The sequence below is a fragment of the Uloborus diversus genome, chromosome 4, assembly GCF_026930045.1.
Source record: "Uloborus diversus isolate 005 chromosome 4, Udiv.v.3.1, whole genome shotgun sequence".
Lineage (NCBI taxonomy): Eukaryota > Metazoa > Arthropoda > Arachnida > Araneae > Uloboridae > Uloborus > Uloborus diversus.
Window position 1 is genome coordinate 75139327 of NC_072734.1, and position 144179 is coordinate 75283505.

Sequence of the window (144179 nt, forward strand, 5' to 3'; positions counted from 1 at the left end):
AAAAATATAATTTCTTTGAAAACATTCTCTTGACATTCAGTTACGATATGCTTAAAATACACTCCTGTTTGTGAAAATTGCAACACCATGAAGGAAGCATCATAGTTGAATGAAATTTAATACACAGCTGAGTGGTAATCGTACAAATAAATGATTACATTTTCAAACCAAAAAAACAATAAAAATAGAAAGAAATTAGTATTTTGTGTGGACACCACGCACCGCAATAAGAGCTGCTACACGACTCTGCATGGAGTGAAACAAAGTTTGAATATCTGCCTGCAGAGGAGTATTCCATATTGTTTGTATGCGCAATCAAAGTTCGTCGGTCGAAGCAGCAGGATGAGGATCACGAGCGAGACGCCACCCAACGAAATCCCACACATGTTCAATCGGTGACATATCCGGGGAATATGCAGGCCAAGGAAGAAGTTGTATCTTCTGCGAATCAAGATAGGATTTGACAGTCCTGTCGACATGTGGACGGCCATTATCCTGCTGGAATACAGCCCCTGGCAATCCTTGCAGGAAAGGAATAGCTTGGGGCTGTAAAACTTCATTTATGTATTGGGTACTGTTCAAATTGCCCGTAATTCGTAGCAATTGTGATCGTCCATGACATGCAATGGCAGCCCAGACCATAACTCCGGATGTTCATCCATTGTGGCGTTCGATAATGTACTCCGGATTGTGCCTTTCACCGGTATAGCGCCTGACACAAATTCGGCCACCATGGTGCCACAAATTAAAGCGGGATTTGTCAGAAAAGAAGAACTGCAGTCAATCAGCACGCCAGCTCCTATGCACATTGGCCCATTGTAGCCGCAGGCGGCGATGGTTTTGCGTAAGAGGAATCCTGTATAAAGGAATCCTTACGCGCAGCCCACGCCGCAGCAGACGTCTTCGAATTGATGAAGCACACAATGAAACACTTGTAGCTGTTGACCACTGTGCTGCCAAATGTCTAGAAGAAGCTGTGCGGTCTGTCAGCGCCATACGCACCAGGTGTCTGTCATCGCGATCTGACGTCCACTCCCGGATTTCCGAGCTGTCCGACCCTCGTCCGTCCACTGCTTCCAAACGCGCATGATTGTGCTGCTGTTACGCTGCACACGAGCGGCTACCAGAGGCGTAGCTAGACCCGATTTTCGGGGGGGGGGGTCTTCTTTTATGTGTATATATATATATATATATATATATATATATAGATATAGATATATGTGTGTGTGTATGTAAATTTTTTTAGTATTAAAAAAAATAAGAGGGAGGTGAATCTTACATACTTTGGAATGGGGTGCCCCAATTCCGATACTTGTGTCAAACAAAACAAAAGCAAAGAATTTTTTATTTTTTTAATGTTGTGGAAAATTCAACTTGTTTTTTTTTCCTCCATTTAATTTAAAGTGAAATTTTCTAGCAACGTCTTTTCAAAACCATTCTATCCAAATCAGGGGGAAATCAAATATCTGATGAACGTGTTCCGTTCATTTCAGTGTGACTGCTTAATTTAGAGGCTAACACTATCTACAAAAGCTGGCATCCCTGAAAGCTAATCGATACTTCCATTTCCGCCTGTAAACTGGATGTTTGACTTTCAATCTCATCGGTGGTCAGACTATAAAGACTATTTTTACTAACTTGGTTTGCACTAAAAGTATGAAATAAAGTAAAAAAATACTTCTTCATTTATAACCCGCAAAAAATGAAATTGCTTTTCATATCGTTATATTTATATGTTGCTTTTTATGTATTTACATTTATGCTAATTCTAAAGCAGTTAATAAAATTTGAATAAAAAAAGTTAGGGAAGAAATATAGGCGGTAGAATGTTATTCGCTCAAATGCATATCATCTGTTCTCCTCTCAAGTCTTTATTTTTAATTTTATTAGCTGCTTTAGAATTTACATAAATATCTATTTGAGAGAGCAACAGCAATTTTCGGGTATTATAAACAGAAGTCTTTTTTATTTTCTACTTTTTAATCCGAACCAAGTTAATAGATATAATCAAAATTCATCTCGTTTTTAAACATTTTATTCATGTAATGCTATGCAGTTTTTCTTTTGAATTAAAATAAAATTACCTTCAGAAGGGTCTGATGGGACTAATGCTGCTTTACAGACTGTATTTCGTTTTCTTCAGACGACGTTAACTTTATCTTTTTAGAGCAATCCTTTTCGTCATTTTCATTTTTTTCTTTGAGTTGAAAAAAGCTTGTTATCCTGTCTTGCTCGCATCATTATGCAACAACTTTCACTTAGAATGTACTATTTTAAACAGACTGTACGTTTCCAAAAGAATACGTAGTAAATACTGGCTGAAAAATCAATGTGATTGCAATGGATACTCTGGTTAGCAAAGGTCGTTTTGACTATGACCTATGACACACACGAGACCAGACCAACAAAAACCTCTATCGTCTCGAATTCCGGTTATGCTATCATTTTCGGATTCGAAGGCCAATGATCTTTAAAGCAGCAAACAAAAACATTTTTTTCAACTCAGAAACAGAGGAATTGTCTTCAAGAGCTGAGGAGGCAATGGAAAAAAGGGAGAAATGTGTTCCACGAATAGGCTTTCCAGGAAGATTAACCAAAGGACAGTCGTTTCGCGCACTTTCTTGGGTACTACACTGTAAAAAAAATTCGGAAACGTTTCTGAGTATATCGTGCAGCTGCGGTTCATGAAATTTTCAAAAACGTTTCTGAGTATTTCGGAATTCTCTTTCTGTAATGTCCGGAAACGTGTCTGAGTATTTCGGAATCCTCTTTCTGTAATGTCCAGAAACGTGTCTGAGTATTTCGGAATCCTCTTTCTATAATTTCCAGAAATGTTTCTGTGTATTTTGGAATCCTCTTTCTGTAATTTTCAGAAACGTTTCTGAGTATTTCGGAATCCTCTTTCCGTAATTTCCAGAAATGTTTCTGAGTATTCTGTGCAGCTGTGGTTCATGAAAGTTTCGAAAACGTTTCCGAGTATTTCGGAATTCTCCAAACAATTTTCAAAAACGTTTCTGAGAATTTCGGAATCCTTTTTCCGTGATTTTTTCTAAAAAATAATTCTTTTTCAATAGTATTGCATGCCATATCAGTTTCAATTCTTTCATATCTAAGAGCAATGAAACAAGCAATTTTAGAATCATTCGTGGATTTTTTTTTTCTGAATTTCTAATGACAAATAGCATGGTTAACAGCATAACATATGCACAGTTATAAATTTTTGAAAATTTATGAAATAATATAGTAGTTTCATTCATAATCACAAAATCGTCGGGGGAGGGAAGGGGAGTACTTTCTCAGAAGTGGGATTGTTTGTTAAACAATATTAAACTTCAGTTTTTCTCTCAATATTTTCAAGACAAATTTATCAACATATTGCATTTTTAATGCAGAACTTAAAAACATATCTTGTATCAAACTTGATAGCTTTTATTTTCGGATAAAATTTGACAGAACTTACCTTCCCTTCGCGTCAAGTCTATTTCTCTGACGAAAAAAGTGTACCGAAAAGTGCCAACAGAGAAATTGGTGAATTTAAATATGACACCAAGTCCTCCTGTTGGAACCATTCGGGGTGATTCTTCTGTTCTTGCCCTTTTCCAGTTCATCACAAATATAAATACTTTATCAAAATATGTTACTGATTTTATTTTTACAATGTGCGCAAAATGCATTACATATTTTATTTGTTAAAACATTGAATTCTATTGCATGATTACTCCATTTCATATATACGAGATCCCCCCCCCCCACACCATAAGAGTGATGGTGAACCCATACAATGCTATAAAGCGCCCCCCCCCTTAAAGAAAGCAATCCCTGAAAATGTCAATGGCAGTCTGCGTGGTGAACGCCCCTCGTCTTCTCCCCATATGTACATTGTATATTTAATTAATAACATAGTATTTAAAAAAGGATCACTTTTAAAACAATGACATGAAATAATATTTCTTTTTATTTCGGCTTGTAAATGCAGCTGTTCCATTTTTGCCTCTGGCTCATTCCTCCTGACTGTCCTATATTAAACTAGTATATCCACGAAGGAAATGTTATTTACCGAACAAACTAATGTCAAGGAATTTTTTATTGTCAACCACATTTAACAAAATGAATAAGCACATGAATTAATTGCATAAGTAAGTAGCTTACTAATAGATAACTGGGCCATTTTCTAATGGTATAAATATTTTTAAATAAATGAATAAATTATAATAAAAAAAGATAAATAATACTGGCACATTTTTTGTGAAGCATATTACAATATTAGAAAGCATTTGCATTACCATATTTTTAATGAATTAAACAATTGATTTTTTTTTTTTTTGAACCAATGTATGTATATCCAAGTATTTCAAAATAACTTTCCTGTGATTGCTTTTCAAATATAAATCTTATTTCTTTTGCGTAATTAATCAGTTTCAGTTGGTTACAACAAATAGTACACTGCGCTCACAGGTATGTAGGATAACTTTAAATTAATTCGATAAACCCAAAAACAGTTACAATTGGAGCCTCATCAAATGCAAATCAACAAAAATATAAATGTATATAACAACATTTTTTAAAATATTCATTAATACTTACAAGTGAACATGAGCGGAATAAAATCTAAGTACCTCCATTACAACTGGATAAGTAATCCAAAGGGTTTCGTTTCATTAAGTATAAAAACGGGTGTTGAAACTATTCACGCTTGAACACACAATATAAATGTAATCACGGTTGCACCGGAAATTGTAAAGAAGCAAATCGTTATTAACTAACTTAATAGCTGCGTACATCTTCTAAAAAATCAAGAGCAGCCCAAAATGCAAAGGCGTAAAATTAGTTTCGACACAATTTACTACTCTCTAGACATGAAATAACAAGATCCAATGCTAAACAGTTGCTGACTGCAGCAACCATAGATAAGAAAAAAAGAAGTTCTCGTTATTTCCGACTCATTGGCGCCTGTGTTGGAAGGATGAAATAGGTTTCGAAGCGTTGCGTCATCACTTCCGCTTCTAGATATCTTGAAATAACAAAAAGCTTTCTGAATATTGAGGAGTTCGCTATTGGATGAAGGATTCCTACTATTTCGGAAACGTTTCCGATATATCTAGAAACGTTTCCGAAATTTGTTACAGTGTAAGAGTAAAGGGGTGAAATTCACAGGTTTGACATGTTAAGATGAACATTTCAAGTTCATGGTTAAAAGTCATTCAAGTTAAGAGCCATTTCGCTCTATTATCTGGATTAGTATTGTTCTTTGGTTGCTCTCTTTCTTAAAATTGTGATTCCTTAGAAAACCAAAATGATAGGAGTGAAAAGAAAGTATAAGTTTTTTTCAAGTGATGAAAAAAGGAAAATCGTAGAATACTGACCAAGTTAGATTTTCTGCAATTGCTAACCTCAAGAGAATAAATAATAAATCCAAAAAAAAAAAAAAAAATTCTAATTTGAATTCCGAAACTTTGAATTCAAATTATGTTTTTTGCAATCACGAGTTGCGACAAGACCCTACTGATTAGAGTTATTGTTTCTAGAAACGGCTCCCCCCCCCCAAGCATGTCCCTCCTCCTGGGTGGTTACGTGTGTATAGTTGTGTGTATAGGCTTACGTATGTGCACGTAGGCGTGTGTATGTGTGTAAAGGCGTGCGCACGTAGGGGAGTGTGTATGAACATGCGTGCGTAGGACATGGACGCCACCGCCCAGCAAAAGTGGATTCCGGTGGACAGTGCTGAGGACCAGCCGCGCCGCCGCCGGTGAACGGTGGTGCTGCAGCCCTGGTCCAAGCTGAAAAAGGAACCGTAACGTCAAGGACAGTGAAATGAAAGCAATAAGCAATCGTGATTGCTCAAAAAAAAAAAAAAAAAAAAAAAAAATCAGGGACCAAAAAGCAATAAAAGACTTTATCTTGGAAAAGATATGCTTAAAGTTTCTTTTACTGTCAAAATGATTCCTTGAACTCGCAATAAAGCACTTAACAATGTAATAATAGAATAAATACCTAACAAAACTAATAAAGAGGAATTTTAATCAAGAGCCCATATTGTCTTTAGTATCGATTTCAAATTTTCACCATCATATTTCAAATTTCTATAAAAAGTTTCTTAAAGCCCCCGTATTTCAAAACCTCTTTATCTCGATTTTTTTTCTTTAATGCGAAATTCGAAATATACAGATTCAACTGTATGCAATATTCTCACTGCGCGGCTCATAAAATTAAACATATTTAACAATTTGCAGAATCTATGACAAAGAAAGGCTGGATGGATTTAATAAATTGGAGGAGTGGACAGGGAGTGGATTTAACAAATCAATCTCATTTCTAAAGCGAAGTGTCAAATTTCACTCAATTATCAAAAAACTGTCGCAGCAGAGGGAGGCATCTTTATGCTTGAGGGTCACACATGGAGCATTGGCATTGGGGGGGAGGGGGGAGCGAAGTGAATTTTTGACCTTCGTTACTCAGAAAAAAGTCGTTTTGATTTTTTTCTTTCTTCTTTTTTTTCTTTCTCTTCCCTCTTTTTCTCTTTTTTTTTTTGAGACTAACGTTTCGGGGGGGGGGAAGGGGTTGTCCCCAAAACCCCCCTTTAGCTACGTCCCTGGCGGCTACTGCACAATAAGACAATCCAGCTTTACGAAGGTCGACGATTCTGCCCCGTTCAATCTGCGAAATTTGCTCTAATTTCGCTTTCTTTCGTCGAAGAGGCATAGTAAAGATTCAGTTAACGTTTACTATAGCATATAACCACCGATAATCATACACGCCTCGCTACAGCCGTCTATTTATATTCGATTCGATCCGACGTTCAGAGGGCGCTGCTCAGCATACCCGTGCGCTACCGGTCTGCAATTCTAATCATTTGCATATCATGCCCTACTTTACATTTCCTGCAATTTTCAGCTCACCCTCGTAAGTCCTTCGTGGTGTTGCAATTTTCACAAACAGGAGTGTATATTAGCATTTTGAAAACTTTAATTTATTACAGCTTTCCAAAAACTTACGGGTGGGTGAAAAATACTAACAGAAATGTGAGGATAATTTGGTGCATGCATTAGAAGTGACTGGTATCCGGTGGTCAGGTGGATAGTGTTTTCTAAACAATAAATTAATGGCTAAATAAGGATAGAAAATCGACGTCGTTAAAAAGAATTTCGGACAAACCAGGCATTACTGTATTGATTTTCTAATAATCTGTAAAGTACAATTTACTTCTATTGAAGAAGTTCTGTTTTACACAGGGGCGCCTTGATGAGAGGTCACTGTGATTCCAGGGGCGGAATGGCCCGCAGGCCGACTTCGTTTCTTTTTTATCCCTCCTAAACACTGAGCGCCGTCTGGTTTTTTAGCTCTTCACGCCCGAATTCTTCTTTTTTTTCTTTTGCGCTCTCAAGCAAGGACGTCTTGGTTATTTTTTTTCCTGCTATCGAACCCTCCCCCTTTTTTTAAAATTATATTTAATTTTACTTTTTTTGCCTCTTCGAACGTGTGCGCCTCCGTTTTTCCATTTTTAAAAATATTTTGCGACATCAAACCTGTGCGCCTTTTTTTGTTTTTTTTTTTTTCTTTTTTTTTTGTTTTTTTTTTTTTTTTTTTTTTTGTTCCCTCGATTCTCAATGCGTCCGCACACCTGTGCGATTTCGGGTTATTATTTTTTTTCCCCTTTCTTGTACCCTAAAAGTGCGTGTTTTTTTTCCTCCGCTCTCAAACCTGAGCTCTTTTGGTTTTTCTTTTGTGTCGTCGAACAAACTTGACTTGTTTGTTTTTTTCTATTTTATTTTACATTTCATTTGCGTCCTCGAACGTGTGCTCCTTTTTTTTTGCCCTCAAACCTGTGCGCCTTTGTTTCCCCTCCCCCCTCGCCTTTTGGGAGACAAGGTTGGGGCCCTCTTGGAGGATCCAGTCCGCCCCCAGTAATGTCCAAAATTTTCCTATTTTGACAAATTTTGCTGACGATTCGACAAATTCATTTACAAGTTTTGAAATAATGCGATTTCTTTCAAGTTCAGGGCGCCCCCTGGTTATATTTCTTTACTGGTTAAACAGACGTGTAGGAATAGAAACATTCCACACAACTACATTTAGGGATGCACCGGATAGTGATTTTTCCAGATACCAGATATCGGATATCCAATGCCCCCTTACCTGTCGGATTCGGATATCCGGGCCGGATATCCGGCATTTCGATTGCATTGCATGTTCGCATATTTTTCTACAACGCCGTTTCAAAACAATAAATCAAACTTGTTCCACATATCATTTCTTTAAAAACATGTTAAGTACATTCAAATGTACGTTTTTAGAGCCTCTATGTTTTAATTTAAGAATTGTGCTATATATAAAATGAAACATTAAAATATTGTTTTATTTCGACAGATTTTTTCGAAAGAGATAAACTTTCGGCAAAAATTAATTCTGTATGTAATGTACACATGGTTTAAACTTTTAATTATTCATAGTTGCAAATCTTAAAGGTCGTATAATGAGTCGTATTTGTTATTAGATTTGCATGACGTGTAGAAATTTTTTTAAACTTCATCATAAAGTAATACATTTTCTTATTTCCAATTTAGAAATAACAAAAAATAAAACTTTGCTTTGAAATCATTTTTATTACAGATAATACACGTGTAAAATTTTTCTAACATACAAGTTAAAAAAGAAAATATTAAAACAGGGCCAGTTTGACTCAAAAAATAAATAAATAAACTTAAATAATCAACTTAAAATTTTACTTTAATTCCAGAAATAAAGGTACATTTTCTCTAAAGATGCAAATTAGCATCTTAAATACAGGGGTGCCCCCCCTAAGAGCAAGGGCCCACCCCCTAAAAACCATAAATCCCCCCCCCCAAAAAAAGAGAAAAATACCCCTAAAACACCCCCTAGGGGGGGCAACCCAGTTAACAAATTAATAAACTTATGCTAAAATAATCAACTGAAAATTTTACTTTAATTCCAGAAAACAAAGATTCACTCTCTCTAAAGATGCAAATTAGCATCTTAAATACAGGGGTGCCCCCCTAAAAGCAAGGGCCCACCCCCTAAAAACCATAAAATACCCCCCCCCCAAATAGAAAGCCCCCCAAAAGTTAGAAAAATACCCCTAAAACATCCCCCCCCCTAGGTGATCACCCCAGTTAACAAATTAATAAACTTATGCTAAAATAATAAACTGAAAATTTTACTTTAATTCCAGAAAACAAAGATTCACTCTCTCTAAAGATGCAAATTAGCATCTTAAATACAGGGGTGCCCCCCTAAAAGCAAGGGCCCACCCCCTAAAAACCATAAATAACCCCCCCCCCAAATAGAAAGCCCCCAAAAGTTAGAAAAATACCCCTAAAACATCCCCCCCCCTAGGTGATCACCCCAGTTAACAAATTAATAAACTTATGCTAAAATAATAAACTGAAAATTTTACTTTAATTCCAGAAAACAAATATTCACTCTCTTAAAAGATGCAAATTATCATCTTAAATACAGTATTAAGAGTCAAAGGCGTTCACTTTTTAAAAACAAATTAATAAATTTACGCTTAAATAATCAACTTAAAATTTCCCTTTAATTCCAGAAAATAATGATTCACATTATTAAAAAATGCAAATTAATATCTTAAATATATTATTAAAAGTCGTTCTCAACATGTTAACAATTTTTTTTAAACATAAATAAAATTATGCTTAAATAATCAACTGAAAATTTCACTTTAATTTCAGAAAATAAAGATTCACATTCGTAAATGATGCAAATTAACATTTTAAACAAACTATTAAGAGTCGTGTTAAACACGTTCACGCTTTTTAAAATAAATTAATAAACCAATTCTTAAATAATCAACTTGAAATTTTACTAAATTTCAAAAAATAAAGTTACACATTCTTAATGATGCAAATTAACATGTTATATATAATATTAAAAAATATGCTAAACATGTTCAATCTTTCTTAAATGAATTTATAGATTTATATTTGAACAATAAACTTAAAGTTTACTTTAATTCTAGAAAAAATTAAAAAAATACACATTCTTAAAAAATACAAACTAAATTCTTAAATATATTATTAAAAATTATACTATACAATTAAAAAATTAGAAAGAAGAAAATGAAGCAATAACGTATAGTTGTTATTTCTCACTTCTATATTCACCGTCTATTTTAAATGCTAAATATCAGTTGAAAATCTTAGTTAAAATAATTATTCTGGGAAAAGCAATTATTACTTTATTTCAACATTCTAAAATTTCCAATTTTTGCAAAAGTAAATTCAAAATTAAACCCTCATTTCGTACCGGATAACCCCACATCAACCCCGGATATCTCTCACATTTTTACCGGATAACTGCTCGGATATCCTGCAAAAAACTGTCGGATATCCGGATCCGGAGCGGCTTGCCGGATCGGATACCTCATAGTTCCGGATAGTTAAAAAATCAGCGGGATTGGCCGGATACCGGATAGTTACCGGATATCCGGTGCATCCCTACTACATATGCGACGTTTGTCGTACTAAAATGTTGTATCCAAACTTTGAACGCAATTAGCAAACCATGTCTGGCATCACCGTCCTACCAATGGTATTAACAATAAAACGTTTATGTAAATTAGTTTATTGCACACTGTTATTAAAGCTTTGTAGTTATATTTCGTTGATTTTTTTTTTTTTTTTTTTGCGTAAATTTGACTAGCTGTTTTCCCTTACATGAGTTGCATTTCCCTATTTTTCTCTTCCCGTCATATGTGATTATTCTGTAGCTGCTGCTAAATTTACTTTAGCTACCAGTTTGTTGGCACCCTCAGCTTCAATTAGAGAAAGCCTGCGCTCGGTTATTGTCGATTCAAGATTGATGAATGCTCAACAAGGATGAAACTTCAGGGGTGCCCACTCCCCTTAAGAGCAAGGGCGCACCCCTCTAAATATCGCAAAGACCCCCAAAAGCCAGCCTCCCCCCCCTAAAAAAATAAGAAAATACCCCCTTAAAACACCCTCCTAAAAATTTCAATTTAACAGTCTGCGCCATGACCCCCCCCCCCAGGTGGGCACCCCTGTGCCTTGGAACCCTATAGTACCACACCCTGGGGTGATGTCATGAGATGCTTTCGTTTACGAAAAAAAGTCACTCCTACCATTGATCCACAATACCATGACAGCCAAACGGTAAGATTGTAACATGCTTCAGTCACATATATTGGCACTCATGGCAAGATTCCCAGGAGCAAATTTTTACAGGACAATGCTCGGTCACACACAACAAGTGTGACGGGGGGCTTCCTCTTCCTCATTATCTGTTGCTCGAATGCCTGGTTTGTCTTAAATCGAACATATTTAGTATTGCATGAGACAATACGTTAGGCGGCCTTCGAGTTTTGCAGTAGGTACGATGACGTAGGACGTCGTACGAGAACGAGACTGTTATGCCCCAATCCTCCCCTGTATTGCCTCATGCGTTCACGCTAGCGGTAGTGCAACACATTACTAAAACCTCCATTCATTTTGGATTTTTCCAGCAATAAAGGATAATTTTTCTTTCATTTTGTAATGACTTGCTTAAGTAACAATCTAAACATATGTAAAAATTCGTTTCCTTTTGATAACTCCTTCTTGGTGCGTCGAATATTTTGTTATGGAGTGTGCAATTCAATTTACTTTTTCGTGAAAAAAGTTCTCTGACACATAAACTAAAATATCATTGCGTCGTATTAATAAGCGAAATTTCATTCGATTAAATTTTATCTTCATAACAATTTTATAGCCCAGAGCATGAAATAAGAAATTTTTCCATATTTCAGTGTGATGAAGTAATGCATAAGAAAATTGCTTAGTAATACGAAAATTGCTTCATCTCTTTAGCACTTTATCTGTTCAGTAGGAGTAACTTCTTGTTACAAATCAGCTGTCAATTTTGATATGGGATCTAAAACAAAACACAATAGCTCCAATTTGATAAAACAGTTTCGTTATCAGTTACAGATTAACCTTCCAAGGACAAAACGAACGCTATTTTTTACAGTAAAAACAATTTTTCTCCTCTGCCACTTTCTATAGGAAATGTGCCCGGGCGTGTGTTTCGAAATTACATTCGAAAATGAACGTTGAGTTTTTGAAACAAGTGAGGCCAGAACTATGGGTCGCTTTAGGCGCTTTAATCGTTACGTATGTGATTTCCTCCATTGTGAGAAATTGGAAGAAGAATTTCCCACCAGGTCCCATTGGATTACCGATAGTAGGTTACATGCCATTTTTAACGAAGAAACCTCATGAAAAACTGACGCAACTGTCAAAAAAATATGGAGATGTTTACAGGTATAGGATCCTACGCTCAATTTTTTAATTTCAAGTATCCGAATCAATTGGAACCGAACCCCAATCGGATAATCAAAAATTCGGATAAATGGATTCTTATGAAGAAGGTGTCCATGTTAATCATGAATGTATGTCTTTTACTATACTAATAATAGAGCTCAAAGTTTGTCTGGATATCTGGATCTCTCTCTGTGACGCGCATGGCGCCTAAAACGTTCGGTCGATTTTCCTGAAATTTGGTACAAAATTAGTTTGTAGCATTAGGGTGTGTACCTCGAAGCGGTTTTTCGAAAATTCGATTTTGTTCTCTTTCTATTCCAATTTTAAGAACATTTTACTGAGCAAATTATCATAACGTGGACGAGTAAATTACCAAATTGTCATAACGTGAAACCGTAACATGGGCGAACAAATGAACATAGCAAATTGGCGAGAAAGTCATCATCCATTATTTGTAAATATATAAGCGAACCAAATGATTTTTTAATTTTCTACTACGGGCTCTGCACGGGCAAAGCCGTGCGGGTACCGCTAGTTGAAAATAAGAAGAAAGAAAAACGGTTTAAAAATTTTTTTTGTAAATTACTCAACTAGAAGGGTAACGTTTCTCATGCTAAGCGTACTTACAAGAGCTGTACAAAAGGACATTATGTACTTTGTACTATGGTACTGTAAATGAAAGCCATTGCTTGCTGAACATCTCGGTCAAAGTAAACTGTTTGACTAGCTTCGCAAAGGAAGGATAATAGCGCGTTTTGACCCAATCATTATTTTGCAAATCGCAGAGCGCGTTTTAGTTTTGAAGTTTTCTTTTTGAAATTCTGAAAGCTATTCGGATTATCAGCGATTCGGATAGTTGGAGTTCGGATAATTGGAGTTCTACTCCATATATATTTTTTTCATTTTTGTTTGTACTTTTACGTATGTGCTTCACTGCACGTAAACCAGTCTAAAGAACTTTAAAGTGAGATAGAAAAATTACTTATTAACATGGGGCTCCTCAAATTCATATACAAGAACCAGCGACGACACTATATAAGTATACAGGGTGTTACGTTTTAACCAGCAAGACCTTTATTTTCGCAACCGTTCGTCCCAGATGTATACCTCCAATTGCAAAAATGTTCAAAATATTGAAAGTTTAAAGCAAAAATAAAAATGAGTCAAAAAATACAAAATTTAACTTTTTATACGGACTCTAGGCCCCCTAGCTAATAGTTAGAGAAATAATCTCCTTTGAAAAACAATTCCAACACAAAAAGTTTGAAAATAGTACGACCAATATTCACCGAGATGTGAAACGCAGCGTTTTGTGACTTTTACACCACTTCTCACTCGCCGTCAATAACGCCTTTTGGGGGAAAATATAGCAGTTAACATGTGTTCATAAAATTATACTTGTGCATAGAGTGTGGTTTTGTCCTGTGTTTTCGCGTATCACTGCATAACATTTGCATTTGTTTTCGAATAGAAATGAAATATAGTATAAATACCTTGTTTTTCTTACTTTGACGATCTGTCATTTTTCTGAAAGGGCGGTAAGTTCCAATCTCATTTTTGTATGGTCACTTAAAACTTTAAACTGGTATATCTTTCTGAGTTTTGGTCGACAAATGTCCAGTTTTTTATGTTAGCAACAATGGAGATTATTTCCCTAAATATAAGTTAAGGGACCTGGGGCCCGTATAAAAAGTTTGTATTTTTTGACTCATTTTAATTTTTGCTTCAAGCTTTCACTATCTTTACTCTGCATCTGATTTTGAACATTTTTGCAATTGGAAGTACAGTGAAACCTCTCCGAGCAGCCACCTGTCTTAAGCGACCACCCCTCTAAACGGCTCCTTTTTTGCGGCACGGATTTTTTAGCCCATAGACTTTATATTAAAAACACCCCTAGCAACGGACGCCCAACCCTTCTGAACGGTCACCGAGTGGATAAGTCTATTCCATTTTTCAGGAAAATCTATTCACTTTCTGTTTCTAATCTGCAGCTTTTCAGTTCAAAGAGGAGAATTCTTATTGGCCTTTAACGAATTCCGATAATTTTGGAGTAAAAATGTCAATTATGTTTATTTTATTAGTTGGTCAGTGTGTGCGTGTAATCTGGGTTCCAAACAACACTGTCGGAGATCACTTTATAAATCTCGAACTACGGTTCAGCAATATGAACGCGGAAAATCGGCAAGAGAATTAATAGAGTGCGATTTTGAATTCTTTCCAGCACGAAACAGCAATGGAGAGCTTTGATAATTACACTGCCGACTGAGAGAAACATTTTCTGGTTAACGGAGTCAACGAAAATAAGCGTTTTTTAATCAAATCTAATTTAGTTTGGAGTTGATTTAAATTAACTAATCAGTTCGCTGTGTGTAATACATTTTTATGCCTTTCAAGCACTAATTAGGCCTTTGACAATCAATTTGTGTTTTGTGAGCATGAGCAAACTAAACTTTCAACTGAAGTGATGTTGGGGATAATAAATAAAGTCATCGGAAAATCAAATGCAATGACAAATAAATTGGTTAGAGCTATTTATTTATCATTTTGAATTGCGACAAGCAACATTTTGAATTCGATTTTAAAAACCATTGTTGGAGAACTGCATTCTGTGTATTAGACTTGCTTATAATGTGTATTATAGAATAATATTGCAACTGCCTCTCTCAACGTCCGAAATTTTGCAGAACGGAGGGGTGGCCGCTCAGAGAGGTTTCACTGTATACACAGGACTAATCTTGTTCTATCTAAACTCTCTGCATTTCGAGTGCTCAAAACCGTGGTTCCGATATCCCTTGCTATATTCCAGTCTTCAGGATAAACTCAATTACTCCATTCCTTTAAATCTGACAGCCACGGCCAGGGCCGCGCCGCGCCGTACCCATATGCAAGGTCGTTCCGGGCATGACGGCGCCGGAGCCAAAAAGGCGCCGAGCTCTACCGATCAAAAATGCTTCAAATGAAGGGAAAATAAACTCTAATTAAAAAGTAAAATGGAATTATATCCAATGGAGGCAGTGAAATTATGCTGCTCATTGAAACAATTAACCCATCTCGCTGAGAATCTAAAACGCAGAATTATTGACTGTGTCCAAACATGCTATTCAAAAGTGCTATCTTTTACACTGAAAACAAGTGACTTTAATTAATGCATACATTATCATTTTCCTTTTTAATGTGGAGCCGTGAATGCTATTTTGGTACGTCTATAGTACACAAGGTTGAGCATAGGAAGAGCTAGAAATTTGTTTATCCCCATTTTGGTTCTTGCAGTGAATATCTTGTATTATAATTTTTGCAAACATAGTCTTTTTGTGGTTTTTAATTCGGTGTAGTTCCACTGTTTCATGTTATCATACATTAAAAAAAATACGGTAAACACATTTGCATGTGACGGAGAAAGCACTGGTTTCTCCTTGCGCTAGTGTACAGACATTTTGGTCTGAGACACCTGTCTTCTCGGTGTGCGCGCTGCCTAATATTTACATATTGGTGACAATAATTTAGGTTAATTTTTTAATTCCGAAAAATAACGAGTTGATCATAATTACTCGTTCTCCTCCCTTCTTTTTATCTCTTTAACTATTTGTGCATTAAAGAATAATAATAAAAAAAAAAACTTTGGAGAGACTATGTATTTGTTTTGGATCGTTTTGAAATGGTTCCGGATTTTAGAATTTTTGATTTTACAGGAAATGTGATTTTAGTTTCAGATTTTAAGGGAAAATATCCTCTACTTCAATTTAGAAATCTATTCAGTACTCTGTTGTCGTGTTTTGACAGGCCTAACTCTTTGAATAATTGTCTATCAAATAGGGAGACATTTATAGCGGTGTTATATAACTTTGATATTTAAAATATTTTCTTTTCCCAAAACGTATTAGCATATCAAAGACAGGGTTCATCGAACTGGGCCCAGCCTGAAAAAACCTTCCTGGTTTTTTTCGGACAGGCATACTTGAAAAAACCCACTATCTCGGTAAAGTGGATTTTTCACTATTTTCTATATTTTGAAACATTTTCTTCAGAAACAAACTAAATATTGATCAATATGAAGTTTAGAAATAGACATCTTGCTTTCTAGACAGTGTATTAAGTATTAGAAATTTAAGCTGCATACAAGCGAGCAATAATTATTTCGATCACATTCCAATATTTTTTTTAACTGTTGGGGTAAAATGCTTAGATTAACTGTAACTGGCTATCTATTTTTTTACGGCATCTTAATGCAAGGTTTCCAAGAGAAAAAGTCGGATTCCAAAGGTTAATTTCAATCGCCCCTGCCTTACATCTGCCCATACTCAAAATAACTTCGGGATATGAGGCAAAAACGTACACTGTGTTCCAAAATTGAAAATTTATAGATTATTTTTCTTTAATTAAATTAAATGCCAAACCAATGTTTTTCCATATTACATTTGTCTACACAACCTGACCCCAGGAGTTAACTATATTTTGCTTGAACGCCACTGCATAAAGGCGCTCAAAAGACATTTGCACGACGGCGCTGATCAGGCTTGGCGCGGCCCTGGCCACGGCATTGATCCACCAAAAAAGGAATTATCATAATTTTCGATAAAACAACCATTGTGGAAGGAGGTCTTTTACAGAACGTTCTTCCGTTCTGCCTTCCTGCTAGATAGGATTTCAGTCCCTGACATCAACAAGTTTCACGCCATGACCAAGTAAAAAAAAAAAAAAAAATTAAAGGAGAAAACGTTAGGAGCGGAATTTTATTTTGATAGATAATGAAATTGGAAATAAATATCAGACAACTGACTGATTTTTATTATCAAGTAAGTTTAAAACAAAAATTTGAAATCATCTAAATTCTTCTTAAAAAATATAGCCCATTAACTTGATCAAAACATTGCGCTAGCCAACCAGTAAAACGTTTCAAAAAATGTAGCATTTATGTAGTTTAAATAGTATTCAAATCGGCTAATTTTATGAAAGTAGAAAATACAAAACGCTTGAAAAATCTTTGCATTTTGATTAATGAAATTTTGTAATTTAGAGAATAAATACTGGTTTCAGAGGAATATAATAGCAACGAAAATTTGCTAGCTTGATTTCCGTAGTCCCCTTCGAAGGGAAAGTGTTTAACATAGTACTCAAGCTCAGATCTCGAGCAGTTTATTTTATTTATTTATTTTATTTTATTTATTTATTTATTTATTTATTTATTTGTTCATTTATTTATTTATTTATTCATTTATTTATTTATTTAATGTAGTTTACTTCTTTTTGTCTTTTGACGCGAAGCAGGAAATATTTCAGCATAAAACGAAAGCTTGAATTTATAATGAAAACGGAAGTGACGTCTTACATTGGTCAGCTATCGCCAAAATGTCGCGAAATATGAAGCGAAAAACAAAGTACCAAATCCAGGTCTGACGATATTTGGCGAGGTTCCTCCAGAACTCTAAATTAGTGCGGAGACTTATCTATAAAAGTCTCTTTTCTGCATTGATTCTCGGGACTGCAGAAAAGAGGTTATTTCACTATTCACAAAATTTTTTCTATTCAACTAAAATTATATTTTATGAACAAATCGTAATTAAATTACGAAATATTTACATTTAAATTATTCACACTGGCATTATACTACGTATATTTTGTAACTATTTTAAGGTAGTATTGGCAACTATTCGATAAATGTTTTCTTTTCTTTTGTTGGTAAAGTTTGACCACGGAGAGATGGTGAGTGACTTTGAAGCAAACATCATCTGTATTATTTGTAATAGGCGGAATCAGCCAGAAAGCGCCGAGTAGTAAGATGTGCGTACTGGCTGGACCTATCTATGTATTACAAAAAATAACAAACAATCTATTACAAATGATGTTTTCGCTTCAAGGACATCCGCCATCTCTCCGTGGTCAAACTATAGTATGTGATATGAATTGCTTTATTTATGCTTCGACCAATAGCGTTCCAGATCAGAATTGACGTAAATAATAATTAAGCATGCATAAAAAATAGAAGAGTTTTGGAACTATAACTTCTTTTTGAGCCTATATGAGTACGGGAACTCATGTTTCTCCCCTCCCCCGTTTTATTGCTTACTGTTGTTCTTAGTCCGAAGACAGAACAATGCTCGTGTGTATATGTGTGTGTGTACATATTAAAGCTAATATTTTCTCCTTCTCTTAACAGTATTCGATTAGGCTCAGAATTGGTAGTTGTGTTGAATGGAACGAAGGCTATAAGGGAAGGTTTTTCGAAATCGGAATTGCTGGCAAGACCTCCCACATCTCCATTTGCATTGTTCGGTAGTTCTGATAATGAAAGTAAGCTATTTTGTTTATACCTCTGTATTTCCAAAGAGTAATTAATTCAGTGTATATGTTACATTATGTTACGCTCAGTATGTTTGACTAAACATTTAAATACTGGTTAGTCAAAATTAAATGTCATTTGTATCTAACTCTGTCAGCAGGAATGGTTAAACATATCCGTTGATAGTTGGACATGTCCAACTACTTACGAATTACTCTTGAAATTTCAAGTGTGCTAAATTTCCTTTTAAAACAAGCAAGTTTTGGTCCTGACCGCTTCCGCCTTTCGGGAAACCAGGTAGCAGAAACAGCGCGACGCTGCGACGTACGTTGGTTCTTGAGACAGTCTGCAGACTATTTCTTAGTTTGAACGACAGAAAAACAAATGCTAAAAAAAACACAGTGTCAAAGATTTCAGCAATTGTTGTTTTGTCCCTTATTTTCTGGGATTGAATCCGCGTGTAGTCTGTAGAGTGTAGGTTAAGTTTACAGTCTTATTTTTATGTGTTTTTCGGTGCTGATTTAGATTTTACAATTAACTAAATGTTAGTTTATCTTGCAGACTATTTTTGATGTTTTTAATCTGCGTCGCAGACTGTTGAAAGAAGTTCGGCGACTAGGTGGGAAACTTTCAGTTGCGTAGGAAAGCCAAGTTTTAAACCCCCCAGTTAGATGCATATTGCATAGGTTCTCGACTAACGAAAGTTTAGCAAGTCTATCTGACGTTTATTGCAAAACAATTTTGCGAGATTCCAAACCTGATCTTATTACCGAAATTTAATAACACCTTAGAGAAATTTTATTTTATTAATTAGAATAACTTTTTACAAAATACATTGTTTCCTTAGGTCCCTTCTTCCTCAGTGGCGTACATATATGGCAGGAACAAAGGAAATTTGTTGTTCAATCTATGAAAGATTTAGGATTAGGAAAGTCCAAAATCGAAGGAAAGATTCAGGTAAGTTCAACTTAACTTTTTGATGATAAAGATAAAATTTACAAATTCAATTATAAACTGGAATTTTACATTTCGTACAAGTTGAGTTGGCTCATGATACATTTCGTTTCTTTCTTAGTTGACTTGTTGCAAATGTTTTATGAAATATGTCGAGAAATTCATTTCTATTTTTTTTTACTTCCTTTTACAAAAAAGGAAGTATTGTATTTGCGAAAAAAATTTCCCTCAAAAAACGACCTTAATTTCCATTTTGCTCACCCTCGAATGAATGTTGATTTTTTTTTCGACTCGATCACACGTGGATAAGTGCCTAAGAACGTATGGACACGCGAAATACCCATTGTGACGATTCCCGAGTTAGTTACAACGAGTTTTCTCGTGACGTCCGTTTCTACGTATGTATGTATGTGCGTATGTATGTCGCACAACTCAAGAACGGTATGTCCTAGAAAGTTGAAATTGGTACGTAGACTCCTAGTGAGGTCTAGCTGTGCACCTTCCGCCCTTTTGGTTGCATTCGGGTGTTTTTAAGGGGTCTTTTACCCCTTTTTTTGGGTGGGGGGGGGAATCATTGTTAATTTCTATGTAAACTCAAGTGGTGTCACAATTTGGCAGACATTTGGCGATATATCGCCAGTCTTTTGGTCGCCAAATTTTGTCACCAACTTAGAGACAAATTTGGCGATTTTTTTTTGTTTTAAATTTGGTTTGAATTTGGCCACTGTTGGTGATATTTAGAAAGTAAACTATTGAATCATATTAAAATTACCAATAATGGGAAAATGACATTAAACTGAAGTAAAAGAAAGTCATGTGAGGCACACTCTCGTTTTAATGGATATTACCAGGAGTGGGGAATATCATGATTTACTTGCCACAGGCGACCGATTTTCCTGATAAGACGAGCAGGGGTGCCTATTACCCCCCCCCCCCCCCCCAAGAACAAGGGCCCACCCTTTCAAATAAAACGAACGAGCTCCCGCAAAAAAAGAGAGAGAAATACCCCTGAAAACACCCTTCGCCTAATAATTTCAATGTCACAGTCTGCGGCATGACACCCCCCCTCACCCCAGTCGGCACACCTGAAGGCGAGTGCATATTTAGTTAATCAGTCTCTTTTTTCTACATACGATTCGCATAGACACCTAAATCGTACCCATTATGTTCAGCTGCACAAAACAAAAATACCGTATTTGTTCCATGTGGATCAGTTACAGAAAACAGAACATGAATTAGTTAAAAAACAACTGAACCAGAACAATTCTAAACACTAAAGACTTTTTCTATTTGACCCAGCTAAGCCTAATAATAAGTGGTATTTTGTAGATGACACCATGTTTTACTGTAACTTTGTTCATAGTTTTAAACTAGCATGGTTGCGGCACTGTTTGTTTTGGTTTCTTTTTACATAAAAATATAACCGAATCCAACAATAAAAACATGTTTCCCATGATTCTGAATTTCAATCTATTTCTTGTTACAAATCATGAAGTTAAATTGATCTGAAGTAATATTATATGTCGATAAGCAATTGCAGAAGAATTTTTCATAAATATTGAAAATTTCATTAAATTTTTTTTTTTTTTTTTGCGTTGCTTAAAAATGTTGCCATACGTCAGAGGCTATGCGTCATTGATGAATGCATAAAATCGCACCTCTTTACAAAACCAGAGTATTTCATTAGGAGTTGCTGAACATTTACGATTAATTTGTGTGCCTTTTGTCTTTAAAGTACGTTAATATTTGTTTTCATTGCTTTTGAACCTCGACTTGTAAACTAGCTTGTTAAAAACAATGATGGTCCCTTTTGGGAACTTATCTTCTGTTTATAATGCCATCGTATTGTGCTCCGCCATCAGTCTCGTCTAGTGTTCAGAGGAGTCTGACTGCGATGGGGTGGTCCCGGGTTCGAATCTCGGCACCGGGCATGAATGTACCTTCTCTCTTCTGTTCTTGTCCTTCCTTTGTGCTATGAATGATTGCTTACCCTATAAATGGGTCCTTATGGCACGTGTGTACTGAGAAAGACAGACTTCACTCCAAATTGCGGTGCAGTTGAAAAAGTGAAGCAGCGCCCCCCCCCCCCCCCCAATTGCCAGAAAACAACATCATCATCATCGCATTTTACTATTTAATAATCCGAGCACTCTGGACTCATTTATTTTGTCAAAAATTGGGTACAGTCGAGTCTCGACTTACGTTTGGGACGCGTTCCAAAACCCCTCGCGTAAGTCGAAATTTCGCGTTGTGGAAACGGGTTGGTATATAAACTGTTTTATGAACATACTTCATTATTTTCATAATGAAGTGCATTCATTAAGACCCTTAAAACTGTTTTGAATGAGTTTTCAACTATATATTACCATTTCTTACATAAAGAATTGAATTTTTATTTTTAAAAAAGCAGTATATAATTCAACATGAAATACTGTTGCGACGCACAAAATCAGTGATCAACGGGAGAGAGAGACATAACATAAAACAGTACAGTTCATAGTAAAAATATAACACCATATAGTACCGTGCAGTAGATACAGTAATTGTATCTGTACCAGTAACTTAAGTAGTATGTTGTGGCTATCACGAAACTTTCTTCTATATTTTTCTTTCTTTCTCTGATCCCTCCCATGCTTGACGAGGAAGCAATATTCCCAACGAAAACAAAATTACACATGCAAAAACTTGACGATCATCCCAATGTCTGAATTAATGCAAAAGCAAAGAGCGAAAATTGAAAGTTATTTTAAAAGCTTTGCTTGAATTAATTACAAATATTTTATTTGTTAACAAACAGAAGATGGCAACAGTTCAAAATTTCAAATCATTGAGATAATATTTCCGATCATTTAACCATACAATTAAAATCACGAGAAATACGCAGACGACAACCTATTACGATTTATCTTTCTTATTCTTGCATTAATAAAGCTATTTTTATTCGCAAAAAAAAAAAAAAAATCAACACCTCTTTTAGCGATTGGCGTCAAAATTGAACCAAAGCCTGTTTACATATGGATTCACATATATTCCAAATTTCAACCAGAACGTAGCATTACTTCTTGAGATAGGGCACTCACAATCAAAAAAAAGAACAGGCGATTGCGATACCCCCCTTTTTAGCTGTGGACACCAAAATAAAATCAGCTCTTATACCCACTAAGGGCTACTTGCCGATAAATTTTTCTTTCATTCCGTTCATTATTTCTTGAGATACAGCAGCCACAATTGACGAAAAAAAAACGTTCTATAGTTCACCCCCGTTTGAGTTATTGACACCAAAATTGAATCACCACCTGTTCCTGTTATTGGCAACATATGGACCAAATTTTGTTTGATTCAGCCAGTTACTTTTTGAGGAATAGCAAGCACGCGTAACTCAAAAAACATCCCATTGCTCCACCCCTTTGGAGGAATTCGCGAAAAACCAATGGGCACAAGTTCACATAGGGGCACATATGTGTACCAAATTTCGTTCGATTTCATGCGGTAGTTTTTGCTGTAGAGCAACCACAAAAAACTGGTCACACACATACACACACACACATACACACACATACACACACACACACACACACACACACACACACACACACACACAGACATTTTCCAAAAATAGTCGAAATGGACTCAGCACACCTCAAAACGTTCGAATCCGTCATTCGAAATTCGAAAATTTGCACGAATCCAATACTTTCTTCTATATATTAGATATAGAAGAAAGTAAAAATGGAGATGATGATAATTTATGATGCGCGATCTCAGATAGTTATCAGTCTTCCCTTGACAGCGCACGCCGCATGCACATCAGGGAATGTTTGTGTTCCGAAAATTTAAGGTTGCTGTTTCCGAAAATTATGAGCTGACAACACATTGTAAAACTAATAAATAATTAGAAAAAACTTTTAAAATGGCTTTTTCAATGATTTTTGTAAGCATATTTGAAGAGTTTTTACGGAGGTCTGAGCTTCCTCATTGTTCCCGAAAATTTTACTTGACTCCACTCAGCCCTGATGCACATCAATCAACTCGTCAGAAGATGAAAGAATTAATCTGCTCTCTACCGAGGTTATTCTGCCGAAAATTTTCGTATTGTTGTCGAGGAATTCGCGAAAACTGTAAACTTCGTTGCTCGTGAAAAACTCGCGTTATAGCCATTTCGCGTAAGTCGAATCGCGTTGTAGCGCGATTTGACTGTATTCCAATCAGAATTTTAAAGTAAAGTGATCATTTTAACAAGAATATGACCCCTTACAAAAAATTTCCTCCTAAAATTTCAAGAAAGACTTGAATTGCTGTCGATCGCACCTTACTTGTTTTACAAGAGCTCAAGATAGCTAAATATAGTTAAAAGTTTTTTCTCCTGCACCGTGCAATGAACATTACTCTTTACTTGGCGATTTTTACTCACTTCAGAACTTTCCTGGCAGCATGTTCATGTCCTTAAGCCGCTATATTAGAGAGACTGCAAACTTCGCGTGTTGAGCACCCAGGTAAATTCCATCATTTACTATTGAATTTCATTATATAAAACTTTTTTTTCTTTGCTTTAGGATGAAATTCATTATTTTCTCGAAGTACTGAGAAACACCAAAGGGCAGCCGATAGATTTGAAAGAGCCCCTCACCCCTAGTATGTCGAACAACATTGCTTCCTTGGTTTTTGGAGCACGAAACGAGTACAAGGATCCTGAGAGAATCCAGTTTGATGAAGCTTTGGACGAAACTGCTCGTTCAGCTGGTCAGACGGCATCTCACATTTTCTTCCCGTGGATACGATATATCCCTTTCATTTTGAAGTTGCTTGATTTAGATAAAGCTGTGAAAGCTGGTCTAAAGATAGAGGAAGTTTACAGGTATAACTATGCTTTTCAAAAGAATCAATGCATTTCGTTGATATCCCCTCTCATCATATTGAGAGGAAAAGGAGAAGAGAGAGCGCATGAGTACAGAAATAAGTAAACTTATTAGTTCTGAGTATGATGTTCCACACTAACTCCGTATCAGAACACTACCTTCAAACTTCAAGTCCTGGGTCGGAGCTTAAGTTGCGATACGTCCGCCATCTTGGGACGAAATGCCGCTTTCTTCCCATGTCTGCTATAACTAAGTAGCGTGTTTTGCTTCTTGATTGTAGATTAACATTAAAACCACAATCAAGATGCAAAATAGGCTACTTCAACATAGCAGAGAGAAGAAAAAAGCAACGTTTAGCCCCAAGATAGCGGACAAAAGTGTTACTTTGTTCTACGATTCAGGGCTTTAGTCAGAACTGGGACGGCAGTGTTTGAAAATGCATATTGTAACTGTAACACTTATTTGCAATTTTTAACAAGAATATTGTTTCGTATCGATTACGGCAGTTAGGAGGTGGTTGCAGCAACCTTTCTGCGCAAGTTTTATGCCACTGGCCATACTTAATTAAATTTACAAAGTCTCGTGCTTATTCATTGGTTGGCCTTAGTTCTCTCATTAAAATTTACTTTCATCTACTGACAATGATTTGTTGTAGAGTCGCTATATAAATATAGATAAGGCCCCTATATATAAGAGCCGACGCAGCTTACGATCAGCCATTTTGGATCGGAGTGCGTGTTTGATTGGTTGTCTTTTCTGACAAGTTATCGCGTTTGTTGAGTTTTTACAGGGAACAATTATTAGCGGCATGTGAATTATTTAGTAATTAAAATACTATTTTTGGTTAATTTGGCGAAACACGAAACTTTTCTCTGATAACCCTAGCTCCGTAACAATGAAAAATCCGATCCAAAACGGCTAAACTTAAGCTGATGCGCCGGGCTATCTATATAGCGGATCTAGATATAGGTAGAGCTATGTAGATAGGCCGACGCATCAGCTTAAGTTTAGCCATTTTGGATCGGATTTTTCATTGTTGCTCGGCTAGGGTTGCCACAACAAAGTTTCGGATTTCGCCAAATTGCCAAAAATAATATTTTATTTAGTAGGTAGTTCACGTGCCGCTAATAATCGTACGCAGTGAACAAACACCAAACGCGATAACTCGCTAGAAAAGACAACCACTCAAACACGCGCTCCGATCCAAAATGGCTAATCTTAAGCTAGTGCGTCAACTCGTAAGGTAATGCACTAGTAGTGGCCACAGATAAGCACACATTATGTCTTTTTTAAACTGTGAGTGTACAATATTAATTCCAATTTTTTAGCTCAATGAACGTATTATAGCCCAACTATTCCTGAATCGTCCCATTTTCTAAAAATGCCAGAATTTAAATTTTTTTCAATTTTTTATCTATTTTTCCCAAACTTCAAATTTGATCCAATAGTGGCCACTCCGAAATCTGAGATTTCCAGTAGTGGTCACATGCATGAGTCAGTAGTGGCCAGCTGACATTCTTTCCTTAGAATTCACAAAACTCACTTTAAATTCAAATAACTGATGGATAAATTTGATTTAATATGATAGTTACATTAAGTACCAATATATTAATCACATTTTTATTGTACATTTCTTTCTTCAAAGTACATAAGTACTTAAAATAAAATAAAAAAGTTTTTAGTAGAAAATTTGTATTTGTATTTTTTGTACGCTAATGTAAAAAATAAAGTAAAAGAAAATGAATGTACTTATATAAGTATTCTACATACGAACTTTGGTAAGTATGAACTGAATAATTACTATCACTACGAAATCTTTACTAATAAAAAAACTGAAAGTCTGTCTGTATATCTGGATCTCTGTCTTTCTGGATGTCTTTGACACGCATAGCGCCTAGACCGTTTGGCCGATTTGCATGAAATTTGGCACAAAGTTAGTTTGTAGCATGGGAGTGTGCACCTCGAAGCGATTTTTCGAAAATTCGATTTTGTTCGTTTTCTATTTCAATTTTAAGGACATTTTCCCGAGCAAAATTTTAAGATGGACGAGTAAATTACGAAGTTATTATAACGTGGAACCGTAACATGGGCAAGCCAATTGGGGAGAAAATCACCATACATTATTTGTAAATACATAGGCGAACCAAAAGACCTTTTAATTTTTCTACTACAGGCAAAGCCGTGCGGGTACCACTAGTTCATAAGAAAATAGTAAGTACACAATTCAATGTAATTCTAGGACAATTTGTTTCCTACTTGTATTTGGTTCCAAGGTATATCAATGGATATAGGAAATTGGAAGCATAAGTTTTCAAAACTACTCTAAAGGCAGGGTGTCCATGCACCTAGAAAGTCATGGATTTCGGCTATGATCAAAAATGGTGATGGAAAGTCATGATTTTCGGCAAAAAGTGCTCAAAAGTCATGGAAATTGACAATTGGTCATGAACTTTGAGTTCAAGAACATGCATATTTATCGAGTTCTGCACATTAGCTTAAACTAACGCATCTTGGCCATTTTTTACGCTATTACGTTTTTCACACATTTCTAAATCCGATTGCATCCGCTTCTTCAATACTCGCTCATTTTTCTTTTCCTTGTGATTTTACCTTTTGGACATTTATAATTATGTATTTAGAATTATTTTTAACCCTCCTTATATGTCTTATTGTGTAGCTGAGGACTTTTAGACTTCTAATTTTGCCGATCGCATTCGATGCAAAAATTTTAAATAATCCGTGTTGATTCAAGAGACTCATAAAAATTATCATTAATTCTCAGCTATGTCTTAAGTTAATGAAGATTTTAGAAAATAAATTTGGTCTGAAGAATTAATTAAGAATTAACGTTTTGTATATCGATAAAATATAGAAATCAGGGAATTTTCAAAGGTAAAATTTTTAAAAAGTCCGTAAATGTTACATATTTCACAACTTCGAAAATTTTACAACATTTGTAACCTATCATAAAACTTAAAGCGGTAAATATCTGGTTTTGTCTGGTAAATTATTTTTAAGTACTTTAATATATTATTTTTTTCTGATTATTTATGCTATTTATTGTAAACATAATTTTAGTAGCTACTAAATTATCGTTAGTCACAGATAATTTAGAAAACTGCTAGTAGTACCATGCTCCTATTTTTTATTCGGGAAGCTTTGAATTTTTATCCGGTAAGCTAATAATTTCCCCCTTCCCAAAAATTTGAATTTTGGGTGTCCTGACTATTAGCAGTCATAAATAAATATGAATCAATAGATTATAAATTGTAAAACACATACTGACATGATTTAGACTACCAAACAGAAAAATTGGTCCATAAACAAGTGTTATAACTGGAAATTTTATATATCATGGCTTTTTCTAATTTTACTGTGTGTGACTTACTTCTAATAAGTGATTAACACCTTTAAAAAAATCTGTATTTTCAAGAAATAATTGCTTAAATCTAAGAAATTAAAAATTATCTGCTTTGCTTAGAAAAGGGATAACTTCGATTAAGCATTATGTACTTCCCCCTTCATTTTTTTGCCTGCTCAGCAAGCAGGTTGCAATCTCTCTCTCGGTTCTAGTAGAATGTTTCTCCTCTTTTTGTACTGCGCGCCAAATTCCTTTTTTTTTTTTTAACAACAAGTTATTTAATAACTCCCCCCCCCTCCCTGTGATATGCGCCCCTAGGTCAGGGCGTATGGGCCTAGGGGATGGCCTGTTGAGTAATCCAAGCCTGTCCATAGAACAGGTAAATGCACTAGTAGGCGCCACAGTGAAGCATATTCTGTGACTTTTTTAAACTGTGGGCCTACACTATCAATTACCATATTTGAAACTCAATGAGCCTATTATAGCCCTTCTCTTCCTTAATCGTCCCATTTTTTTAAAATGCCAGAATGTCAATTTGTTCAATTTTTTTCAAACCTCAAATTTGATCCATCAGTGGCCATTATATAATGTATATGAGTCAGTAGTGGCTATATTGCTGTTTAGAAGTGGCCACCCGGTGGCCACTACTAGATCACACAATAATATTATGTCAGAAATGAAGCAGGTTTTGATGTAAAGAGATTACAACATATTAAAAGTAAAATTGAGTTGATTTATGAAAAACCTTCCTGATTCAGTAGTGGCCACTCGGTGGCCACTTTTGAATTTCCCAACTTTTTTGGTACCAGTAGTGGCCAGGTAAACTGTCAGCCAAAAAAGCAACTATTTCAAGTTGAAAACGCTCCAAACATGATCTTTCACATTTCATAACATGGTTACATCTCTAAAAATATTATTTTTGAGCATTGTTCTATTCATAATACGACACAATGTTTATATACCTCGTCACGGAGAAGCGTTAGAAGACAGCTGAAAAAACATCGACAATCCAGGCGACCGTGTTAAATAGTTGATAACAATTTTCCATGATGCTCTACCTACTCCTCCCTGAACTGCCCACTACGCTATAGCCTGAGGTCTACCTCCTGCAAGTTTGAATCCACTGGGACCCTTAAAATATAAACCTTAAAGTGGCCACTACTGGTGCATTTACCTTATATATAGGGGCCTTAATTTGTTGATTGCATTATGACGTAAACTGGAGCAGGAAGGCTGTCGTTGTTGACTTGAAATTGCATTAGCAGAAATTCTTTTGTAGCTTCCACGGCTAGTGTGAAACTTGTATCATTTTTTGCTTTGGTTGCTTTCTTAAATTTCTTAAAAGTATCCGTCCAAAGCTCCAGGGTTCTTTCCGAAATACTAATTACTGACCGATTCGAACTTTCAGAAAGAAGATAAAGGAACACTTGGAAACCTTGGATCCCAAACACCCCAGGGATTATATTGACAGCTATCTCATAGAAATGGAAGCAAGGAAAAAGAAAGACCCTAACACAAGCTTTACTTGTAAGTAGTTGTTATTGGTAAAGTTATTGGTAAGATTGTTAGTGAACTGACCTCAATTAGTAGATGATCCCACAGGGTTGTCAAGAGTGAATTCTCGTGTTCACTTGACAGATAGTTCAAACTTCATGAACCATTCTTTTTACTTCCTTTTTCAAAAAAGTAAGTATTGTATTCGCCAAATAATTTTCTCAAAAATTAGTCTTAATTTCTATTTTGCTCGCCCCCGAATGAATACTGAGTTTTTTTTTTCAATCCGACCCCACGTGGATATATGCCTAAGAACGTATGAACACCTGAAATAGTTAAAGTTGTATTATTGTTTAAATGTATTTCTTTATAATTGTTTAGCAACAATAAGTACTTTTTGAAGTTTTACAATGGCGATCATCTAGTTGATTGGACTAAAGTTTCGCTTATAATATCTTCGTCTCTTCATATTTATAATTCCCAGTTCATTCTGCTAAGTAGATACATACCTTAACATGTTATTTAAAGTCATCAGGCTATGTAAAATTTATCAGGTTATGGGCGACAGCAAGCTCATTGCGTTTTTTAAAAAATAAAAGCGAAGATTAAGTTAAATACGAGAAATAGTTCAAAGATGGATTTATCAAGAACTGTTAAGTCGTTATCTGAAGAAGTAGATTTTCCAATGTGGAAACGGAAGGTAAGAGATGTATTAGATTATCACGAAGGGGCATTGGATGTAATTGATGGTAAGTTAAAGAAACCAGATGAATTACCTAGTACAGCAGATGCTACAGAATTCAAAGAAGTATGAAAGATGCTCTCTAATATATACATCAGAGCCAACAGTTATACCAAGAGTATAATCGCAAGTACAGTTACAGATTCCGTTTATCAAAAGATTATGGACAAAGCGACAGCTTTTGAAGCTTGGAAGCTTTGAAAACGTTGTTTGAAGCTTCATCAAAGGATCAGCTGTTCAAGATATGCAATGAACTTTTTAAGTTTGGTTGGACTTCTGTAGATGACATTATAACCTATGTTGCAAAATTAAGCAGTTTGTGGAATGAGTTGAACAGCGGGCTCATAGCGAAAGGGGAAAATGAACTCCCAGAAATGTTGCTTGTATGGAAAATTCTACATATTTTGGCAAGTAGCTTCAAATCTTTCAAATCAAGTTGGATGCTTCTTGCAAAAGATGAAGAAAAGCCTTTTGAAGATTTGGCTGCTCAGCAAAGTATGTTTGAGCGAAATTTCGCCGAAAACAATGAAAGAAGTGAAAAAGCTGCAGAAGCTCTTGTTGTCGCTAAGTCTAAAAATAAAGCAAATGAGAAGACGTTTCAAGCCAAGAACAAGTTAAACAACAATAGTGTTTGCAATTATTGCAAAGCAGTTGGACATTGGGTCAAGTCATGTTCCAAATGGATTGTCCCAATGTAACTAACACATTTATTTATTTTATCAATTTTGAGAAATTTCCTTCTTCAGGCACACATGCAATAGAAGCGGCAGAAAAAGAAATGTTGACAGCTTTAGGGAAAGGAAGCATTCTAGTCAAAGCTTCAGTTGGAAGAAATTCAGAAGTAATTGAGTTGAAAGATGCCTGGTATGTTCCTGGAATTAGCAAAAACTTGTTTTCAGTGTTAGCTGCTCAGGATAGAAATCAGAATAGTGAATTTACACTTCTACTCCTAGTGAATGCTGGTTGAAGATCAACAATGAAGTGAAGCTGTAGGGCACTCGAAGTGTATGTGGAACTCTATACAGGGCAGCTTTAGAGCCTATACTTCCAAACAAAGAAATAGAAGTTCAAGTTGCTGATACGTACAGCGACAAAAGTTCTTTATTGCAATTGTATCACAGTAGATGGGGGAATCAAGACAAGCGTCACGTAAGGAATATGCTCAAAAATGAATTCAATATTAAAGTGAATTTTGATAAAGAGCCATGTGAGCCTTGTATGCATGGTAAAGCACATCGTTTAAAGTTTGGCATTAAACTAAAGGCTACAAGAGTTGGAGAACTCGTGTCGACTGACGTCTGTGGACAATTCGAAGAGTCATACAGAAAGTATAAGTATTTTGTTGAGTTCAAATATCATTATTCCAAGTACCGATATGTTTTATTTTTGAAAAATAAGTCGGATATCGCGTTTTCTCTAAAATCTTTCATAGCTCATGCAAAAAATTTGGGATATTCAATTAGAGAAATCCTTAGTGACAATGGTGGTGAATTCGATAACCGAGAAGGTCGTGAATTTCTTCAGATAAAAGGAATTATTCAGAGACTCACTGCACCATACATCCCAGAGAAGATGGAACGAGCGAAAGAGAAAACAGAACAATCGTAGAAATGACCGGAACATTAAAGTATTCCAACACACACAGAAAGAAAAGTAATCCTGTCAAAAGATGAGATTTTTCATGAGAAAATGAAAGAGTGTGAAAACAATATTACAGTTTTACAGGAAAATTTAGATTCAATTGATTCAACTAAGAAAGGATTTTTCGAAATCTCAATTAGTTCGGAAGAAATTAATTAAAATCTCTTAATTTCTGCGAAATTAAAACCTGTCATTGAATTCAAATCCCTTATTTTCGAAGGCTTTCCTCCACTCAAATCATTATTCAGTACTTCATCTCAACTTTTGGTCGATAGCGAACTATAAATTTGATATTGTTTTTGTTTCTCACGTGGTTCTTCGAGGCTTTTCTCAAGTCAAATCATAATGTTTCTGTTTATTGCGTTCATTTTTTCAAAACTAGAAACGAAGTTTTTAAGAACAGGCGGACTATCCTTTTGAAGTTAGAAGAGTGCAGTTTCCTGTTAAAGTTTGCTTTGCAATAACCATTAATAAGTCACAAGGACAGACATTAAAAGTAGCAGGGACCGATTTAAGAGAAGACTTTTTTTTCACACGGCCAATGTTATGTAGCTTTCTCCAAAGTCAGTTCATCAAGCAGCTTAATAATTTTAGCACCAGAAAAAAAAAAAAAAAAAAAAAAAAAAAAACTAAAAATGTTGTATACAAAGAAGTTCTTTCTTAAACATAGGTATATGAATAAAATGTGGATGGCCTGTGTTTGCAAAGATAATCAATACTTTAAAAGGATCGTAAATAACAGTTAAAGATCGGTTAAGGACAAAGGCATATATGTAAGGAGTCCAGGGGCCCCGGGATCCTCCCCAAATTAGAAAAAGTTATAGGTAATAAGTAATTATTATAGGAGATTTTCGGAACTAGGTGCACCAAGCACTATTAACCCCTGCTAATTCCATTACTCGATTAATGCCGGGTACGGGAATGCTAGTATTAAATAAACGGCATAAGATAATTTTAATCATGAATTTATTCGAAAATATTTGAGTGTACGATGACTTTTGTGGCGTGTTATTTCTCTGTCTCTTCGTTTTTTGACCCATTTCAAAAAGAAGATCCGTCAATATTTTGAAAAAACTACTGGGTTGTATTTAGTATACATAGGAATGATGTGAAAAAATATTGGACTTCATATTTGAATTCAGTTTCGCGTTATTTTGGTTTTACTGAAAAATTTCAAAGTGTACGAATACTTTTGGGAACCACTGTATATATATATATATATATACATATATATATATCAACGCACAGCCGAAACCGCTGAAGCTTCAGACTTGAAATTTGGCAGGCATGTCCGCATGATTACAAAAGTAACCACTAAGAAAGGATTTTTCGAAATCTCAATTAGTTCGGGAGAAATTAATTAAAACCCCTTAATTTCTGCGAAATTAAAAACCTGTCATTGAAATTCAAATCCCTTATTTTCGAAGGCTTTCCTCCGTTCAAATCATTATTCAGTACTTCATCTCAACTTTTGGTCGATAGCGAACTATAAATTTGATATTGTTTTTGTTTCTCACGTGATTCTTCGAGGCTTTTCTCAAGTCAAATTATAATGTTTCTGTCTTTTGCTTTTATTTTTTCAAAACTAGAAACGAAGTTTTTAAGAACATCATCACAGGCGGACTATCCTTTTGAATTTAGAAGAGTGTAGTTTACTGTTAAAGTTTGCTTTGCAATAACCATTAATAAGTCACAAGGACAGACATTAAAAGTAGCAGGGATCGATTTAAGAGAATACTTTTTTTTCATACGACCAATGTTATGTAGCTTGCTCCAAAGTCAGTTCATCAAGCAGTTTAATAATTTTAGCACCAGAAAAAAAACTAAAAATGTTGTATACAAAGAAGTTCTAGCTTAAACATAGTTATAGCAATAAAATGTGGATGACATGTTTTTGCAAACATTATCAATACTTTAAAAGGATCGTTAATAACAGTTAAAGATCGGTTAAGGACAAAGGCATATATGTAAGGAGTCCAGGGGTCTCGGAATCTTCCCAAAATTTGAAAAAGTTATAGGTAATGAGTAATTATTATAGGGGATTTTCGAAACTAGATGCACCAAGTACTGTTAACCCCTGCTAATTCAATTACCCGAGCAATGCCGGGTACGGGAATGCTAGTCTGATATAAACTGTGAGTACACATTTTATTTATCTTGTTCTGAGTGAATTTGAATAAATATCAGTTTTTCAATTCGATGAAAAAAAAAACGAACTTAACAACATTGACTGGGCACTTTTCCTTAACCTAATTCCACATAAATGATTTAAATAACTTTTGTTACTACAGTATCCTACTGAAATAGACAGTATGCAAATAAATTTTATTGAAAATATTTATCGCAGAACAGATTGAGAAATCCAGAAAGAACGTTAAGAATTTGAACAATAAAAAATGAAAGTTCGCCAAAAATCTGTTTATAGGGTTATGGTTTTAAAATTGTGTGAAAGAATAATGTATCTTGACAAGATTTCGCATATCAGGTAAATCATTTCCATGACGAATGAATTAAATGCATAATTTCTTTTGATATCCAATCATATAGTCATAGAAATAAATTATCTAGTGTTAAGCGTTACTCTTACAGTCTGTCACGTATGTGCACTATGTGACAAAAATGTCAACAAATGCCGGAAATGTCACGAAACTGAACTTAATATGTACTAATGTATAGAAAAAACGGTACAAAATGAAAATGCCGTTCGAAGCGAACCAAAAATTTATGAATTCCGAATTCAACAGCGTGAAAATGGCTGCTTCAGAACAACTTACTGTGTGTTCTGCATAATTTTTTACTTTCGTAGTACTTTTTGATATCTAATCTCTTTCTACATGGGTCAGAATAACCAAAAGACTTTGAAAAATCTTTTCAAATGAATAAAGAACAAAAAATCATACATGCGAACAAAAATATCTATCATTTCCTAAGTTTAGAAGCAATTTATATGTTACAGCGTGCGTTTGTTTTAGTTTTTTCATCGGCCATTAGACAGTGGCTGCAGCGCCCCCTATAGTTTGTTGGAGTTGCGAATTAGATTTTGAATTGTTTCAGCACATAATGTAAATATTTATTTGATTTGTTGATATTATTATTTTGAATTTCAACTCCTTAACATTAATTGTTTACCAGAAGGTTTTTAGAATGAAGGTCTTTCTTCCTGTTTTAACTATCTACGTAAATAACTATTCGACAGTTATTAACATTACCAATTTATGTATAAATTTTGCACACATTTCTGGTAAATCGAGACAATTCGTGAAAATTAAAAGCATCCTTCTTTTTTTTTTCGTAAAGTCTGCCCATCTCTGTTCAATTCAAATGAATATGTATTCTGAAAAAATATCGTCTGCTTTCGAAAAACAATATTATTAAAACCATTCGCAACTCCAACGAACTATAGGGGGCACTGAAGTCACTGTCTAATGGCGGAATTGAAAACTAAAACAAACGCACATGGTAACGAAGAAAATGCTAAAAGTGTTGTGATTTTTGTTCGTACGTATGATTTTTTCGCTTTATTCTTTTTAAATTAATTTTCAAAGTCTTGTTGATATTCTGACCCACGTAGAAAGAAATGAGAATTCAAGAAGCATTACTAAACGTCAAACATTAATGTAAAGTACGTAGTTCATAGTTCTAAGCAACCATTTTCACGATGTTGAATTCGATATTTATAAATTCTTGATAAAACTAAATAATAATTGTGGCCTGACAAGAATAACAATTAATGCTAGAAAATTTAATATGACATTACAAATTATTACCAAAAGAAGATGATACTTCTTTGCTTTGCGTTGGCTAGCACTTGTTTTCCATTTGTAGCTGAGTTATTTCTCTTGAATTCCCGAATCGGTTAATTTAAAAATTTTCTGTTTCGATTTTTCTAATTTCTGAGTTAGGATTTAATTGTGTCATGTTATGCAAATCATCAACAAAATTCTCACGGATATATGGTGGTAGTTTTCTTTTCAGTTGATTGACAATTATTTCTTTTTACTTATCGAATTCTGTAATCTTACTACCATTTTATTCCACTCATGATAAAAATTGAAAATGGTTTAACTAAAAACGCGAAATCTCGCCAAAGCTACTTTGCTCGCACAATACCAAAACCATAACCCTAAACAAATTTGGCGATACCTTTCAGCTGAGAATAAAAGGAATAAAGTAAATTCTTTCTCGGTTAAACATTTTTCATTTTGTTCTATGATAATATATTCAAGAAAATATTTTGCATACTGTCCATTCCAACTAAATGCTGCTGTAAAATATGGTAAGTTTAATTAATTTAAGATTAAAAAAAACCCCATATTCTTACAAATTCATACAAAACAATAAAATTTTTTACCTTGTATAACGTTATCTAAGTTTGTTAATCCATTATTTTCGCTTTTACCAATTATTAAGGAAATAATGAAAACTAACATTATTTTGAGAAGCTCGAGAATACTACTAAGTGACGAATTAATTTCTGTAGCTGAAAGGAAACTAAGACACATCGATTGCGTTAATAAATACTCAGAACAAACTGCCTGTGTTTACGTCAACAGACACACGTGGAACGCTTCATTTGCAGTTTTGTAAATCACCGCAAGGTAGCGTATTCGAGCGTTGGAGTTCCGAATAGACTAATAATGAGAGTAGACCGAGCTATGGCAACCCTTTTGCTGCTCATAAACCAAACCATGTGACTGGTGGATATCCTAGCAACAGCGGGCGTTGAACGTAGCAGACGATCAACGCCAGCGCGAAATAAAATAAATAGAATTGATGGAACACGGAAGAATGATCTTTTATGGAGTCCGATTTGTAAATTTGTTATTCTAAGTTGTAAATATTTTGTTAATATAGTGAGTGTTTCGTTTAGATCAGAGGTTCCCAACCGGTGGTTCGCGAACCCCCAGGGGTTCGCGAGGTGCAGGAAGGGGGTTCGCGAAAATTTCGGTGCAATGGCGGATTTTTCCTAGTTTGGTAAAAAATTATAAAATATTCAATTTGCACACATAGTTACTAATTTTTTTTTTTAATTTGAAAACGCGCCAGACTCTTGTATTAATCTCAAAAAAAAAAAAAAAAAAAATCTTTCAGCGGTTTTATAATCTTGGTTAAAAAGAAATTTTCTCATTTTTTTTTTTCGATAGACAACAAAAAGAGATATCCTTCCTTCTTTATTGCGAGGCGCCATGCAGAAACGTTGTATTAAGCTGTGGCGGGGATCACGATGACCTTAAAAAGGCGCCATCGCGTGGAGTCAATCAAACAATATACATAATATACATATGTCGAAAAAAATAAAGAATTCTCAAACAATGCATCATAGGCGTATTATTTTTAATCTGGTTGAAATATAACTCGGGAATTTCCGTCGAATTCAGTCATCGAATACAGCAAAAGGCTCCAAACTTAAAATTTATTACTGGATTTTACCCATCTGTTCGTTTTCAAAAATATATAACATCAGCATGCTCATAGTTCTGGGGAAATAGTTGTTAACAGACGTATTTAGAGATACTTTAGAGATGCTTGAAAACAAGTGATTTTGTTTGCAATTGGTTTTGCTACGTGAACTTGCTACTCTGTGAAGTTATAATCGTGTTGGTAATTTTTATGATTTAATAACTTTCTGCTGTTATGGATCGATGGTTGAAAACTGGTAGTTTGATTGAGCGACAAATGGACAAGCAGTCAATTGATCAACCCTCAACATCAGCAGTAACTTTCGAATCAACACAGGATATTGAAATAGAATGAACTGCCGCATCCCCCGACTAAACAAAAAAGTGAACTAGGGGAGAAAAAAGGAAAAAAGCGAAAATATGACAGTGACTATTTACAAATGGGCTTTTATTTTACTGGAGAAGAGTCTGAACTTAGACCGCTTTGTCTTCTCTGCAACGAAGTTCTAGCTAACAGCAGTTTGAAACCGTCACTTCTGAGAAGACACCTCGAAACAAAGCATCCGACACACAAGGACAAACCTATCGAATATTTTAAAAGAAAATTGGAATATAATAAAAAGTGTAGCGTCTCTACGTTCCTGTTAGAATCCAACGAAGATAGTAAACTGGCCCTTGAAGCTTCATATCGAGTCAGTTATAGAATTGCAAGATCTGGACAGCCACATACAATTGCAGAAAATTTAATTGGACCTTGTGCTAAAGATATTGCTAAGTGTATGCTGGGAGAAAAGTCAGCAAAAAAAATTGACCTGGTTCCGCTATCAAACAACACAGTATCACGCAGAATTACTGATTTGGCAAGTAATGTGGAGAAAGAACTTGTGAATAGAATAAAAGAGAATAATTTTGCGATCCAGCTTGATGAGTCGACTGATGTAGCAAACGCTGCAATATTACTTGTCTATGTTAGGTATATTTTTAACGATACAATTAAAGAAGATGTACTATTTGCAAAACCTTTGAAAACCAACACAACTGGAGAAGCAATTTTCGAACTGGTCAGCAGTTACTTTGAAGAAAATGGAATAGATTGGTCTTTGTGTGAGGGTGTGTGCACGGATGGTGCAAAATCAATGACAGAAAAATTTGTTGGCTTTGTGGTGCGAGTAAAGAAGATCAACGAGAAAATTGAATGGACTCATTGCTGCATTTATAGACAAGCATAAGCTTGTAAGCGTATTCCCGCAGAATTATCCGCTACTTTGAATGATGCGGTAAAAATTGTAAATTTCATAAAATCACGTGCTACAAACTGCCGTCTATTTCACGCGCTTTGTGAGGAATTGAGAAGCCTTCATGTTACTTTACTTCTTCACACAGAAGTTAGATGGCTTTCCCGTGGCAAAATTTTGACACGCTTATTTGAATGGAAGTCAGAAGTCCAAGCATTTTTTGTTGATCATCCATTTCACTTGTCCACTTGCATATTCGATCCTCTTTGGATGCAAAGGCTTGCATATTTAGCTGACATCTTTTCAAAATTAAATGAATTAAATCTATCCTTGCAAGGAGCAGTTGTTAATATTTTCGTTGTATATGATAAAATTGAAGCTATGGTAAAAAAATTGAATTTCCGGATCCAATGCCTGGAAATGGGTGAGTTTTCTTGTTTCACTTCTCTTAGTAGTTTTTTATCAGAAAACTCAATGAAACTTGATGAAAGCGTTAAAAGAAATGTATGTGAACATCTGCAACATCTTTAACTATCTTTTGACGAGTATTTTCCTAATAGGCGTAACGTCCCTCTCTCAAACAACTGGATACGCAATCCTTTTGAAGGAAATCCATGCTTAGAGAACACCCTGACATTTCCTGAAAAGGAAATGCTCATCGAGTTATCCTGTGATAATCCATTGAAAGCTACCTTTAAAGAGCTCTCGTTAATTGACTTCTGGCTCACTGTAAGAAATGACTATACCGTTTTGTCCAAAAAAGCAATTCGAATTTTATTACCATTTTGTATAACATATCTGTGCGAGAAAGGATTTTCCTCCTATACTTATCTCAAAGATAAATACCGAAGCAGATTGAATGCAGAGCCTGATTTAAGACTCAAACTGTCAGACATTGAACCAAACTTTCAGTTTCTTTGTTCCGTCAAACAGCCACAAATATCGCATTAAGGATTTTTTCCCCAATTTAAAGTATGCTTAAAAAAATAGTTGGTTTATAAAACTTCTTGTTTATAATTTTTCTTGTAGATGTAGTTTTAACTTTTTATTAATGTTTGCACTTAATGATATTTTACAATTATATTTTTGTTTATTGCAATCAAATGCTGCAAAAAATGGAAAGCAAACATGCTGTTTTTTTATTGTTTCTTACATGTTACTAATTTCAACATCAGGGGGTTCGCGAACTTTTTTGCCTGTTCCAAGGGGTTCGCAAAGAGAAAAAGGTTGTGAACCGCTGGTTTAGATAGTATTGTGCATTTTCTTTAGTCAATTTCAATAACTTTCTAAGCAATAAAAGATGCAAGCGACCAAGAAGAATCAGCAAACGGTAAGATTTTTACCTACAGTTTCAATTTAAGATACCGATTAGTACATTTTTGCGTTAACGCAAAACGTTTACGCCATTTCGTTCACGCCAACGCTGACAGCTCCAAATGAAATAAAAGTTACCGAAAACTGATCAAAAACTATTACTAATGTCAAAATAATGCATAACTAAAAGCAAAACAGTTCAATCTCTGCACCCGGAAGTTTTTTTTAATGAAAACACATTGTCTTAAAATACATGTCGAGTGCCAAACTATAGATAATGCTGCCATCTAGCAACCATGCTGCCAAAGTCTTCGCCAAGCCCTTCCACTAGTCACATGATACATCTATGAACCAATTTTCTTTATCAGCAAGAATGAGAAAGCTCGGTCTACTCTTATTATTAGTCTATGGAGTAGACCGAGCTTTCTCATTCTTGCTGATAAAGAAAATTGGTTCATAGATGTATCATGTGACTAGTGGAAGGGCTTGGCGAAGACTTTGGCAGCATGGTTGCTAGATGGCAGCATTATCTATAGTTTGGCACTCGACATGTATTTTAAGACAATGTGTTTTCATTAAAAAAAACTTCCGGGTGCAGAGATTGAACTGTTTTGCTTTTAGTTATACATTATTTTGACATTAGTAATAGTTTTTGATCAGTTTTCGGTAACTTTTATTTCATTTGGAGCTGTCAGCGTTAGCGTGAACGAAATGGCGTAAACGTTTTGCGTTAACGCAAAAATGTACTAATCGGTATCTTAAATTGAAACTGTAGGTAAAAATCTTACCGTTTGCTGATTCTTCTTGGTCGCTTGCATCTTTTATTGCTTAGAAAGTTATTGAAATTGACTAAAGAAAATGCACAATACTATCTAAACGAAACACTCACTATATTAACAAAATATTTACAACTTAGAATAACAAATTTACAAATCGGACTCCATAAAAGATCATTCTTCCGTGTTCCATCAATTCTATTTATTTTATTTCGCGCTGGCGTTGATCGTCTGCTACGTTTAACGCCCGCTGTTGCTAGGATATCCACCAGTCACATGGTTTGGTTTATGAGCAGCAAAAGGGTTGCCATAGCTCGGTCTACTCTCATTATTAGTCTATGGTCTACTCTTATTATTAGTCTATGATTAAAACAGAAGATTAAAGTCAAGCCAAGTAAGAAGAAAACAAAGTAGAATAATTCAACCGCCCTATTTTTTAATTTATCGTCTGCGTAAATTTATTTTTATGATACTTTGGAAACAATTAAGAGTTGTTATTTTTTCTGAGAATATTAGATCGACCAAGTGTGTTGTGAGTAAGCGAAAGTTTTCAGCCTGAATTATTGTGATAAGTTTTTATGTTCTGCATCGGTGTAGTTAAATTGAGCGCGTGTGTGTGTGCTTTTTGAAAAATAGTATTGAAACTTTCTCCATGATTGTTATAAGAAGATTAACAGAGTTTTTAGCAATGTTGAAATATCAGTTCTAAAAGGTATCGTTACTGATTATTGTTACTAGCAAAGGCAAAGCTGCTAACATTTTGCCAGTTTTAAACAAATAACGGATACCAGACCTGTCATTCAAACTCCCCCTCCTCACTTCTTCTCGGATTTTAAAATATGATGTAACTGCATTTTTCATGTATTTTGATTTTTACTTTCTTCTATATCTGATATATAGAAGAAAGTATTGGATTCGTGCAAATTTTCGAATTTCGAATTTTGACGGATTCGAACGTTTTGAGGTGTGCTGAGTCCATTTCGACCATTTTTGGAAAATGTCTGTCTGTGTGTGTGTGTGTGTGTGTGTATGTGTGTCACGTCTGTGTGTGACCAGTTTTTTGTGGCCGCTCTACAGCAAAAACTACCGCATGAAATCGAACGAAATTTAGTACACATATGTGCCCCTATGTGAACTTGTGCCCATTAATTAGTTTTTGGCGCGAATTCCTCCAAGGGGGTGGAGCAATGGGACGTTTTTCGAGTTACGCTTGCTTGCTATTCCTCAGGAAGTAACTGGTGGAATCAAACAAAATTTGGTCCATATGTTGGTATTAACAGGAACAGGTGCTGATTCAATTTTGGTGTCAATAACTCAAACAGGGGTTGAGCTATAGAACGTTTTTTGTCGTCAATTGTGACTGCTGTATCTCAAGAAATAATGAACGGAATGAAAGAAAAATTTATCGGCAAGTAGCCCTTACCAGGAAACATCACGATCAAGGAAATTCAAAAAAATTCCAAATTGGTGGCATTCGAAAGAGCATTGGAAAACATGTTTATGGCTCTGAAACTACGTGCCCTCGTGACCACGTTATCGAAATATGATGTCTTAAAAATTGCCAAAATTTTTAGTAAAGTCGCCAAATTTAGCGAGTTTTGTTCAGAAATGGAAGGTACGGCGCGAATTCAACATCTGCATCTGACAAGACCTTTCACTTTCATATTTGGTCACCACCAAAGCGCGTGAGAAATATCGCATTAATTCTTTACTCGGGGTGACTACCATGGCGCGGGGTTTCGTGGCACAGATTGCGGCATTAAAATTTTTAGGGGCTTGTGTTCCAGGATATTAACGTGCAACTGTATAGGGGAAAACGCCACAGCCCGAAATATTTGTTTTATTTTATTGTAAAAACAATGGAATTTTTTGTTATTCTTAAGACTGTCTGTTAAAAAACTGATGTTTAAAACTTTTATGCTTCTGCGGGTGAAATATTTCCACTGAAAGAGTTTATTCGGTGATGAAACCGTTTTGAAAAAAAATATGATAACCGTAGAGAAACGGTAAATACACTTTAAAGTCTTTTTTTTTTTTTTTGAAAAGTCGTAAATCTAAGTCTTTAACAGTACCTAAATACGAAGAAAACGACATTTTTAAAGATTTCAAACCATGTTCTCAAATTAAAAAAAAAAACGATTTCTGTCAGTTATTTCCAGTGTGTTTTTCGTTATGTGTATCGTTTTCAAGTTATGTGTAAACCCTCTAACAAGTCAAATAAAAAAAAAAAACTGTATTGATTTTTATTTTGCTCGTATTTGAATTCCCTTTTAACGTGAAACATAATTGGTAAAAGTGACTTCAGTATTTTTAAAAATGACTAAATAACATGCAATATGATGTGCATTTACGTTATAGCGACTTTCAGTTGCAGTGACAGACTTTTTCGAACTACAGGGGTTGTTGTAATGAACGTCGACTATAAAATTTTTGATAAGAATCTGTTATGAAGTAATTTCCGACATCGTTAGTTTTGCTGTGCAAATTTTTGACATTTACTATCCGTTGTTTTCTTTTTTTTAGTTATTATTTTTTTCGATTTTAAATTAAACATTTTCGCTAGCAGTGGTCAGACAATAAAACTTCATGAATGATAATAACTTTTGAAAAAATAAATAAGAGCTGGGATACTACAATCCATGATCATGTTCTTTCAACATCAAAAACTATCCATTTTATTTTCAATATATAAACTTTAATAAGCATGTTTTTTTTACTTATTCATATTAATTCTCGTACATAATTATTAATTACTTACAACACATTTCATTACAAGAGTACAAACTTAAATTAGTTAAGTAAAACACACTTGAAATGCACTTAAATTCTGAAATGCATTATTATCACGATTACAAAGTTAAATCCTACGTTCAATTTCGTTATAAAGTTGTAGCTCCTCTGGATAAAGCTCACTAGTTTCCATTTCACAGGCTTCATAGTTACTTTTTAATTTTACCCAAACAAGTAAAGGGTTAATTCGAAACATCATTTACGCGCTTTGCATATGACCAGAAATGGAAATGAGAGTCTTGCTAGACGCAGGCGATGAAATCACGTGGTATTTTCCATTTCTTGCCAAGTCTTTAAATTTGGCGAATTTTCGTAAGATTTCGACAGACTTTGACCCCCCATATCTCAAAAACAAAAGGACGAGGGCACGCAATATTTGGGTCAAATTTTTTTCTAAAGATACTCTTTCGAATGCGACCATTTTTAACTTTTTTCATGATTACTGAACTCGTGATGTTTCCTGGTTTACCTTAGTGGGTATAAGAACTGATTTTATTTTTGTGTCAACAGCTAAAAAGGGGGTAGCGCAATCACCCGTTCTTTTTTTCCATTTTGAGTGCCCTATCTCAAGAAGTAATGCTACGTTCTGGTTGAAATTTCGAATATATGTGAATCCATATGTAAACAGGTTTTGGTTCAATTTTGACGCCGATCGCTCCAAGAGGTGTTGATTTTTTTTTTTTTTTTTTTTTTTTTTTGCGAATAAAAATATTTTTATTAATGCAACAATTCGGAACTCCAGCGCTCGAATACGCTACCTTGCGGTGATTTACAAAACTGCCGAATGAACTAAAACATTGCCACGTTTTAGTTCCATGTGTGTCTGTTGACGTAAACACAGGCAGTTTGTTCTGAGTATTTATTAACGCAATCGATGTGTCTTAGTTTGCTTTCAGCTACAGAAATTAATTCGTCCCCTAAGAGTATTCTCGAGCTTCTCAAAATAATGTTAGTTTTCCTTATTTCTTTCAAAAAAGTATTAAATGGTGGACGCGTAAACAAGAAAACTCTGGATTAACAAAATTGGATAACGTTATACCAGGTAAAATTTTTTATTGTATGAATTTGTAAGAATATGAGCTTTTTTTAATCTTAAATTAATTTAACTAATCATATTTTACAGCAGCATTTAGTTGGAATGGACAGTATGCAAAATATTTTCTTGGATTTATTATCGTAGAACAAAATGAAAAATGTTTAACCTAGAAAGAATTTACTTTATTCCTTTTGTTCTCAGCTGAAAGGTTTCGCCAAATTTGTTTAGGGTTATAATTTTGGTATTGTGCGAGCAAAGTAGCCTTGGCGAGATTTCGCGTTTTTAGTTAAACCATTTTTAATTTTTATCATGAGTGGAATAAAATGGTAGTAAGATTACAGAATTCGATAAGTGAAAAGAAATAATGGTCAATCAACTAAAAAGAAAACTACCACCATATATCCGTGAGAATTTTGTTGATGATTTGCATAACATGACACAATTAAATCGTAACTCAGAAATTAGAAAAATCGAAACAGAAAATTTTTAAATGAACCGATTAGGGAATTCGAGAGAAATAACTCAGCTACAAATGGAAAAAAAATAAGCGCTAGCCAAGCAAGGCAAAGAAGTATCATCTTCTTTCGATAATAATTTGTAATGTCATATTGAATTTTCTAGCATTAATTGTTGTTCTTGTCAGGCCACAATTATTATTTAGTTTTATCAAGAATTGATAAATATCGAATTCAACATCATGGAAATAGCTGCTTGGAACTACGAACTACGTAGTTTGCATTAATCTTTGACGTTTAGTAATGCTTCTTGAATTCTCATTTCTTTCTACGTGGGCCAGAATATCCACAAGACTTTGAAAATTAATTTAAAAAGAATAAAGCGAAAAAAATCATACGTACGAACAAAAATCACAACACTTTTAGCATTTTCTTCGTTACCATGTGCGTTTGTTTTAGTTTTCAATTCCGCCATTAGACAGTGACTTCAGTGCCCCCTATAGTTCGTTGGAGTTGCGAATAAGAAAGATAAATCGTAATAGATTGTCGTCTGCGCATTTCTCGTAATTTTAATTGTATGGAAATGATCGGAAACATAGACTAATAATAAGAGTAGACCGAGCTTTCTCATTCTTGTTGATGAAGAAAATTGGTTCATAGATGTATCATGTGACTAGTGGAAGGGCTTGGCGAAGACTTTGGCAGCATGGTTGCTAGATGGCAGCATTATCTATAGTTTGGACCTCGACATGTATTTTAAGACAATGTGTTTTCATTAAAAAAAACTTCCAAGTGCAGAGATTGAACTGTTTTTCTTTTAGTTATGCATTATTTTGACATTAATAATAGTTTTTGATCAGTTTTCGGTAACTTTTATTTCATTTGGAGCTGTCAGCGTTGGCGTGAACGAAATGGCGTAAACGTTTTGCGTTAACGCAAAAATGTACTAATCGGTATCTTAAATTGAAACTGTAGGTAAAAATCTTACCGTTTGCTGATTCTTCTTGGTCGCTTGCATCTTTTATTGCTTAGAGAGTTATTGAAATTGACTAAAGAAAATGCACAATACTATCTAAACGAAAAACTCACTATATTAACAAAATATTTACAACTTAGAATAACTAATTTACAAATCGGACTCCATAAAAGATCATTCTTCCGTGTTCCATAAATTCTATTTATTTTATTTCGCGCTGGCGTTGATCGTCTGCTACGATTAACGCCCGTTGTTGCTAGGACATCCACCAGTCACATGGTTTGGTTTATGAGCAGCAAATGGGTTGCCATAGCTCGGTCTACTCTTATTATTAGTCTATGATCGGAAATATTATCTCAATGATTTAAAATTTTTAACTGTTGCCATCTTATGTTTGTTAACAAATAAAATATTTATAATTAATTCAAGCAAGGCTTTTAAAATAACTTTCAATTTTCGCTCTTTGCTTTGCTTTTGCAATAGTTCAGACATTGGGATGGTCGTCAAGTTTTTGCATGTGTAATTTTGTTTTTGTTGGGAATATTGCTTCCTCGTCAAGCATGGGGAGGGATCAGAAAAAAAAAAAGAAAAATATAGAAGAAAGTTTCGTGATGGCCACAACATACTAGTTATTCCTTGTAATGACGGTCATGTACAAATATATGTTTAAAGAGTTCGCTCATTGATCGAAAATTTATGGATTCTTGTGTCTTGTAATCAATGTTTTGAAATTATTTCATACGCAGGCACACTAGTATTTAAATTAAAGCATAAAAGTAACAAATATTTATTTTCAAATCTAAAACTTGTTCTAAACGCATCTGCTGTTCACAGGAGCTTGGCGAGAAGCTACTCGCCAACAAAGCAAATATACACAAATTACTCAAGAGCCGTTAAAATAATTACTAGTTAAGTAAAAAGTGTTTTTATGGAACTAAAATGTTATTTGCACTCATGATATACAATGTTTTATTACATTTATAGGTAAAATCAGTACAAAAATTTAAAAATTATAGCCAACTGTGGGAAATGTACTCGTTGAATGCACATATATGTTATTTTTTTCTTTATTTAGAAGTAAAAAACATTTGTACATACATACCTAAGAAAAGTTACTGGATTTCCTGGTATGGCTTTTTCTTCACTGTTTATAATGCTACAATACTGCACTATTGCTATAAATCTAATTTTTCCCTTCTACAGTTAAATGTTTGTATCATTCATGGCTTCAGCTAATGAAAACTTCTTCAGCGGTTACGGTCAACTAGAAATTGCTCCCCAGGTCACATGGTATGGTTGCCGTTTCGCGATAGTAGGGTTGCACTCTCTCCATCTATTCCTTCTCAATGCTCCAGACTCACCAGGCGACTACGTTAGCGCATAGGCGATTTTTTTTAAATTTTAATGAAACTATTTGTTGCTATTTGTATTTTGTGGAATTAATATCCCTACTTTAATATCGACAATAGAGAGTATTGTTCTTTCTTTCTTTCTTCTTTTTTTTTAATTTGTTTTTATGCTATCGGACCTGTACTGATGAAGATTTTTGGAATTAATCATGATGGAGATTTTCAGAGGGAGATGTTATTTGAAAACGCTGATATTACCATTCTAATAGAGAGTTTAGGAAATGTTTCTCTTTCCGAAATGAGAAGTTTTTTGTACTATTGTCCTCATTTAAATGGAAGCTTTAAAAAAAAAAAAAAAAACTGTTGTGCTTACTCTGATTTTAATGGTATTTTTACTCTGAACTTTTTTGGTATTTTAATCAGGACTGTTTACGTTGTTAAGAAACAGTTGATTTCCTTCACGTGGGGGATTTTAAAGGTTTGATGTTCTCACGCTAAAGGGACATCATTAGAATCAGGATTTGTAGTGACTGTTGACCCTATTTTGGAACGATTTCTCCGGTAAGAAGTTATACAATAATTTAGATAGCAGGTGTAGTGCTCGACACCATTTGAAGGGGATGGGGATTATAAGGGAAATGGTTGACTTTATTTAAGAATTGTTGACCTCACTCGAATTGGAATTTTTGAAAATTATCAAAACTAACTTCTTTACAACTATTTAACGTTTTCCTGATTTATGTTGTGTTATTTTTTTGGTGTCTTCCCAGTTTCGCTGACATTTCATTTACCTCCCCCCCCTTGATTTTCAGTTTTCATCATATCTTTTGATATATTAAAGGGGGCAAGCCATTTTAAATATCGGCGAAACTGGAGAGAAACCATTTTTTGGTAACTATTTGACCTCTCCCTGTGTCGACCATTAACTTGAATCGATTGAAAAAACTACATCAACGTGAGCGAAGCCGCGCGTAAAAGCTAATGATTTAATAAATACGTCAGTGGTTTAATAAATAAATGAATAATTAAACGAAGGAAGTATTTCATTTTTCCCTCGTGTACTTGACCAATTTCATTGAACGTTTGAAATCAAAACATCTCCAATATTAACTAAATAAGTACTGCCTTGAGCATCAAGATTTCCACTAATACTTAAAATGTTAATTTCCAAACTTTTATTATTTTATAATACACCAAAACATATTTTTGATAAACCACAGAATATTAAAATGCGTGTGTAATGTTGAAAATAACTTGAATTATATTTTCCCTTGATCTTTAGAGCTTTTTTTTTTTTTTGACTGGAATCAACTATTATTTGTTTAAGAACATAGTTAAAATATTGCTAGATAAGTGGCGCTGCAAAAGGAAAATACCTCACTTTTTCACCTAACCCCACATCCCCTACGAGGAAATTACGCATGATCTTTTTCTTATTTATCTCTATTACCTTGATTTTCAAGTCACTATGTCAAGACAACTTAATAACTTGATTTTTGGGAGAGCAATTTTTCATGCCTTTCAAAAAAAGACTATTGAAATTCTGATTTTTAATTTGAACTTATATATATGTTGCTGTAAAGTTCCAAAATCTGGTAAACGTTGACATTAGCCGGTCAGTATCAACATTCACATTCCAAACACATAAGCAAAAGTCCGAATAGTTTCAGAGAAATCACTGGTAAAAGTTGATATTCTCTAACTTCGTTCTGTCATGTTAACATACCCTCAAACAAATGCATAAGAACTTTCAAGGGTGTTCATTACAGATTTAAAAAATAAATAAATAAATAAACACCGCCAGCGTTCCAAAACGACAACGTACTTTTTAACGAATCACACATAATCAAAATTTTCTGTTCTCACCAAAAAAAAAAAAAAAAAAAAATCGAAAAACAATGAGTACTCGCGACACTTGCAATAAAAAAAAATGTAATGAGAACGAAAACAGCGACAGAGCAATTAAGCTCTTTTTTCCTGCTTTGCTCTATTTCATTGCACGAAAATGAAGCTCGGTTGAATTTTAGCAGAATATTGGATGTAGTATCGTATGTCTCTTGATGATGTAGAACTTGAAACAATCAAGAGTAGAGCGAGTCATATAGTTATTAGGTATTTTTTTCTAAAAGAAGTCACGGATTAAATCTAAGCAGAGAATAGGGATGTTTCCGAAAATTTAAAAGTACTATTGCTTCTGAAAGAACATGATTAAAAACATGAGATTGAACCATTTTTTAAATAATTTGACAAAGTTTAATATTTTTTAACACTTATTTTGAACGATGCAATTTTATTGTTTACGCTTCTGCACATGACATCACAAATGATGAAATGTCCTTCACTGATGCCTTTAGCAGAGCGCAATATTAAATTCGCATCTTTACTCACGTGTACTGGCAACGCTATGGTTGATAGCAAGCGTAGAGCGCAATATTTCATTCACTTCTTGATTAGTATAACGAGGAAACGCCGTAGACGGACGCGCCAAGTACGTCATTTGTGACGTCATAAAGACCACGCCTTATTTTCAAAATCGAACAAAAAGTAAGCGATATGAAAATGAAAGTTTTTTCGCACTCCATGTTATTATTATTATTATTTTTTTTTTTTTTTTGCTCATTGTATCAATTTTAGTGACTAAAAGTAGTACTTTTGACTGAAGGAAACAACCCCACTGGACGCATTGTCTCAAATTACCTATGGAACCTTATTTTTCAATTTCATGATTTATGAAGTAGAAGTGTTTCTATTTGAAACTTTCTTCGAAACACATTTTTAATCCGAAAAAATATAAGGTATAATTCAGTGACATCAGTGGCGTATGTAGGATTTTCTCCAGAAAAGGGGGAAGAAGTTAATGTTTTCTAAACATATGCAAATCCAGAGCCAACATGCGATGCTACTCTTTCTAAAAGAAAAAAAAAACGGAAGCATAAAGTTTTCAAGGGTATAATACAATTTAGTACAAAGTAAAAATAATAATTTTGCATAATATACGTTTAAAGAACATTCAAAACTGAAAAAGCGTTTTAACCCCACCCTCCCCCTAGTAATGTACGCTCCTCGCGTACGTCATTCAGTGGTAAGTTAAAATCATAGTTACATGTAAGAGAAATAAATACATTTATGCTAAATAGTAAAGTAAAAAATAACAACGTCAAAAAGTACAAATGGCAGAGTACTGCGGACACGTGCTTCGGCGTTCCTTGTAACGTCGAAACACGTGTCTGCAGTAATCTGCAATTTGTACTTTTTAACGCTATTATTTCTTACTTCGCATAATTATCTGTATCAGGTATATATAATTAGGATCAATGAAGGAATTTTTAAACTTTTCTTTTTTGTTTTAATTTAATGTTTATTTGCATCGCAATTACTAAGTTTCGACTAAATTTCAAATGGATGTTTTCAATGCACTTAAAGTCAGTATTTTCATTAAATTTATTTGTGTTACGGCTACTATAAATTTTTTATAGATGACTTCTTCAGTATCACTTACTGTATTGAAAGTTCTCTTCACATCAAAGTAAATCTCCTTTTTATTTTATTTTAATTTCAACCTTGAAAGAGAAAAATTTCCTTTCGATTTCCAGTGTTAACAATGTTTGTTCAGCTATTAAAAAGAAAATCTGTTTATTTTAAACGTGTTTCAATTAGCAATATTTGAAATGATACAATTTTCTTTTTTTAAATTAAAAGAGGAAATAACTTAAAAATTGTTCGAAAAGAGCCAAAAAGAATACTTATGCTGCAAAACGTAGACAAATTTGAATTCTTTAACGAAGTTTTGACTTCTGATTCACGCTATAACTACTAAAAGACTTTCTGTTTGAAAAAAAAAATATATTACTTAAGATTTTTAAAAAAATAAGAAAACCATGAAAAAAGAATAAATTAGCAAACGCACTTTTTTTTTAAAGGCAAGATCAAACCAAAAGGTTTTATATTTCTACGCTTTCTTAAATGTGTCCGAAATTGAAATTTTATTACTTCATTCCTAGATAAAACCCTTATCGGCAGTACGGGAGATCTCTTCGGGGCTGGAAGCGAAACAGTGCGGACTTCGGTAGGATGGTGCATGTACATACTGGCGGCTTATCCTGAGGTGCAGAGGAAAGTGCAGAAAGAAATTATCGACGTCATAGGTTCGGAAAGAAGTCCCGAATTCCCAGACCAGAAGGACATGCCTTTCACACATTCAGTTTTGCTGGAAGTCTCTCGATGGCAGACTACAGTGCCACTAAATATCTTAAGATAGTAAGTGTTCTCAGATTTCTAGCTTCCAACAAGAACTTTTATACATCTGGTATATTGTTGAATTTTTACTTTCAATTAGTTCCGCATTATATGTAGCTAAAATAGCGATACGTTCGCCATCATGGGGCTAAAAGTCGCTTTCTTTCTCTGTCTGCTAGGATGAAGTAGGTTGTTTTACTTCTTGATTGTAGATTAATATAAAGTGAATAAGAAACCACAATTAAGAAGCAAAACACGCAACTTCACCATAACAGACAACAATTTCAATAAAAGGAGTTAAACGGACCGTTGTAATTGTATGGGCGAAATCATAGTCGTGTATTTTTTGTTATACGGGCTCCTCGAATCTCCCTCAATGTTTCAAAGATAAAGAGCTCTGTCGATTGGATGCCGAGTTTCTCTAGCTACCAGTCACAGAATAGGAATACTTCCTTTGTGGTTCCAACAAGTTCCGCAGTGGCGTAATTGGTATAGAACTGTTCACTTATCAGCCGTCCGTCACGTTCGCACCGATTTTTTCTCCCCGAAACAGGTTTTCTTTGCTGGTTACCATGACAGCAAGCCATCTTTTACGGGACCAGTTTCGATCAGAAGAACCTTGATATCTGACGGCCGTCAAAAGTAGGACAGCATTTCATTGGTTTCCGCCAAGCAGCGCGCTCTTCTCTCAGGAGACGCTCTTCTTTCAGCCGCGAAATTGATGTAAGGCGACCGTATGTGAATGCTACTCTGTTTTTGTCGGCAGTCCGTCACATCAAAAAACGGGATGAACGGGACGGCCGGACGATAAATGAGCTGCCCTTTAAGGGTCGGGTTTCTGGGCTCGACGTCAGTCGGTTGAAGGTCCTCCGAGTTCAGCAATGGTTACTGGGACATGCAAAACGCATTTGTGGTCACAAAATAAGCCAAGTTCCCATTCAAAATCAATGCTTCTTGGGGTGCTGAATCAGGGTTTGCTCGGCTCCTGTACTGAATCAAAAACATGGTTATCTTCAGGTCACATCCAACCGATTAAACCACGTGTAGTGGTAGGTACGGGGGAGCCTGTAAGGGAGTGCGGTTTCAACAGAGTTTCATTTAGCATTTTCAGTTATCAGTTAGGATCAATGATATGGCTGTAGGAGGTAATCAATCCAGCAGAAATTATATGACGACTTCGCCATTCCCATTATGACCTCACTATTGGACTTAGAACCAGCAGTAAATAATTGGGTGCCGTACAGCCTGTTGTCGCGCTTGTGTGTTTAAAATCCAACGAAAGCAAATCAAAAATCCATTATTATTGGTGCTAAAAGTTAAGCTCGTATAATGAGCCACGGTAACTTGTGCTTTGCCGACAGAGTGGTGATGATGTAGTGGTTAGATGCTGGTCTCTTACGCCCAAAGACGCAAGTTCGAACCTGGGTCCAGTTGGTGGATTTTTAAGAAGCAGAAAATTGACAGTGAACATGTCGTATTATTATGCAACATGTAAAAAGATCCCTCGAGTACTCATTTGGATTGGAGTGCTCTCGGCAGAATTAAATTCTTCTTGCAGTTTCGCATCGAAGAGAGCCTTGGTGTCTCCATCTAGTGAAAAAACTGAGAGCCAAATTTCTAATGGTAAAAGCATCCCCTAATATGGTTCCACGTGAAGGAACAGATACTATATCGAGGGATCGAAAAGGGTAGGGCCTTTAGCGCAACCTCATTAGAAAGAAGACTTGGGTTTTAACAGAAAATAATTTCAGTTATAAATTGCTTAGACATAAGCAATGAGAAGAAACTGAACCAAAATTAAAAAACTTATTTCATGTTCTATACGTTTTTCAACAAGTTTCACAACAAATTAATTATTTGCTTCTTCTTGCTTTTCAACAGCACAGTGGCAGATACGACTGTTTGTGGGTATGACATTCCGAAAGACACCATTGTGTTGGGTAATTTCTATTCGGCTCACCGCGATCCCAACAACTGGGAAGATCCCGACACGTTCAAACCAGACAGGTTTTTGGCTCCAGATAAGAAATCTGTTGTGAAATCTCCAAATCTGATTCCGTTCTCCGTGGGTGAGTAATGTTTTGTATGATATACATAAATAGATAGTCAGACAGAAAAATGAACAGATATCTAAACACATTGACAGACAAACATACATCATTAACGTAGGGTGTACCACGAGCCAATTTCTCCATTTACGAGGAGACGGTATGAACTTGTTTTTCTAGAAAAAAAATTGAAACATGATTCCCATATATATCGATTGCGCTGAGTGCTGAATCTAATGGTGGGGGTCTAGTTTTTCGCAACTTTTACATTTTCGATGTTGTACGTGAGTAAAGTATAATATGTAATGGTATATTTCAATGCTATAAGTATCGCTGATTAGCTATGCAACGCTTATGAATGAGTCTTTCCGGTAGACATTGGTAATTTTGTTAAATAGTGAATTTGTTTCCAATTCCTAATCAAACTTGTAGTCCGTGTATCACGAAGTCCCTATTTAGTTCTAATATTTAAAAGGTGCATGAAAATTTTCAAAATCCTGCTCGATACATCTAGACTTACGCAGTTGAAATATACCACTATATGCTATATTTCAATCGCGTAAATTTCGAAAAGTAGAAAGTTGCGAAAAATTAAACCACCCATCATCATACTACTCACCCTCGACTTGAATTAGAACCATGTTTCGATTTTTTTTTTCTTTTTCTTCTGGAAAAATGAGATCTAACCGTACCCTCGTTAAAGTACTAAAAAACTGCCCTAAGAAGTGTCCGTCTACGCAACTGAAGCTGTATCTTTAAAAAACAATAATAATTTAAAGTATACGAGGCACGTTTTTAGCGTAAGTACCGTTTTGAAATAAAAATAGAATAAGTACAGATAGAGCAAAGGAATTTATTGGACAAAAATCTACCACACTTACGCTATTTTTCGACATTGCTCTTGGATTTTCCAAGCATTTGTCAAAGCGTGGTACAGGTTTTTGCATACCCTATTCCTAGAAAGTTGCCGCCCGTGAATACAACCGTGAGGACTCTTACAGGGCTTTGGCTGGGAAGTTTTTGAACATCCTCCGGAATTGCCCGACCTCGCTCGCAGCAACTTTCATTTGTTTTGGCATCCAAAGTCTTTCCTTGGCGGTCGATGGCACAACATCAATGATGATCTCAGAGAATATGTTACCCTTTAGTTGGCTACACAGGCGGCAACTTTCTACGAATAGGTATACAAAAACCTGTACCATGCTATGACAAATGTTTGGAAAATTATGGAAGCAATGTCGAAAAATAGCGTAAGTGTGGTAAATTTTTTGTGTAATGAATGTCTTTGCTCTATCTGTACCTGTTCTTTTTTTTATTTCAAAGTGGTACTTACTTTAAAAACATTCCTCGTATTTTAAATAAAACAGCAATACCATGTAAGATATAGATATGAAAGTATCTCTGATACAAGAAAAAAACAAACATCAATCAGTCATGCTACAGCGAGTTTGTAAAAAAATGTACCTGGAAATAGGCGGTGAACACTTGGAACATCTTTAAATCTTTTTATATAAACGCATGCAAATTTGATATTTTTTTAGTGTTTTTTCCCTACCCCAGATACAGGGTTGCCAACCTTGGAGAAACAATTTGAGGAGCATCTGTGGTGATTTTGAGGAACAATTTAAAATTTTGCGGAGCAGTTCGGTATTTTGTATAAAAGTCCATAAAAATAACTATAACCTCTTACCTAAAACTGCTTTAGAGTTTTAATAATCATTTTAAGTACTAGTATAAAAATAATTATTTTTAAATTAATAAAACAACTTTAATCACTATTTCAATCTTTGAGTATAAGCATATTTAAGTTACCATATTTACATGTCTGTTGTGATAAAATAGCAAAATTTAACTTGTAAACGCTCGGCCGGAAATGCGGAGCAAAAGAATTTCTTTGTGGATCCGCGGAGTTCCGCCATTTTTGCGAAAAGTTGGTAACCCTGCAGATATAACGTTATGATTTTCTCTAGAAGTTTTCTCAAAACCTCTCAGTCGCGAGGAATTTGGCGGAGAAGAGATTTTGTCATTGAAAAGAGATAAAATGGAGGGAATGAAGACTTTTATTCGTGAAGCAAAGACCCCAAGTCAAGTGATAGATTTTAAAGCAAAGCATTGGATGAAATCAGGTTTCTTTCACTAGTTTCAAGCAAAATGGGTTAACCATTCGTCGTTGTTGAGTAACGTGACTTGGGGTCTTTCCTCAGCTTTTGCTCAGCAGTCTCGAGGGAACACATTGCATAGTATATATAATTTCTATTATCAGTAATTTTGGATTTTCTTCCAGGCAAAAGAGTCTGCCCCGGAGAAATGATGGCGACTATGGAAATATTCCTCTATGTCACGTCTATTCTTCAAAAATTCGATGTAGCTTTCCCTGATGGATACAAACCAAATTTCGAAGGAGAGCTGGGGGTTACCTACGCATTGAAGCCACATAAACTAAGATTCATTGCCAAGAACTGAATCAGACGAAGCTTTTAGTATATGTATTGTCTCTGAAAATAAAGAGTTTAACTCTGTTTAACGTAATGGTTTTTTGAACTTAAAGGAGGCACTCAGAAGCAAAAAAGAAAAAGTGACAATATCACAAGTTAAGAGGAAATAGTGCAAATGATATGAGCAACACCCTCAGAGATAGAGATGTTAGTTGTAGAATTAATTGGAATGACTACTATCCAGCATGATTTTGAAACAAAGGTACTTTTGTACGTTAATTGGCGCATTTTTTTTTATTTTAGGCGACTTTAAGTTTATTTTTTGCTATTGCAAACTACAAATTTTGTTGGCAATGTTCAAAAACTTCGATTTCTAAGTTCTAAAGCTGCCATATACACTGGTGTGCAAAACTTAAGGACGAAGTCGAAAAATTAGCATATCAGCTGAACGAAGAGGCAGAGCGGGCAGAAAGACCAATCATGAGATTAAGTAAGGTGATGTACGGTAGCACATGCGCAGATATGCAGGCAGACGTAATGGGGGAGTGTCTGAGTAGTATAAAGCATGTTGTCGGTGTAAGATCAATATTTCTGGCAAAGAGATTGCACGCCGTATAGCAGTTAAAATCACACCGAGTTGCTGCCTTAGCGAGAAATGGCGAATAATAAATCTGTTAGACGACATCCGGATGCTTTTACCCAAGGTCGAATCATTGGGAAATTGGAGGAAGGCCGCTGACAAGTGTGGCTGCAGAGTTCAGAATTACTCACAGCATCGTTTCACGACTTTGGAGACAATTTCAAACTACAGGAACAGCTATCCAGGGGTTCAGTAGTGGTCGTCCACGAGGAACCACACCCGCAGATGACCGGTATATTGTATTACAGGCCAGAAGAAACAGGCGGCAGACAGCGGGAGAAATCGCTAGACACACGATACAGGCGACTGGACGACCGATATCGCGTTTTACCGTGGCCAGAAGACTGCACGGTGGTGGTCTGTTTGCACGACGCCCTATACGGTGTGTACCTCTAACGTCTGCTCATCGGAGAAGGCGTTCTCTATGGTGCCGGGAACACCGGAATTGGAGAGACAATGAATGGGGACGAGTAATCTTCACAGACGAGAGCAGATTCAGTCTGAGTAGCGATTCTCATCGCATACTCATCTGGAGAGAGCGGGGAAGCCGCAATCATCTCTCGAACATCATTGAAAGGGACAGGTATGGAGGTCGCGGTGTTCTCGTTTGGGGGGGGCATCATGTTTGGTAGTCGTACAGACCTTCACATCTTCGACGCAGGTTCAATCAACGGGACCTGTTATTGTAACGAGATTCTTCTTCCATATGTGCGTCTTTTTAGAGGCGCTATGGGTCCGCAGTTCCTTTTCATGGACGACAATGCACCATGTCATCGCACAGTAGCTGCCGAACAGCTCTTAGAGAGTGAACGTATGGATTGACCGGCACGATCTCCGAATCTCAATCCAATCGAGCATGTATGGGATTTTCTAGGCAGGCACTTAGTAGCTCGTACCTTACCACCAGTAACGATTCGGGAGCTTCGATTGGCGCTGCAAGACGAATGGCAGCAATGCCTCAACAACTCGTTGACACCCTCATTCTCAGCATGGGCAGACGCTGTGAAACCTACCTAGCAGTCGGGGGAGATCATACCCCCTACTAAAGACCGGATGTTTCTTGCTGGACACCCATCACAGGGATGTTTCGGCCTTCAGTCGTATTGCGCTCCATGCTACTTTTTCAATACAGCTTCTGTTTATCCCTCTGATTTCTCTTTTAGTAAGTGTTGCTTACATTACACGTCCTTACGTATTGGGGATCTTAGGGTATTAAATGTGTTGATTTGGAAAGCTTTGTACAAAGTTATATTGAAAAAACCGTCTCGTCCTTAATTTTTGCACACCAGTGTAATCGTTGATATCGACAATAGCTTTAAGCAATTTCTCTATTGTCGCCAAGATAGAAAGTAAACAAGTTGCCAAACCAAGTGACATACCTTTAACGGAAAAGTACCAAAGCAAATCTACCCCCCATTGCGTCTCTCTCTCTCTCTCTGCCATATGATTCGAAATCTGCTCCCGTTTTGTTAGAAATCGGATTTTGGTCCCTTCTAATCCTTTGTTAAAGGAAACATTAGTGGTTTCTAACAGCAATTAGGCGACTGAATGAAAAAAAATGGCGATTAAAAAATGATCTCTCAATCGTAACGTCAAAAATAACTTATCCCTTCAGAACTCCCGTCAAAGAGAGTAACATGAGAACTTGCGCGGGAGAACTGTTCTCTCACCCTCCTACTACCCCCAAATTCAACTACTAGAATATGTAATAGATATTGGTATTCATTTCATTCATTTTCTCATTTTTGGCTATGTACTTGGTTTCATTTTTGATTTAGCTTTTCGATGAGGATCATTTATTAAATGGAGAAAACCTCTCATATACAATGAATGCTCCACCAGAAATCGCGCAACACTTACACTTCAGCTGCTTCGACCAGCACTGCCCCCCCCCCCCTCCCCGCGACATCCAGGCAAACACAAATCATTGCGAAATAACTCGGGCAGCAAAAGAAGGTTACAAGAAAAAGATAAAGAGACCAGCAAGCTACCTGTATGATGGCGTAGAGTAGCAGTGTGTTTTTTCAAATTGTCGATCTCTGCCTTTTATTTTCATGACACCCAAATTCCATAAAACGCCAATTAAATTCCGTTTCATTTGCTCAAAAACTGGAAGTATCCTTAGAAATATCAACATTAAGTTGCAACTAATTTTAAAAATTTTTATGTTTTTTTTAAAAATCAAATACATGCATACTAGCTACTTCTGGAGTATAGACAACAGCTTTGAAATTATTGGAAAATTACAATGTACACCCAAATCTGTTCATACTTTTGACTTCGAAAATTTGTTTTGTAACATTCCTATAAATGATTTATAAAAAACTCTATCAAAACTTTTTGATACTTTTCATATTGCTGAGGAGTTTGGAATTGATAAGAATTTTTTCGACAGTATCTGCCATTTCTGTTTTTTCAACAATTTCGTTACTTTCAATGATTCTATTTTTAAACAGGTTCATGGAATTGGAATGGGCACAAATTACTCTAGCACGGCTGCAAATCTATATCTATTTTTCTACGAATTCAAATACATGGTTCAATATAACAAAAAATGCAATATTTTTAGGTATATCGACGACATTCTGATCCCTCAATAGTAACTTAGAAGATAAGTTCAATCTAATTTACCCACAAAGCTTACAATTAAGCAGAGCCAATAATGACATACATTCCGCTAATTTTTTGAACATTTCTTTCAAAATTGATAAATCTGGGCTTATCACCGATATCTACGATAAAAGAGATTACTTCAATTTTTTCACTAATAGTATGCCACATTGGTATAGCAATCTACATAAAAAAGTTTTTATAAATATAATAATTGGACAATTAAGCAGATTTTTTAGGATTTGTAATAACAATGTTCATTTCAACAAACAATATTTTAAATTTGCTGCAAATTTATACTACTACAATTTTTATCCTGCCAATTTTACCTTCTTTACTTTAATTTATTCAAGAAATCTTTTATAAAAAATCGAAAACTATAGTATCTGCCCAAATAACTGCGAATGGCCCGATTCCTTTCTCCTTATATAGATAAACCAATTTCGAAAATTTTCCAGGGGAATTGACCCGATTCCTCCCTTTCCTCCTTTCTATGTTGTCAGTATAGAAGCCGAAAGATGTGCCTTTTCGGACTTAAAATTATTAGTATCCTTCTTTGAAGGCCCATAAAAAAATTTGTCAGTGTTAGCTTTATTTTCCGTTTCACAATTTTCTTTTTTTTAGAACCTTAAAACTTGATTTAGAAACTTAAAGGAAAATAGGAACTAGCGGAAGTTTAATGTCTTTGCTCGACTCGGAAGAATCGAGGTCCGGATATGGTTAATTTAACTTTTTTAATTTACAGAGGTGGGCCAAAATATCCCTTTGCCGACTGGACCAAAGTCAGCCAGTCCGCCCCTGTATATATATATATATATATATATATATATATATATATATATATATATATATATATATATATATATATATATATATATATATATATATATATATATATATATATATATATATATATATATATATATATATATATATATATATATATAGATAGATAGATAGATAGATAGATATAGATATAGATAGATATGCAGTTACTGTCTTTCTCCTGCGTACGGCAGTATTTATTTCAACCAATATGAGCAATGTGGAATTTCAGTAAAAAAAAGGCCACTATTTAAAGAAAAGGGCTACTAATAGAATTGTTACTACCCGCCACTGGTGAATAAGAATGGGGTCGTTTCAAAAATTTTAAAAGTAATTTTTACTCAAAGAGCATGCTTAAAAACCTAGGATCTCACCATTTTTTAAATAATTTGACAAAGTTTAATATTTTTAAAAAAATATTTTAATAGATTAAATTTTATTTTTTACGCTTCTTCACATGATATCACAAATCATGTTATGCCATTCACTGATGCCATTAACGCAGAGCGTAATATTTAATTCACATCTATACTCTCATGTGTAGGCAACGATAGAGTTGATAGCAAGCATAGAGCGCAATATTTAATTCGCTTCTGAATTATAACGTGGAAACGCGTAGACAGCAAGCGTCAGCATTCAGAGCGACAGTGGAATACGGACCAAAGTACATCGCTTGTGACGTCATAAAGACCATGACTTGATTGAAAAATCGAACATTTAAAAAGATTAAACGTTTTGTAAATAAATGATTTTCCTCGCTACACTTTTTTTTTTGGCTCGTTCTATCAATTTCAGTTACTAAAAATAGTACTTTTGACTGATGGAAGCAACTCCATTTCCCCTTTACATTTTGCATCTCACAGCGTCAAAACATGAGCCGGTAATGCTTCCTTTAATATTTGGTGAAACGATATTAATGAAAAAAATACAAAAATATATCTTAGAAATTGAATCTGTGGATATAATTTTCACAGAAAAACATTCTAAGCATTATATGCATTAATCAAAGTTCTTGGAATTCTCGTGACGCCAGCTAAAGTTATCGTAGTCATTTTCATTGAATTAAATAAGTTAAGGAATGTAAGATTCGGTAGGTTTGCAATATTTCCCAAAAACTCATTAAAAATATTATAATAAGTAGTTTACTTTTTTTCTCAGATGGACAGTTTTATAAACCGTTTCGTAGTTCTAGAGCTTGAATACCACATCTTGCAGTAATATAAGAAATTAGTCAAATAGTTAAAACATTTCAGTTTTGCGCAGATCCCATTGAATAGGTTATACTCTACGTTTGCAGTTTTACCGCTTTTAGCAACTATTAGCCAGGAGACTGCAGCACCTCCTCCAAAACGACATATGCTTCAATACAGCAACCGGTTAACCCAGTTCCACTGGTGACTATCAAAGCACAATCTAATCATTGAGTTACAATACTTAGTGTTAGCGCTTAATAGTTATAATAGAGGTACCGCTTAGGTTAGCTGATCGTATATGAAAACATTCTATGGACAATCACCGCACTCACAACTGACGTCTTTAAACGTGATAAAATCGGTTTCACTATTCGAACATACCCTTAGTTAACAGATATCCTGCTAAATAACGCACAGATAAATATTTCTTTCAAATAAGTCATGTGAATATGACATAGAAGTATTCCTTAAATCAACTAAACTTATATTCTTTGCATTATGCCTTCATTTTCGTGGCATTGAGCTTCTATTACAGAGAAAGATCGATTTTTTTCCATACAAAGCACGAATCATTGCAAAGAAAATACCACATCAAGTACTAAATAGAATGGATCTTTAAAGAAAGTACTTTAACCAATTCTTAACATTTTATATGGTTTAATGTAAACAAAAGTCACAAACTATTCTTGTTACTTTGTCACAATTTTCCGTGAGAAAAACTAGTTTTAAAGATCGATAAAAAGTTGTCTGCATAAAAATATTATTTTCCCTTGTCTGCTACAGAGATACGACATCAATGAAAAATTATTGAAGTTCAAAAATAAAAACTTGGATGCCAAATAACGTCACTAAAATTGATAAAATAAGAAAAAAAAAAAAAAAAACATGGAGCGAGAAAAACTTTCATTTTTCCAACGCTTAGTTTTTAATTACTTTTGTACTAATCTGTTCGATTTAAAAAATAAGGCGTGGTCTTAATGATGTCACAAATGATCTACTTTGGCGCATCTGTCTACCGCGTTTCCACGTTATGATAATCAAAAAGCGAATTAAATATTACGCTCTACGCTTGCTATCAACCATATCGTTACCAGTATACGTGAGTAACGATGCGAATTAAAAATTGCGGTCTGTGAATGGCAACAAAGAATGGTATTTCATCATCTGTGATGTAATTGGCAGAAGCGTACACAGTAAAAGCGCACCGATTAAAACAGTTTTTAAAAAATATTAAAATTATTAAAATTATTTAAAAATTGGTCATCCTATGTTTTTAAGCATGCTCTTTCGGAAAAAAAAAATACTTTTAAAATTCTGGAAACGACCCCATTACATTTGGAGATACAGGTCATTTTCCCAAGCATATTTTCTTTATTTCGTAAAACATTTTTGTAATCGACAGATACAGCGAGAACATTTTTAGAATTACCAATTTAAACTCACATAAAAATTCTGCAGTAAACATATTCTTTGATAAATTGATATTGTAACGTAGAACTTTGAGGCTATAAATTTCAACGCTAAATATGTTACATTTTTGTCTTTTAATTCGTTTTTATCAACTTTACCAATAAAGTCTGCAAAAAGAGGGGTGTGAATTTTTTAGTTTAATAATTGAACAATTTTTTCTGCATTTTTATTTCCAATACAAATAAAAATTTCCCCTCTAAATATTGGTGCTGTTCTTCTTGCACTCTTCCTACATGCAGTATTTTACGCAATATAGTAATTTATCAAAAGCTAGCGATGCTACAGAACAAAAAGGGGTGGTTTTTAAATATTAAAAACCACATAAATTTAAGTTTCGCAACTACATTTTTTTCCCAATAATTTATTTTTCAACGCATTTGTCACATGGATCAAAGTTACCTTGAGTGTCAGGCTAACTTTGAACTAGGTTACTGATTATTTTTAACACTTTTATTATACTTGGCCTGATTGCCACGGAGAAATCTGACGCCTGGTTTTGCTTATATCTCTGCAACTAGACCACTTAGAGACTTCGGGATTTCACTAAATGATTTGCTTAATCTTAAGGTACAGCCTAGCGCTAAAAAATTAAGAAGTCACAAAAACTCTCATTTGAATGAGAAATTTTCGTAAATAAAGTTTATACTCCCCTAAAAATCGAAATACTCAAATGAATAAGGAGAAATATAGATAATCATTAAAATAAAGGCAACAGCCCCACAATAGCGTAAACAGACCCTTTGAGTCCTCCTTAGAAATTGGACAACAGCCCCCCTTCCCCCAAATCCCCAGTATAATCTTGACATTAGTCCCTAAATATTCATTATTGACGGGGGACAATAGTCCTTAAAGATCTCTATCAAAGTAAGGGAAACAGCCCCTAAAAATTCCCGTCAGTCCCCAAAACCCTCCATTGTAAAAAGAAAACATTCCTTAAAATTCCCTATTACATCTGTTTCTGAAAATCCCTGTTATAATAAGGGTTACATTTTTCAAATTACGTCAGCAGTTCCTCTAAAAATATCCATCTGGACAAGGAAAATAGCTTAAAAAACAACTATCATATAGAGAAAAATTCCAAAATAACACCAACATTCTCTCTTTTAATCTCCATCAGAATTGGAACTATAGCTTCAAAAAATTTCCCTTTGGATAAGTTCTCTAAAAGCTTCCAATAGACTAACAACGTTAGTCCTTCAAAATTTACATTAGCGTCAACCATTCTGCAATAACGTTAACGGCTAGTATAAAAGTCCCGATTAGATTAAGCACTACAGTATAAGTCTCTATGAATACAACTAAAATACTTGATTATCTTCTGCCGGCAGTGCAAAAAGAAATTAGTAAATCGGTTGAAAATAACCAAAAAGGGATATAAATTTAAATCTCCAGATTACAGGAAAAGCTTCAAAGCAAAAGCAATAATTTTATTTTTTCACGCTCACAAAAAATGGCAACAGATCTTTCCTTTCAATGATTTTATTCACGCTAATGAAACTGAGCTCGTAGCAGACAATAAATTTCCAGTTTAAAATTGATTTTCACTTTCGCAAAAGTGCTTGTAACGTCTCCCCTGCTGATTTTAGGGCATAAGTGGTTTTAAAATCCGAAGGAAAAAAAATCATCGAAATGGTATTTTTCGTGGGCTTTCGAGTGAGACTAAAATCGAGCCGGTCTGATAAATATTTCAGGTGCAAAGAGCCACTTTAAACCGTTTTCGGTTCTGAAATTAAAATTTGGTACTTTTGTCGCGTTTGAAAACCCCCGTAAGACCATTCCCGAGCAGTAGTGGACCTACGGGGTCTGGAGCCCCTATCGAACTAAAAAAATTGCGCCCCTCCCTCCAGGGTCGCCCCGATGGGAAATCACTGGAGGTCTCTGTGACGTTCCAATTTTTTTTCTTTGGGAGGGGGGGGGGCTGGCATTTGAAATTAATTCGACAAATTAGGAGACAGTATTGCAACTTTAATATTCATATTTTCTTTTTTTAAATTGTTTTCAATGATGCTCAGTGTGCCTTCACAGTAGGTGTTATGCATGTATATGTGTGCATGCTTGGAATTTATCATTCGGTAAAATTGGGATTTCATTCAGCCAATTGAAGATTTTCCCCATCCCAAAAATGTTAGTTCCCGTCAATCATTTCACATAAATTCAAAAAAAAAAAAAAAAAAAAAAAAAAACCAATAATATTTGCAATTCATTAATCAAGATAAATAATGTACGTTCTTGAACTAATTGAAAATAAAAAATTTCAGCTCCGTTTATAGCAATGTATTTATTATTATTTTTTTTTTTCAAAACAGCTTTAACTTTTAATAGAATTTGTTTCAAACCACTAAGAGAATGTACAATAAACATAATTTACACACTTATTAAAAGAAAGAAGGGAACCTTATTTATTTATTTATTATTTTTTTTTGAAATAAAAATCAAGGCATTTAAAAAATTCTATTATTATTATGAAAGCAAAGTAAATATACAAAAAGCAATTGACTAAAAAACACAACAACTTACATACAGGCAAAATGACTACATATTTGCTAATTAAGGCCTCCCAATACTTTGTTCAAATGAGACTTTTTACGCTTATATTATTTATTATAGTGAGAATAAATACTTAGCCTAAGAAAAACTATACACGACAAGATGTCATCCCCTCCCCGAAAGAAAAAAAAATGGAATATCATCCAGCATAGAACGCCCTCCACCACCGCTCCCTGGTATACAAATTATTTGTATACGTCTTTGACTTACTCAATGAATCGGAATAAAATTTCACAGAATGAGTAAAATTTCCTATTTTCTCTCTCTCTCTCTCTCTCTCTTTTTTTTTTTTTTTTTTTTGAGAATTAAGGATTGTTTCATTTTTCCTCTAGCATTTTTTCTTGCAAGTTTTTTTTTGTCTTGTTTTGTTTTTAAAGCATTTTTCTACTTTTCTGATCATTTTTTTTTAATTCCAAAAGAAAAAAAAAATCCTTTTTTTTTTTTCAAATTATTCGCAATGCCACCCTTTTGGCTGCTGCGCCCCTGGCGAGAGCCACTCCTGCCAACCCCTTGGTACGCTACTGTTCCCGATCCCGAGTGCAAAAGTAGGTCTCCGCCAAATTGGGTCGAGATCCGATATAAACTGTGGCTATAATTCTTTAAAAATCAAGATAACCATTGTAGGACGTGAAAACAACATAAAATGACGAATTAAGGGGTGTTCTAATTATTCCTCGAACTTTAAGTGAAGTTCACCTAGTGCAACAGTTTAAGAGCTTTAACATGCTACAAAAAAAAAAAAACACAATGAATTTTGTTCTGTGAAATACTCTCAAATTTACGATTTTCTTTAAAGTTGGAATAAAAGTAATGAAAAACTTTTTTTTTTCTGAACGAAAGGTACCCTCTGTTCACCCCGGCTCCCATGAGAGCGTGTATACAAAATTTATTGATGATCGGCTGAGTAGTTAAGGAGTGAAAAAGTAACAAACAAATTCACTTTCGCATTTGTAATATTAGTGAGGATAACACAATTGCGCGTTCTTGTCGAAAAGATAATTCATATTTTAAAGATTACTTTTAGTGTAACTTTTAATGTGTTTTGGTTTTTCTACTGTTCTTTTTGTATTAGATTTAGATAGAATAAAAAGTGTGAAAAGATAGTCTGATATCAATACGAAACTAACTTTTAGGGAGATAAACTCAACGGATCAACTAAACTACGTAGGAACTCGAAAGAAGAAAAATAACAAGCCAAGCCAAACATATATATATGCATAAAAAAAGGTTTCAAAACCTGGGTGCAATCCTTGATTTCGAAACAATTTAATTTCTCAGAAACAGTAAAGCTTACATGTATTAGAGCTTTTTTAAGTACAAAACACATTATATACCATGTTAGAATAATTTTTATCGCGGAATACATTAATTCATCTTTTAGACGTGAAGCAGAATAAATATTTTGACAGCGCCCTGACCTTGGAGCGATGGGTTAGATGTAGTGTCCAAATATATACCTAGAACAAATGACTGAAATTATTGATTTTTTTGGCGCGAAGAAATGAAGGAAGTACGTGCAAGCGTTCTACTCTAAAGACCTTTTCTACCCCATTATTGCAGTGGGAGCTGTTTTGCAGACGCACCAAAGCAAGTGCAAATGAAAATGTGACATAACAACAACTGAATGTTGAAAAACAACAAATAAATGTACTTAATGTGTATGACAGATATGGCACGAGGAAAAGGAATTATAAAAATATAAAATTTTCTATCTAATCTTGACAATGGTGCAAAAAGATAAAGAAAATTCGATTACGGAGGAAGTATTAAGGTTTGATTGATCATGTCACGAACAGTCACCTCTGCTGTGAACTTCAGTGCATGAGTTATTTTCGTTAAGATTTTTGGAATTTAAAGAATTCTCTTTTTAGAATGCAATTCATACCGCTAACAAATACCAATATGGAGCTAATGGTAGTAGTAGGAAGCTTAGTCGTCGCCTATCTGATAATTATTCTTGTCAAAAATTGGAGAAGTGGTTTACCACCGGGGCCTATAGGTTTGCCAGTTGTTGGGTACATACCATTTTTGACTCGAAATGTGCACTTGAAATTTCAAGAACTGGCCATGAAGTATGGAGAAGTTTTCAGGTAAGTTTTTTCTTTCAGTGCTCTTAATTAATTTTAAAGTATGATGAAATTTTAAAAAAATGTGAGCTAAACATTAAAAAGTCAAACCTAACGTATAAAAATGCAAAACAGATAAATAAGAATTGAAATTTAACTTGTGCAATTTTTGTTGCATTCGAAACTTAATATGTTTATGTTGCTCAATTTCTTCCAGAATTTATTGTTGGTTTTTGCGTCAGTTCGACAAAAAAGCTCATATGTTTTCAAATAAAACATAGATTTTCCAACATTTTACAAATCATACAACATCGTATGACGACTATTCTTCAAAAACTGGCTAAAATAGAGCCGCTATATACGCTAAACATTCTCTTTTTATTTTGTTTCAAAGTGCTGCTCCTTCATAGATTGTGCAGTAAATTATGGTAATCTAACAAACATGACTGCAGCTGAACTATTAAGTTACGACTCTGGTTTTCCTTACGTTACTCAAACAACACACGTGTTAGAACCAGAAGACAGCGGACCAAATCTGTGTCAGTGTCAAGACATCATGTGAATAATCCTCATATAAATAATAGCCGATGATCGAGTAACCCGCGTGTTTCAACAATGAAACTCGCATCACGGCATGATAATTTGATAATCTGTTTTGGTAATGTTTAACATACGGGGAAAGGCTTTATTGTGACAAGGCTGAACTAGATCCGGTCACTTAACTGTTTACTGGTAAGACTGGCATTTCAGGAGATTGAAGAAACGAAAGAATGGTCAACAATGAACGCTACCTACTGGAGTTTAGGATTAATAAACTGGAGTTAGGGTTACAATTTCAACTATCAAAATATCACCAAGTAAGCAATGGCTTCGTTCAAGCAACTTTCGTTGAAGCAATTTTCACCCGTCATACCTTGACGGGCGTCTTTCTAGTAATGAATAATGACAAAAATTTAATTTATTATTTGTTATTAGACAACCAACTAGTTTGCTAAGTCACGATTAAAAATCCTAGTTGAGCTCAATTTTCGAGAATCTGAACGATAATTAAAAAACGGATGACTTAGTTATAGGATCTATACAATATAGAGATTGAAGAATTCAAACTCTCGAGAGAGGGAAAGTACTCTTGTCTATTTTTCTCATAAAATTTAACTATTTGTTGGAAATAACTGGAGACTCTTAACGATGGGAGATAAGTTTTTCTGCTACAAAACAATATCAATAAATATAAAATTAATTACGTCATAAAAGTGCTTAGGAAAAGATTGAATGCAAAGTCCATTTTCATTTAGTTTTTCTTCTTTAATTCTAAAAATTAATTTTGAAGGATTTAAGAAGTTTATTAATAGAATTTCTATAATAATCGGTAAACTTATTTGCTACTAGGATTGGTTGATGGCATGGCTGTAACTAAAGGGCTTGACGTTTTAACCACCACCCCCTTCTCCCACAGAAATTCAGCACGAAATTTTTATTTTTACTCCAAAATCACAATATTGTTTGCACACCTTTCCCTTTTCTACCTCTTTTTAAACAGCAAAATTTCAAAAAAAAAAAAAAAAATCCTCTTATTTAACTCAAAATGGACATGATCCAAGAATGTTCTAAAATGAAGTAAAAAATCTTGTCTTTTATAGAATTCATAGTACACATAAAATTGTTTGAAGAAAATTTTAAGGAATAAAAAACACCTCCGAAATTAATTTTTGTTATGCGATTACATTTAATTCCTCCGTTCTTTAGAATTCACTGAGATTCCTTTGCGACCAGTAAAATCGGGCGTATCTCAGGAGATACATTCGTTGTTATTCGCAACTCCAATAAACTATAGGGGGTGCTGCCGCCACCGTCTAATGGTGGATGAAAAAGGTAAAACAAACAAATGCCGGAACTTATAACTTGCTTTGACGCTCAGTGAATGACATTAATATTTTTCGTCGTGTTTGTGGGAAGCTTTCTTTTCTATTCTTCCGAAATTAGATCACACCACAAACTGTCTGAAGCCTGTAATTTACCCCAAAGAAAACACGTGGAATGGAATGTTTTACCCTTTTCGGTAGTATTGTTAATCATCGCAAGGTAGCGTGTTCGAGCTCTGGAGTTGCGAATAAGCACAAAAATATTCTCTTACATCTTAACAGAAAACAAAGGTTTTACACGATACAGCATACTTTTAAGTAATTTTTTTTGCAAGTACTACGATTTGCGAAAAATATGTATGATGTTTTGTTTTCGAGTAAGTTTTAGCAGTTGAAATTGATAGTGAGCAGTTAAAGCTTGAAAAATAAGGTATGGAGTTTTTATATTGTTTTACTATAGATTGTCGTTCACATACGTAACCACGCACCAAACTAACTTTTGCAAAAAAGGGCATCAAATTCAGATTTTAAATCAACAGTTATTGCGGTTTTTTTTTTCACACTTTTTATATGCGTCACTCCTATTACCGGTGAACAAACCGATGAACGATGGTTTCTTTTACACTGCAAATTCCATTGGAACCACGCTTAGAACACTTGACTACAAAAAAAGTGTTCCAGAATGTGTTCTAAAATGTGTTCTGAATGTACTCAGAATCTGTTCCGAATGCGGATATTTGCTCAGCATATTTGCTAAATAGAAAATGCAGAACATATTTGAGCACAGATTGGGGGAACAATTGAGAACAGATAAGGAATACATTTGAGTACATTTGCGAAATCATCTTTTTTTTTTTTTTTTTTTTTGGTACAGTTATTTTATTTTATTTTATTATTTTTTTTTTTTTTTCAACTACCAGTGAAATGAAACTCTTATTATCAAAATACAAAAGCTTTTGTTGCAATGAGTTCTATTCGGATACTATTGCGAATGCTAAAATGAAGACCTTCCCTGGTCAAGAACCACCCATTGCCCGGCGGCGGTTGACAGCGACCCCGCGAGATTGCTGTAAACCTATCAACAAGTACTGATGTAATCACTTCAAAAGTGCTGTAAAATGTTTAGAACAATTAAAAAAACATATGTTAGTGTTCAAAAAAATGTTCTTAAATGCGCTTTCAAAAGTTTTTAAATAGTGTGCTGAACCAACTAAGAGTTCGGAAAAGTGTTTTTTAAAACTGCCTCAAAAAGTGTCTTCAAAGAGTTTCAAAAAAAAAAAAAAAAGGACAAGTGTCCTTGTTCAAAAAGTTTTTAACGATTAGCTTTGAATGGCAATGTTTTAATGCCCCCCCCCCTGTTTTCATTTTTTTTTTTTTTTTTTTTACATTTTTGGGCAAAACACATAATCCAAAACTAAGAGATATGACTGAATATTATATTTTCTACTATTTTCATCCGGTTCAGAAACTTTATCAAAAAAAAAAAAAAATGCAGAAACTAAGATTTTTTTCCTAAAAAGAAAAGCAAAATCCGGAAAACAAAAAAAGATAACAGATCAAAATCCTGATATGATAGATTTTTAATCAACAGAAAGAATTGAGAGGGGTTCGAGAATAATCATTTTGTTTACTCCACTTTTTTTTTTTTGCAAACTCAGGCAAGATAATAATACTGCTTAGTTAGTTCTAACTATTAGGGAATCTGGAAACAAGAACTTTCAAATAATAGTAAATATCACGAGTTCAATTTTAGATATGAATGCACTTTAGATAGTCAGTGCAGTTGTACTAATGATGCACTTACAGTGCTGGCCAAATTATTAGACTAAGACTTTTAAAAGCAAATTCTTTATTGATTACATAACTATAGACACATTAACGAACAGTGAAATAATTATCTAATATTTAGTATGCAATCCCTTGTTCTTGATGAGAATTTAAGTCTTTTTGGCATACTTTTCACAAGGTTTACACCATTTCTTAACTTTTTAAAAAAGCAGGTAAAAAATTGTTTATACTCACTATTATATATACTCACATACACATACTTACTAATTACTTAAACTAACTTTAAATATAACAGAACACACTAATAAAAAAACTAGTGAACTGTTTAAGCTGATTGAAGTTATGTTCCTGGTAGGTAGATAAACAAAGAACATAAACAAAGCAGGCAGTGCTGCCACCTGCAAACATTAAATTATGTTAAAATAACGTAATAATCAGTGTACAGTATGTACTGTACTTTAACAGTAAGATAAAATAGTGTACAAAAAACAAAAAAAAAAACTCTTTAGTCTAATAATTTGGCCAGCACTGTACTATCAAAATATGTGAGTACATTCGTATATAAATGTGATGTAAATGAGTTGGCAAGTTGGCAGATTTACTCTGCAGCTTTATTTGAGTGCATACTCATGAGTGCACTATTTAAATCTAAAAAAATAAATAAAACTTGCGTAGTAGTTATTTTTAAAAACTGAATATCATAGTCTCGATGTATGCGGAGAGCAAGACTCTATAGAGTTAAAATGTCAGAAAATAGGGAGATGTTAATTTTCAACCGACTTCAAAAAGGAGGCATTTATCAGTTCATACCGTATGTATGTTTTTTTTTTTTCTTTTTTTTTGTCCACTCACAGCGTCTCACCCAGTATACCGATTTCGATGATTATTTTTTCAATGGATAGGGGATGGCTCAACTTAGGTCCCATTACTTTGACCATATTTGTTCTTTGGAAAAAAAGTTATAGTCAAAAAACAGTAAATTTCATGCAATTTCCCTATTAAATGATTAAATATGAAACCCATTGTTACAAAAGTTTGGTGCGATACAACAGTAGTATTAATAGAAATTGTACTGATAATTTTGAATGAAGGCTTCTCTGAAGCAAGCATCAAGTTTCTTCAGTGTCATTGCTCTTTAGTGGAGGTAAACCTAACCTGGGAGCGAGGCAATGCAGTGATTAGGATCTGCTTAGCTTTCACAATGCTACCAGGTTAGGTTTGCTTCAATCATAGTGATATTTTTATTATCATCTACTGTTTGACCACGGATTGTATGTAATTCGGCAATCTGCCAAGTTAAGACAATTCCATCTGAATGAATCTGGCGGGGGAGAAGGGAAAATTAACGATGGGATTTTGATGCACGCGTTTTATAATGTCACTAGTGCCTTAATCATTTTATTTATTGTATTCTCAAAAATAAAACAAGGGGAAACAAAAATAGTTACCATGGGAACAACAAAAAGAAAATAAAATATTTTCATTTCGTTCAGGAACGTAAAAGCAAAATGGTTCGCTCAAAACTTCGTTGTGAATAAATTAAAAAATTAATTTTTGCCGTGAGAATATGGATCGAATGTACTTTAGATTTAAAAAATGTTGCAGTGAGCAAATTTTCATTTTTACAAAACTAAGGCCAAATTATTTAGAGACAAAAGTGCACATCTGAAACAAACCAACTAACATCCCTGTAAAGTAATAGATGCGTCCATTTCCGCCTATAAACCGGATATTAGCCTTTCCATGTAATCGATGGTCAAACAGTATGCTAATAACAGATGATCTGGGCTAAGTTAGGAGATACAGGATTGCATCACAAGCAACTTGTATGCTGTGCAATGTAAATTAGTTAGGGAAAACGCAATATTTAAATGGTTATAGTTAAATTAACGCACAAATGGATTCCAGAGAGGATCAAAGATAAATTCTTAGTGCCAATCGCTTAAAGTTTGAGGCGTGTTTATATATATATATATATATATATATATATATATATATATATATATATATATATATATATATATATATATATATATATATATATATATATATATATATATATATATATATATATATATATATTTAGCAAGGAGCATTTTTATGAAAAAAAAGGTGAAGTTTCGTGATGGTAATTTCTTACTATTTCTCAAATACATTTGCACTAAAAAGAATAAAATAAAAAAAATTGAGAAAAAAAAAATAACAGACTTCAAAATTGCCCTAAAAAGTGAAAAATAATTTTATTCTTTAAACACCATCGATACTACTTTTAATCACAATTTTTGACGTTGGCACAAAAACGATAGATAAAATCATTCACTGCCATAACTCAACTAAAACTATAAATTTAACCAGCCCCAGTTTCTTCACTACCACATACATTTGGCATTGATGACAGCATATTTGAGCAAAGATATAAATGTTTCGTTCCTAACTTTGGATGATTTTCTGAAAAAATATGAACAAAGAATGGATACACTGTTTTTTACTTTTTGTTTTTGTGACAATTTCAAAAATTATGTTTAAAAGTAGTATCGATGGTGTTTAAAGAATAAAATTATTTTTCACTTTTTAGAGCAATTTTGAAGTCGGTTCTATTTTTTTTTTCCAAATTTTTTATTAAAAGTGAAAGTATTACGTACCCATTACAAATCACATTTCACAAAAATATCGCAGAATTATTTTGTTGTAAAAATTTGAATAGTAAAATTTGCATAATTATATGATTCTAGATAGAATTAAAAAGTAAAGTCCTGTAAATGTTTTTACCATAACATGCAGTTGTGGGGACCAATTGTTGCCTTGTTTTTGAACCTCGTATATTACGGATTATCGGATATGTGAAGGTTGGATAATCAGTAGTCTATTTTGACTGTCGTTCTTTTCTTTTTCTTTTCGTTACTGTTTTATATTCAGAGTCCTAAGATTAGAAATGAAAAAATATATATATTTAAAGTTATACTAAGTGTTAAGACATTTCGACGGCTGTCGATGAATTTCTAAGCAGTTTTTTATTTCGTAATTCAATCTTACAGGAAAGAATGAAAATTAAATATTTTATTGTCTTTTGTTATCATACACACTATTTACTTTAAAGAGCATAGTAAAAGAGATCAGTTTTTTGTATTTACTTTCATTTAGTGTAATTATTGACTCTAAAAAATGAATGATCTATTGAAAAAATGACCTAAGGGCACTTTTTGGTGAAATCTTTGTTTTATGAAGTAGTAAGCTAACGTCCCTAAAGGCAGGCTGCAATATACTGACAAACCGGATATCACACCCAGAGACTGCAGTTTCGTTCTTGTTATGAACTCATCACTCTAGAATAGACAATAACCGATACATATATGTATCGAGAGAGTAGTAAGTTTGCGATAGAAAAAATGCTCTTTTACGCGGTATGAGAGAAATATCCATGATGAGCTGATCTGGAGGCAGATGTCATCTCATTAAAGCTGAGAGTGCCAACACACTGGTAGCTAAAGTAAATTTAGCACACCAGCGAGAGTCCGCAGGGCCGAAGTTGCTGTCTCTGGATGGCAAATCCAGGCTGTAGATATATTGCATGTACTTTATTTATGTTTCCTTCATTTATATTTTTTCATACGTTAGTTTTAACCGATCAAGTATTTCTAATTCATTTTATTAAAAATGATTTTTAAAAACTGAACTTATATTTTTGTTTTGTTCGAAAATTGGACTGAGGTCGTTTTTCCAGAGGCCCTTTCAAATATTTTGGAGGAAGGTTGGTACATGAACGGTACGGCTCCCTGCTAAACGGACATCGGTCCACAAAAAGAGAAAAGGTTGGAAAACACTGGTCCTCTTCACCAAAACTTGAACATGACCAAAGTGTAAGCTTTAAGTTAGAACGCGCTATCAAGCATGTAGTATTTCATACTTATATCGAAGCAGTTACTCATTATAATGATGCATAAAATATTTTTTATTTTTTGGTGTCTTTTTTAAAACAACTATGTTGCAGTACTATGTGTATCTTATTGTAATCGTCTTTACGTTCTTTGCAATCGATGAAAATCAAAACTCATACCTTTTTTTTTTCTTTTTACCAGCGTACGACTCGGCTCTGAATTAGTCGTGGTGCTGAATGGGACCAAATCTATAAGGGAAGCTTTTGCTAAATCAGAGTTCCTGGGCCGGCCACCGATCTCCGCGTTTTCCATCTTTGGAAACCCTAACAACGAAAGTAACTATGATCTTCCTTTTCATTCCTGTATTCGCGCCTGTTTGCATTTATATAACTTTGTCTTTTTCAGTTTCATCCAATACAATAGTTCTTGAGTAATGCAAACGCACTTATTTTCGCGATTTTCACGAATTAGGAGTCTTTTGTAGTCGCGAATAATTATTACTCACGAAATATTTCAACTTTACACATATAATCGACTTTTAGTTCTTTTAGAGTAAATTTTCCCGAACTTAAATCCTCGATATCATTATTTTCGCGAAAATAACTGCATTTGCAGTATGTTGAGTGCCTATACCCAGTGGCGTAACTAGCGTGGGTGACACCCGGGTTGGTAAGTTGTGATGTAACCCCCCCCCCCCTTACAAACGCAAAAAAAAAAAAAAAGAGAGATTCTACGTGAACGTGAAATTCATACAATTTTCAGAAACTTGCGTCATGACGAAATTTTAAGAGGGATTAATGTACAAAAAACAAATAAAAAGATATCATCGCTTTTGATATAACTTGCCCTCCTAGATGCATATGTACAGGCCGATGAGAGGTCAAAGAAGTAAAGGGGTGTATGAAATTGATGGCCCCTTAATTATTTCAAACCTATCTTAAACACAGGTGGTTCAGTTTTTTTTTTTTTGTTTTTGTTTTTTTTCTGGTATAAGAAAAAGTTACTACTACTAGGTCTAAGTATTGACAATATGAACCTAATCCTGCGTACAGTATTCGCTCCATGATGTGGAGTGGGAAAGAGAGGGTTCCGGGGGTTTACACCGCGAAAAGTTTTCACATTTGTAGTCTTAAAAATGCATTTCAGCTTCATATTTTTCAGAAACTTGCAATTCTATTTTGGGTGTCACCCCCCAGACGGGTGACACTCGGGGCGGACCGATCCCCCCCCCCATAGCGACGTCACTGCCTAAACCAGTAATTTCCAAAATATTGATGTTTCTAATAAGCTTCGCGCTATAGGTTAAGTACAAACAGTGATCAGTACAGGTTTTTGAAAATGGAGTTATAAGGAAAATTGAGATTTCAGTTGGGCTTTCATTGCAGTGGTTTATTTGTAAGTTACATACAAATGAATTACCATTACGCCTGCTACTATAACATTAGGGTGGAAAAACTGCTGGGTCAAAAGGGTATTGTTTAGGAATTGGAGAAAAGCTAGAGTCCTGTGAAAAGATGGCTGTGGTAAACTTTGTACAGATCAACATGAAAGTTTCAGCAGAATATGTCATTAGATTACACTCTATCATATTAAACCTAAATCATCACGCATTTTTGGAAGTGAACACTTTTACAACGTAATAATAACTTATAGTCATACCAAGAAAACACTATACTGGTCAATGTTGGCCAACAATAGAAAACGCGTGAGAGAGCACTCTAGAGCTTTAAAGTGGGGAAAATGACTTAATTCGATAACTATATGTTTGAGAATTCAAAATTACTTCAATAAATTTCAGTGGAATTCAGTTGCACTTATGAAAATTGAGGCTTATTTTATTTGCTTTCGTGAAGAAAAATCTTGACTTATACTTTTTTTTAAAGTTGTTTACATGGAAAAACAGCTTCTTCATTTACATTTGAAGTTAAAACTTAGTAGTTTGAAATAATTCGAACTAAATAGAACATTTTAAAAAAGAAATCCAACAGACTGGAACAAAGAACGCAGTTGACAACAGCGAGTGCAAAAAAAGTAACCCTAGGAGAAGCATGTGCGATTAGCGCGCTTAATGCACGTTTGAAAGTGTTTTCGTCATAGCCTTCAACTAACTATACATTAATTATTGATTTATCAATAGTGTCACTACAAACATTCAAAGTTTCAAATGAGACATATTTATATTTTATGAACTCATTTTCGCCAATTTGATGAAAAATGGGACTAAATACCTAAAATTGAACCTCAAATGGGCAGCTAAAGATACTGTTTGATTTAGCTCGAATTTTGTATGATAAAAAGACTTGGTAAGAGGCAACTTTTCCACAAATAGGCTAAACATATTTCTCAATTTCGTTTTTTTTCACTCCACCCCAATGGTTATAGTTTGTGTAACATTAAAAAAAAATTGTTTTATCTATTTGTTTATTCATTTTATTTATTTATCTTTCTTAATGGCTATTAACAGTTAGTTTCAGATTAATTTTAAACAAAAGGGTAAAATTTTAAACAAATTTCGTTCTCAAAACACGAACTTGCAAGCAATACTTCTAATTGCAAAAGATTTTAATATCACCGGCACTTTATACTCATAGTTTATCCATTTAACAGGTCCATTTTTCATCGGTGGAGTTCACGTGTGGCAAGAGCAAAGGAAATTTGTTGTCCATGCTATGAAGGATCTAGGCCTGGGAAAGACCAAAATAGAAGGGCACATACAGGTAACTAAAGCTTGATATACATTATGTTCATATCAGAGGTGAAATCGTACATTTTCCAGTCCCGGAACGCCAATGAGAAATAATTTAAATCTGAGTCGCGAGAAATTTTATGTGATGAGGAAATTTATTTTTCAGAAAAGCCGTTCCGGATCGGAGAGATCTCTGCAATTTCGGCATTGCATGAAAGGTGAGAGAGGATCTCCAAGACATTTTCCCCAAGGTAACTGATAGTGACCGACCCCCCAAGGCTTTCTAACCCAACGTTCAATTTTTACTAGCGCATACTCCGCATGTACTTGATGGGTATTTGGCGGCATCGGGTTTGAAACCTGGAACCCGCCGAGTTCTAGTCCAGTACCCTATCCACTATTAGAGCGCACCTACTGCTCTAAGTATTGATGGCACTCTAAAACAGACACTCGATATAGGTTTAATCGATAAAAAAAACCAAGCATAAGTAGTGAATCATTATATAAATACTTGACGAAACACTAACTCTTCTTGTCTTTACACTCGTTTAATTCTTTCGTTACATTGTTTGAGTACACTACTACAATTCAGTGATTCAGCTATCTGACGCACATTTAATGCAAACTGGTAGACTCCTCAGGTGAAGGCTATAAGTCAGGCTAGTCAGCTCTGATGTTTTGCCTCATTTCAAAGACCAAGGGAGGAAAACTTTTAGTTTTAGGAGCCAGGTAAAATTTTTAGGCACCAAAAATTTATCAGAATTTTGGAAAAATCAGCGCAACATGGGTTTCGAAAAATTCTTGTCCTGAAAAAAATAGTCGCCAAAGGTTTTCTATTTTGAGCAGTCACGAATTGCTTATTGTTTTCACTTGACCGTTGAATGACTCCTTTAATTTTATTTTTCTATGTTTATAATGCACGCGGCATGTGCCTCAGAATCGAATTATTTATAAACGACCTTCTCGACTTTGCACAATCCTTTTTACGCGAAAATAGTATCCGGCACACAACATCCAGCCCCTGGCACTAATTTGAATTTTGACTTCTTGAACTAAAATTATAGTTGCGCTAAAAGCCATTAGCAGAAACAAGAAACCCAACGAGTAGAGTCCTATCGCAATTCGTGATTGCGGAAAACATAATATGAAAAGGAAAGTTGAAACCTATTAAATCTTCCTATTTTGACTATTGGACATTGTTAATTGATCTTCAAAACTAAAAAATTCATCATCCCCGAATTTTAAAACACCATGATTGATTTTTAAAGAATTTTTAAAAATCCACGCGCAAAAATGCACTCTTCTGAAACGCCACGAGCTTACGTCACAGGGACAGGGCACTAATGAGCTAAGGCCCCTATAGTGGCCCCTCTAGTTATAGGGGTTTTATAATGGGCAGCCTTCCGCCGAAGATCCCTTGTTTTCGCTACGGACATTTTGAGCGCGCTGATATTTTTATTTTTTAGAAATTCAGTAATCCTTTTGAACACACTATGAAGGCCGGATTCGTTAAAGCACAATCTAATAATCTTCCTCAAGTAACACCAATGATGGTATTCGAATATTTCCGAAAGGATGAGAGGTTTAATGTTCCAGAAACGCGAGGAGTTAAATGCGAGGAGGTAAGCCTTACGTTTCGTCCTCGAAGCTAACTGCTTCAGCTTCTCCTTGTCAGCTAAGCGCGGCGGAAGAGCGCACTTCCTGTGCCATTTGACGTCACAATCGCTTGAACTTTAAAAATTAATTTAAAAAAAATTACTTATTGTATCGCAATTTTTTTCACCCATGATGTTCATACATGTTACTCTATCATATATAATAGAAAAATCGAAAACTTCCCTATTCAAGAAATTAACAATCTTAAAATTCAAATTTGTTTTTTACCTTTTGGCGATCTGGTGACTGGAATGCGATGCTCATGTACTCCTCGTTTGTAACATCATTTTGATTTTCTTCCTAGGACGAGATCAGCCACTTTCTGGAGGTGCTGAAAAGCCACAACGGGGAACCCATCGACGTAATGGAACCGCTCACACCCAGCATGTCTAACAACATATCCTCCTTGGTTTTCGGGACGAGATACGACTACAAGGATCCAGAGAGACTTCTGCTTGATCACAGCTTGGACGAGGTGTCCAGAATAGCGGGACAGACAGCTGTCCACATATTCTTTCCCTGGATCAAATACGTACCTTTTATTGTCAAGTTTTTTGAGTTTGAGAAAGCTCTCGCCGCAGCTAATTGCATGGAAAATGTTTACAGGTATTTATTTTTAAATGCTCATTCTTCTTGTATTGTTCGTAAAAAATAAGTTTATTTGATTTTCTCAAAATAAATAGGTAAAATAATGAATAAATAAATAAATATAAATAAATATATAAATATAAGTAAATAAATAAAATATTAATAAATAAATAAAATATTAATAAAAAATAAAATATTAATAAATAAATAAAATATTAATAAAAAAAATAAAATATTAATAAATAAATAAAATAATAAATAAATAAAAATTGCTAAAAAAAATAATAATAACAAATGAATTGATCAATCCTTAAAAACCCCGTTTACATGGAGGTTTTCTACTCTGGAAAAAAACTTGCTTCAAACCGCATTAGGGTAATTTCCCAGTTTTAAGTGGATCTTTCTTCCTACTTTCGACTATAGTTTTCGTTGGGATTTTATCCAGGAAGCCTGAAACGAGTTTGTTTAGTTGCTGGGAAAAATAGCTTTTTCAGGTTAAAGTTTGATCACGGAGAGAAGGCGGATGACCTTGAAACAAAAACATATTTGTATCATTTGTAATTGTTTGTTTGTTATTATTCTGTAATAGATAGGATTAGCGAGACCGTGGCTCTTACTATTCGGCGCTTTCTAGCAGATTCTACCTATTCCAATAACGATACAAAAGATATTGGGCTTCAAGGTCATCCGCCATCTCTCAGAGGTCAAGCTTCACACTCTCTTTTAACATGTGAACGATGAATTTTCCAACTCGTTTTGCTCGGAGCAGCAGGAGTGGGGACTTGAGAGGCAAGAAAGTCTCTGGTGTGAACGGGGCAATTAAGACTTTTTTGAGCTGAAATCAAAGGATAGTTCCCATCACATATGCATGCATCTTTTAAAATCAAACTTAAAGGAAGAAAATTCCTGAACGTAGCGGTTTTACCCAGTTTATACCTTAGAGCAGGAATTAAAATAGAGGGGTTAAGTCCAATTACTGGCTTAGCAAAAGCTGACTCAAAGACCCCAAGTCACGTGACTTAATAACGACGAATGGTTCGCACGTTTTGCGCGAAACAAGCGAAAGAAACCTGATTTCTTCCAATGCTTTGCTTTAAAATATGTAACGAGACTTGGGGTCTTGGTTTCATGAATGAAATGCTTCATTCCCTACATTTTATCTCTTCTCAATGGTTTATACAAATTTGAAGAAAAGGTAGTTCATATGCAAGTAGAAAAATGCAGTATAAAAAACTTTCCAAACAATATAAGCTATATTAAAATGTCATTTTGAATGTTTGAAGATGTTAAAAAAATTTGAAGTTATTTCTGTACAAAGCGAATAAAAACTCCATTTCCTACCTACATATTTTTAAATTAAAATATCGATTTCCTCAACGATGTCATGCATTTTTCATTATATTTGACCCCCCTCCCCCTTTTATCACACTTCAACTTATCTCTTCTTTCGTAACATGTCACGCTATATTTCAGGAACATATTCTTATTTAAAAAATGCTTAATGTCACACTTCTTCTTACGCATCCGTCATCCTTGTCACAAACTGTCCCAATTTCACGAATCCCCTCAAAATGAGACATCAGTTGTGGACGTCCTCTTAGCAATTTTATTCTTTTAAGGCTTAAATCGATGTTCGAAATTCAAAATACTCTAATTTTACTAATATCCATCGCGTTTTCTCTTTTTAGGAAGCAAATCCAAAAACACAAAGAAACTTTAGATCCGAAAAATCCGCGTGATTTTGTTGACAGCTATTTGATCGAAATGGAAGAAAGGCAGAAAAAAACTCCGGATACTTCATTCACAAGTAAGCGAAAAGACTAGGTTATAAGAAGTAAATATTTTGTTCATCTTTTACAAATCTGTGTAGTTTGAAAAACTAACTTTATACAGGGATGATTCTTTAGTTTAAACTTAATGGTACCAATAAAAACTGATTTCTCTTAACTGCGTGCCTGGTTGAAGTTCAATTAACGACTTTTAAGTATGCTCCAACTTTCCCCAAAGGCACAGGCAATTCACCCAGAGATGGAGTAAGTTTGGCGCATATTTTTTAAATTTTACGACAGGATTCCGTTAAAACATAAAATACAAAAGCCCCTCCGTTGCCCGTGGGTAATTATAGCCAAATATCTATGCCTTTAAGCTGCCAGTAGATTTTTATCTCAAAACCTTAAACAAAAAATGAATTAAAATATGTAGCTGAAACTGTGTCTACTAGCTTCGGTTATCCCTATCCTTCCAAAACTGACAAATTGTTTAAGTAAACAGTATTTCGAAAAATAACGAAATGACTGGAATCTCCAAAAATAAATCGTTGGGCAGTTATTTTAAGTAATTAATTAATTTGTTACGTGGTTGTTTGGTGAGAAACCGACACCCTTCGAACAACCAATGCATTCCCACCTAGAAACCTTACCTTTTGACGTAATAGATGGTAGAATAGTATAGTGCAGCTCAAAATTGATGGCACTCAACCTTAGACGAGTTCCAAAATCAGTTGAAAACAAGATAAGCATTGGTTGTTTTGAAAGAAGGTCCGAAAAAAAGTTTTTTCCCCAGAAGTGTTTGTGTGTTTACAATTAGAAATAAATTTCAATAAAAAACTGGTTTTTAACTCCCCGATAAGGTGCAGATTGTAGAAGTCTTGATGTGCTTATTGAGTTATTACTCTTCCCATTTCCTACGAATTCGTCTCTTCGATGAGCGCTAACAACGTTGAGCCATTACTTTACTTATAATTAGGCAAAGTTGAGCCAAAAGATCTCTATGAACGAGTGTCCCTTCGCAAATGACCTAATTGTGAGTGGTGCTTGAAGTGGCTTTGTGTATTTTTCACAAAGGGTTTGCCTGTCTTTCCTAAGTAGGGTACACCGGGGCACGTTTACGCAGAGCCCTTTTTCAAAAACGAGTTATAACTGGAGAGTCAACAGCCATACCAGATTTTGATGCTGCTCCCTAGCAAATATTCTCACAAGCTTTTGAGCGTCAGTCGAGCTTCGGTTTAAGCATGCACATAGAAAAGTCTGTTTTCTACCAAGCCTAGTAAATTTTGTGTTGAACGTTTTGAAGCTTATTGTGAAGGAATAATACTTTGTTAAAAACAAGTAATCATTTTCATCGGGGCACATTTATACGCACGTTCTTACTGTGTCTATACTACTCGGTCTTTCTTCTAAACGGGCCTCGGACGCTTTTTTCGCTCTGTACTGTTTCAAATCTTTAGTATTTTCAGGTTATTTAGTTTTGAAAATCACCATTTATTTTAAAAAAAGTAAAAAATTCATATCTTATAGCTTACAATCATAGAGTGTTGTCTTCATGATTGTTCTGCTGTAACTTTAAACACTATTCAGCCTGTAATACATTTTCTTTATTTTAAAGATCGTAAGACATTAAGTTCAAAATACTAACAGAACCACATTAGATGCCAAAATAATGAAAAGGCTTGTCGGTAATCCAAGTATTTTGACCAATACTCCTTCCACATCATCACATGTGCGCTACCCCAACTGAGACCATTTGAAAAAGAAAGACCAAAGCTTAAGAACCATTATTTTGAAATTCAGACAAAAAACGGAAATTTTGGCAGTGACCATTTTTGATTTTCCTATTTTTTTTATATGTCAAAGTAGGTCATAAGAAGTGAACATTCTGAAATTTTTAAACTTCCAAAAATTTTCTTTCGCTCGTTAAAAATTCCCAATGTTTGAGGTTTTGCAGCGCTTTTTTAGAAAAATTCTATAAGTCGCATTTCAGTGCGCTATAGCTCTTTACAGAAACACCACCTCACGGTGATGTTTATGTTTATTGGTTGTACTGTATCTAGTGATGATGACTTCGTAGTTATTTTGGTTGGGGATTGTTTTTTTCTTTAGATAAGGGGTCGCAAAGTATGGATTTTATCCGTTTTTGCGCAAGTTTAACCCGCGTTATTTCCCACCAAAAAAGTCACCCCCCCCCCCCCCGAAAAAAATGTGACATATATTGAAAGTTTATACTATGAAGAGAGTAAATAGCACAAAATTTGTTTGAGGTTTCATTTTTTTATGAGAAAAATGCCCTGATATTTTTCAAATTTTCAAAAATTGTGCTTTTTTGATCGCAATTAACTCAAAACAGCATCACCAGGAAAAAAAAACTTTTATATATTATGGTATCTGGCTATGTGTAAAACATCATGAAAAAGAAAACAGCATGGGATCTCTTCTTGTTTTCTAGAAAATAATTTTTTTTGTAGCACATTTTATGTGTTTTCTCGTGCGTAAAACGTGTGTCCAGGTATGTAGATTAGATCTGCTAAAACTTAAAGGATGTAGTAAGAATGTATATATGTGTGAATAGAGAGAGGAAAAGACTAGCACTACTTTATTTTTTTGATTTTTACAAATTGATTGTATTTTAATTGCAGGTAAATCGGAAAACGATTTATATATATATATATATATATATATATATATATATATATATATATATATATATATATATATATATATATATATATATATATATATATATATATATATATATATATATATATATATATATAATATGAAAAATCCTTTGCTAGGCCTTTTCCATATTAAGTTCTGTTCACTTATATGTCAGCGCGTATGAGTCACAGACATTATTTATTACACACTTAAATGCTTCTCATACCATATATGGCTATGTTCCAGGCTCAGATGAGATTCCCCTTAAAGTACCTACCAGACACTTTTTTTATTTTCGTCTTTTTTAAAAACTAGGGTAACAGGTGCGCTATAAGGACTTGAGCTCTCTTTTATTATTTTTGCTTTTAGCAATTCTCGAATTTGATTGTCAATTTCTTCCTGTTGTTTAGGGGACGTTTTATATGCCCTTAATGTCACCGGTAAGTCTGATGTTAACCTTACCCGTTGTGGTTCAATTCTAATAGTTCCAACATCATACTTATTTATCGAAAATATATCGTCATAATTTTGGAGCATTTCCTTCAGATCCGCATTTTCTCCGTTTTCCGATTCCCCGTTGATTGACTGACGTGAGCGTAGGCCTCCACCCCCCGCAATCCAACACGGAAACCTTAGAAAAAATGAAGAGAATAATTTTTTTCGCTTCTCCAAATTTTCTTTTTTTCTCCTTCTTGATTACTGGTGCTATTAATTGCCTTTTTTATGCTATTTTCAGTTCGATTTTCCTCAAAACATTTTTTCTTTTTAGTTTTGTTAACTTTTTTTCTACGCTTACTTTTCTTTAATTTAGTATTTTTATTTCCAGGATCATTATTTTCACCGTCCTTAACCTTGATTTCAGGCAAAATGTGCAAAGACAAATCATTTAGCGCGGATTCAAAAAAAGTGATCAGTTTTTTCCGATCCTGCATAACGACCCGTCTCATACAGTCAATGACTAAATGAAATCGAATGCAACGCTTTAAACCTAATATGGCATATGGTAAATCGGTGTCTAGAATAAAAAATTCCACCGGTCTAACGATATTACCAACTTTAAGGTGGAGCGTGCATGTTCGGTTAAGTGACAGAATTCCCTGGGTTTGCTTAACATTCACGATTGTTTTTTCTTCAATCGAGACATTTAATGTTTTTGCAATCACACTAGGAATAATGTTTAAGGTTGATCCTGTATCTAAATTTAAACAAATCTTTTGTAATAAACTCGAGTTTCTTTTATTTTTAGTGTACACTTCATTATATAATTTATTTTCATTATATAATTTCTTTTCACTTTTGTAGATTATTTCGCCTTCTATATACCCGGGAACTAGTAATTGTCATGCTTCATTTGAATTTTCCTCTCCTTCCCTAAATTGTTTATCCTTATTCAGGGACTCTAGTAATGGTTCAACCGTCGAGGTATTTGGTTTATTTATGCAGGTTTGTCCCCAATGATATGCGTTAATAATTCCTTGTCGTGCGCAGAATTTACAAGGATTAGGAGGTAGCTCCAGTGTATAATGTGTTGTTTGTTTTTTACGGGCGTTCTTTTCCTCGTTTTGGTTTAAAACACGACGTTTGTCCTGTGGTTGACTAAAATTATTTCGTGGAAAATTATTTCTACTTTGGTAAGCGTAATTGGGGTTTTGCCGAAAATTGTTTTGCATTTGGTTTCGCGGTACCCAGTTTTGATAAAATTGGGTAGGTCCCCTATAAGCACTTGGTTGTTGTGTCTTGGTCTTAAATTCATATTTTGACATTTCATGTGGTACCTCGTTAATTATCTTAGTGACCACTTGAAGCCATTCTGTGGGAGTTTGCGGGTCTTTAATTAGCAGAAAAGATTTAATTTGTTGCGGCAAGAGAGCCCTTCTAGAATATGTTTGTTACTGAGTTTTATTTTCCTCCCCAGTTCTACTTTTTCAGTGAAATAAGAGAATAATTCTTTGGCGTTTCCCGAGAATCTTAAGTTCTGGAAATCTGTGAAACTACTCATCGGGGTGAAATAATGTTCCTCAAAAATGTCTATTATCTCGCGAAAAGAAGTGCAACACAAACATTGATTAATATAGATTTTTAAGGCGGATCCGCGAATAAATTTCTGAAAATTTTTTAACTTCCATCACTATCTTTTTGGTCGAAAAAGCACCATACATACTGATCACGCCTCGTTAGTTTGGCTCAAAAATGTAAAAAATTTAAAAGGACGTTTGTTCCGATGGTCCTTGTTATTAAGCATGTATGACTATGATATTAGGTACACGAAAGGTACCATGAATTTTGAGGCTGATATGCTCTCTAGAGACATACCTAAAAGTAATCTAAAAGAGGAAGATGCAGTAACAGTTACTGGAACCCAAGCTTCACATCTACTGCAATTGGAGGAAATTAAAGAGGCTCAAGAAAATGACCCAGGAATAGTCCCTTCTAATAAAATTATTCAAAAATGGAAAACAAAGAATCAGAGCTAAAAGAAGAAAGAATGTGGACTACATATGTTGAGTTATGTAGAGAACTTACAAAAAAATTGAGCATTACATAATTTTACCTCAAACTACAATGTCATTTTAATTGTACTGTGTTTTTATTAGTAACTGTAGTGTTATTGTATATGTAATGTGTATAATGTTATAACATTTCAGATTGAAGAAAAAAAAGGGAAAGAGGTTGCAGATAATTTCCCGTCTTCATTTTTTCCCCCTATTCAATCCTGTCATATTCTTTGGGGGAGGGGGGATGTAATATGAAAAATCCTTTGCTAGGCCTTTTCCATATTAAGTTCTGTTCACTTATATGTCAGCGCGTATGAGTCACAGACATTATTTATTACACACTTAAATGCTTCTCATACCATATATGGCTATGTTCCAGGCTCAGATGAGATTCCCCTTAAAGTACCTACCAGACACTTTTTTTCCCTCCAGACTTAAGCCAGCCTCTGTCTGCGGTGCAAAGCCCAATAATATTTCGTTATTGCAATCTGCTCCTCCTATACAGATCACGTGAGATCACATGATCAAGGGATAATTATCTGTAATCTTTTAATGATATTCCCTATATAAAAATCGTGGCACAACTAAACAAGTTAGTTAGAAGAGAAGTTCCTGCTGTTATATTCCATGTAAAAATAAAGATGTGATTTGTGAATGTAGCTTTGTCCTCTTCCTACGTGGTGGATTATCACGGCACAACACTGCAACAAGATTCGTAATAGCGGTTCTCCAGCCGCTATTACGAATCGAGGCGGTTCTTACATATATATATATATATATATATATATATATATATATATATATATATATATATATATATATATATATATATATATATATATATATATATATATATATATATATATATATATATATATATATATATATAATATATCGTTTTATCGTATCAATCCCAAAATAATTCTTTCTTATTTATTTATATCCATAGCAATGGAAGAAATTTCATGAACAATATCTGTTTCACTTTCCTCTAAATGTCTATTTTTTTATGTTATCTTCAAATACCTCTAAAAGGCTGTCGGTTCTTGATTAATCAGTAGTATTTGCTTTTTTTTTTTTTTGCATTGTATTTCGGCTAAAAGCAGCTTGAATTTGACTTTTTGTCAGATATTGTTCGGTTGGAAAATTTTTATGTCTTCAATCATCTCTGTTCTCATTGCATGTTCTACTTGGTCGGGCGTTTGATTTCTCCCGGTTTTTTCACCATAAAGGAACTTTTCTTAAAGAAACTCTCTTTGTTTCATTGAAAATCGTGTACTTTTACGAGTTGGGAGAGCCAACCCCTCACATGAGATTGACAAAATGTTTTCTTCTTTGTTTTCTCCTTGTTGACTGGCAGATGCCTGACTAAGACCATCAGAAACAGAACTCTGAACTGGTATTTGAAGGTGACATAGAAAATAGACATTTAGAGGAAAGTGAAGCAGATATTATTCATGAAATTTCTTCCACTGCTAAGGACATAAATAAAAAAGAATTATTTTGGGATTGATACGATAAATCATATATATATATATATATATATATATATACACACATATGATATCGATTTATCGTTTTCTGATTTACCTGCAATTAAAATACCATCAATTTGTACAAAAAAATTATTTTCTAGAAAACAAGAAGAGATCCCTTGCTGTTTTCTTTTACATCATGTTTTACACATAGCCAGGTACCATAATATATAAAAGGTTTTTTTTTCCTAGTGATGTTGTTTTGAGTTAATTGCGATCAAAAAAGCACAATTTTTGATAATTTGAAAAATATCAGGGTATTTTTCTCCTAAAAAAAATTAAACCTCAAACAAATTTTGTGCCATTTACTCTCTTCATAGTATAAACTTTCAGTATATGTTACATTTTTTTCGGGGGGTGGCTTTTTGGGGGAAATAAAGCAGGTTCAACTTGCGCGAAAACGGATAAAATCCATACTTTGCGACCCCTTATCTGAAGAAAGCAACAACCCCCAACCAAAATACCTATGAAGTCATCATCACTAGATACAGTACAACCAATAAATATAAACATAACCGTGGGGTGGTGTTTCTGTAAAGAGCTAAAGCGCACTGAAATGCGACTTTTAGAATTTTTCTAAAAAAGCGCTGCAAAACCTCAAATAAGGATGCTCAGAATCCTAACTGATGCTCCGATAAAAGAAGTCCTCACACAAGAACAGTTAAAAGCTACAAAAAAAAAAAAAAAAAAAAGGGAGAAATTACTTTAAAACTTTCAAGTTTTTATTGAAGCATGAATAGAATACATCAAAGAAAAAAAGCATGAAACCAAAACCTGCGACAGGGGAAAAGTTAGTACACTCTGTAAAAAGAAAATTAATGAACGATTCTGTTTACGAAGATGAAAATTGTGTTTGCATGTATTGTTTGAACGCACACAACCAATCAAAAAAAGGACAAGACAGGTTTTCATGTCTTAGATGTCAAAACGCAGTCCCATGACAAGTAAGCGTAAAGAAATACTTTATTTTTGTTAGTAAAATTTAACAGTGATGAAGATGATTAAATAGTTTCTGTTGCTAATTAGCAATGTAAGTCCTATGATTTTAGGACTAGAAAATGTTCTTGAATTAATTATTTGAGATTTTCTTATTATTTTTAAAAGCGTTTTAAGAGAAATTAAATATTTAAAGTCGATCAAATATCTATTTCACTTACTCCTTTGCATCATTTTTAATATGCGTAAACGTGCCCCACGCGATGCGTTACGCAACCGACTTGAACTCAAAAAAACTTTTATTTTTACAGTTAAAAACACAAGCTGAGCAACAACTGAATATACAAATTTTGACTTCATTAACTGTTCCACAAAACCACAATGTCTAAAATTTCCTAGGTTCAAACATAAAAATTAGAAAATTCATTAGAAAAAATCCTCGTAAATGTGCCCCGGTCTACTCCATCGTATCTAATTTACTTTCCTAAGATTTAGACTTTCCTAAGTATCACATCTAATTTACAGGTAAAACGCTGATTGGCAGCGCTGGAGATCTCTTTGGTGCTGGCAGCGAAACTGTGCGGACGTCGATAGCGTGGTGCCTGTACACCATGGCTGGATATCCGGAAGTCCAGAAGAAGGTTCAGAAAGAAATTCTCGACGTTCTGGGACCAGACAGAAATCCAGAATTTTCTGATCAGAAGAACATGCCGTATACTCATTCTGTTCTCTTGGAAATATCCAGATGGAGAACAACAGTTCCCTTAAATATTTTGAGATAGTAAGTAATTAATTATGAGAAACCAACACATACTTTTGCAATTTACATTTGAAAGCATTAACTAAGTTGCATGAACCGGGAAAGTTTTTGAATAGATTAAAAACTATAAGCCTGTCACACCACAAGAAACTATTTCTACTACTTACTGAAGACAATATTTTGTGAAGATTGGATATTTATTGTACAGAGAAAAACACATTTTGTTTTCTCGCGGGTGTAAAAAGAACCAGCTGAAGAAAAGATTCGGTGAAGAAAAGCCGGTTATGGGAGAATTTACTGTATTGTTCAGTATTCTTTGCTTCAAAATTCATTTTGAGCATGTTTCGATAGCTTATTAAAACTTTTTTTGTAAATACAGTAAAACCCCGATTTTATGCTTCTTAAGGGATTGGGTTAAACAAACAAAAAATACGGGAAATACATAGAAAGTAAAAATAAAACAGATTAAAACTCATATGGGTGATTCTCCAAAAACCTGACATATTCCAATCACTTTTTTTTTTAAATAAAAATGCTTTAAAAAATCTGAAAAAAATTATATTTACTAGGGATACATCGATAAGCAAATTGGCCGATTACCTATTAATTGGCTGTTGATAATCAGTTGATTAATGATCGTAATGATTATTTTTAACGCTAACAATTTCTCCGTCACTTTTTCTCCCTTTCTTTTCTTTTTTTTTTTTCTTTTGACATAGTTAACATTTCATTTCTGGTAGACGATTTTTCTCTTTCCTAATTTTCCAAAAATAATTTTAAAATTTCATGTAATTTCTTTCAGCCACATTTCATATTAATTCGATTTCGACCCTGTCGGGATTTTGATTTGTCGGGATTTCGACCCTGTCGGGACTCTGGCTTGTCGGGATTTCGACCCCGTCGGGATTCTGGCTTGTCGAGATTTCGGCTGTCGGGATTCTGGCTTGTCGGTATTTCGGCTGTCAGGATTACGTCCGGATTCTGTGTAATACGAGGTGCGGCTAGAAAAAAACCGAACTAGCACAGGTGAAACAATAAAACGAATGCAATAAGGCTGAAAGTCACCTGGCCTGTCACGTGACTCTTGCTCCGCCTACTGCTTGAGTTTCATCTGCTTCCTGCACTCAGTCTGCCCGTGGCGTCTGTTCTAAGTAGTTGACGTTTTGTCTGTGCGTCGGAAAAATGTTGAGTGTACAGAAAGAACAGCGTGTTAACATCAAATTTCTTTTCAAACTTGGAAAATCTGCAAGTGAAACGTTTGTAATGTTGCAACAAGTTTACGGCGATGGTTGTTTATCGCGAACACAAGTGTTTGAGTGGTTTAAACGATTTAAAGATGGCCGCGAAGACACAAGTGATGACGCTCGCACTGGCAGACCATTGTCAGCAAAAACTGATGCAAACATTGAAAAAATCGGTAAACTTGTTCGAGAAGATCGCCGTTTAACAATCAGAGCAATGTCTGAGTTGACAGGAATTGACAAGGAAAGTGTTAGGCAGATTCTTCATGAAAGTTTCAATGCCCCAGCTCACAATGCGTTGTCAGTGAAGACGTTTTTAGCCAATCACAACATTCCCATCTTAGACCATCCACCCTACTCACCTGATTTGGCCCCCTGTGATTTTTTTCTTTTCCCTAAAGTCAAGTCAGCTTTGAAAGGAACTAGATTTGAGAGTGTTGAAGCAGTAAAAGAAAAAGCGACGGAAGTAATTTATGGACTTACCGAAAATGATCTGCAGCATTGCTATGAACAGTGGAAAATTCGTATGGAGCGGTGTATAGACCGAGGAGGAGAGTACATTGAAGGAGATAACATCAAGTTTTAAATAATGGAAAATAAAATCTTTTTATAGCATCAGTTCGGTTTTTTTCTAGCCACACCTCGTATAGTACTTTACATTAAATTTGTAGAGTGTTGATGATACACAATTTTTAAATGATTTAAATACATTTGAGAAACGAATGGGCATTTGCCAAAAAAAGTGACGTTCTGGTAATGCAAAAATTTTTGTAGGAAAACATAAATGAGTTATCGTTTTCATAAGAATGGACTAACATCGGAAAAGTTATTTCTAACTATATTTTTAAAAAAAGAAAAAAAATCCAGGTCAAACAATCTTTGTGTTAAGCTATTGCGACATAATTTTGTAAGGATTTTGGAGAATCACCCATATGTCTTGACAGACTTTTTCTTTTTCTTTTTTTTTTTTTTTAACGTATTTAACTAAAGCAACAACAGTTTATTTATTTATCATTTTAAAATTACATGTTCTAGTCATTTATATCAACTTGTTTCAAGGAATCTCTATGGAATAACTGATCATCAATGGAATAATTTCTCATCTACGAACAATTGGCCTGTAGCCTCGCTTTGAAAGAGCATGTCTTCTTATTTTCATGTCAGAGGCATCTGTGGCACTCTGCATTGTCTATGCCCCCCCCCCACAAAAAAAACTATCTTAGGCAGGAGCAATATCAGTTTTGCATTTCTTTGCAATTGCATTCGGTGTTATTCTTATTTAAAACAACGTACGGAAACATAAAGTGTAAAGCAAAATGTCTTCTGTGTCAGTTAGAATTATGGGAGTCTTGCCTCAGCCTACAATAATTTTTCTTGATTTCAGTTCAATATTTTGCTTCAAACTTTTTTTTCACTTGTTTTAGTAGCTTTAAAAACCTTTTGCTAATATATCGTCGCCTGAGAGCAACAGTAAGTTATCTTAGGGTTACTTCTGGGATTGGTTATCTTACTGTTGCTCTGAGGCGACGATATATGTTCGATTGAACAACTAAGTGTTTCTTTTTCCCTTTCAGCACATTGGCAGATACAAGTGTGTGTGGACACAATATCCCGAAGAATACCATTGTCTTAGCAAATTTTTGGGCCGTTCACCACGATCCAAATAATTGGGAAAATCCTGATAAGTTTGAGCCAGAGAGGTTTTTATCAACGGACGGAAAATCCATCGTTAAGTCCATTCATTTGATGCCATTTTCTGTCGGTATGTTTCCAATTCTTATATATTTAAGAAGCTTTAACCCTTTCATACCAAGCGACCGGTATACCAAACATGAACTTTAAACAGCTGCTAATCATTTATTAATTATTAAATTTCTCGACTTTTTTCGTAGTAAATTCTTTACATTCTGCGTATTATTCTCTGTGCAAGAATTTCATCGTTTTGGGATTGACAACATTAAGAAATAGTTATTGGGACTAGAACATTTTCTCAACTACGAATTCTCGTCGCAAATGCGAGGTTTTTTCCCTTGATTTAAAAAAATATATATAATCTTTTATTAATCATTTCAATTGTTTATATTATGTTTTATTATTGTTTAGAAAATAATTTACAATGAAGTTTGTTTGATTGTTTCATCGTTTTTTTTTAAATCTGAAATATGCATTTCAAAAATATATATTCTGATTATTCGACGTATCATAACTCTTTAAATTGTTTTCCTACAAACTTGAAATTTTGTCTATAAGATACTTTTTACCATAGTACACTCTGTCTACCAAATCAAAACATTTTTGGCTAAGTATTTTATAATTCGTCTGAAAGGGTTCCACATAACGAAAGTATATATAGTTCAGTTCTGAAAGTTGAAACCTAGAAAGTGTTTATTTTTTCTCGGGGAGTTCAATGAAAGAGTTAAGTATTATTAATGTGGAATTGATTTGATTAATTCCACCATAACACTGACGAGGTATTGTGAGGGACGAGGTCGAGGTACAACTGAGCAACAAAGTTTGATTGCATTCACAAAATGATTTCTAAAATGACACAGTAACAACAAACGCATCCCATTAGAAATAAAATATCTGTGTAATTTTTATTGATAGTCGGTTTTGAACATGAGAGCTGTCATTCGCGTTCTCACGTTTATGTTGATTATCAATTTAAATAATAATAATAATAATAATAATTGAACTCTGTAAAAGCCGCTTCTTTACGAGCACAGTGTTAATGCATGGAAAACAAAGTTTCTGCGTCATTGCATTATTTAATTTTAGAAAACACATCTGTGGGGAATATTCTCCAAAATGAAGGATGTTAAGTCAAGATTGAGGAATCGTGTATCTAAAACTAATCTGGGGAATTGCTCTCTCTTTGAATCTCTTTGAATTGCTTCACCACACATAAAAGTAAATATTGACAGATTAGCAAAAGAGAAAAAAATGTCGCGTTTCTCTTTAAACAAAAAAAAAAAAAAAAAAAAACCTTTTGATAATTTCGATTTAGTTTTGTGTTTTATAACAAGCTTCAGTAATTTTTCAATTTATGTTTCGTTATTTCAATTACATTATGAACGGAATGTCGATTTTCTCTGTAATTTTAAAACTAAATGAAAACTTATTTTAAAATTATATAATCTGATCATTGCAGCCACAAGTCTTTCCACAATAAAAATTTAGCCCTTTAATAAAATAAGGTTGAAGACCACTATAACTGAATGACATCTCAGAGCGATCAGTCTTCAATGGCAACTGAAATGAAGGAGCCTCCAAGTCGTAAACGTCGAAAGGTTAAATTTCTAGTTCTAATATTGCATATTCGGATAACGAATATTTTATTATCATTTCCCTAAGTTACCGCCCTATAGGCCAGGTCCTAAGGACTGGCCTATAGGGCAATAACCACCAGCTCAGTCATCCGAGGACGAAATGACTGAGCTGGCGGTGTATTTTATGAATATTTTATTCCTTATGAATAACGATTTTTTTTTCTTTGATTTTAGGTAAAAGAGTATGTCCAGGTGAAACATTTGCCAACATGGAACTATTTCTTTACTTCGTATCCATCTTTCAAAAATTTGATGTAGTTTTCCCAGATGGATTCAAACCGACATTTGTAGGTCAGGTTACCCTTACTTGCCGGCCAGAAGACCATAAAATTTCATTCATTGCCAAGAGTTGAGCTCATGAGAGCTCACTCTTTTTGGAATTGAAGCCAGTCAAGAGTCCACGAGAAGAAGTCTTCGCAACTCCGCTGTACTCCAGAAAAAGCGCATTCATCAGTTCACGAAGACACAAGTTCATAACTGCGGCATTACTTTAAAGAAACGAAATCGTGATTCAGCTGAGAAGATATCTGGTTAAGAGTGTAGAGGCGGGAAATATTGGCGTTTGGCGTCTTTTTTACATTCCAACACGGCAGCAACAGAAAACTATTGTTCATGTCGCCGGAACTTTGTTCATCGTGATTTATTTTTTTACTTTTTTTACATCTTGATGGAATTTGCAATGTATTTGTGAGGGATTTGATACATTTATTTGTCGAATTATTTTACAATTCAATAACCTTTACTATTATTCAATGGCTTGTTTTATTTAGACGGTGGATTTTTTACATTCTAATAGTATTTTTAATACGTTTTTAATAGACTTTTTTCTGGTGATTAATTTATATCTTGATAGAATACTTAATGATTTTTTAACAGAATAATTTATTTATTTAGCAAACATTTACATTTCAATGAAACTTTTAATTTTGCCTGAGAACTTTTTTTATTTATTAAATGTGTTTGAACAGGTTTTTTTTTTTTTTTTTAATTTCTTTCAAATTAAACCTTTTCTGAATCCTAAAAGTTCATTAGAAAGCTTTTTTAAAAAAGGTATAGTATCGTCAAATGAATTGTTTTTACGTAACGATGATCAAACGGGAGCAAATACAAAGGTTGCTATACAATTGCGGAATATCGCCAAACTTGGAAACGATGAATCCATTATATCGTCAATTTTCCAATGTTCTACACTTCAGTCAACAACCGAACAATTGTTTCTTGAATAGATAGTTAACTTCTTGACTGTGGTTTGAATTGCATTGTAACATATTCTTATACACTGCAAAATAAATCGCAACTTATCATCACCACTTATGTGGTTTCTGATCTCTCCATATGAAAACAATGTTTGATGTGCTTGTTTTTCTATTCAACAGGCAGTTGTAGGGAAAATACAGGGTGTTCATAAAATCTTGCACTGATTAAAAAAAAAAAATACTTCAGATTTAAACTTAGTCAATTTTTTATTTGACACTACATTTATATACACTTCTACGAGTGCACATTTCGTAGTTCTGAGAAGATTTATATCTACTACATACGAGATGGTTAATTGAATCAACTTTTCGAAAAAGTTGCCTGTCAACTAGTTGACCGGCGTTTTTCGTTGTCTTCACACGAGGCGACTTAGTTGAATCAACTTTTTTTGTAATAAGACGAATTTTTTCGAGCAGCAGCTGCACAACGCTGTTAAACCTGAATCTAGTCGTTGAGTCAAATAGTTTACTCGTATGTAGAACGAACGTTTTGCGATGTCTCGATGAAATGAATCAGCTAAAAAGTTGAATCAACTCATCGGGATGGGAATGGTAGTGGCAAATGTGCCTGGCGTGCCTAATGAGTTTACTGTTGTGTGGAGGATGCCGGGCGACTGTCCCATTAAGATTGCCAATGTGTGCTAAAACCAAATATTTTGGAGGTCGATCCTCAAACTCAACTCGCGGGGAAGCTTCCTTCACAAGAGGGAAATTAGTTGAATCAACTTTCGAACGGGCAGTTATCAGGATGCGCAAACAGTTAAAAAGGAAGTCAGGCGTCCTTCACACGACAAACAAGTCATCAGGCACATGTGCCACTACCATTCCTATCCCGATGAGTTGAATCAACTTTTTAGTTGATTCAACTCATCGGGACATTGCCAAGCATTCGCTCTGCACGCGAGTAAACTAGTGAATGAACTAGAACAAACTAGAAATGACTTTTAACTGCTAAAATTGCAGTGATACCTCCTTCGGCACCTTAATATTTCAATATTTCTCAGGTGCGTTAGGGGAAAGGGAGGGGAGGGGGGGGGGCAAATGTGAACATGGGCACAGCGAAAATGGTACGTTTGACTAAGATAACTTGGAGTAAAATATCTTGAAAATTTCCCAAGTGATGACAGTACTAGCAATACTTTTAGAGCAATAGACTATTTTATTTTCTGTGGCGTCAACTTTTTGTTTTAGCAGATGGTGTACTATTTAATATCATTAGTCTTTTTCAAATGAAAACAAATTTTAACAGACTAATAAGCTAAATTTAACTTTTGCAAACCATTGCATGAGCATTCAAGTGAATTTATGACAATGTTTTAATTTCCTTAATGAATTGACAATTGTTTATTTTTGCATGTTAGTTCTTAAATGTGTCTGAGTAAGTATAGTTTTAAAGACTTGCGCGTTTTGTTAAATTAGTGTTTAACTCAGGATTTGGTGGGTTGTCAGTTACGTTAGGTAGTAATTTATAGGACCACCCGACTTAAACGGTTATTAAAAATTAAGAGACCATATATAATTAGTTAGGTATTAAAATAATTCATCTTATAGTAATTAAAATCAGTGTTTATTTTAAAATTGGGTGTTTAGTTTAGTTGATTTTTGTACTGGAATGGGAAAATAAATTTGATTTCTACGTTTGGGTAGGAAATCCTTTGTAAGTATGACCAATTATTTCTCACTTTTTATTTCCTATTTGTTTTTTGAAGTCGGTTCTTTTTTTATTTGAAAATAATTTATTTTTTGCTTTTTAGTGGTGTAAATATAAAATAAGTACGGAGGGTAGAGTATGTGGTACACTTCTTACGTACATCTCGAGTGAGAAAGCATCGAGCACAGGAGTCTGAAAACAGCTAAGATGAGCAAAACAGAGAAAGAATTAGAGCACAGCGTCTCGGAGACTTAAGAAGACTGTGAAGAAAGGCTTTTTCAAATGCGCCATTATTTACAAAGAAAATTGTCTTCACCATCAGTTTGACTTTATTAAAGTATGCTTTCCGCAAAAGATTCACGAGTCACTAAAAAACAACAGAAATCGCTTTAACTTTAAACATAGAATTTGAAGAGTTTTCTTGATTTTTCAAGTTTCCCATCTTCTGATATGACCTGATGACCATGGGATCACCTGGGAAGTATATAGTACCTTTTCAAACGAGGAAAAAAAAATTCCAAATTCGTCTGTGCGTGTTTGAGTTTACAGGGGACATACATAAAAGATTCCGACGGGTTGAGGACGTCTTTTTTGAAGTCGGTTAAAAAAAGGAAAAAAATCTTAATGCGCATAATATTTCACATTTGGCACTAAAAACTGATCTTTGTTTCTCTCCTGGATTTATTTGTGCGCTAATTTAGTTAGAACTAGTGATGTTCCAGATATCCGTATCCGTGGATATCCGAGGGAAATAAAAGACCTGTATAGTATCCGTTACTTTTTTGACGGATCTTAAGCATATCTTTTCTATTCTAAAATTTTTTAAATATTTGAATAAAAGACTCTTAAATTCCGTTTAAATTAGGTTTTACTCCCTGTTCAAATTATAAGGAATCATTTCGGATGCCCCCCCCCCCCCGAGTTAAGTTTTTACAGTGTGTATCTATGTGTCTACTTTTGGGATCGTAGCTCCTAAACAGATGAACCGATTTTGATATTTCTTTTATCGTTCAAAAGGTGACTTGATCAAAAGTGTTCTTAGCTTGGCCTCGTTTTTGTAGAACTTTAATCACCGGAGATATTAATTAAAAACCGACTTAACGTTTTTCACATTTATAGTAGTTAATACTTTCCCGTACACCAAAAATATTGGTCCTAATTGAAAGAACGAAGTTTTCTGCGTTTGATATTTATTTGGAACTTCCAAGTTATGTACAGTAGCAGCAGCAGCTATGATCTTGTTAAGTAAATTTTAAATGCAATTCTACGCCTTTATACGCGTGACTGGTAGCAATTTCATAATCAGAAAATAAGGAGAAAAAGCTCAATTATTTAAAATTTCTATCTGCTGTCAGTTCATATTTGTTAACAATGTGTGTTTTGACCCGCGAAATTCATCTTAATAGGAGGTCGGCCCTCTGGGACATGTTTTTTTTTACATAATTTTTAATCTAATATTAGTTTTTGTTATTTATTTGTGGTTTGTGTTATTCTTCATTTTGGTTTTTCTGGACATCCTTCAAAAAAAAAAAAAAAAAAAAAAAAAAAGAGAGACTAAATTCTCTATTAACTGTTTGTAAAGGTGTTCCCGTCTCTGTTATTTCTTTGGTTGGAGTAAGTTGGGTAGAATGGGTCAGCGCCTCATTTATGTTGAAATAAAATGCGAAAAATGATTTTTTGCCTGTCCAGTAGCAGCTTTACATTCTTTTTCCTGTAGCCTAGATCTACCGAGCAAGCTAGAAATAATTTCTCATATTCTATTTAAGAATTAATGCAGCGCTGACCCATTCCTTCCAACTCTCCTTCAATTTTAACGGAGATTTCTTTAAAAAGTAAATTATAGTCTTGATTATAGTATATGTGCCGTAGATGACATTTTTCGAAGGAACAGTACCAATACATTGACGGGAATACCTTCTATAACAAATTTTACACTTGTATAGTTGAATTGAGTAAAAAAAAAAAAAAAAAAAGAAAAAATTGAGGTCCGTATCCGCGGAGCTTGACACTAATAATCCGGATCCGTATCCTTATCCGCGGATCTACTTTTTTAACTGTCGGCACATCACTAGTTAGAACCATTTAAATGTCAATGGTTTTCTTAACTATTTTATATTTCACTTAATACGTATCACGTAACTTGTGAAAAAAGTCACATTTCTCTTTACTTGTCCCCGTTATAGATCAACACCACACTAGAAACAGAGTATCTATTGTGATGTTGTATACATGAAAATCAAAATACTACTACAATAATGATATTAAATGAATTCCCTGTTTGTTTCAGAGGAGTCTTGATTAAAAATTTGCGGTATGACTACTAATGATTAATACAGGGGTAATATTTAGGAAGGGGGGGGGGTTACTCCCCCAAAGCAAAAGCCCCCTAAAAAGGAAAAATACCTCTCAACCCCCCCCCCCCCCCCCCAACTTTACAAAGTGTAGTTTTCTCTTTTAATGTTGATAATTAGCGCAATGAATGTAATAAAAGTCGAATTCCAACAACTCATCAAAAAATTGCTCAATGAAATTGAGTTCATACTTTATTTTCCATGTCAGGTGTATTTATTTGGGTGATTCTCCCAAAACCTGATATTTTCCAATCACAATTTTTTTAAAAACAAAATTGCTTAAAAAAAATCTTTAAAAATTATACTTACTCCTTTGTTCAGAACTTATTCAGAGAAAAATAGAGGGAACAACACTTAAACTATGCTACACACGTCAAAACAGGGGGTCAAATTTTTCACCAGGAACGTGTGACAAGTAGTACCAGGAGCGTGAAAAAATGAGTTTCATCAGTTATCAAAATTTAACATAGTACATGGCCGCACTAGATGGCACTGATGCTTTCGGGCTATGACAATTTATGACCTTTTTGTGTTAAACCGGTGCAACTGTGATCTGCTCTTGAAATTGAACGGAATCCTCTGCATCCACTAAACAATGACAAGTTTAAAAGTTTGTTTATTTTTGATTCGACGTTCCCAATTTTCACCGCAAGAGGCGCCGAACGGAACCCTGGCATCTACCAATCAATGGCAACGTAATGCAAAACAGGGATTCCAAGTAGCGCCCTCTTTGTTGCCATGAGTTTCAACGATTATAGTGCCTACAAGCGGAAGCGAAATTTAGTGGGGCCATGCTTAGTAATGAAGAAATGACTGTAACCTAAATCAAAAAGTATGTTTATTGCCTGACAAAACAAAACCTATGTATAACCTCCCTTAACGAACACTCACTCTCAAATAGCGAACATTTCTTCGAGTTCCATAGGCATTTTTTGTAGGTTTTTTCATATTATTCGCTTTGAATAGCTTACACTCCGAATAACAGACAGTTATTTTAACAACAAAAAATTTTTCAATTGCTATGATACAATTCTAAACCTACGCATTAGAAACAATTTTTGGTTGTGTTCGATGAGAGACCGGTAGCTCATCAGTCGGTTGATCACATGACAAATAATGACGTCATCTCCAATGCTTTAGCGTTGGCTGACTTCATTAGCTGTCACGTGATCAAGTGACGGGTCGCGAAATTCTAAAGTGCAGTCATACTTTTACATGGGAAAGGAATGGAGCGGTCTCATTGGATAGCGATGTCACGTGACCATTAAAGCCCAGCAAGTTGGCATTTAATAAAGTCGCCAAATCCAGCCATTGCAGTCAGTCAATTTCGGCGGGATTATTCTCTTATGATTTGTTTATTTAGATTTCTTTGATCTTTCTAGCTCTATTTATTTTGAATAATTAGATTTTCCTTGTTATGTGAAACATGTCTCTGCCTAGAAATTGTCTGTGCAAGTGTGCAAGATATAAAGACATCTCCGAGAATGAGAAATTAAAGGTTAGTGCATTTTAAAACAAAATATTAATCTTGACCTTTGTTCTGCTTGGAAACGTGAACATCATAGCTTTTGATTGTTTCCGTATCTAACTTTGATGAAGTTATCACATTGTAAAACATTAATTTAAAGACATTTTTATAGTCAACAAATTATTTTGTAAAAGTTCGATGTTTTTATTTAAGATAGGTATTTAAAGTTTGACTTATAATGAAAATATCGTTTGTGTGGGTTTCTTTTTTTCTCACGTTATTATTTCACAAGAAGTAGAATGGAGCTTTAAATTGAAAGTAAGGCATCTACTGTGGTCACTTCTGTAATTTTTTAAAGGTCATTTATCAATAATAATGTATAACTTTAAGTCATAAAAAGAGTCAGCAGTGAGGGCGCCGCCCACCTAACTCTCCCCCCCCCCCCCACCTCATATTCTTTCATCCCACCTTTTTTTGGTGTACCAGCCGCCTATGACCTCCCTCACACATCTTTCTTCAAATTTATACATTGAGTGTCAGCAAGACAAATGTAGCAATAAGATAATTTGCTGTAAAAGGTTAGGGTTCCAGAGGAGGGGGGGGGGCATGTTGAAGTAATATACAGTTTTGGGTACTAAATTACTGACACTATTTGGGTGTGAATAAAAAGTATCCAAATGCCGAAAAAAAGGCAACTAGTGTACATTTAAAATTAATATCAGAAGCTAATGAAAAGAATCGTTACACAATGTGCGCACAATGCACGATATTCTACAGCCATCCACCTTGAAAAAGCAATTTTAAGTTATTATCACATGCAATAATGATGAATGGATAACGTTGTCAACCATTTGGGGGGGGGGGGGTAGGGGAGAGATCATGACACTCCCTTTGCATCTGCCCCTGCTTGTAGTGATCTTCAAAACTGATTGAAGAGTTCCCACCTGGGGAGGAGGGAAGGTTCATGGCACAGACTGCGCCATTGAAATTTTTTAAAATCCCTTTTTTTTTGGGGGGGGGTATTTTTCTTATTTTTTGGCATGTGGTGAGCTCTTGCTTTTTGTGGAGGGGGGGGGGATTTGCAACATTTTTAAGGGCGTCCCTGTGTGTGTGTGTGTTTTTTTTTTTCAGTGATGCTTTTAAAATTCAAATTTGTACATTTAACTGAATGTCTATAAGTTTCATGAGTAAAGTTCAGAATTGTGTTTTGTTCTCAAAGATTCATTAATTAATAGCTTATGAAGGTTTTATTTCACAAAATAGAGATATTGATAACCAAAAGATTTGTACAATATGTTGCAAAAGATTTGGATTCTGATCAGATGTTGATTGAGCAGCTATTAATTAAATCTGGAATTATTTCAAATTCTCAAAATTACCTATCTCAACAGGAAATATCCAACGTTGTTTAGCACAAATAAATAGGTTACAAAAGACCACGTGTTTTGGGGTTACAAGGAACCCCTTTTTTCAATTCAAAGGTGTGAGCTTCTAGATGTAAAGGCTTTTACTGGGTGTCTTTACATCTAGAAGCTCATGATGTAATTGTATAACCTATCTTTGTAACCTATTTATTTGTAGCACAAAGGTATTTATTTATTGCTTACCTATCTCAAGTTGAGTTAATTTCCTGCAAACCTTTTAGTAATAAGATTTCATATTTTTGAGCTATTGTGTGTTTAGTTTACTGAGAGTTCACTGCTTCATTAAAACAAGATGTTTTGCATCGGTATATAATGTCAAAAATATTTCGAAAATAAAAAAATTTAAATAAAAAAATAGAACCGACTTCAAAAACTGCAGCTAGAAATTGCTCTAAAATGTAAAAAATTATTTCATTCTTCGAATAACATCTATAGTACTTTTTGAACATAATTTTTGAAGTTGGCGCAAAAATGATAAAAAGAATGATGTGTCACCATTACTCATTATAAGTCCACCAAAACTTACATTTGTAATTGAATTATGTCTAAGTATGATTTTATCGACTGTTTTTGCGCCGACTTCAAAAATTATGTTCAAAAAGTACTATAGATGTTATTCGAAGAATGAAATTATTTTTTACTTTTTAGAGCAATTTCTAGCTGCAGTTTTTGAAGTCTGTTCTCCTTTTTTTATTTAAATTTTTTTATTTCATTCTTTTTAGTGTAAATATTTTTATTTCAAAAATAGAATGTCACCATCACTGAACTTCACCCTACTTTTTCATACAAATCCTGAATATAAAAAATGTTTAACGACTGGCACTGAAAACTAATCCTAATCACAAGTACCAGAGATTGAGAGGTCTACACTGCCGTGTGCAGGTAAAGGGCTTTGACTGCAATTTTATCTTTTTTTTGCATTTTGTCATCTATTGTACGTTAGCTTTGTTGTACAAACTAACTTATTTAGTTTCCGCTAAAAAAATCTAATTCCTACATTTCCCAGTTGATAGTACTGAATCTAGCACACAATTCTTCAAATATTTCGAAAACTCATTTCTGCAGATACTGCCGTTTATCTGCTCAGGGCAGTACACACGAGAGACATACAAGTCTGCAGCTCATTCATCGTGAGGTTTTTTTTTTTTTGTTTTTTTTTTTTGTTATACCCAATTCAGCATCGACAAATCTTAGAGTGAAATACTAATCGCCCCCCTTTCCTCACCCTTAATGTATTATTTTTTCCCTCAAATTTACATAGGAACAACTTCAGGCTATACCCTTTCCAATAAAAAATAGAATATTCTAAATCGGACTATTCTGTAAAACGTTATGTGTGGTCATATATAAAAAAATCTGTGAGTTAACAACAAATAACCCCCCTTTTCCCACCCTTAGGGTAGGAATTTTTTCTCCAAACTTATATGGGACCAACTTCAGGGTTTAACCTTTCCAATAAAAAAAGAATAATCAAAATCGGACTATTTTGTAAAAAGTTATGTGTTATCATACATAAAAAAATCTGTGAGTGAACAACAAATCAACCTCCTTTTCTTACCCTTAGGGTAGGAATTTTTTTTCAAAATTTTTATGGGACCACCTTCGGAGTATACCCTTTCTAAATAAAAAAAGAATTATCAAAATCAGACTGTTCTGTAAAAAGTTATGCGTGGTCATACATTAAAAAAAAAAATATATATATATATATATATATATATATATACGTGTCAAATTGATATATATATATATATATATATATATATATATATATATATATATATACGTGTCAAATTGAGAACCTCCTCTGTTTTTCCGTCGGTTAATAACTCAAATCAATTTTCAAAATTTATTTTTCGGCAGAAATTAAAGGAAAATTCATTGGTACAGTAACAACATAAAGTGTGTAGCAACAATATGCTTGTTCTAATTCTTGAGTTTTATTTTTAGTGTGTATAACAATCTCTACAGAAGTTTTGTTTTTGTAGGATATACTTCCAGTTGGGTATGAGTATAATGCATGTTTATTTGAAGAAACTGAAAATGGTTTTGCTACTAAAATTCGAATCAACATTAGTACAAAGGAAGATGCTTTAAAAATGGCTGGATGAGTTTTCCTACTCTTCAAATACCACGTTTCGAGTTGATCGCGTATTTCCGGAGAACTCGACAGGCAATGTTTATAAGGTATTTATTATTTTTTCTTGCAAAGAATGATTTTTTTTTTTTTTTTATGAAAAAATCAGTATGCATTTTTTTTTTTTTTTTTTTAATGTGTCAGCATTTTTCTAACTTGGTTATTTCATTACCTACTCCTGACTATTTTTCAGGTTTCAAAGTACTGCCATCATAAATGCCGACAAAGGCCAGGTGAAACATCTGGAAGAAAAAGCAAAAACACTGACTGTTCTGCTAGGCTTATATTTACAGTAAAACAAGACCCTTTAACTAAGAACCACAAGTAAGTTCCAATTTGTTACTACTAGTTTTCGGATACTAATTAAAAATTCTAGTTTTTATTACTTTTTCATAGAATTTTTTAAACAAAAACCACATCAATGGTATCCTTTTCGGCATGTCCATACCATTGGCTACATACAAATTTTACAGGTGTCCCGGCATCATTAAGTTGAACAGGGGAAAAAAAAACCTTATGTATGTGAGTCCCATGGGCTCCAGCAAGTCCCCCCTCTCCCCCATGGTTTGTGAGGTTTAATTTAGTTTTAAAATACCAATTTGATTCATTTTTAAATTTTTTAAAATGATTACCTATTTATGTGGAATAAATGAAATTAAATTCATCTTAAACATAAGACAAAGTACAAAATTCTTAAATTTCAAAGTAAACTCAGGAACACTGGAAATAGCTCCCCAACAAAGCAGAAAGGTACAATTGTGAAATTTTGCGTACAAGAAGACTGACATCTGATTTGCAAATGATTCGAGTTTGGTGTCGATGCGCATGACTGTTTACCCTACAGTATATGACATCAGGAAAAAGGGGCTATATAAACCTGTGAATAATTTAAGCTTTGTAAATATTATGATTACAACGATTTTTAACGAAATCGGTCCGGTATTTTCCTAGTTTACCCCGGGCATATAAATTTGGAGTTTGTGTTTCATTTATATAAAGAAGATACTAATGCTAAATTATAGGCATGCTAAATTTCATTCAAAATCTTAATTGTATGTGTTATAGTAACTTTAACAAATGTAAATAATTTGGGAAGGTTTGGGAGTAAAGGTCTGAGATGCGTCTCATATGCAACATACGGTGCTTCAAGATCTTTTTAAGAATATGTATTTTTTTAATTTTTTTCAACTTGCATTTTTTTGGACATAGTGGTCATAGAAGTGAAGCCAATGATCTGATTTTGCATCGAGAAGTACAATCGAAAACACTAATTTTTGAAAAAAAAAACATCATCTTGATGGTTTTTTGAATATTTTAGGGAGAAGTATCACCTTAAGAGTCCCTCCAGAGGCGTAACTTGGCCACATACATGAGGTGGGGGGGGGGGGCAAACTTTTTCCCAAGGTATATTTATTTGATTCATATTTTGCCATCCTACAAAAATAATGCAAAACAGTTGTGCTTATGTTTTGTAATCGTTAAGTACAGATTCATTTTCCAAGTTACGTTGGTTTTTATTCCCGAATAAGTTCATGGACTAATTAGAAAGCTTATAAGGAATTCTAAGTACTTTGGAAATGATTTTTTTTTTTTCTTCTGAAATTGTTTTCCAGGATCCCAGGAATAAGGATTCTGTACAGTGTAGATACCAGAGCCGTAACTTGTCCACATGAAGTAGGGGGGGGGGGGGGCACACTTTTTTTTCAAGGGCAAAAATGACGCATGACTGGTGCAGGACCCATTTTCCAGATTTCATCTCTTCAGCCGAATGGCTGCCCTACTCGCCGGACCTCAATCCAATGGACTACAGCGTGTGGTCCATTTTGAGGCTAAGGTCTGTGCTAAGCCCCACAAAAATTTGGAGGCGCTGAAGCAATCCTTGCGCTGGGAATGGGCTCGATTGTTCATTGCTGAAAATTTCAGGTCACGTCTGGACCTGTGTATCGCCGCCGGAGGAGGCCACTTGAAACAGGCTGAATATGTTATGACCATAGGTCCATGCTATTGTTATTAACTGTTACATTTGTTTAAAAAAAATTTTTTTGATAAAATTATACAAAAAAATAAAGTTGCCATTTTTTTGACGCACCCTGTACATTTCTTGGCTAAATTTTTAATTTTATTGTCAGCTTTAGAATAAACCTTACTAAGAAGATTTTAGGATTAACTACTATTATTCAGTGTTGCAACCAATAAACCATTTACTGATTTTATTTTAAACTTTTTAGTGATGTTCTAGTTTTCTTAGATAAAGTCTTTAGATTAACAAAATTACATTTTATCGGATTTGCGCTTTCGTGCTAACACTTACTTGACTTTACCAAGCACCCTCAGAAGTTTCCCCGACTTGCTCAAGTGATTCATACATTGCTTTCAGGGCCAGATTTAGGTGAGGGCAGGTGGAGCTACTGCCCCGGGGCCTCCACAACAAAGGGTTATTGTAATAAAATCACAATAAAAACTTTTAAAAAAATATTCTAACTTGTGCTGATCGAAAACATCAGATATATACATATAGATCAAAATATTCGGATATCTATCTAAGTATCGCATATTTTCGAAAATGAGATGATTTTTTCGAACCCTGATTAGGGCCCTCCACTCCTTCGTTGCCTTGGGGCCTTCATACTTCCAAATCCGGCCCTGATTTCTTTAACTATTTTATAACTGAGGTCAAGGTAAAAAATGCATTGTTTTTATTTCAAAGTACAGTAGAAGATCGTTATAACGCACACCTTGGGACCACAGCTTTTGCGTTATACGGGTTTTTGCATTATATAGATCATTTCACAAGTTTTGAAACTAATATTCAGAATATATCTATATATTAGCACTTCAGATTGAGTTTTATCTGCAATGAGTATTAAAGCACCAATATTACAGTTAGTCATTCACAAATAAATATGTTTCACAATTGAAAGAAAGTGAACTATCCTGCCCTTCTGCTAGCTTCATGGTTTGCATAACAGCTGCATTTTCAAAAGCCATCTGATATTTTCTTTTTACTGTGAACACTAATTTTCATTTTAAAACTTTGAATAAAGGCTGTAGAGATGAAAAACTGTTTTAAAATTTAATTTGCCTACTAATTTTTATGTTTGCAAAGCAAAGCAGAGGGATTTTTTTTTTTTGAACTTCAAAACCTATTGTTTACTTCTGAAAAGTCGTGCGGTTTATAGAGAATTGCGTTATATAGGTCGGCGTTATAACGGTCTTCTACTGTAATCACTTAGAAAATGTTAGGCAACAAAACTGTTTGCTGACAGTTGCTATCAGGTAAATAAAATTAAAAAATAAGCAAACTAGGAGTCAGCGTAGTTAGCTGTTACAGAAAGCTCGATAAACAATCAAACCAGCTGGTTGCCGCAATGACAATTATTTTCTTATTTGTAGGCTTTTGTACATGTAATCAAATTAATTAATAGTCAGATTGTGAAAAAATGCTAGAGAATGGGTGAAAATTAAAGAAAAAAAGAAACCCAGAGTCTGAGTCGGCCTGTTTTCGAAAGACTCCGACTCCTTAACCCCAAAATCTGTCCGACTCTTCAACTCCGACTTCACAGCCCTGGTTTCAACTATGAAACGTCACGGCATGATAATTGGATATTGTGTTTTGGTAATGTTTAACATGCAGGGAAATGCTTTATTGTTACAAGGCTGAACTGTATCTGGTAACTTAACAGTTTTACTGGTAAGACTTATTTCAGGGGAACGAAGAAACGAAAAAGCCGTCAACTATGGACACTATCTACTAGAGTTTAGGGTTAATCCACTGAAGTTAGGGTTAAAATTTCAGCCATCAAAATATCACCCAACAGGCAATGGCTTATTCATTCAAATGCCGTAGCAATTTTCACCCATTATACCATGACAGGCAACTTTATAGTCTTAAAATAGTCTTTACTAATAATAAAGCTGAAAGTCTCTCTGTCGGGATGTCTGGATCTCTGTGACGTGCATAGCGCCTAGATTGTTCAACCGATTTTCATGAAATTTGGGACAAAGTTAGATTGTAGCTTTGGGATGTGCACCTTGAAGCGATTGTAGCTTTGGGATGTGCACCTTGAAGCAATTGTAGCTTTGGGATGTGCACCTTGAAGCGATATTTCAAAAATTCGATTTTGTTCTTTTTCTATTCCAATTTAAAGAACATTTCAACATTCACAAGTTATCACAAAGTGGAACGTAACATGGTGTGAGCCAATTGGCGAGAAATTAACCATACATTATTTGTAAATATACAGGCGAACCAAAAGACCTTTTAATTTTCTACTACGGGCAAAGCCGTACGGGTACCACTAGTAGTAAATGAATAAAACCATGCATACAATGACATCATACTTTTGGTGGAATAAACAGTTAAAAACATCAATCATTCCTTTAATTTTTTTGAGGGGGGGAGGTGTCAATTTAGTGACTAAGGCTGGCTTGAGGGCCGAGAATGTATAGATCTGGGCCTGCCAAATCAATTAATACTTGTTATTTAAATTTTGAAATGATACTTGATAATTTTCATAAGAAGGAAAAACATTATTTTAATGGAAGTTATATAATAGAATTTTTTATTTACCTTCTTGTAGAATTTTAAGCGTGTAATAAAATTTAAGACTCTTAAAAGATATCTGGCACTTCACTAGTTGTAATACATCCAATAAACAGAAGTACTTTTGTATGTTTCATTTCTTTTTCAATGTTGTTTTTGTTAGTTTCTTTAAAAGTGTTTTTACTGATACTTATTATTATTTTATTTTTAATTATTATTATCATTATTTTTCAGGAGTGCTGATGTACATTTGAAGGAGTTCCCAGCCATTATTGTTCTTTATCACACTCACAACCATGTCATTAATGCAGCAGATGCATTAAAGTATCGTCCTCCTAGAGATGACATAAAAGAGAAGTATGTGAAAATGTTTCAGTCTGGGTTAACCCCTTCACGTGCATACCATGTGCACAATGCTGAATTGCAAGAGCTATATAAAGAGAACTTTTTTGTTGTTTCTGCTGATGGAGCCCACAATCCCAACATGAAGTGGGTCTACTATTTCTATTACCAAATCTTTCAAAAAGAATATGGAAATTACTCTGGTGCTGATTTGATGGAGTCATTAAATTCATTTGCATTAAAGTTCAATCAAGAACAAGGAGGAAATTTTATTGCTTTTAAAAAAACTGAAGATGATAACTTCATTGTTGTTGCAGTAACGCCACTGATGCATAGAATTCTTTCTTGCATTCCTCAAGCATCGGAAGTTTTGTTTTGTGATGCCACAGCCAGTGTGGACAGGTTTGGCACCAAGACTTTCTTGCTGTTCACTAATAGCTGTTGTGGGGGATTACCTGTTTGCACCATATTAACATCATCTGAGAAGGAGAAAGAACTAACTTTAGCTCTTCAAACATTCAAAGATATGTTAAACAACGATTCATTTGGAGGTAGAGGCCAATTAGGCCCGGTAATAATTATGACTGATGATGATTCAGCGGAAAGAAACAGCTTCATGAAAATATTTCCAAACGCAATTGTACTCTTATGTACATTTCACATTCTCCAGGCCTGCTGGCGTTATTTATGTTGCTCAGATAATGGGGTAAATAAAGAAAATAGGCAGGAGATTTTTTTCCATGTGAAAAAAATGCTATATCTGCAGAGTGCTGAAGAGTTTGAAGAAACTTTCAGCACTGTGATGAAAATTCCATGCATAGCAAATAATGCAAAAATGTCGAAATATCTTCTAACCTTATTCAACAGAAGAAATGAATGGGCATTATTCTCACGTAAGAATTTAATCACCAGAGGGCAGAACACTAATAACATTTGTGAGGCTGGCGTACGCGTACTCAAAGAGCGAATACTAGACAGAAAAAAAGCTTACACTCCAACTCAGTTGCTTGATTTTCTCGTAAGTGACTTAAATAACTTTTACATCAGAAAAATAAGCAACATAGCCAACGGAATCCCCCCTCCATATTTAGAGAAAAAAAATAAATTGTCCGAAGAAATCCTCAATGCTCTTGTAGTTGAAAAAATTAGCAGCGACTCTTACAAGGTAATGAACAAGAATAATAAAAATATCCACTTTGTTGATACATTAATTGGTGTTTGCGACTGTTACCAAGGAAGTAGTGGTGCAGTCTGCAAGCACCAAATAAAAATCAACAAAGATTTAAAAATAAATCTGGAACTTCTCATTCCAAAGAGTGCTGAGGAGAAAGAGAAGTTACTTTTTGTTAGCACGGGGGCAAAAAATGTGCCACACAATTGGTTTAGTCCTTTGGGAGGCGAATGCTCACAGATGCCTTCAAAAAATGATGATGCAAATGACTTGGAAGCAAAACATGATCAACTTCTGCCTTCAAAAAATGATGATGCAAATGACTTGGAAGCAAAACATGATCAGATTCTGCCTTTAAAAATTAATGACGATGTTGAAGACGAAGGAAGTGAACCCAATCAAATTCAAATGGAAGCAAGCCATGAAATCCATGAAAAGTTAAAGCAAGACTTGGAATCTAGTTTTGGTAAACTTTTGGAAAAAGCACATAATAATCCAGCATTACAAAATGCATTAGGCAAGTTTATAAATAATTTAAATAGCATTAAAACTGAGCAAGCATTAACATCTGCTTTGATTACATTTGGGAAGTGCCCTGCATTGCGAGCTAAACGAAAGATTGTACCTTCTAAATATATTGGGGTGCAACCTACTGCTATTGCGAGAAGGAAAGCCCCATGTGGGGGACGTACAGCTTTGCAATCAGGGCGCCCACCCAAATCTTCTTATGTTCATGAACACGCTTACAATAAAAGCTCTGGAAAATCAACATTCATGCCTAAGAAGCGGATAAAAATAGCTGCACCTCATGATTTGTCTACTTGTGTTGCTGCTAATAGGTCTCTTGGGAAAAAGCATTAAAAATAAATAAATTTTCAATTTTTATGTGTTTCTTATTTATGTGTTGAAATATTAGAAGTCCATAACATAAGTAAAATATGATATAAATGATTTAATTCATAAAAAGTAATTATTTTTTTGTTTTTGTTGAGTCTGTATATTATTCATAAATCTTCAAATGTGTGACAACAATCTTTCTGTGATGTATTACTCCTTTTTTCTAACAGATCACATTTTTAGATTTTTTTCTTTTTTCTTCATGGTTATTCCTGTTTCAAATTCCTTTAGAAACTTTGCATGTGCCTAAAAATTTCACTCACCCATATGGCTAAAATATAATGCATACATATTGTATGTGTTACCTTCTTTCCCCCTTGTTTACTCTAATCTTAAATGGTTGAAGAGCTCCTGTAATTTCATAAGTGCACTGAATGAAATTAAAATCTAAGTACATTTGTAATGCGTAAAAAGGTTCATAACCCCTTTTAACCATCATTCTGAGTTCTTTAAATTAATAAAATGGTAGGAAAAAATACGGATGAAATTTAAAACTGGAAATTGACTAAACTTTATATATGATGGAGAGTAAGAAATTGATTATCATATTTTAATACTTTGAAATTTAAAATAAAATGATAATAATCACTAGTACACTTTCTTTCAAAAAGCTCACATCACATATTGTTGCCTCAGAGCAACACTAAGACATCTAATCCCAGGAATAACACTAAGATATCCTACTGTTGCTCTGAGGCGACGATATTCTCTTAGGAATTAAACACATATTCAAGATTTACAAAAAGCAATGTTTATTTGTTTTTTATTTTTGTTTGCATGAAATCACATGTTTAGATACATATTTGTTCTGAAACTACAAAATAGTAGTAAAAAAGTGGAAGAGTTTACTTTTACATGTGTTTTGTAAATTTGAAGTAATCATTGTTGAAAAGATAAAAAATTACCCGGCCAAACACAAGCTACGAAAAAGAACATTATCTTAAGTCAAAAGGGGGGGGGGGAGGGGATACTTACCCAGGGTTCAGTCGACACCTATTAAATAAGGATTTTTCATACTAGAACACCTAAGAGAACAAAGTGAATTCTGAGCTGTTGAAAATTTTGTTTGAAAGAATGATATTTCTGCAAAATTAGTTGGAGCATGAAAATCACCCCGGATGCACATGCCTGTATAAGACCAATATCACAAAAATTTTGAGCCCTCTCCCCCTCCCCCGAAGCAGAATTTAACACCTTTTACAATGTCTCTTTAAAATTCATTCACCCTCAATGCCAGTCCATCTCCAACAAAATTAAGAACACGGATCTTGCTCCTGGTTTTTACGGGGGGGGGGGCATTATTGAAAGGAAAGAGGAGAGGTCACACTTGTTTTCTGACTTAAAGAGGTCTGAGGCAACTTTTCTTGAAATGTACATCCCCAAAGTGCAGCTGTCGGCTGTATTTGGCCCCTTAAAGGATTTAATGCCCCCCCCCCCCATTTTAAGTGTCTAACCTACAAATTATTTACAAAGCATAAAACGGAAAAACTGCAAGTAGTTGCAAAATTTTATACTCACTTAGTATAAATAAAGACATCGAAAGTAAAACAATACATGGATGGGGTGGGTGGGGCATACAGAGTTGTCCCTCCCTCTCCCCCTCTAAATATCGTGATGACCCCCGTTAAAAATGAGAAAAATACCCCTTTTAAACACCCCATCTTGAAAATTTCAATGGCGCTGTCTGCACCATGATTCCCCCCCCCCCGAAGTGGGCATCCCTGCCTACCCCAAGAGCGGTACTGCCCCCCCCCCCCACCCCTGCGCGGCAGTTCGGAAAAATATTTTCGAGGACTCATCAGAAGAAAACTTTTATGTTATATTTGAAAATAATTTCGGTTTCTCCCCTCCCAGAAAAAAAAATCGAAAAAATACCCTTAAAAACACCCTCTTCCCCAAATAGGGTTGTGTTTATACATTATAATTAATTCATATGCGGATTTTTTTCCCCCGAATAAATAGTTCGAGATCTAGTATAAATATTTTTCAAAAGTTGGTTTCTTCGTTTAGTTTCACTTTCAGTGCATTGTTGTCGTTTGAAAAAAATCATGACAACTTTCGCATGAAATGGTTTCGGTTTCATTTCATGTCACAACTGAAATTTGGCGAGATTTCTCGTTCGCCAAGGTAAGATGGTCACGTGGTCATCGCAGCCAATGAGAGCGCTGTATTCTCTTCCTATGCAAAAGTGTGACTGCATATTAGAATTTCGCTGACGGGTCGCTACCGGTTGAACTCGTCGAACGCAAGCGTTAAGTTACATTGTTTGTTATTCGCAACTCCAACGAACTGTAGGGGGCACTGAAGTCACTGTCTAATGGCGGAATTGAAAACTAAAACAAACGCACATGGTAACGAAGAAAATGCTAAAAGTGTTGTGATTTTTGTTCGTACGTATAATTTTTTCGCTTTATTCTTTTTAAATTAATTTTCAAAGTCTTGTGGATATTCTAGCCCACGTAGAAAGAAATGAGAATTCAAGAAGCATTACTAAACGTCAAAGATTAATGCAAACTACGTAGTTCGTAGTTCTAAGCAGCTATTTCCATGATGTTGAATTCGATATTTATCAATTCTTGATAAAACTAAATAATAATTGTGGCCTGACAAGAACAACAATTAATGCTAGAAAATTCAATATGACATTACAAATTATTATCGAAAGAAGATGATACTTCTTTGCCTTGCTTGGCTAGCGCTTATTTTTTTTTTCCATTTGTAGCTGAGTTATTTCTCTCGAATTCCCGAATCGGTTCATTTAAAAATTTTCTGTTTCGATTTTTCTAATTTCTGAGTTACGATTTAATTGTGTCATGTTATGCAAATCATCAACAAAATTCTCACGGATATATGGTGGTAGTTTTCTTTTCAGTTGATTGACCATTATTTCTTTTCACTTATCGAATTCTGTAATCTTACTACCATTTTATTCCACTCATGATAAAAATTAAAAATGGTTTAACTAAAAACGCGAAATCTCGCCAAGGCTACTTTGCTCGCACAATACCAAAATTATAACCCTAAACAAATTTGGCGAAACCTTTCAGCTGAGAATAAAAGGAATAAAGTAAATTCTTTCTAGGTTAAACATTTTTCATTTTGTTCTACGATAATAAATCCAAGAAAATATTTTGCATACTGTCCATTCCAACTAAATGCTGCTGTAAAATATGATTAGTTAAATTAATTTAAGATTAAAAAAACTCATATTCTTACAAATTCATACAATAAAAAATTTTACCTGGTATAACGTTATCCAATTTTGTTAATCCAGAGTTTTCTTGTTTACGCGTCCACCATTTAATACTTTTTTGAAAGAAATAAGGAAAACTTACATTATTTTGAAAAGCTCGAGAATACTCTTAGGGGACGAATTAAATTCTGTAGCTGAAAGCAAACTAAGACACATCGATTGCGTTAATAAATACTCAGAACAAACTGCCTGTGTTTACGTCAACAGACACACATGGAACTAAAACGTGGCAATGTTTTAGTTCCATCGGCAGTTTTGTAAATCACCGCAAGGTAGCGTATTCGAGCGCTGGAGCTCCGAATTTCTAATTCTCTAATTAAAAAAAGTATTTATCTAATTCTAGAAAACTGTTCTCTAATTTATCTACGTGAGAAATTAAAAGCAACTTCATTTGCCTATTCGAGTAAGATAAAAAATTTTTGAAAGATCCGTCTGAACCATAGACTAATAATAAGAGTAGACCGAGCTTTCTCAGACTTGCTGATGAAAAAATTGGTTCATGGATACATCATGTGACTAGTGGGAGGCTTGGCGAAAACTTTGGCGGCATGGTTGCTAGATGGCAACATTATCTATAGTTGGACACTCGACATGTATCTTAAGACGTAATGTGTTTTCATTATAATTTTTTTTCCAGGTGCAGAGACTGAACTGTTTTTCTTTTAGTTATGCATTATTTTGACATTAGTAATTAGTTTTGATCACAGTTTTCAGTAACTTTTATTTCATTCGGAACTGCTACGTCAGCGTTGGCGTGAACGTATAATGGCGTAAACGTTTTGCGTTAACGCAAAAATGTACTAATCGGTATCTTAAATTGAAATTGTAGGTAAAAATTTTACCGTTTGCCGATTCTTTTAGGGCACTTGCATCTTTAATTGCTTAGAGAGTTATTGAAATTGAATAAAGAAAATGCACAATACTATCTAAACGAAAAACTTACTATATTAACAAAATATTTACAACTTAGAATAACAAATTTACAAATCGGACTCCATAAAAGGTTCCGTGTTCCATCAATTCTATTTATTTTATTTCTCGCCGGCGTTGATCGTCTGCTACGATCAACGCCCGCTGTTGCTAGGATATCCACCAGTCACATGATTTGGTTTATGAACAGCAAAAGGGTTGCCATAGCTCGGTCTACTCTTATTATTAGTCTATGGTCTGAACAAGAAAAAAAAAGAAAAAAGAATTAAATTAATAGAATTTTTCTACTGCTACATTTTTTATTTATCGTTTGCCAAACCCTGCTTTTTTTTAAAAATCATAATTCGCAACTCCAACGAAATATAGGGGGCACTGCAGTCACTGCTGTCTAATGACGGACGAAAAAACTAAAACAAACGCACGTGGTAACGAAGAAAATGCTAATAAGCCTAGTAAATTTTGTTCGTATGCATGATTTTTTCGCTTTATTCTTTTTAAATTAATTTTCAAAGTCTTGTTGATATTCTGACCCACGTAGAAAGAAATGAGAATTCAAGAAGCATTACTAAACGTCAAACATTAATGCAAACTACGTACTAGTTCGTAGTTCTAAGCAGCCATTTTCACGATGTTGAATTCGATATTAATCAATTCTTGATAAAACTAAATAATAATTGTGGCCTGACAAGAATAACAATTAATGTTAGAAAATTCAATATGACATTACGAATTATTACCAAAAGAAGATGATACTTCTTTGCTTTGCTTGGCTAACGCTTATTGTTTTGCATTTGTAGCTGAGTTATTTCTCTCGAATTCCCGAATCGGTTAATTTAAAATTTTTCTGTTTCGATTTTTCTAATTTCTGAGTTACGATTTAATTGTGTCATGTTATGCAAATCATCTACAAAATTCTTACGGATATATGGTGGTAGTTTTCTTTTCAGTTGATTGACCATTATTTCTTTTTACCTATCGAATTCTGTAATCTTACTACCATTTTATTCCACTCATGATAAAAATTAAAAATGGTTTAACTAAAAACGCGAAATCTCGCCAAAGCTACTTTGCTCGCACAATACTAAAACTATAACCCTAAACAAATTTGGCGAAACTTTTCAGCTGAGAATAAAAGGAATAAAGTAAATTCTTTCTCGGTTAAACATTTTTCGTTTTGTTCTACGATAATATATTCAAGAAAATATTTTGCATACTGTCCATTCCAACTAAATGCTGCTGCAAAACATGGTTAGTTAAATTAATTTAAGATTAAATAAAACTCATATTCTTCCAAATTCATACAAAACAATAAAAATTTTTACTTTGTATAACGTTATCCAAGTTTGTTAATCCAGAGTTTTCGCTTTCACCATTTCTCAATCAACTCATATTTTAGAAGGAAATAATGAAAACTAACATTATTTTGAGAAGCTCGAGAATACTACTAAGGGACGAAGTAATTTCTGTAGCTGAAAGCAAACTAAGACACATCGATTGCGTTAAAAAATACCAAGGCTTCACTCGATGCGTGTCTTATAAGGCTCAGTCATTTCTCAAAAGATCAAAGGCTCCGCCTTGCCCGTAAGATGGCGCTGTAGTATAACCGGGGGAAATCATTTGTTTACGTTAGTTAACGTATTATTTCTGCTGTAAAAAGTGAAATTTTTTCAATCTTTAACGTAAAATTTCATTGATATGGTTAACCGATGTGTAGTACATGTGAATTGATGCCGGAACGGTGTACCAGGTCTGTTTTTCAAGGAAAATGAATTCTCTTTTCAGATAAAGCTGGTCCCAACTCAGTATTCAACTATTTCTCATTGGCGTTCACTTCTGGTAAAATGCATCCCTGAAGCACAGGGAACTCCAAAGCATTTTTAGCCTTGGTCTCACTTTTAGTAAGTCGGCCCCAGGGATTACGTATAAATTTTTTGAGACATTTAATGTGAGTTGATATCGAGAAGGTTTCGAACATTACTCTTCCTCTAAATTAAAAAAAAAAGTCTGAGAAGGAAATCTTGTTTAGAAATCATATAGTATTTTACAGCATATTTAAAGGTCGTATTTAATGGCGCAATCGTCAAGATTTCGACAATAATTGTTTTATTTTCACAATATCGGTAAAACTGTAATACATATATTTAATAAATTACCGCCCATTAGCCAGGGCTAAAGCAGAAATACATGAAATACACCGCCAGCTCAGTCATTTCCAGCCGAGGACTGCAGTTTCGTGCTTATTAGCACTCATCAGCCCGTCATAGGAAAGTGACTAGCTGGAGATGGAAAACCTCTTTTTTCTCTTTTGATATTATTTAGTTACAGGTACGTCGCTCAGCTTGATGAATTTTCTCTTTACCTTTATTTGGCGAAAACTGAAAAATTGCACTTACATCATCGTTGGTGAAAATTAAAAAATAAGGCTTACATTGTCGTATGTTTGCTTCTTTTTCTAATTTTACAAAATTTACACACTTTCAATTTTTACTTATGAGAAGGTTAATTTATTCTGCTGATTATGTCACATAATAATGGAGAATTGAAATTGATTTAGCGAAATATTTTAACGAGATTTCTCATATTATTTTAACATCTCGTTTTTTATTTGGCGAATTATTTTACTTTGTTTTGATTAAAAATCCGCGTAAAAAAAAAAAATAACATACTACTTCGAATCGAAAGCATTTAAAAATTTATTACATATAATTTTATTACCTATATATTCATTAAAAGTATCAATAATCCTCTTAGTAAATGAAACCACCCACGAAACGACACTAAAAGTTTCAGTAAAATATAAAAAAAAAAATTCCGCTGAACAAACTGTATTTGACAACAATAAACGCTTCATTTTATTAAAACCAAAAAACCGAATACGGGGACAACAAATAAAATGAAAAATAATCGCCGAGAGTTGAAATGCATCGTGACGCACATATATGTAATTCTTTGGCGTCACAAAATTTGACAGCATTATATTTCTTGCCATTTAATATTCACATTAAAATCATGGGAGAATTATCGAGTCGCGGAATATGTGAAATTGGCGAAAACTTTTTCTATTGCTAAAATTGCTGTCGCCAATGTTTGTTCTTTTGATACTTTGATGGAACTTTTATTGTTTTTTAATTAATTAATACATTTATCTGGCGAATTATTTTACACTTTAATTGATCCTTGACTGAATACAGTAACACGGTTGCTTCCTAATACTGTTTAGTTTTGATTTGGCGGATTACGAAGTAGCTTAATTTAATTTTCCATTTTTTGAGCAATCACGATTGCTTATTGTTCTCACTTGACAGTCCTTGATGTTCCGGTTCCTTTTTCAGCTTGGACCAGGCCTGCAGCACCACCGTCCACCGGCGGCGGCGCGGCTGGTCCTGAGCACTGTCCCCCGGAATCCACTTTTGCTGGGCGGTGGCGTCATGTAATACACACGCATGCTCATACACAGTCGCCTACGCGCGCACGCCTTTACACACATACACACGCCTACGTGCACACACGTAAGCCTACACACACACGCACACAACTATATGCACATAAGCACCCAGGAGGAGGGACATGCTTGGGCGGGGGAGCCATTTCTAGAAACAATAACTCTAACCAGTAGAGTCTTGTCGCAACTCGTGATTGCGAAAAACATAATTTGAATTCAAAGTTTCGGAATTCAAATTAGAGTTAATTTTTTTTAAAATTTATTTTTTCATTTTAATGTAACTTTTTATGCTACTTAATGGCTTTTTTTTTTTTTAATTTGATCTTTAACAAATAATTTAAAAATTTGTGGAACTTTTCATGTTTTTTTGTGCAATAATGTATTTATGTGGCGAAGTTAAATGTCACAATGCGTAAACATTGGAATACCGTTTACACTTTTAACAGGCTTGTTTTTATTTTTTTAACTGTTATTATTATTTTTATTTCTTTATTTTTTCAACAAGCAAAAGTTTTGTTCAAGAAAAAAAAGAAGGAATTTTTATTATTATTTTTTTAAAGGCTGGAATGTATAGGTTTATAAAAATCTTTGAATGAAAGCTGCCATGTTTTCCTTTTTTTGAAATTTTTATTGGCATGTTTTTCCGGGTGAATTCATTATTGTTTCAATGTACTTTTAAATGGTTTAAATTTCTTGTTTTTTAACATACAATGTAATCCTTTATGATACAAATTGTAATTTATAATGATCGATACTAACGATCAGTTTTATGGCAAAATTTTTATTTGATATGTTTTCTACTTACTTTTCTTTAGAAAATTTGTATCGCTATGCATTTTTTGTGCATTTTAATAGTTCTTATTGTAAAAAAACTAAAGATATCAAATTGAGCTATTCACCATTTTCAGAATATGTTTTTAAAAAATAATTAATTTTGAATTAAACTTTAAAGTATAAGAAAAAAAATACTAAAAGCTCTTTGAAAGTTTCCATAAATATATTTATCAACTAACAAAAATATCCGGCGTTGCCTGGGTTAGTAATAATTATGAGTAATAATAGCTACTTTCATTTGTTTTCTGTTTTAACTGATAAATATATTTATCAGTTGTGCTTGATGAAGCATATGTAATTAATTTTTGCATAATAAAACCAAAAAAATACTTTTTCTTGATACAAATTATTAAGCATTGTTCATACGTTTAATACACAGTATGGTTTCGTCCATAAGATGTAATGTTTAATTATATAATATTACGCATTATTTCATTCAGAGCCAAATTTCCAATGTTTGTTTTTTATTAATTGGAAGCAGAAATTACCCCCCGCCCCCCCCCCTCCCCAAAAAAAGAAAAAATAACAGTATTTCCAAAACGTTTATTCACATACGTTTTCGAACAGAAAACTTCTTTTTAAGCTCGTTTCAAATTGTTATTCAGTGTATAAATTGCAATAAATGCTCACTCCTATTTATATTTATTGAAGGTTTGCAGTTACTCAAATAATTTTGAAAATGCTTATTGCAAAAAGTTAGAATAATTAATCACAACATTTTTTCATACACGGAATTTACATTGATTTGTCTTCCTCAGCTTATATTTATCTGATTTTGTTTCCAAACTTAATTTTTCTTGAAAATAAAGTTTCATATTTTTTTACTTTTTGCCTAAAATATCTTTTCAAACACATTTCCTCAGGAAGAAAAAAAACCGCTTTTAAATTAACTCAAATACTTTTGAACTCAATTTTGAATAACTATTCTCTTTACCACCTCAGTCACTTTCCTATGCCGGGCTGATGAGTGCTAATAAGCACGAAACTGCAGTCCTCGGCTGGAAATGACTGAGCTGGCGGTGTATTTAATGTATTTCTGCTTTAGACCTAGCTTATGGGCGGTAATTTACTAAATATACCATGCCTTGCCATCAATTTTCGAGTCGAACCGAACCACTGCTTCGGTCACTCGTCTGGTCTGTGCTAATTCTACATTAGCTACCAGTTTGTTTGGCCCTCTTGACTTCCATAAGAGGTTTTCCATCTCCAGCTCAGTCACTTTCCTATGCCGGGCTGATGAGTGCTAATAAGCACGAAACTGCAGTAATCGGCTGGAAATGACTGAGCTGGCGGTGTATTTAATGTATTTCTGCTCAGGGGCGGCATTTCAACATTTCATTCGGGGGGTCGAGTTTCTTAAAATTGAGTTACCTCAGAGTGGAGCAAAACACATATTGGCTAGCGGGAATGGATCATAAAATGAGCTTAATATTAATGAAAATTAGGGTTTAAGAACAATTTAAATTTGAATCTTTTAGTAAAGTTTTAATGCATGATTTTTGGAATTCGGAAGAACACGAATCTTGCTACTAATCCATCAATTCCCAGTGTCGGGCTTTTTTTCCAGTAAATTGAAAGCTTTTTTTTCCCAATTTGGGTTTAAGAACAATTTAAATTTGAATCTTTTAGTAAAGTTTTAATGCATGATTTTTGGAATTCGGAAGAACACGAAATCTTGCTACTAATCCATCAATGCCCAGTGTCGGGCTTTTTTTCCAGTAAATTGAAAGCTTTTTTTTTCCCCCATTATTCTTCAAAAATAATTCTCTAATTTCCTAAGATACGAAAATGATCTTTCTTTACTAGCCGAGAAGATTGGAATAGTTAAAAAATAATTGAAGTTACAAAGTTATGTAAGAACACCCTTCGCATTCTGCTCTTTAAAATCACCCAAGCAAAAACTTTTAACATTAAATCGTGTGTTAATTTCATAATTATTTAATTTCATAATTTTCATAAAATATTAAATCAATGTCATGACTTAACATCATATGGATTGATATCAAATCTTCTACATTCTTTCTTTCCTTTTTTTAAAAAAAATATAAAATTGACTTGGAGAACTTTTTTTTTCTTTTGAAAAGTTCCAGTCTTGGTTGAAATATACATCTGTACAAAAATTATTAAGTTTAAGCTGCAAATTGAACTAAATCTTGAACAGTCCGAAAATTAAGATTATCGGATTGAAGATGTTTTGATAGAGCAAACCATTGTTCAAAAACTCTCTACAATACACACAAAATAAATAAAAATTTAAACGAAGTCCTGCATGTTAAAAGGCATCAGCCTTTTCACCATTGAAAGAGTCATTTCCCAGTAATTCTTTCAGGCGTCAAATCACTACTCTGAAATTTTAAGAAGGGTATTTATAATTATTTATGATTTTAACTCTTCTTGTGTCACTCCGAGATTACATAATTAAATAGCTCTAGCAGAAAAGGTATTTGTTGATGTGCGATATATATATATATATATATATTTTTTTAAGCGTATTTTTAAGAAGTTTCTATGAAAGTTTATTATTCATTGAGTAGCTGAAATGTGGCTTCTAGCAGAAGAAAGCGATGAAGATTCATTAAACAAACATGCTATTAAAAACATGAGAGTAACAATGAATGCGAAATAGCAAGGAATTTTCTTGTGAAAAATCATGCAGGCACACGGGACTCTCATATCGAATGCGCCACCGTTATGCTAAACACACAAGTATGAAATATTTAGCCTGTCTGAGAAGATTACTTCTTTAGTGAAAATAAAAAATGATTCTCCATTCGTGTTTTCTGTTCTGAAAAGGTCGGCATTCAGCAAATGCTTCAAGAAACTCCCAAGCCGTTATTCAAATAGCCGAAAACACTTGCGCTCTTGTTTGGAAATGTATTGAGTTTTATCAATTTTTTCTGAGAATCGGCGAGAATTTTTCTTGTGAACATTGATTTGCGATTTACATAAATTGAATTTATTAATTTTTAACCTTCTGGTCGAAAAATTTAGGGGTGCGACCGCCCCCTCTCGCCCCTCCCAAATGCCGCCCCTGTTTCTGCTTTAGCCCTAGCTTATGGGCGGTAATTTACTAAATATACCATGCCGTGCCATCAATTTTCCAGTCGAACCGAACCACTGCTTCGGTCACTCGTCTGGTCTGTGCTAATTCTACATTAGCTACCAGTTTGTTTGGCCCTCTTGGCTTCCATAAGAGGTTTTCCATCTCCAGCTCAGTCACTTTCCTATGCCGGGCTGATGAGTGCTAATAAGCACGAAACTGCAGTCCTCGGCTGGAAATGACTGAGCTGGCGGTGTGTTTAATGTATTTCTGCTTTAGCCCTAGCTTATGGGCGGTAAAAGTGAAGTTAGCACGATATTTTAGCGATAAAAGTTCCAAGCTTTTATTTTTTATTGTTCAAATTCTAACGTTCTTTCTGGATTTTTCAATCTGTTCTGTGATAAATATTTTCAAGAAAATTTATTTGCATACTGTCCATTTCAGTTGCCTGCTATAGTAACAAGGTTATTTAAATCAGTTATGTGGAATTAGGTTAAGGAAAAGGAATAATTTTTCAGCATGGCCCTAGTGTCCAGTCAATGTTGTTAAGTCCGCTTTTTTCATCGAACTGAAAAACTGATATTTATTCAAATTCACTCAGAACAAGATAAATAAAATGTGTACTCACAGCTTATATCAGATATTTTTGATGTTTCGCTGTTGCGAATGACGATTCCAAATGATGAATTACGCAAATAAAAAAAATACACATAACAAACTGTTTTTTTGCCCAAAATGAACTCGTGGAATGCAATGTTTTAGGTTTTTCGGCAGTTTTGTAAATCACCGCAAGGTAGCGTATTCGAGCTCTGGAGTTGCGAATCATATTTTCTATCAATCTAATGTAATCATATTCTACGGGATGCATTACCAGCATTTTATAAATAATGCTAGGAAAGACATTTTTTTTTTTGGGGGGGAACAAATCTGATATACTCCCCTCTTGGCGACTTTTTCCTGTTGGCGCCAAAAAAGCGTCGCCAAGAAAACTATGTATGACGTCATATGTCATACATCGTTCTTAGCGATGCTTTTTTAGCGCCAACAGGAAAAATTCAAATTATGTCATTAATTATTTAATGAAATTAATGCATTTATTTTTTTCCGTTGTTTCTCCGGGATACGAGCCCTCGGTCTCATAGTACTTTCGTAATGAGACCTCGGCTCGCCGGCCCTGCCTCGGTCTCATTACGAAAGTACTATGACACCTCGGGCTCGCCAGGACCTCGCTGCCGCTCGGTCCGTTATCCCTCCGACTTTTAAAATACATCACAGTCGGATATAAGTCACAGATCTCCTCCGTTCAGTATACAATAAAGTCACAGATTTTATGTGAAATTAACACCATTTTTGTGCTACAAAAATGCCAACCAGACCAAAATACAAACTACCAGAAACACACTAAAAACACAATAATTCAAAATATGTTCACTTACCTAACCTCTTTATTTTCAATTAGTTTAAATATAAAAAATCTATTTAGGACTCCGGTACGTCCAAACGTTGGACGACCTGACGAAAAAGAAAAAGAAGATTCATTCAAAAATTTCAATTGATACATTTGGACAACATCACAAACCGAACTCATAATTAAAATAGAAAATTCAACTAAATTAACATTAAAAAACAACAAGAAAAAGAATACTCTAAAATAAAGTTTGAATTGAAACTTTATTTTAGAGTATTCAACTTAAAATCTCCCTAAGAGCGAAACATATGAGTACCTACCTCCTAAAACACATACACGTGCAAAAACAGACTTAGAGAAACTACTTTCCAGCGTTCAAGTTGCAAAACCAGGGTTGCCAAGTTATCGCCTTATTGGCGATTTTCGTATCGAGCGAAAAATTAAAATCTCGCCAAGAGGGGGGCATATCAGAGGAGAGCCTTTTTTTGTGTGTGTGAGTCAGGAGATTGACATTTTGCAACAGGAGAATGATTTTTTTTTTTTTTTTTTTTTTTTTTTTTTTTTTTTTTTTTGCGCCCGGAGAATCGTCATTTTCCTTACAACATGCTTGTTACGTATTCCGAGGATTATAATTAAGGTAAAGAATGTTCTTTTTCTATTTTAACCTCTAAATTATGAGTAGAATTAAATTTTTTCTTATATTTAAAACAAAAATGTTGCCCAGGAGAATGACAGCAAAAATGTTACTTAACCCCATTTTTGAACTTTAAAATGTTAATGCGAACTGCAGAAAAATCATATTAACAAAATTCTCAAGGGATCCAACAAAATGGTGATAATAAACAGTTTTGTAGAACAGCAGGTTAAAAATTCCTTTTTTTTAAGCTATAAAAACTGAACTCATTCTTAGGACAGAAGAATGACCTGAAAACCTGGGGACAAACTTTAAAATGATGTAATTCCATTATTTAAATAATTAAATTTCTTTCAAGAATGTTATTTTACACCTTCAAATATTATGCATAATTTAGTACTACAAATTAAATTTGTGGAATGTTGATACAAAATTTTTAAATAGTTTAAGTACATTTGAGAAACGGAAGGGGACACGCCAGGACTTTCTGGTTTTTCAAAATGTCTTGCAGGAAAAAATCAATGAGGTATGGGTCTAACAAGAATGGAATAACATCGGGAAAGTTATTCGCAACTCCAACGAACTATAGGGGGCACTGCAGTCACTGACTAATGGCGAACGAAAAAACTAACACAAACTCATGTGGTAACGAAGAAAATGGTAATAAGTCTAGTAAATTTTGTTCGTATGCATGATTTTTTCGCTTTATTCTTTTTAAATTAATTTTCAAAGTCTTGTGGATATTCTGGCCTACGTAGAAAGAAATGAGAATTCAAGAAGCATTACTAAACGTCAAAGATTAATGCAAACTACGTAGTTCGTAGTTCTAAGCAGCTATTTCCACGATGTTGAATTCGATATTTATCAATTCTTGATAAAACTAAATAATAATTGTGGCCTGACAAGAATAACAATTAATGCTAGAAAATTCAATATGACATTACAAATTATTATCCAAAGAAGATAATACTTTTTTGCCTTGCTTGGCTAGCGCTTATTGTTTTGCATTTTTAACTGAGTTATTTCTCTCGAATTCCCGAATCGGTTAATTTAAAAATTTTCTGTTTCGATTTTTCTAATTTCTGAGCTACGATTTAATTGTGTCATGTTATGCGAATCATCAACAAAATTCTCACGGATATATAGTGGTAGTTTTCTTTTCAGTTGATTGACCATTATTTCTTTTTACTTATCGAATTCTGTAATCTTACTACCATTTTATTCCACTCATGATAAAAATTAAAAATGGTTTAACTAAAAACGCGAAATCTCGCCAAGAATACTTAGCTCGCACAATACTAAAACTATAACCCTAAACAAATTTGGCGAAACCTTTCAGCTGAGAATAAAAGCAATAAAGTAAATTCTTTCTCGGTTAAACATTTTTCATTTTGCTCTACGATAATATATTCATGAAAAAATTTTGCATACTGTCAATTAAACTAAATGCTGTTGCAAAATATGGTTTGTTAAATTAATTTAAGATTTAAAAAAACCCATATTCTTACAAATTCACACAAAACAATAAAATTTTTACCTGGTATAACGTTATCCAAGTTTGTTAATCCAGAGTTTTCTGGTGTTAACGCGCTTTCACCATTTCTCAATCAGATCACTTTTTAGAGGGAAATAATGAAAACTAATATTATTTTGAGGAGCTCGAACACTTTCTGTTGCTGAAAGCAATCCAAGACACATCGATTGCGTTAATAAATACTCAGAACAAACTGCCTATGTTTAAGTCAACAGACTTACGTGGAACGCAATGTGGCAATGTTTTAGTTTTTCTGGCAGTTTTGTAAATCACCGCAAGGTAGCGTATTCGAGCGCTGGAGTTGCGAATTTCTAACTGTTAAAAAAAAGAAAAAATATATATCTAGGTCGAACAATTCTTCTGTTAGGCTCTTGGGACATAATATTGTTAGGATTTTGGAGAATCACCCATTTATTAAATAAATAAATTGAATCATGAAAAAAAATTAAGACATCCTTTACTTTTCGAATTATTTTGTTCGTGTAAGTTTTTGAAATGTGAGCAATTTTCATTTAAAGTTGTAGGAAAAGAGAAAGTAGAGCCACACTTGGTTCTGGAAGAATTATTTTTCAGCTTTCGATTGGATGCAACAACAGATAAAGATATCTAAATGACACAATAGGAGGAAAAGTTATGTCATCTTACAGCAACAGTAAATAGAATTATAGACTTACACATGTCACGGAAAATGAATTTAAAACTAATCTAGGATAGTCTCGTTTCATAAGGTCAATTACCTGATGCGCATGAGCGAGAAAACATCGTTAGACAAAGAATATAGGTGACCCAAAAAGAATGTTTGAGTAACTTCGACGATGGCCTTGACAATCAAACGTCAAATTTCGCGATCATTGTACTTGGTGCACGTTTAACAGAAAAGTGCCTAAAAGAACGATAATGCAGATTGTTGGTAATCTCTTGGCGTTTTCTTGTTGAATTACCAGATGGTGTTTTTGCAACTGGCAACAAGAAATTTCGCTCTTGCAGAGTTCATAATATTCTTCTTGAATTCCAATGCATTAGTTTTGCGATTTGCACAAAATGGGAGAACATCAACTTTCAATTATACAAGAAAAGGTCTTACAAGTAAGTGTATTGTGTATTTTGTATTTGCATATTTGAAAGTAAAAAATGTAAAACTGAAATAAATAAATAAATAAATATTTGAGAGAAAATTACATTAGACTTAAGCATTAATGTTTGTACGATATTGCCTGGTTTATTGTATATTAAATATATTTTTGTTAGAAATTTCAAGTCACAAATACTTCTTTCTTGAAACTGTATTTTTTTTTATTGGGAAGGGAGGGCTTTTTAAAATTTGATTCCATTTTAATCATTTAAGTTTTTCATAGAAATTGTGTTGCTAGTTCGTATGAAAATAATAATTATTTTACGTTTGATTTTTTGTTTTTCCGTATTATAAGGGAACATATTAATTTAACTAAGTTGTATTGTAAAAAGAAAATGTAGAAAAGTAATTGGTGCATTGTAACTCATAAACGTTTTGGATACTCGAGATCACTAGAGCAGCCAGAATTTTAATTTTGGGGAGGGGAAAGGGATTGGTCATGACGAGCTAGAATTTTCTCCTAGGGGACGGTCTTTACCTGTATACATATTAACATACTGGATTAGCAATATGGCTTAAAATCCAAGGTATGGGCGTGTCTCAAAACCCCTCGTTGCACCCCTGCTCTTGACGCATAACACTTTTGGTTATAAGAAACCCAGATACTTTCCAATCTACACTGGAAAAAAAAAACAGAAATTTTCCTGTAAAATAATGGCCAGGTAATGTACCCAAATTTTGCTAGTAACATGTCTCTAAAACTCGGTAAACTTCCTGAAGTTGACGTGGAATATTTCTGAAGAAGTAAGAAACCTACCCAATAAACGTCAGTCACGTTTTTGGAATAAAGTAGGAGCGTACGACGAAAACTTCTAAATGTTTATAACAATAGCTTGGCACCATCTTGATTTACCAAGGACTTAACCAAAACTTATGCAGAGTTAAAAGCAAAAACCTAACATCTTATTTGAATGAAATTCTTGCAAAGCTACTTCATATCGAGATATTTTTCGCCTTCATTTGTGGCTCAATATATCTGGACAAGCCGTAACTGAGCCGAAGGCGAAACACTTGTATATTTTGACACTGATAACTAAAATATTTTTCTCAATAGTGGGAAGTCTCCATTCATGCAACTTGCAGCAATGATTTTAGCTACAAGTTGCATGAATGCAGCTAGTAACTTTCAGAATCTTGCAGATGTTTTGACTCGTTCTTTGTTCTCGTGGTTTATTCTCGCAGACATGTCCAAATCCGCGTAGTAACTCCACAAAACATCTGCGAGAACTAGGTGCAAAATGCAGCGGTGTTATGACATGAATGGTGTTACACCGATGTTATTACTTTTAAGACTTCAAGATAGCTGTGTAAGACTTTAAGATAGCTGTGTATACAGCATTTTCAACCATAACTGATATACAGGGTGCGGAGAAAGTTCCCACAAATTTATTAGATATTTCAATAGGCTGTAACTAACACATAATTCAACAAATCAACAAGTTAAAGCAATAAAAACTCTTTATTGAAACAATAATAATAACATTAAACAAAAAATTATAACAATTGTTCCTTGGGCTTCAATACATTTACGGAGCCGCAGTCTGAAATTGCCGACGATGCTCGCGCACGCATCCACCGTTATCTCATTCCAGGCATTTTGCAGTGGTTGGACTACCACTCCGTGGACGGTCGGCAGTCCCTCCAGTCTCCTTGTAGCATTTCACAGCGTCATAGACTGTTTTACTCTTGAATCCAGTCGTTCGAATAATATCGGCTCTTTTCATTCCCTTCTTGTGTAATTCAACGACAGTAACACGCACATTTTCATGATTCACAACTCACTAACTCAATGAACTAACAAAGAACAAATGATTAAACCTCAAATACTTTTAATGCCAATAAACAATATGTGCCAAATAAATCGCCAACACACGGTTGTAACGCCAAAAAAAAAACGTTTTAAACAAAATTGTGGGAACTTTCTCCGCGTCCTGTAACTTTGAAAAAAAGAAGGGGGGGGGGTGTCCCCTTTGTCTAATATAACAGGATATTTATGTGTAAATATAATTGATGAATAACATTTCAACAGCGTATGGAAAACAGAAATGGATAAGATCATTTTGGGTCAAATTCGTTTGCTTTCTTTTCCCAGTACTTACAATCATATTTGTGACCAAATAGTTTTAAGTTTCGGGAGTTCATTTTCAGATGAGATTCTTTCCAGATCAGCTCATTTCCAGATGAGATTCTTTCCATATGAGCTCATTTTCAGGTGCGATTCTTTCCAGATAAGTTCATCTTTAGATGAAAATCTTTTCAGATAGCTCATTTCCGGATGAGATTATTTCCCCATTAGCTCATTTTCAGAAGTTCATTTTGCAATGAGAATCTTTCCAGGTGAGTTCGTTTTCAGATGTGATTCTTTCCTGGTGAGTTCATTTTCAGGTGCGTTTCTTTCTGGATGTTTTTTTTCACTCCTCGTGTGAGTTCGTTTTCAGATGTGATTCTTTCCTGGTGAGTTCATTTTCAGGTGCGTTTCTTTCTGGATGTTTTTTTCACTCCTCGTGCGAGTTCGTTTTCAGATGTGATTCTTTCCTGATGAGGAGCGTTTCTTTCTGGATGAGCTCATTTTCAGGTAAGAATCTTTCCACACAAATTTCATTTCAAGATAAGATTCTTCCCCCATTAGTTCTTTTTCAGAAGTTCATTTAGGGACGAGAATCTTTCCAGATGAGCTCGTTTTCACAAGTTCATTTTCAGATGTGATTCCTTCCAGACAGGTTCATTTTCAGAAGGACATTTTTATGGACTCTATTTTAATGCAGTTGATCAATGGAATGCCCTTTGTCATTGCAGTAAGCTTAGACGACAATGCAAAATGCATGCCAGACATCGGATGCTTCAGTGCCGGACCTCCCTTCTTCCATCCCGTGTCCCGTCCTATCAGTCTGCTCCCGCAAGACAGGGATGAGGTGGCCGTGGCTTTTCTGCTGTACACCCGAAAGAATCCGCACTTCTTCCAATTCCTGAGATCTGGCGACATCAACAGCATTCTGGAGTCGGATTTCCTGCTGGAGACGGAGACGAAGATTATAGTTCCAGGATGGATGGACAGTCTTAAAGCTTCTAACTGGATGCAGGTGAGATACCTAGCGCAGTTGGTGACTACAGTAGAATAAGGGTACATTGGCGTTATAAATGATTCATCGCTGTAGGAAACTAACGCTTTCATAGTCAGTGACATTCTAGAACTGTATGGCAAACCTGTTATTTGCCACCAGTGGCGTCGCCAGAAATTGTTTTCTTTGAAAGCTATGCTTAAATTTCGAAAGGGAATGTCGCTATTATCCCTTTCTAGGGAAAAAAGGGAAATTTCTGAGTTTCACGTGAAATGAAGATTTCTGAGTTTCACGTTCTCCAACTATTTCCTTTGGCTATTTCCCCGTTTGCCACCATGTTTGGTCAAAGTTTCATGGAACCAACTTGCTTGGAAATACCATACATTTTTTGGTAATTTCAATGCTTTTTTGAATGAAATAAGCCGTTAAGCAAGATTAGCAACTCCATTACAATGGAAAATAATTGTCCAAACGGTTAAATGAATCCATTAAAAATAATCTACCAAATAAGTAAAATAATTCGTTAAATACCACTACAATGTAAAATAATCCGCCAGCTAAAACAACATAATTAAAAGCTCCTTTGAAATGTCTAACAATCCGCTAATTAAATATCCCACATAAATAAAAACTGAGCATGTGTACCTATCTATCTATCTATGTCCGAGTTACTTCTCTCGAACGCCAGTGAAGTAAGTGACCATCGAACCAGGTATCGATAGAATCGTAATTTTCCCGTATGGTTATGAAAAAAGGAATTCGTTGAGCTAACTTACATTCTCGCGTACAGCACGAATCGTTATGTAACGCACACCTATAATTTTAAGCAACATTTTTTAATTTTTAGGTTTATTCTTGGTATATAACGCGCCCGTAGACTAGGATCAGAATTATTGTTTTAATTTTGTTTCGGCTGCACAGCGATATATTCTAAACAAAATGAGAAAATTTGTTTACATCGTTATAGATGACTAATGGAAGGTGTGGCTAAAGTAGGTTGCTTACAAGATCTTTAGTACATGTTATGCAAATTGGCAAAGAATAAAATAGAATGGAAACGGGATAATGAAATATTAAATGTTACAAAAGTTGTGGCGAGGTAGTCTTTTTAAAAATTGAAATTCAATTTAGTTTTTAGCTAAATTGATTATGCTTGAAAGCTTGATTCTGTATAAGAGCTGAACTCGGTACTTCCTATAGAATAATTCAGTTTTCTCTGTTTTCTAAGAATAGCAAAAACAAGAAACTATTCAAAATTTACGTAACTTTTCATTTGGTGACATTACAACCTGCATATTTAGTCAAAATCCGACTGAGGAATATTTTAATAAATCAAATTAAGAAAATTTCTAACAAAAGTCCCTTTTGAGTAAAAAGTAAACAAAAGTAATGAAGAAAATTATCATCAGAGTAAGCCTTGAAAATGAGATCATATTCAGCGTTGATGAGAATGGGGTCGTTTCGAAAATTTTAAAAGTATTTTTTTCGGAAAGAGCATGCTTAAAAACATAGAATCTGACCATTTTTTAAATAATTTCTTTAAGTTTAATATTTAAAAAAAAAAACACTTAAATAAGTGCTCTTTCATCGTTTAACGCTTCTGCCGATGACATCACAAACGATAAAATGCCATTCAGTGTTGCCATTCACGGTTCAAAATATTTAATTCGCATCTTTACTCGGGTGTACTTTTCTTTTCTCCGTACACACCCCACCACTTAGCTGTAAGCCTTAGGTTCCACCGTCCGGGGGGGGGGGGGGTCCACGTAGCGGGCCCCCCGCACGACTGGGTGCGACGGTCGATACTCAGGTGTACTGGCAACGATATGGTTGATAGCAAGAGTAGAGCGCAATTTTAATTCGCTGCTTGATTATCATAACGTGGAAACGTGGTAGAAAGATGCGGCAAAGTGCAGCATTTGTGACGTCATCAAGACCACGCCTTGCTTGAAAAATCGGACATTTTAAAAAAATAATTAAAAAAAAAAAACTGTTGGGAAAATAAAAGTATTTTCTGGGTCCATGTTATTTATTTTGCTCATTTTATCCATTTCAATGACTAAAAGTAGTACTTTTGACTGAAGAAAACCACCCCATTGAATTGAGAATATTTTTTCATATGTTATAATTTTTGTACTCTGATGTTCGTTTCTCTTTTTTAAAAAAAAAGGACATGAAAGATGCTCTGCTGAATTATGCAGACATCAATGTCATCATTGTAGACTGGAGCAAATCCAATGGTATTCCATTCGCTCTAGCAGTGGCAAATACAAGAATAGTTGGAGCTGAAATTGCTCTCCTGGTTAACTTTCTACAGGTATGTAATAAGTATATTTTGACACATTTGTTTTCTCTCCAAAATTTCTCTCTGTATAATAGAGTTCCGAAAACACGGGCATATGCTGACCGAAAAGAGGCCGTGCATGTGAAAATGCCAAGATGTCGGGAATACGCGAGCAATAGGTTATTCTCGCGGGGTATTTTGAATGTAGCTGAGTTTCGGGACTCGGCCAAGTCATCGTTACCTATTGTCGAGTTTTCGGGACTCTACTCTATTAAATTATGTAAAATAGTTTGGAAATAAAAAATAAAATTACTAAATATAATGAAAATCTTTACTAATAATAAAGCTGAAAGTCACTCTGTCTGGATGTCCGGAGGATGTCTTGATGTCTGGATCTCTGTGACGCGCATAGCGCCTAGACCGTTCTGCCGATTTTCATGAAATTTGGCACAAAGTTAGTTTGTAGCATGGTAGCATGGGGGTGTGCACCTCGAAGTGATTTTTCGAAAGTTCGATTTTGTTCTTTGTCTATTTCAATTTTAAGAACATTTTACGGAGCAAAATTATCATAAGATGGACGAGTAAATTACGAAATTATCATGACGTGGAATGGGAGAGCAAATGAACATAGCCAATTGGCGAGAAATTCATCATCCAATATTTGTAAATATACAGGCGAACCAAATGACCTTTTAATTTTCTACTACGGGCAAAGCTGTGCGGGTACCTCTAGTAAAAAATAAAATTACTATATATAATGAAAATAAATAAATAAACTAAAAAATACAGCTTATTTAGTAGTAAGTTACCGCCCCTAAGCCAGGGCTAAGGCCCAGAACTACATTCAATATACCAGACAGCACGGTTATCATATCCAGAGAATGCAGTTTCATACCCAAGCTTTTGCGTTCCATTCACGAGTCGAACCGCACCATGCTGCGGACAGTCGCTGGTGAGATAAATTCACTTTATCTACCAGTTTGTTGGCACTCTCAGCTTCAATGAGATGACATCTGCCTCCGGCTCGGTTATTCAGTATTCCTGACTCAAGAGTTCTAATAAGAACGAAACTGCAGTCTCTGGATGGGCTGTCTGATATATTGCAAAAACAAATTATTACTAAGCACTTTTATTATACTTCGCCTCAGGGGCGGGATATAGGGGGAGCGAGAGGGGGCGGTTGCACCCCCAAATATTTTGCACAGAATGATAAGAAATGGGCAAATTCAACTTACGTAAATCGCAAATCATTGACCATATGCACAAGGAAATTGTTGTTACAAAAAGCGCCCTCTGATTCTCAATAATAGTGAATGAATCTTGGGACATTTTTATGCACAAGCGTTTTTTGGCTATTTGGATGTAATTTAGAAAATTGTGAATCATTTGCAGCCCTTTTCAGAACAGAAAAAAGTGATGGAGAATCACAGTTTGTTTCAACTAAAGAAGTAATCTCCTCATGTCAACGAAATATTTCATACTTGTGTGCTTAGTGTTATGATAATGTATCCAATGTGAGAACACCGTGTAGTGGTGAGGCTGCACAATTTTAGAAGAGATTTCTTGGTATTTTGCGTACGTTGTTACGCTCATATTTAAAATATATGTTTAGTTAGTGAGTGAACAACGATTCCTTTTGTTAGAAACACATTTCAGCAACCAAATACTTTAGATACATTCATAGAAAATTATAACATAAGACACGCTTTTTTTTTTTGAAAAAAGTCATGCATAAACAAATGCCTTTTCTGGGAGCTCTTTAACTTTGTCATTTCTGAGTAACACAAGATAGTCTTCAAGAGTCAAAATAAAAGTTCCCCTTGTCAATTTTGATTTGTTTGGAAGCGATTCTTTCAATGTCGGAAAAGCTGACGCCTTTTTACATGTATGACTTTGTTTTAACGTTTATTCGCTTTGTTTGTATGGTGGGGAGTTTTTTAAAAAAAATCTGTACTCTATCAAAGCGTCTTCAATCCGCTAACCTTAATTTTCCAACTGTCCAAGCTTCAGCTAAATCTACAGTTAAAACAGTTTACAAAATTTGCATGGATGTATATTTTAACCAAGAGCGAAACTTTAAAAAACTCTTACTGCAGACTAATTGTAATAGAGCACAAAAAAAAAAAAAAAAGAATTTAGAAAGCGACAAAAATCTAAATGATAATATACAGCCATAACATTGAATTAATATTGTTTTATATAATAGATTCAGTTTCTAATGAAATTAAAACAAGATATGATGATAAAGATTTATCTGTACTCTTGACCTTAAGCTCAATGTTATATTGATAGGTTATTGAAAAGGAGAAATAAAATGTTTCAATTATAAGCAAAATTTATAGTACTAAGTAAGAAGAATTGTTTTGCGAATTGGAACTATACTAATCAATAATGAAAAACTAAGACTGGCAAAATTTTCAAGGTTACCTGGGCTATTTTAAAGAGAAAAATCTAAGAGATGTGTTTTCTAACTTAACTATCTCAAAAGGTAAAAACTGTAATATCAAAATATTTGTGCTATAATTTATGATTAAATAAATTAAAACTATAGTAATTAAAATTTATTCTTTTAAAAGGCTTTTTTTTTAATAAATATTTAATCCATTTTATGATCCCATTTTGTTAACCAATATGTATTTTATTCCAAACTGAGGTAACTCATACTTAAAAAACTCGACCCCCCGAATGAATTGTTGAAATGCCGCCCCTGCTTCGCCTGATTGTCGCGGAGTAATCTGAGGTCTGGTTTTGCTCACATCTCAGCAACTAGACCACTTAGACGCTTCGGGATTTCACTAAATGATTTGCTTAATCATAAGGCACAACTTAAAGCTGAAAAATTAATATTCTAAAACAAAATTATTATTTCGGTTAGGATGGATAATAGCAAATTTCATTTAGTTTCTCGATTAAATGTTTAAATATAAAACCCATTGTTACAAATTTTGTTGCCTTGCGACAGTAATATTAATAGTTATCATAATGAAAATTTTAAATCAAAGCTTTTCTGGGCATAAAAATTTTGCTTGAAAACGAAAAACTTTAAAATAACAGATTTTTTTAAAAAAATACTAAGCACTTTCCATAATGCACTCAAAATGACAAAATAACTTTTCTGGGTCAGAAAGAACAATTTAAGTATATCCCTGTAGTTTTCAATTATTCCAAGAAAAATACTTCTCAAACGAAGAAAAGTGCGCTCAAGTCATTTCAAACTAAACTTTCCCATTAAGAAAAATATGCATTTTTCAACACTCAAATTTATGATTGAAAGCTAGATAATGATAAAACACATTCTCTACATAACCCAGAAAAGTTATTTTGTCATTTTGAGTGCATTATAAAAAGTGCTTAGTATTTTTTTCAAAAATTCTGTTATTTTCTATATCAAAACAAAATTTAGGACGTTCATACTAATAGTACAAAGAAATAACAACAGTTAACCTTTTCTACAGCACTCTGGTTTGGAGAGCTCCATATGCTTTATTTCTCGTTATAGAAAACTGAGCAATTTCATTACTAATATGGGGGGCTCAGGTGCCTTAGAGTTAATGAAAATCTCCCTCTTCTCCTAAGTCAAAAAAAAAAAAAAAGAAAGAAAGAAAATCCATTTCTGTAACTGGTACACTCCCTAATTTAACCTAAACTTCAAGTGTATTTCGTGCAGCAATGAAAACTCCCAAAGAGAATAAAGACAAGTGTCCTAACATATTAACACAACTTTTGATAAGTGCAGTTATTTCCGTGACTTTGAAATGTCAGCATAGTAACATAACAGAAAAAGTTTAAATTTTGAAAATAGTACATTATAGTTGGAGAGCTTGAGGCCATCATTACAGCCCTATCTTTTTCTGTATTGAATTTGTTTACAAATATTTATTTTACTTTGTAGGATTCCTTTGGTGTGAGTCCAGAAAGCTGTCACATTATTGGTCACAGTCTGGGAACTGAAATTGCTGGGTACGCAGGAGAAAGGATCAACAGTTTAGGAAGAATAACTGGTAAGAAAAAAAATTCGTATTCTGTCCCTAAGCAATTTGTTATAAACAAAAATGCATTTAAACAATATCTTTTTTTCTCCATATTAAAACCAAAAGTACAAATAAAAATGATAAAGAGATTGAAACCTCGCAAAGATCACTTTTCTGGGTTTCTGTCTGCTGAACTACTCGCATATTTTTTGTTTTGATAAAGAGGTTTGTTTTCTGATTCTTTAAACGGTCTATTTAAGAGTTTTAAGCATTTTTTGAAAAATCATTTTAGTTGCAGTTTTAATTAAGTTGTGTCGTTTTAATGCGCATACTTGAAAACTAAGCTGTCGACTGTTTTTTAGAAACACAATTTTATTGCTGTTTAAAACATCTTTTGAGAAAAAAATATAAATTTAGGTGCAGGAAAAATTTAAAACGTCTAGCAAAAATTACAGTGAAATGAATAATCGATTTCTTTGACTTAACAATGTGAATCATTTTCATGAAAATTGCTATTTCGATTTATTTGGCAGCTTTGGACCCAGCGGGACCGTATTTCAGAAACGTTTCCACTGCAGTCCGGCTTGATCCGTCGGACGCCCTTTTCGTCGATGCCATCCATGCCCATTCCAGTGACACAGACACAGAAAGTAAGAATGAACATTGATTTTCCAAATATATTTATTTTTGCTTTTCTATTTATCAAGGGATATCTAAAGGACTCTATAATAAAGATTCCTTTAAGGGTAACTTAGAGCCGACTGTTTAACTGCATGTAACATATCGACAATCCGGATATATGACATCCAGAGACTGCTGTTTCTCCTTTGTTATGGACTCGTCAGTCTAATAATCTAGTTGGAGGAATTTTTCTTATTCATTTATTCTTCTTAATTTACTTTTATTTGTTATTCATTCATCTATTTATCATTCACATTTATTATTCATTCTTATTTAATATATTTTTTTACTTATTTTTATTTATTTCATCATTGGCACTTTACACATCTCGTACAACCCATTCAACACATTAAAACTTTCCGTGACTATTTTTATTGTTCTGTTAATACAGCAATACTGTCATCTCCTTTTCTAGGAACATTAACCATTTTGTCGTCAAATTTGTCTCAAAAAATCACAACTTAGGGACCCATTTTCAGAACAATCCTGATTTATGTATTTTTCTCATCGAAAATAGATTAGTTCTGTAAAAGTCTTTTCTTTGCCTACGTAGTATCAATACAGGAAAACTAACTAGCCTCAATACACTAATTCTTCCGCATTGAATCTTATACTTACTCCAGGGGTTCTCAAACTTTTCCGACTCGCGGCACCCTTCGAAGAATTAGAATTTTCTCACGTCACCCTAGTCCATCTCTATTTTTTTGAGATAAGTGCGTAAGTGTGCCAAATAAGGCGACCCTGAGGACCAAAAGCTAATATCTTGCTCATTTATAATTGAATAGCTGCGGCCTTTGCATATTCATCAGATGACTCATAAAAACTACGAAAAGAATAAAACAAAGTGAAATTTTAAATTTTAGTTGTTTTTCAACAGTTTTAACAAAGAAAAGTGATTTGACTTTATTAGGTACATGAATCCTAATAAAGAAAATTCTGAGCAATAATTATTTCTTGCAGAATTGTAGACAAACTCCAAAAAAATACTATCAAACTAAAACGAATTGAAAGAGTCTTTAATAGCAATAAATACTTTCAGCAAAATAGGATCAGGAAACTTTTACACCACTCTTCTATAATAACTTTTGATACACTTTTACCTGGTTATTAAAAATTGCTTATGGATAACTCTTTATCATCAGTTAGACTTTCTGATGACGATGAAGTCGCGATCTAACAAATTTTTACTGTGCTACATCAAAAATAAATAAATAAATAAATAAAATAAGAACGAGGATAGCCTTATTGGTCTGTATGACCTTATTTGGCAAACCCACCCAACATACATATTGAACTCTTCGCGGCACCCCTCACCTCTTCCCACGGCACTCCAGGGTGCCGCGGCACAGAGTTTGAGAATCCCCCCCCTCCCCGTTATCTAGTTCCTTTACCATTCAACCAGCTCATAACATTCACAACGATAGGATTTGGTTTGTAGACACTCCAAGCACCTTAGAAAATGCTTAACATCGCCAAAAATCGGGCGATGTTAAGCATTCGGAGTCAGACTTTCGGAGTTCATCGGAGTCCGGCTTTGTCTGTAATGGAATTAGTACAAGCGACAAAAAAAAATTATGTTTTTTTGTGGATGATGGCCATAAATGAATCAAAAAGTGTACCAGACGGCCATTTTAGAAGCTGTTGTACTTCTGTGGGCCTAAGAGCACTTCAGCACAGCAATGTAGACTGGACATTAAATTCGTGAAAATTTTACATTTTTGCAGTTTGGCAGATTTACATAATTCAAGCACTGCTGAATACGGTTTGATCATCTTTAGAGAATGTGTGTGTGTGTGGGTGTGGACGAACTGTTTCAAGGATAAACAGCAGTTTCAGGGAAAAACTATTCATTGTTTCAGGGAAAAACTGCAGTTTCTGGAGAGAAAAAAACGGTGAAAAAGATTTGAACAAAATTCGCTGTACAGAGGAGCTGATAGTAATCGACACTTATTAGTTCATGGAGTCAGTATCTGCAAAACGCAATACTACGTTTGTGACCTTCATTAAAAAAAACATGTCGAACGAATTCGTAAATGTTCAAATTTACTGAAATTGTCTGTAATGTAAAACATCTTTATCAATATTTGATTTTCATTCTGTCATATGATTAAAAATGCTAAATTTAATTTTCCTTCCATTCCTTATTTCCCATTAGAACCAAGTAGATTGCAGCAAACTGGACACATTGACTTCTACCCCAATGGAGGCCAAAAGCAACCCGGATGTCCTTCTCCAATAGTAAATGTCTTTGCAATCAAAGGAGTATTGGAAGGTGAGTGATCATCGTTCGTAAGTGAAATGAAATTGCTGAATATAAACGTAAGGCGAGAAATCCCAATTGTAAATAAACACTTTTCCCGAAACGAAAAGTTACGGGGGAAAAATTGAGATCTTGCGAACTGTTTGAAATTATCAGCTGCACAATTATGCGCAATTGGAAGTTCGTTTGCTTTGCCATTACAACTGAAAAGGGGTCTGACTTTTCATGTAGATATAAAGTACACCCTCATTTTATGAGGGTTTTCCTTTATGTGGATTTGATTATACACGGTTTTAAATTTGACATCTTTATTTTGTTTTACGCAGATGAGTTTTGGTTTTACGTGGATGACTGTAAAAGTTGAAATTATCCCTTCCTTCAAAATCCAAACTTTTGAGATTACAGATAACATGCAATAAACTGCATGCCAATAAACAAGTTCGGGCCCCTGGATACATTTTTGCGATTGGTTGGAGAGTTCTTTCCAGAAGTGAAGTTATAAAACTCAGAACTACAATTCAGAACTCACTAGAATAAGAGGAAGAGCTATTAGAAGTAACAAAGGAAGAGGATACTAATAAGGATACCGACATCGTTGACACATAACCAAAAACGTACACATTGAGTATTTTGAGTCATTCCTTCACAATGGCAAATGATCTTTCTGATTTTTTTAGTGAAATCCTCCGCCATGGAAAAGCCGTGAGTGATCCTGGATGCGTCAATGCTCTAGAAAGAAACACATAAAAATAATTAATAACTGTCAAAAGATTCTGATAACCAACTCTTTTGCATAAACACTGAGTTAATTCATGCTTTCTCTATGCACACGTTGTGCATATGTATCGAAATTACACGTTAAACATTAGATATTTATCAATCAATAGAATAAAGTATTGTTTTTAACCTATGGAACCTAACCCCTATTTTAACACTACTATTGTCTTAATTTAAGTGTTTTTGATTTAAGCGGCATTTTCATGGGACGTAATTCCCGCGTAAAACGAGGCTCTATAGTATGTTAATATCAGGTGATAATTAATTAGTTATTACTTTTTATTTAACAGTTTCATAGTTGCCCATTATATCCATCTATAGTCCCTTAACTGCCTTTCTAACAGCTGCCCGAAACTTGGTGGTATGTGACCACTACAAAGTGATCGACTACTTCCTCGCCACCATCCCGAACCACTACGGCTGCCAACCTGTCGGAGTCGCCTGCAGTTCCTGGGAGCAATTTGTCGCCGGTCGATGCTCAGACTGCAGCATCGACGGCAGCCAGTGTTCCGTCATGGGTTTCCAAGCCGACATCAAGAAGGAAATGATAAAAGCGTATGCGCCAAAGAGATTTTTCTTATTCACGAGTGAAAAGCCACCTTTTTGCGGTAAGTCCTTTTTATTTTCTTTCATCTTTGATATTAAAAAAAGCCGTATGATTAGGATCTTACTTCGAGCTCAGGTCACGTCCGGACATGATTTTAGCAGAACCCTTTATGAGGACAGGCTGACCTTAAGGACGCCCCGATGGGACGATAGAAGGTCACAGCGATCTCTCAAAAAATTCATGCTTCGGCAATTCTAGTGCAGAATAGCGTTTTTTTGGTGTCTACCGATTTTCGCCTACGCTGATAACGAGAGCATTTTTGACGAGTGGATCACGCCCTCTGGAGAGGATTAACGTCAATCACATGGAGGGGACGATTTCCGGTTTTAGAGAAGGGGTTGGGTAGGGATTTCTAATTTTTCCCTACGATCTCCTCTTAAATGTAAAACGTGTTAGCAGCTGAGATTCAGCCATTTTTTTCTTCGGTCTTTTCGTCTAGTAATGATTCATTATTAAAATGAGCATTCATTTTATTGATTCCATCAGGGGAGGAAAAATATTAATTTATGACGACTTTATGTTCCGAATAAATCGGAAGGGAACTCAAAAATTGTTCTGGAAATGTACAAAACTAAATTGCAAAGCAAGCATCATTACAATGAACGGAACAGCACAAAATATTAAAAATGTCCACAACTATGAGCCACAGACAAATGAAAAAACAAGAAAAGTCTTTTATAACCAGCTGAAGAAAAGGAGCATAGATGAACCAACTTTACCAGTGCCACAAATATATAGGTAAGTGTTTCTTTCTTTCTAACGTCTTTCAAGTAAATTTTATATTTAATAATAGTAATAAATATCTAAAAATATGTACAATTTTAAAACACAAAAGCATATTGAAAGCAGTGCAGCGCTATTTAATTGTGACAACTTATCTTTGCATTATCTATAATCACGACATGAATTCAATTTATGTATAAAATTTTCTTTGGAGCGAGCTGCAAGACTCTTGAGGTAAATATTTTTTTTTTCTCAAAAATATTTAAAAAATAATCAAAACCAATATTTTTTTCCCTAGGGATTTGTTTTACAATTTTTCACTTACTTTTCGGCTTGAAACTAATGTATCGGTCTCACTTCTATGAGCCAAATGTCCGAGAAAAATTTCGCGGTAGGGGAAAAAAAAAAAAAACAGGACAAAATCTTGGATTTTTTGCATGCGAATAGCATCGCAGATCTTCAGAAACGAAATTTCCCAAATAATTTTTATTTATTGAAATTACATTCACAGATATAAGTAAAAACAAATGAAATTAAGTATGTCTATAATTAAGCATTAACTAATATTTCTGGGGATGTATAGTCAGTCCCCATTGTTTATCACTTCTTGGAAAAGGTGATAAAATTTAATAATAAGAAAATGACTCAGTATGGAAAATAAAAAATAATGAAATTTTATTTTCAACAATATAGTAAAAAAATGATCGTAGTAAAATTTTGTGTCCCCTAAAAATGTATCAACCTCGTTTGGAAATTCGGCACTGCTTTTTAGAAGTTCTTAGATTCTGCACACACGAACGCGGTAAAGACATATAAAAATAAATCAAGCCCACAATATATAATTTATGAGCGGTATGAACAATCATTTTCTACAATGCCTCCGAATACTTGCAGTTCTTTTCAACATTAATCCAATTGTTAATTCCGATGCAATATTTTGTACTTCAAGCAGTAAAAAGCACAAAATATCAATACATCTAAAAAAAACTAAAAGCACGAAAGCTGTATGGACGCAAGGTAGTTTTTTTTAAAATCAGAATTACTACTAATTTTACTCTCTGTTTTATGTTTATTATTTGTTATTTTTATTAAAGCGCATTCTTATTTGTTTCATTAATTCGATAATTACAGCAATTTTCAAATTGAATATCAGGTCTCAAATCTATCAAATGCTTTAGCAGAAATTGAACTATAAGCATTCATGTTTTCAAAATTTTTTTGGTTGATATAAAGGATAAGTTTCCTTTATAAAGTTAAAATTGTACATAAAATAAATTTTGTTTTTAAAATAAATGTTTCAAATTCTCAGGTTTAAAAAATAAATTTAAGAAAGAAGGGGGAAAAAAACGATGTAGCACACGAGGCGCTGAAAACAGCTGTGCCAAACGATAACATTCCACTTATTTCGATTCGTCCCAATCTAGTGGAAAGAAAAAACCCCTCCAAATATCACAGAAATTACCCCATCCATGCAAAACTTTTTCCCTATGTCCAGAGAGAACCCATCAGTTGTCAACCCACTTTCCTGGTCTCTATTGTTAGCTATTACCCCTCGGTCCCCTGCCGTTCACGGTGACAGGTTCTAGATAAGGAGCGTAGGCAAGAATCGGTATGAACCGTTTTTTTTTCATGCCTATATTATATCTTCTCCTTAGATGGAGATTATAATATACGTACACGATAAGTACAAAAATGTGAAATTTCTTTAGGAAAATTGATAATTTACGTCCTGATTAATTATATCCTGACGGCTCGGTAAGTCAGGACGTGCGCAGAAGCTGTTTTTCAACAACGCGATGTTTTGCTGTACTTGCTCATGCTGAAGTTTGGGTACGAGTTTAGATATAGGCTCGACTCACCTGGGCAGTGTAACGTCAAAGAGTTAATAGCCATGGCAGGATTTAAAAAATCCCCCCCCCCCCCCCAACCTTTCAATGAACTTCGTTTATTTGAACTTACTAAAAAGTGGTTACAAATATTTTAGAAAAAAAGAAAAAAAAACTTTTCAAGGACATCCATGCACAGCAAAATTATGGAATAACTTTGCCAAGTTTCAAACTTCTTCAAAATCTTTTTTTTTTTTTTAACTTGAAAATCAGGAATATTTAAGGCTTTTAAGTTCTATACGAATTACCAAACACGTGCAGTAAAATTATTGTAAATCAATTTCC

At 34.3% G+C, this 144179-nt stretch overlaps 1 protein-coding gene across 1 annotated transcript; it reads left to right on the top strand.

Annotated features, from left to right (window-relative positions):
- The first annotated feature begins 12039 nt into the window (after nt 1-12039).
- On the top strand, nt 12040-95561 carry LOC129220640 (uncharacterized). Its single transcript, XM_054855068.1, has 16 exons — nt 12040-12293; nt 18448-18581; nt 19418-19527; nt 24078-24379; nt 29150-29268; nt 50950-51205; nt 53066-53253; nt 55517-55693; nt 66793-67042; nt 74745-74878; nt 77151-77260; nt 79190-79491; nt 81162-81280; nt 89398-89653; nt 92448-92635; nt 94377-95561. Exons 1-16 carry the CDS (start codon nt 12076-12078, stop codon nt 94553-94555), a joined length of 3042 nt encoding a protein of 1013 aa, XP_054711043.1. The 5' UTR covers nt 12040-12075; the 3' UTR covers nt 94556-95561.
- The last annotated feature ends 48618 nt before the right edge of the window (nt 95562-144179 follow it).

What these genes read in the sequence shown, in the direction of transcription:
- LOC129220640 (XM_054855068.1), top strand. Translation starts at nt 12,076, where the DNA reads ATGAACGTTGAGTTTTTGAAACAAGTGAGGCCAGAACTATGGGTCGCT. An exon ending in TGCATGGAAAATGTTTACAG is followed by an intron (nt 79,492 to 81,161) that starts GTATTTATTTTT and finishes TTCTCTTTTTAG; the next exon opens with GAAGCAAATCCAAAAACACA. An exon ending in TCCGGATACTTCATTCACAA is followed by an intron (nt 81,281 to 89,397) that starts GTAAGCGAAAAG and finishes TCTAATTTACAG; the next exon opens with GTAAAACGCTGATTGGCAGC.